This window comes from Melopsittacus undulatus, chromosome Z, assembly GCF_012275295.1.
Source record: "Melopsittacus undulatus isolate bMelUnd1 chromosome Z, bMelUnd1.mat.Z, whole genome shotgun sequence".
NCBI classification, from domain to species: domain Eukaryota; kingdom Metazoa; phylum Chordata; class Aves; order Psittaciformes; family Psittaculidae; genus Melopsittacus; species Melopsittacus undulatus.
Genome location: NC_047557.1, coordinates 49913340 through 50057518, shown reverse-complemented (window position 1 = coordinate 50057518; position 144179 = coordinate 49913340). Strand labels below are relative to the sequence as shown.

Genomic DNA, 144179 nt, shown 5'->3' with positions numbered 1-144179 from the left:
GATCAGTTAACAGAAAGTTTGTGGGTCAGGGTTAAGGGGAAATCGGTGATGGGACACATTACTGTGGGGATCTGTTACAGACCGCCTGATCAAGAGGACCCTGTGGATGAAGAACTCTACAGACAAATAGGAATTTATTGATTTTAACAAAATCTGTGGAGGTAAACTAAACCTTTAATGTGGCTGGGTTGCTATTTAGCAATGAATTATTGATTGTATAGGGCTCTATTTTAGTGCTTTCATTTTGGGATAATATGTCTAAAGAAACAAGAATGCGTATGTGTGGAAAGAGAATGGTAGTGTCACATTCAGGGGGGTTGTTTGTGGTTGGGGTTTTGTTTTGGGTGTTGGGGTTTTTTTAAGGCTTAATTATAACAACTGCTTTGTCAAAATACTTCTGACAGGGAGTAAAAGAATACGAATACACTTGTGCAAAATTTCCCACAGAACTTGTCTGGCAGTATTTGGTACCGCATCTGTTTCTTTCCTCTGAGGGTTACAAGTTGAAGATGTTCTTGGGTTCCTTAGGTTCCTGATACAGTTGCAGGCTTGTATGCCTGCAGTTTAGCCAAAAGATTATAGAGCAGATGAATACCTGAGAATTAGAGCTGTAGAGCTGTAATCATCTGTGCACTTTTCAGAATGGTTGAATGAAAAGAGGGTGCCATGCAAGCAGGAAAAGGGAGGCTTTAGGATTCCCTACCCTGTATAGCCGGGTAACGGAATAGGTGTTTTTTTGTTGCATCACTCTCCCTGCCCTGGCAGTTTGCCTCCAGTCTCAAGAATTTTCAGCTGCTATCTTTGGCAGTGTTAATGCCCCATTAGCTTCCTGTAGATAGATGAAAATGCATACATGGGATAAGCGCTATGCCAAGTACCCTGGCCTCTTCGCAAACCTTTTTCTTTCCTCCCTTGCTTCCTTCCTCCCTTCTGGAGTTCTGTTTACTTTTTTCCAGCAGCCTGCAGACACACTAGTCCTTAGCAAAAAATGCTTTCACATGAGGAAAGGAGATGTAGGCCTGCTACAATCCTGTCTGTAGAGCAACCTCACAAAGGAGTGTGTGCACAGGACAGGTAATTCTGAGATCATGTTAACAATTATGTGAGAAGTTAAACAGAAGGGATTAAAGAGGTTGCCCAAGAAATTTCTAAAACTGTAATCAATAAGCTCCTTCAGCAAGCTGTTTAAAAAGTGTGAGGAATGGAATGGAATGGAGTGGAATGTTATTGGCATTTGGGAAATTGTACTAGGACCATTTGAGAAAGCTCTTTTCAGAAAAAGCTGGGGTCTCTTTCTTATTTTTTTTCCTAACCCAGTGATAGACCCTTCTTATCTACAGAATTGTGTTGGGAAGAGCAATATTCTTTGAGAGATTTCACTGCTGCTGGGTGAATGGGAAGAGTGTTTCAAGAGTGACATGTGAGAAAATGTCACCTGTATGTCACCTGAGCTACTTGTATAGCTGTTCCTGCCATACAAGTACGGCAGTTCTGCATGCTTACAACTCTCTCCAGAATATTGGTATTCATTACAACTGGCTGTTATTCTTCCCCATGTAAGTACAACCAAGTGTTTCCTCCAGTTGTGTTGATCATACTTCTGCTGGAGGATACAGTCCCCTGGGACATCTTTAAATATTTCAGATCAAATCAGAGCAACAGTTTCTACCCTATTTACTGTTGAGTATTGCGGAGACAGAGTTAGACCTTCAAGGAGGCAGAGCTCAGCCTCATTTAAGAGTGAGCTTGCTCCACCTTGCTGGAGAAAAGTTCAGATGTTAAGAGTCACAGGACTATGAGTATTTGAAAGCTGCCAGCAGTCATTCAGGAGACCTGAGAAAAGTTGGATGTATTCCGTGAAACTGAAAAGACATACAGGAAAGGATTATGTTCAGTGAGTATGGAACTGCAGGTTGAAAATGTGAGAGTAAGACCAAAGTAAGCAGTTGCATTCTGGAAGGAAATTCTCTCCAGATGCAGGATAACACTTCTGATTTAAAAATGTGAGGCAGCTAAGAGAAAACCTGTATCTGGTGTGTGCTGGGATTCCAAGCTTCCCCAAAGGAAGAGTAATTGAGGAAACCAGCACTCTGTTGTCTAAAATGTGTTACGATGTCTTAGCAGCAGTACCTGAAACCAAACTCAATAAGCCCTGGTTTACAGTAATGCTAGGGGCTCACTGAAATTCAAATACAGGCACTCACCATACCCTTAGTTCAGCATCAAAAGGAAAATTAATTAATATATGTATACACACACAAACATACAAAAACCTAATTTAAATGAATCCTGACAAATGCATCATGTCTCCTGTCTGCTAAGTGACAATCCTGCAGCAAGCATTTCCTAGCAAAAGCCAGGCATGGAAATAGAAGATGATGAAGATGAGGAAGAAGACGAAGACAAAATAGAAGACAGAGAAGAGATGAAGATGAAGAAGAAGATGAAGATGATGAAGAAGACAAAGATGACAAGAAGAGAAGACAAAGATGAAGAATAAGGTGAAGAAGGCGACGAAAATGACAAACAAGAGGAAGATGATGAAGAAAAAGATGAAGAAGAAATAAGGTAAAGCATAAATATTCATTTGTGTTTCCAAGCCAGTTCTTTGACAGCAGTTTTATGATATTTGGCTGTAGACCTGTATTTTTTTAACCTTTAAAGCTTACTCAGGTAATTATGCAAGAGTTATCAGAGGACAAGAAATGAATAATGAGATTTCTGTCCTACAGAATGCAGACAGTGGTTTTGAGTTGAAAGATTAAAAAAAATAATAAAAAAAAAAATAATCTGTCTGTGTTTAGTCGCTTTCTGATGCTTGACAGTGGATTCAAAGTAAAGCATAGATTTTAGCAAGCACACAAAATAAAAAAATAAATTACTTCCTTATTCCCTCTTGGTTGTTCCTATATGCCATATTGCTCTAGCATAATATTCTTAGATATCAATGTACAGAAGAGGAAGTGGTGTTTGCAGCAGTATATTTAGTGGAAATTGCAGGGAAGAAAAATGAGGTACAGCCTGGAAGGGCAGGGGAGAAAGCAGCAGATTTTGTTGCTTCAGGTCTCTAGCCCAGAACTTTGGAGAAGATAGCTTGCAGGTTCACTACTGTCAAGTTGTATGTGTATTTTCAGAACTAAGTCATCTCTGCAAGCTGTTGAAGCAATTTTTTTCACATGGCCTGAAAAAGTTATTCAAATGTCTTTGAACTTTTTGAACTAGTTGAGCAACTACTTGAGCCTTCAACAAAGTTGCAAGATGAACAGATTCTTCTGCAGTTCTAGAGAGGCATAGGAGTTTTCTTCGGCAAACAGCCTATTGGTATCTTAGCAATTACCTTATTTGTATTACACTCCTTTCTTCATAAGAACCTATAGGAAGTACACTATTTAGTAGTCTTTGTTATCAAAAACAGGCTTTTCCCAGTCATAAACACTACATAGCACACTGCCTTTTATTCATGAGATTTCTGTCAACTTATTCTAAAACAGTTTTTTAATCAGTAAGAACATTAACTCCAGTTATTTTTTGGTACTCTTGTCCTCTTTGCAGAAGTTTGTTTGTTTTTTCACTAATGCTTCAAGAGAAGTATAGAGTATTTACTTTTGCAAATGGATGCAGAATCATGTAAGAGCCTTTTATAAAATCCTGTCCTCTGCTGAGCAGAGCAGATCCTGGTAAAGTTGGCATGGATGAGTAGTCATTTATCTCTGGCTGGAATTTGGCCCTTTGTGAGATGCTGTTTGGAATGAACACCCAAACCTCTTAAATCATGAGGAACTAAGCTGTAGGATTCCAGAAATTTTTCATTTGCAAGACAGCCAATGATGAGTGTAAAAGAATTTTACTATCATTGAAGTAGAAGTGTTGCCCAGGAAAAAATTAACGGAGAATATGAAACTTAGGAAAGTGTGAGTTAAAAACAGATTACCTCCCTATCCTGCTTAGAGAAATTTCTAAAGGCAATGTAATTCTAAATGTAATTTCCAGTGGTTAAGTGAGAAACACTGCAGTGGTTCATGCAGGGCTTTCACATGCAACGAAGAAGCACATGTACACTCAGTGTACTCAGTGCAAAAATTAAACTGATTTGGGAAATTAGTGCTAACAGTTCCTACATATTTAGGACAGCTAAGGTCCAAATACCCAGTGCAACACACACACAGATCATGAAAGCCATGAATTCTGAGCCTTATTTGACACAAAAAATACAAGCATGAGTCTACAACCTTGGAAATCCCACCCAGAGCATGATCATCAAGACCTAGCAGCTATTCAAAGAGATAACCTCCTCCTAGCTCTCTCTAGGTAGTGAGAACTGTCTACAGAGGAGGCTGTATGACCAGGCTTAGAAGAACCGCATGAATATGCCTTCCCATCCCATGCCCACCACAGGTATTGTGATCTTTGAGTTGGCACAGCAAAGTGTCCAATAGATTCAGAAATGTATGCAACTGACTGCTGACCAATCCCATCCATGCATCTTTCTTGCTAACAGCTCTTGTCCTTAGGGTGCACAAACCTTACTGATCCCTGTGGCTTCAGTCAGCATGGCTGTGAGTTTTGACAAGTGCCAGAACACAAGCTGGAAGCTCTGCCTTATGGCAGGATGCAGCCCCTGGGAGAGGGGTATACATGCACATAGGAAGATCAGATTTGTATTGTTTATTTTTAGTTTATTTCATTTTAATTTCTCCCTCACTCTGAGGTAGTGAGCTGTATTTTCAGAGAACTTGCTTTCTGGATACTAGAGATTTCTGTCACTGAATAATTCCGGACACTATGATTTCTGTCCCTGAAGCCAAACGGAAACACACTATTCTTAATTTTCTGTAGTTAACTTTAGGCACTTTCACATAATTTAGTGTGTATGTCAATAAAGGGAAAACAGGAAGAAGGTTATTTTATGAGCATTGTTATTTTGTGAAAGCAGTTATTAATATAAATTATAGGGTGAGATCACTTTTACTGGAGTAGAGAGGATCTTTAAAAGAAATCCCTGTGTCCCAGTAGAGGTCCTTCTTTCTCAGTAATTTGTCCTGTACATACCAAGGCAGATGAAGAAGTGCATACAGTGGTTTTAGTGGTTCTAGAAAGGTTCATCATAAAGGCATTGCTGATAAGAGACTCCTTAAGGCATCTTACTTTCTGCTGGCACACAGAAGAGTGTTTATAATGATGTTACTAGTAATTTAAAAGGTAACAATCTGCCAGTAATTTCTGCATCTAATTCAAGTTCTAATTCTATACTCTTTCAATGCATGAAGTATTTCTTAGTTTATAGCAACTTCTTGGCCAGAAAGGTGCATGCCTTACGTACACTTCAATTTTAACTCTCTTAGCCAACAAGAACTTATATGCCTTAAAATATAATAGCAGCTATTTATTGCACACATTTTTTTAAATCATGAGTCTTTACATGCATGTGGTGAAAGATGTTCATAGGGGTCTCCACCACAGAGACGACTTCAGAGTGAGAATGCCTATGTGGGCTCTGCACCTGTGATTCTGGGAAAATTGCCTCTTACCTGTGCTTCATTACTACAGGTAATGAACTTAATTGTGAGCAACATCATACCCAGGTGAGGCCCATCACCTCTATGCTATTTAGAACCTACAGCTCTGTGAGTTAAAGGGATTTTTGGAAGTGCTGAGTTTGGCTTTGGTGTATCAGCAGCAGTGCTCCTGCAGTCCTCATCCTCTGCTGTTGTGTGTGGTCTTCACCATTCAAACCTTTACATGCAGCTTAGCTGAGTGATGCAAGATGCACAGTCTTCTGCATCACTCTTCCACCAGCACTCAAGTAGAGGGTTAGAATCTGCATGCAGTTTGAAGTTTTCATTAGAATGTAGCTGTAGCTATTAATTACCACTATGAGTCAGGGGAAATTAAACAATACTCCAAGTACTGGCAGAGCCTGCTTAGTAGTTTCAGCATTTGACTTTTAAAGAATAACAAATAATAGAATAGTAAAGTCTAGCAATATTTGTAACTGCATTGCTTTCAGGAAGTAAGAAGCAGCATGCCAAAATTAAATACAGTAAAAAAATAAAAACCTCTTAAACATACAGAGCTGAAACTCTTCTAATCTTGTCGTTATAGTATGTTATTCATAGAGTCACAGAACTAGAACCTTAGTTGCCAAAAACATGCTGCAACCTCCTTCTGAAGCTTTGGTGAATCTTTTCTTTTGTTCTCTTAGTTTTCTTGGCATCCATAATGCCTTCTGTCTCATAACTCAGGGCTACAAACAGCTGGGTTGTGAAAAGACACTACTGTGACAGTTTTGAAGATAGCAATTTTTTCTTTTGCCAAGCAAGACCGAGGACAATTTAATAGATACAGCTAAAGCAACACTTAAAAATGGTAATTATTATCAACTTGAGGAGTCTGAAGTAAGTTTCCTTTTTCTGATTTTTCAGAAGTATAGAAAATATGTACTGAATTTACATATTCATATTCAAAATACGTATTGAAAATACATATTGAATTAGAGAGAATACACTAAGAGATAGCTAAGAAATCATTTATTCTGGATTTTGCTAGATGCAATTATGCAGTGCAAGAAATCATAACTGGCAGAATACTATTGCTGTTGTTGGATATACATTTATGCATATATCTTGAAATGCTAAATTTATCTCCCTCAGTATTGGATCAGAAGTACACTGTGCTTCTCTGCACTTCTGGTCATGCTAAAATGATAGGACTTTAATATAAAAAAATATTTTCTAGTGTATTTTAAGTATGGAATTGTCCAAGCGTAAGACAATTTTAATGTCATTACTTGCTGTCCTGTGATTTAGAATATTTTATTAAGCTTTTGCTTCATACCAACTTTAAATAGTCAAATCAGCTGACTTTCAGGCCTACATTTTTCTGGCCTTGTAAGTAAAATAATCAAAGATGGTAACTTTAATTTCATATTTTAATTATAATATCATTGCAGCTTGTAATCATAATTAATTTGAGATTGTATCAACACATTAATCACACAAACACTAATAAGGCAAATACTAAGCCATTTCTCAAATAAGACTGTAATATAAAAACCTCTTTGTTATTCTGTCGCCTGGCCAGATCCTGCTGCTGTTGAATATACTGGCTTCAACTGAAGCAGAATTGGGCTCTGGGAAAGAAAGAATTTATTACTTGATTTTATTTTCAGTGAAATCAAGGGTTTGTGTTGGATTTTTTTCCTTACAGAAAAATGCAAAATCCTTAGGAGTAAGCCTTAATTAAATTGCAATTGTTTTGCAGTTTACTATATTTTCCTTATGCAGATCCTTTATATTAGAAATCCCTTGACATGCTGAGGTAAGCACAGTTCCTGACTCTGAAACATGGCAGAGTTTTAATAAGATTTCTTTATGAATAAGACTTCTAAAGAATAACTCTACAACCTAGATGCAACCTTTAAAATCATATTTACTACCTTGCTAATTCACTTTAAAAATTCATAAAGGCTTTCATATGCCTGTGTCCTCAAATACACAGAGTAAAACTGGTGTTTCCAATGTCTGTAACACCCTTAGAACAAACACTGACACTGCTTATCTTCCCAGCCACATAAAAGAGGCTATTGGTATAAAACTAAATAGAAGGGCATGTCGGCACCTGAAAACTGCTGCAAGTACAGCAACCGCTGTAGGAGCAGACAGACTGTCCATATTCCAGATTTCAGTATTTTCACTGAGGATGCCAAAAAGCATTCTATTATAACTCTATTGTTAGGAAGTCTGCAGCCAAGTTTCTGGTGGGAGCAAATCATCAGTCTGAGTCACTGAGCTCGATCCATCGCATTGCTACTGTACATGGGTTCTGGAATCTGCTTTGGGTTGGGTTGTTGTTCTGTTTTGTTTTTGTTTTTTTTTTTTTTTTTTTTTAATGTGAGCTAGCACTGTTGTTCTTATGCCCAGGCAGTGTGGAGGAGCCTGGTGAGCAAGTGGTTCATGGTGTTAGATGCAGTTAGATATTTCTCCTATGGCTTTTCAAGGTGTTTACTCTTCTGAGGAAAGGAGCTCTGACTGGAGAGAGAGCAGCATACATAAGAGACAAACAAGTTGTTAAAATCCAGTTTGTTAAAATCCAGTTTTCTGAAATTCTGTGCTGAATTTGCTCAAGGATGAGGAGCACATCAACTACATAAGTAGTCACCTTAATATAGAAAAGCTGGAAACTCACTATGACCAATATTACCTGTCAAATACTTGTTTAGATTTAGAACAAGCAATTCATTTTCTTCAAGGTGTTTAATTTTGCACTGACTCACACTTTCAACAAATTTTTTTCTCTACCTGCAAGGGGACAAGAATCCTTCAACTAAAACTTTGAACTGTGATTAATCAGATTAACTCATGTAACTAGTCTTTGGCAAAAACAAACAAACAAGCCAGTTTTATAAAACCAATCACAAAGACACAGAAGTTGGCAACAATTGATATATTCTCTAGCCATACCCTAACAGTGAATCAGTTCTGTCACCAGGTACAGCAAAGCACTTTCATGCGCTAGTAGGGTAAATACCTCTGTAAGTTTTTGGCAAGATGTTTCTCCCAAAATCTAGTACTTCTTTATAAGCACAAGGCACCTGTGCTAGACTGTATTCTTAGAGAGTATACATTTGTAATCTGCTCTATAGCCTGCTCTACAGAAATGCAACATTTCTTGTTTTGCACAGCTGTTTTGAAGTAAGCTTAATCAGATCTTCATATGGAGCCATATAATTATCAGTTCCTGCTTCTTTACCTTCAATAGTATCTTCCTTTCTCCTTTGGGGTTTTGCAATCACTGTGGGAACTGAGCTGAGCTATGACTAGCAGTTATATCACTACACCTTCTCTCACTGTACCTCAGGTACCTCAGCAGCGCAGGTGGGCTATTCCCTGGACTACTCTCAGTGCAAACCAGCCACCCACCCTCATGTGTGCATCCATTTAAACATCCATCCCTGCATGGTTTCAGATCTGATTAAGCAAGGCAAACTGAAAAGTGGTGGTTTTGATAATGAATACTGAGGAGCACTGCAGTTCTTACTACAGTTCGTTCCGCATCTGTCTTTTCTGCACCAGTTCTCTGGGCTATGTCTCCTCCTCCCCCGCTGCCCTCATCAATCTAACAGCCTGTCACAGACATACACATACAGCATGACTTCATCCCAAATATGTTTATTCATCCCATTTGGCTTCTCCTGGAGAAAAGATCCCACAGAATACTAGACAAAGTTTTCTAAGAAAATTGTCAGTGTGAAAGATCCAGCAGAAATTAAAAATTTAATTTCCATTGGACCTTTAACTGTAATTTAAAAAAAAAAAAATAGAAGTCCCCAAAACCAAACCAAAACTAAAACAAACAAACCAACACAGGTTTTGGGGGTTTGTTTGTTTGTCTGTTTTTCGTTTTCATGCAGGCAATAGTGATAGCTCTGTTTGAATCCTGGCGAAATACAGTGTAAAATTAGTATTTTTTCATCAAGGATTCAAGTTATACATGACTGCTCCTATTAAGAATAATGTAGTCATACATGAGTTATTACTATTCAGAGCAGCAATTACAAATACATGGATCATGCTGCACCTACAGCTATCTAACTGGCTTTGTTTTGGTATTTCTGAAGACAAAAAACAGGGAGGAGTATTACTGTTATGCTATGTGCTCAGATGACGAGACTCCAGATTTTACTATCTTTCTGAACAGCTGCAGACACTCCCATACTCCCCCCCGCCCGCTGCAGCAACATCTCAAAGGAAAAATAAAATAAGATGCTGTTTCCCAGCTGCTTTGTCCCCAGAAATTGTCTCTAGTCAGCAGTGGATGAGCAAGAAATTAACATCTTGATTCACTTGCCAGAAGTTTTCACAGCACTGAAGTATAAACTTAATTGGACTTTGGATCAGGCCCTGGTATGGTGTCATGGATGTAGAGCTGTTTTGTGCTCTGGCATTACGAAAATGCTGAGGGAAGTTTCACTTGTTTTATATGAAATGGAGCTGTCCTGAGCACCCCTACTACACACAGCAGGACTGTAACTGTTTACTCCGTAACTCTTGCTGTTACAAAGAAACACTTCCATTCATTTTGTTTTGTTCTGCTTCTAGAAAGCAGAGGGGGCAGGATTTACTTTGATTCTTCTCTAACAGACATTCCCCAAATGGAAATAAACAGTGTTTTCTGATACTCAGATTAGGTAACATCAATTTGTCCATTTCTTCTTTAAAAGAGTTGTGCTTGAATCCTGGACGTAACCCTCAGTATACCGACAGATTTGCAGAACGTATTCACCATGATTCTTGTTCACTTTTAAAGTAAATAGTGTATAAATAGAAATTATTAAATATATATATATGTATATATATATATAAAAGAAAATGTCTTTCAGTAAATGGCTCGTTTACTGGGAATTACAGAGTATGCTAATTTCTCACAAACTTTTCCAGATTCTTGAAGTTTGTTTATTTAAATCAGTGTAAAAAAAGCAAACTAACAAACCAAAATCAAATTGCCTTTCTGTTAAATGCTGCATGTTGGAAGGCTTTTCTTTAAACATGTCTCAGTTGGTGAAATACCTTCCATGTTTAGCAGAGGCAAGTCTAAATGTAACATAGCCTGTTGTGTCTAGAAGATGTGTATGCCAAATATGTACAGTTTATGTTGATTATAAAGTATTAAATTGTAGCTGTGGAGGTATTTCGAAGCTGTGTTGAAGTATGAGTGATGTATTTCAGAGATCAGTTCCAGGAGCTGCAAGGTGTTACCATAGTAAACTGAAATAAGATGAAAATGTTTTGAGTCAAGTTGTTAGCTGCACTGGTAAACATCACATTCCTTTGGTTTTCTGAGGTAGAGAAAACGCTCCTGGCTTCTTTAGGCAGCAGCCTGGAGGCATGGGAATATCAGTGCTCAGTCCTCGGCGGCTGCCTGGTGCCTCAGAGCAGTGAGTGACCCCTCTGACTGGCCTAATAATGGCACTTACAGGCTTTTCTATATAAAGGAAGTATATCGCATATGCGTGCTGTATCAGGCCCAAGCTGCCAAGAGTGAAGAGGAACAATGTTGATAGTTTCACAGGTAAAGAGTCAAATATCAGCTGAGGCACTGTGTGAAGTTCGATTCTTTTCTTACTTTCTCTTTCAGAGTAGTAGAGGAAGAAAAATTCAATCGCACAATTAACAGGAAGAAATCTCAGTTGTAAGCAAATGGCAGAGAAATCTGATGGCATGGTTACTGAAGATTAACTTGCTCCAATATGGGAGTCAATCTTGCCTTTGAAACCACACAAGAGATTTTATATTTTGATAATGAGATTTTAATAAATTCAGCTGAATTTTTTTTCTTTTTTATTAATGTGTATAGGAAATGCTACATTGACATTATTTTTTAATTAGGTGGAAGAAACGACCTAAAAACACAGACTGGTGGAAAGTAAGCATGGAATTGGAAAGACAAACATTTTGGTTTTCACCAGTAATTATTACAAGACACTAATACTACAATATTTGTTTCCATCTATTCTTTATGCTACTGGCCAACCTAGTCTGCTAAGTAAGCCCCATCGAATGTCATCTCGTGTGGTAGGCTGGGAAGCTAAAATGCAATAGTGTCAACAAAAAAAATTAAAGCTTGAAGCTGCTGAGAAGAAAGGAAGGCATCCTTACACATAGTTTGGATTTTAAATACATTCTTTTTATCTAGGAGATGAAATGAAACATATCACAACCATAACACTTTGGGAGAGGGGAAGGAAAAAAAAAAGCTTTGCTTCAGGCACAGTAACTGCAAAACGAATACCGGGTGGGGTGGGGGTGGGGTGGGTGGTGGGGAGGAAATAGTGATCATGTATATTTCTCTAATGAAATGAAAACTCAGTGATTTAAAACCCAGCACTAAATTAAATGCTGGGAGGAGACAGTCAAAGTCAGCACTAAACACCTCAGAGGGCTCAGTTTGTACAACAATAAAATCTCCCAAATTTTGTCTGCCTCTTGTACTGCCTGCAAATACAGATCTTTTCTTTCTAGTGCCAGCTGCAGTGTAAAACTACCTTGGGCTATAATCCTACTTTGTTGACAATTTTATGTTGCAGCAGGTGCTACAGAGTTGGTTTTTCTTGTGGGTGTTTTTTTCCTTTTCCCCAGCTGTTGTCACTCTTTTTAGCCAGCTTTGCTATTTTCCCAAAGGGCTGGAAAATAGCAAATTGTAATAACAGGCAGAGAAGGAAAAAGGAGCAACAGATAATGGTTTGTGTCAACAAAGGCACCATGTGGGAAAAAGCCTATAGTTGTATACACTCCTGTGACAGGAGTACTTGTTTTTCTTTTTGTTTGAGGTGTCTCTTATTATGGATAAGAGTGCAAAAAATGTTCTGCTAAACTAGCTGAACTGAGAATGAATGTCCATAAACTGTGAAGGGGCACTCAGCTCCCACAGGGGCCATCTCAAGTCTGGTAGAAAATTACAGGGTTTCTGGAATCTCATAAGTGCTTCTTCTAGAAGGATCCTTACTAAAGGACTTTGAGAAAATGTAAGTAGTAGGAAACTTTAGTGTTTTCCTGCTGACAAGCTGTTTCTTAAGGAATTTCTGTGAGGACAATTGGGTTTGTACTCGAGATTTGGAGTTCCTCATCGTGTTCCTCTTCCTGGTTTCTTCTTTCTGACTTACAGCTGCAATGCCCACTGGTCCCTCACATAAATGGACCCCAGAAGATGCAACCAACATTGTAGCTTGTGAAGGGACAGTGCTTATTTAAAAACTATAAGCTAAAAGCTTCAGTGGGCTCAGTTCCACACTTATGAATGTGGCTTTTTCACTCCTTGCTGTTGCAGCACCAAACGATTCATGTTTTTCCTGAAAAATTAATGTTTAACTTCTAACTAAGGACACAACATCTCAACTCACAATAAAACCTTAGGAGCCAGACTGACATCAGATAAAGACTATTAAAATACTAACACTGAAACCTGGGTTGAGCATTTTGAATATTGCAACGAGAGCATTAATCTGAGGCCGCTCAAAAACAAGCACTCGGGCACTTGCAGGACCGGGAGTTTTCAAATTACAGCCTGCAGACGTGGGCTAGGAAACTTTTGGCGCAGCAAAATCACTTTTCTCATCGAACATCTCCCCTCACCCGGAGCAGGGGATGCCGGGGGCAGACCCTGGGCGGGGAGGGCAGTCCGCCTGCCCCTGCCGTGCGGCGGGGGCCGGCCCGGGCTGCGGAGACCGCTGGGGCCCGGCTCCCTTTGTCCTGAGCCGGGCAGCGGCAACAAAGGAAGGCGCCGTGGCGCGCGGGCCGCCTCAGCAGCGCAGCGCGGTGGGCGGGACCCACCTCGCGCGCCCACCGACAATTCCGGGCGGTGGCGGGCTTTGAATTGAGTCTCCAGCCGGCGGCGGAACGCGGAGCGCGTCCCGCCTCGGATCGCGATTGGTCTGCGGCAGGTCACGTGGGGGTGGGGCTGGGCGACGGCCGGCCATATTGGACCGCGGCGCGGAGCACGGCAGTTCCGAGGAGGTGCCGTTCGCAGGGAGGCGGCAGTGACTGGGTTACTGTTCGCTCGCCTCCCGACCCTGACCTGCCGGTGTTGCCGTTCTTCTCTTACTGCTGTGGCGCCTCTCGCCCGGTTTCCCGTCTTTCCGCTTCTTTCGCCTCTCTGCCATGGCGTCCGTCACACCGCTGGGGTCGCGGAGCCGGGGCTCCGCGGCCTCCCTGCAGTTGAGCCCCACGCACCAATTACGGCTGCAGCAGAAGGAAGAGCTGCGGCAGCTGAACGATCGTCTGGCTGTCTATATCGACAAGGTGCGGAGCCTGGAGACGGAGAACAGCTCCCTGCAGCTGCAGGTCACGGAGCGGGAGGAGGTGCGCGGCCGCGAGGTCGCCAGCCTCAAGGCGGTCTACGAGACAGAGTTGGCCGACGCCCGCCAGACGCTGGACGACACGGCTCGGGAGCGGGCCAGGCTGCAGATCGAGCTGAGCAAGCTCCGCGCCGATTATGAGCAGCTTCTGGGCAGGTGAGAGAGGGCACGCGTGAAGGAGATACGGGGAAGCCGACGGCCGGGCTGAGTGGTGCCCGCCGTAGTGGCTGTTCCCGCCAGCCTGTCCCGGCTTTGAATGAATGAGCGAGCGTCAGGGCTGCCCTGCTCCGCCCCGGCGGGAAGCGTTGGCCCTGCCCCTGGAGCGCCGCCCCGCGCCTGCCGGCCTCGCCTGCGGCTGTAAGGATGGCGGTGCCTGTCTCCTGGCTGCCAAAGAGCCGCCGGCCGTGTGTCCCGCTACGGAGAGCAAGCTCTCCGCGTGAGTCGGTGTTGGCGGCACCTCGGAACTTAACCTGAGTTCATCCTCGCGTAACTGAGATCGGAAGGAGCCGGGATTTTAGTCAGGATGACTCTTCACCGTCACTCTCCGTGCAGACAGATGACCTGTCCGTTAGGTTTAAGCTGCTTCAGAATGAAAGATGCAGTGATGATAGTTTGTATAGTGGTTGTCTTCGGTCTAGGTTTTCTAAATGTCCTTTCTGAAAGATGCTAATGTCATAATAAAAATAAATACGCCTGTAGATAACAAGTAGGATTTTTCTTAAAACAAAATGTAGCTATGAATTTATTTTGCTGGATATTTAAATTTAAGAAAAGGTAAATTTGTGAGCAGATATTCTCAGGATCTCAAGCTTTGGCACAATACCAAGATCTCTAGTCTTGCAATGAACTGATGCTGCTAGATTTTGCTTCTTACACATTTGACTTGATTCAGTTGTTGATTTGCTTACTTACTTGTGTTTACCTTAAATTTGATTTCTGTGACAGCTTTCCATCAGGAAAAAAAGAATCTTCTGTTTGGGTTTTTTTTCATTAGTGAAGCCCATCTGCCAGTCTCACCTTAGTCTTGAGATCACAAAGTTTGTCAAAGAATTTATGTTAAAAAAAAAAAGCAGAGCTGTTAATCTTCCTTTGCCATTGTATAACTTGTTAATTTTGATTTTTCAGTTGAACATACTTTCAGCCATCATTTCTCATGATGGAAAAAGGTATGTGTGAACCAGCATAATGATTTCATATGTTTGCAGACAGCTCCAATATAAACTTGGGCTCTTATTTAAAAGAAAACCCCAACAAAACTATGAGTTTCTAATTAGTGAGTCTAGTTGTTCTTGTGGTTACTTCTTGGTGCCCCATGAAGGTCCTACATCAAAGAGATTATTGACAGTGACAGGGAGTGTTTATGGTAAATGTAATTGTGGCAAGGAGCTAGTTTTATGCGTTTTTAATGTTGAAGAGATTATTTCTCTGGCTCTTTTGTTTTATATCTTCAATTGGTTTTCGTTCAATACTCTTAAATTAATTTCTTCAGTGGGATTAGGCAGTGAAAGAAACATCAGTAATAGTATGAGTCTATGGCTTGAATTACTGTGCAGGTGTGAGGCATTTTGCAGCTGGTACCCTGAGCAGACAGAACTCAGAAGAACAATGTTAACTCAATACAAGCAAAGTTGTAACAGCTTTTGCAGGGTTTCCTGTGATGCATATTTGGTGTGCTGTAAGAGCTGGAGGAGCTGTTTTGAGGAAGCAGACTTGATTAAAGCATGTATTTGTTATTGTAGATGATTTTAAGGTGAAGATTGCTGGCAAGAGAACTGCTGAGCTTTAATCTGAAACCTGACTCTCTTCTAATGTGCATTGTAAGAGAGCACCCAGAGAAATAAGGAGACTGATGTTCTTCCTGGTAGAAGTTACTTGGTGTAAGGGTGATGTATATGTATACACATGTAAAGTTTGGTTGTTGTAATTCACAGAGGCATTTCTGATCTTGTTTCACTTTCCCATATTCCTTTAGGGTTGGGATGACACTGCTGAATTGAGATTTCATCTGGCTTTCAGCATTTGAAGTGTTGAGCTCCAGTTTCGGTTTCTTTCTGAGAATGAAGCAGCTCATCCAAACATAGTTAAACAAATCATAGCACTAACAGCTAATAGTGCTTAATTTTGATCCCTCTCCCTTTCCCCTTCTGTGACTTCACTTATATTACATGTAGGATGGCTTCACAGTCATCTTGTTGCAGACAAGCCAGAAGGGTACTTCTGTCTGATGGAATTTGTAATACCAAATTTAGTGGTACAAGCAGTGTATTGGGTTTTAATCATATTGTTGTTGTTTGTCCAGTTATACATCTTTTTCTGTCCTGCCTCAATTGCAAGAGCTCTTTCTCAGCTGTCTACCAGTTTGTAATTGGTAGAGGTGTTTGCAATAAAAAAAAAGGTAGCTTTACTTGGGGGAGTCTTCCTGTTTTGAAGTCCAAGATAAGCTGGTAATTTGGGGTGGGTGGTGTGTGGAGCAGCACACTGCAGCCTGTGTGTGTGCAACTTTCTGGTTTTAGGATCCAGCTTGGCTTCAGCATGAAGTCTTGTGAGAAAGCTCCTCTGAAGCAGTGTCTCCATGTTTTGAATAAAGTTTTATCCAGGAGTGATCAAATGATAAAGGCCTGATGTGGGCTTTCATACCTTCCTAATAGGTAATGGAGATTTTATTACAGATGTAGCATAGCAAGGCACATTTCCTTCCCTCTTTTTTGTCCTCTGCTGCACAACTTCCTTGCATGGTGAAGTTCATACAGGCTTGGGTGGGAGGGGAGAGACAGGGCAGAGATCTTCAGTGAATAATTCTTAAGAGCTAGAATAGGGGACCACATGTTCAAAACCTAAGTTCTGCACTTTTGCCTTATCTGTCGACCTAACTGCTCTGAACTGTTGGGTCTAAGCAGGGGTATGTAAAATGCTATGGAGGGACTGGGTAGTGTTGAGCAGCAGATATGAACAAAGTAGTTGAGGATAGAAGAGTATTTGTGTGTGTCTAGGCTCTTGCAGTCTACCCCTTTAGTTAAGTGTGGTGTTTACTTATCAGGAGCTGGATTAACCAGAGCTGAGTCTGTTATGTAATGCCTGCCATCTTCTGGCTATAGTGGTGAAACGTTACTTCAATGTTTCCATGTGGTTTTTTGCAAGTCTCTCTTGAGGATGATGTTAATTACATATGTTGCATGTATCTTTTAAACTTGAGAATCTTTCCTTTTAAAATTGCATGTTTATTTTTAGTATTAGTCTCACTTCACTGAGAAGCATTCCTATTGTTTCTTATAGGCAATAGAGTAATTACAAATAATGAATGTATTAATGTTTTCACAGTTTTGAATCTTGTTCTTAAGAATCTTTATCCAATTTTGAGTCTTCTCAATTTAGTATTGTGAATTCTGTGGGTTTTTTTTTTTCTTCTGCAAGAAGTGTAAAACCAAGAATGTGCTAGCTGTGGTCTTACAGAGCCTGAAACTGTCCTTTCCCGTAGAATCAATTATTGATTATAAACATCTAGAACTGATGTATGCTACTGCCCTTTGTAGAGAAATGTGATTATCCCAGAGAGAAAAAGAATCAACTTCAAGATGGAAGAACTTGTGTTACACATTTAAACACAACTGCTTGTGCCATCTAAAGGTCAATAGTATTTTGGTTACTGAGTATTATTTTCCTTTTCCCTGTTTTTGATAGTAGCCTGTCATAGAATTATTTGCAAGTAATTAATTAATTTAGGCTGAAGAGTGTGGTTTTGCGTTGCATTACTTTTCTCATTTAACTAATTTGTTTGCATGTGCTGTTTTAGGGAATAAACCTGTAGACACTGCTTATGTAGGAATGAAAAAATAGTTTGAGTATTTTGAAAATCTTGTGTTTGCTTTTATAAAGGGGGACACCTGTACCTCTGCACCAGTGCAGTTTCAGTAGTTCAACATACTGTTGTATAGGCAGGATTTGGGTATCTTTCCTCAGAGCTATGTAACTTTGCCACTATGCATGATTAGAAAGCAATTTTCAGTGATACAGCTTCTGCTTATAGACAGGGAACATAAAATCTTCATTGAGAAGTTCGTCTGTTAAATTAGAAATTAGCTATTTGTACAAGTTCTTGAGTGGATAAAAAATTATGAAGTTAATTTACTTCTTTCAACCCTGTGGAAAGAGACTTCTGATGGAAGAGCTTATTTCTTCCTACTAAGATACTGTTGAGGGTAGACCGTTTTAATGGTGGCTAGCTAAAGAAAAAACAAGCCTTTAATAAACAATTTCCCCTTTCTGTGTATGTGCCTCAGACTTGTTTGACACTCTTGAATTTACCCTATATTTAGATTTCTACAGCCTAAGTGACATGCTAAGCTATTGCTTGTCAGACAAAAAAGCAGAAAGGAGTTGATTTTAATTAGGTAAAGTAGGCCAAGATAAAGTGTTTTTGTTGTGTGTCTCAATGAGATTCAGCTTGCACCTTGTTTTATTACTTAGTAGTCTACTTTGGGGGCATTTCTAGACTTCCTTACCACTCTATAATTTATTGCAGCTATGAAAAAAAAGAAACAGACCTCAATGGAGCTCAAATAAAAATCAGAGAGCTTGAAGCAGCCCTCAATTCTAAAGAAGCTGCACTGGCCACAGCACTTGGTGATAAAAGAAGTCTGGAGGAAGAAAATGATGATTTAAGAGATCAAATTGTACAGGTGAGAGGAAATATTTAACTACTGAGCCTCTTTCAGCAAATGAGGTACTTTAAAATATGAAAATCTATATTGAGAGCTGACATTTTGGCAAAATGCAGCCCTGTAGCCAAAAAATGGATGCCAGCCTTCCAACTAGAAGAAACTGGTTTGCTGTCAACATTGGAAGCAGTAGTGAGTAGGTGTCTGTGTACTGTACTGTTCAGATTACTAACAACATTGAATGGTGGAATAGACTGCTTTTAATATTTTGACTCTGAAATTGCAAGGCATGTTACTTGTGATAAAAAAACAGGTTAACAGTCAAAATAAACTTTTCAAATTGTGGAACTGTTTTGGGGGAGAGACTGACTTCACAATGCAGATACAAAAACTGACAAATAAGTTTCTGATTCTCTCTACCATCCTTTTGGTTCTGCTTCTGATTCCCAATGTTCTGAGCATCTGATAAAACAAAGAGGGGGAAGTCTTGTGTGAATTTTGTTAACCCTTTGACACAAATAATTTGATCTTAAGTAACACTACCTCAAGAAGATGACTTGAGCAGGCCAGGAAATTGGTATTTGCCGTGTAGAAAACCTGAAGTTTTGTATGGAAAGTTGCTAAGTAGCATTTTAATGCTACTTACCAGTTTGAAATATCTAGAATTCACTTGTACAAGTGATTGCTAGGGTAGAAAATACATTAGTGGTGTAAATACCGGATTTGGTTGTCAAGTTCAACCATAATATGGTTAGGTGTACTGCTAGGTAGCTGAGGTCATTGTGTTAATGTGAGTTCTGCTACATAATCATTGTTGTGTTGATTCTTCTGTTTTTCTTAAAGCTTGAAGCTTCTTCAGCTGCTGTCAAGGAACAGCTTGCAAACGAAACCTTACAGAAGGTTGATCTCGAAAACCGTTGTCAGAGTCTCATTGAGGACTTGGAATTCCGTAAAAATATGTATGAGGAGGTAAATGCTTTAGTCTCAAGAATTCACATCTTTAAAGGAAAGAAGACAACTGGGGGATCATTCTTAAAATACTGAAATAGTTTAAGTTGGGAGGTCTGAACACTAACTGGGAGTAGGGTTTGCCTCTATTCTAGCTGGAAGATTTCCAGCTATTTTTTTTTCAGAGCCTTTGTCATAAAATAGCTTCATATGTCATGTTTCATATTAAGTTCTGCCCATGGTTCACATCATCTCATAGCAATGAGAAAGTAGGTTAATTTTCTTGCATAACCCCTTTATGAGAAATAAAGTGGAGAGGGACACGTAAGCAGATGTTATTTTTTGCTGGGTTTTAATTTTGAAACTTCCTAGTCGGATGCTTTTTAATAATGAAACAGAAGTTGATGAATTTGTCTTCTAGATTTGTCTTCTAGAGCTTCTTGACTTCCTTTCACTTGCAGTTATTGAAGGCTTTCCAAGAAGGAACCTCAGAGCAGTTACAAGTGTACATAGCCACACTGTCCTGTGTTCTGTATGTGGTTTTGTGATTTTCCTTGCAATGTGCATCTTAAGCTTTGTTCATGGTGTTAGATTTTTTTTTTCCAGAGACCCACAGGCAAGCGTACAAATAAATGAGGAAAATGCTGATTAGTGCAAGTAACTGTTTAATTTCACATTACTTTAATTTTGTACAGGCATAAAAGAGACCTGAAGAAAGGATGTCTTTCTAAAATCTAACCATATTGAGGTATATTTGATGAAAATACAGACAACTCTCAGGAATCTAACTTTACGTGCTGATGGTATCCTAGCTCTTATTTCAATTATTGGCCATTGCAAAATAAAATACCTTGGCAGATCAGAGCGGACAAATGGCTCTGTGTTACTACTGAAAGTTTCAATGTGAAGCAAACTAATGCTGATCCTCAAGGCTAGCTGAAATCTGTATCACGATCCACTCAGCAGATAGTCTTCTAAAATGCTTTGTCTAATATTAAATGAATGTAATTTTTCTGTTTTTCTTAGGAAATCAATGAAACAAAAAGGAAACATGAGACTCGCTTAGTTGAGGTTGATTCTGGGCGCCAAATTGAATACGAACATAAACTGGCCCAAGCCCTTAGTGAAATAAGGATGGAGCATGATGCACAAGTGAAGCTGTACAAAGAAGAGCTTGAACAGACTTACTGTGCCAAAGTGAGAACATGTTTTCATGCAGTTGTCTGATGTACTTTTTTATGTGATTAAAAGATACGCATTTCAGAGGAGTTTATTATGGAGTTTGGTTTAAAATTACTGTGCATTTGAATGTGAACTTGGATTTTCTAGTATAATTTGAGTAAGAAGATCCATGTGAAGGCAAATTGTGCGGAAAAGGTACTTGGTACTGGGACTGCTGTGAATTCGAAGAAAACTTTTGTGCTACGTATCAACTGTAACATAGTCTTGATGATCAATAAGATGTTCTATATTTTTTTAATGAAACTTATTTCGTAATAGGGCTTGCTGAGAAAACAGCATCTTGAGTCCTCTGACCCTGTACATAATGTGTGGAAGCTTTACCACACCCAGTGATACCTGCTTTCACTCTTCTAGAGAGAAAGCATACTCAAGCTGAGTTGTACTTCATAATTTCCTTCCTCTAATACGATTCAGCATTTTTGTCAGGAGGGATCCTGATGTCTCAACTGAAACTGGTTTCTGTGGCTATATTTGTTGCAGTTTGTATGTTTTAGAGCAAGGTGGGATGTTACAGAAAAAGTTGGTATAAGCTGAATTCAGTATCATAGTTCTGTCTCTTTAGTTCTACAGTCTTAACAGAATGTGGATGCTTGTCTTTGGGGCTTACATCTGACTTGGAAAATCTTAAGTAAAATAGAGCCAAAAGCTTTTCAATTTATATTTTAGTCTGCCAGTCCTTTCATAATTGAAGCTTTCTTGTTCCCTCTCTTCAGTATGATGATACTACTGTGAAGCAGTAGTGACTTACAACACTGGAATTGTAATCTGAAGGCACCTTACTAATTTGCTTAGGTTGTCTGAAAATTAACATAATTATGTTTTTTAGAGAATTAGTAATTTAATTACAGTAAATAAATATACAACGCGAAACACTGGCCAACATGAAAACTGAACTTCGGTCCAACTTCAGTGATGCCTTGAAAGGAAACTTTACATTTTTAACCATAGAATAAATATTCAGAGGATTGTGATTTCAGGTAGGGCAGTCCAACATGGTAATTGAGACATCATACCTAAACCATTAAAAAAAGTTTCGTTGTCTTAGAACTGTAGAGAGGAACTTTGTGGCTTAGTGTTTCATGTGGTTTTTAGTGACTCATTCTTGTAACAAGTTACTTTGAAACTGATGTTTTAACTTGCTCTGCTACAGCTTGAGAATGCTAAACTGTCCTCTGAAATGAGCAGTTCTGCAGCCGATTTGATAAGAGAGGAACTGAATGAAAGTCACATACGAATTGATACTCTGACTTCCCATCTCACCAGCCTTCAGAAAGAGGTAACAAGCTATTTATGACTTCAGTCTTCATTACAGATGTTGATTTCTATATTAAAGGACTTTCCCTTAACTTGTAAGTATGTTCAGCATCATGATTTTCATTTGTCTTCTACTGTTCTGTACTTCTTCAAATTTCTTAATGCCTCCTTTTGGCAAAGCTGATTTGTTTTGTGTGCAATACCATGCTACAGAATGAGTACTTGAAAGGCAACACTCTTAAGTGCCTTTTGCAATAGGTGTGACTATTTTAAACAATAGCTCTATGTTCAAAGCTTTTGATGTTCCATGTCGTTTAGTTCTTTTCTGTAGTAATTTGGGCAGTCTATCATAGGATTCCACAAACAATATTCAAAGCCAGAACTGGAATATGCAGTCTCTCTCTGTTTCTCTCTTTTCATCCCAGATTCAGTTTGCATCTAGAAGTCTTACCAAAAAAAAAGTGAACTTACTGATTTTTGAAAAGGGTTAAAAACTTACAAAATGAGCAATTATGATGGACTGTTTTGAGACTACAGCAATGGGAGCACAGGAGCTGGAAGTCATTAGAAATAGAATGCTATAAGTACTTCAAGCATAGCTATTGTTTATGCAGGAGCTGCAACAGGATGCAAAGTTAGGCAAGATCTTAATGATAGATGATGGGATAAAGGTATAACCTTTAGTTACCTTAGATAATTATATTATTTAAAACCACACCTCTAGGAGGAGATTTCTTACGTAAATATAAGACCAGCTTGGTATAATGACCTGGGTAAAAATCAAGATGTGAGTTTTACCTTTTGTTATGTAAAATGTGGGTAACTGATCACTTATTTTTATGTGGTTCTTTCCTTGTTAGAATTTTGTATAAAAGGATTTTGTATAAAAAATACCTGTTTCTTAGAAGGTATGCTGATTGCACAGAATTGTAATAGGAGCTAATGTCTCAACTCAGCATATTGATTGGCTTTTGTACACTGGATAAAAGAACCCTGCTTTAGGGACAACAGTTTTGAAACCCCAGATGGCACTTCTGCTCAGAGTGTCTTGCCATCCCAATAGCAGAGGAATGGATCAAACAGGACTTCAGTGCACACCAACCAATTGATTGGGCCTCCACTGACTCCCTTCTGGTGTCAGGGCAGTACGCATCTCAAAGGTGCAATGCCTGAGATATTTGTATCAAGGATGAAAGGGGGAGCCCTTAGACTGGCAAGTACTACTTTTGTGTTTTCTTTATTTCTGTCCACAGAAGGTTAAAGTTTTTTTGCACATAGATGTTTGGTACCAGGGGAAAAATGTGCACCTTTGCTGATAAATACAGAGCTGAGTGGGAGAATGAGGTATTGGTTCTAATGGATCATTACCAGGATTAAGGTGAAGTGAGACTGAAAATGCATCAAATAACTATACTTGAGTATTTGTAGAGCAGAGTCTTGAGCAGAAACTAATTAGACTTAGTCAAATCACAGAGCATGTAGATCACATCCAAAGAACTATGATGCAACCCATGACAAACTGTATGTTCAGTACTAGGTTATCTGATGGGAGTAATATCATGTGTACTGCAGTGGATTTCTGATTTTCATAGAACGACTTAGATTGGAAAAGACCTTTAAGAACAAGTCTGACCAAAAGTGTTAGGAGTTGGTTCTGCAATAGAGTTCTGTAATTTACTAATCAGTTGAAACTGCAACAAAACATTTATTTTCTTGAAAAGTATAAGCTATTAGTAATATTTAGCTTTAATTGTTTCTGTGATAAGGTTTGAATTGTATTACGCCTGTACAGTAGACTCTTAGGTCTTCAAAGTTCTGTGTATTCAAAGTGAAGAATATAAATTCACCGGGGTATTATTTCATAATTATCAGAATAACTTGGCAGATACAAGTATGAATCTTCCAAGTTTTCCCATTATATAGGCAAGTTAGTCTGTGCAAAAGATAGGTAATGAATGCACCTGAGGTTACACAAGAGTTGGATTGAGACTTTTGTCTGCTTACATTTTATTTCTGCTTTTAGATTACCATCACCTTTCTTTTGGGGGTTCAGTAACAGGCATTTCTGATGTTGGTGGGTTTTTTTTCCTTTCTCAGTTTGGTAATTACCTGTGTTCAGTTGCTTATTTGTGACTGACAGCTAGGTTCAGAAAACTTGCTTCTGAATTTGCAGAGGTGTTGGTTGTTAACTTCAGGACTACCACAACTAACTTCTGCCAGTTTGTCTGTATTTGTCCACCAAAAACCATTTTGTTGCTGTGAGTTTGGTTTTTGTGTTGTTTTTTTAGTGTGTTTTGTTGTGACTTTTTGGTGTGTTTTTTGTGTCTTGTGTTTTTTTTGTTGTGTGGTGGTGGTTTGGTTGTTTGGTTTCTGGGGTTTTTTTTTTGTATTTGTAGGGCTAGTGATGTCAACCAGTAAAGGTTTCCACTTGCTAGCTTTAAGTTTAGCTTTGTTCTCTTGGAAGAAGACAGCTAAATTAGCAGATTTTAGTTACCAGCACTGAACTCTGTAGTAGTTTTCACTGGGATCTTCCATGTGACACTCAAGTCCTTTTGTTAAATTTCTTACCTGACTCTTAACATTGCCAGCCAGTTACACCGGGCCTCTGTGTCAGACTTTGAGTACAGGTTTTCATTGTCCATATATAGAATTATAAAGCTTTAATATCTGTGATTTCCTGAATGCCTGCACAGCAAACACAGTGGCTTAACCAGACAATGTGGTTTCTTTGTCTTTTAATTAAAAAAAAATTTCAATACTATCAAACAGAATAAAATATGCTTTTAAGAAACCTTAAAGATGTAATCATTTGGCCTTTCTTTGATAAGTATTCTATTTTGTATGTATGATATTATGTTCTACTGACTTGATGTGGTTTTTAAAATCTCATTCTTCATGGAACAGTTAGGACTGTACTTTCAGCCTTGAAGGCTTTCAGGCAGACAGCCTTTCACTGGCAACAATCTCTATTCCTTTGGAGAAGCTTCCTCCCAGAGTTTGGAATTGGAAGCAGTAAACTAAAGCAGGAAGTAGACATCTCAAAAGTAAAGCGCAATTACTTCAGGGTCTGAAGTACAGTGAGCTGTGCTTTTATTCTGTTACCTGTCCAGCACATTTCAAAATGGTTTGACTCTTCAGCTCAATTTTTCTCAACTTGAGTAAATTCAGGCATAGTAATGTATCTTCAGATCTCAGGAAAATGGAGCATGTGGTTGTCTTACAAAGTGTTCTGTAAGTCTGACTCAAACTTAGTTGTGTTTAGTAGATAAGGTGGAAAGCATGAATTTGAAAATACGTAAGTTTGAATTCAGAAATTGGGAAGGATGCTTAACCTAATGTTTTATTTTCATGTTACCTGAACAGCAGACTGCATGGAGGTTCAGGGCACTTTCCTTTTCATCACTGGTTTTTTTGGTGTTTTCTAGTCTAGAGCATGGCAAGATAGAGTGCAAGAGCTTGAGGACAACTTGGCCAAGGAAAGGGAAAACTGTCACAAATTACTGTCTGAGAAAGAGAGAGAAATGGCCGAGTTAAGAAGTAAGGTGCAAGAGCAGCTGGATGATTATGAACAGCTTCTGGATGTTAAACTGGCACTTGATATGGAGATCAGTGCATACCGGAAATTGCTTGAGGGCGAAGAGGAGAGGTATGAAAGAATATAGCAGCAAATGTGGTATATGTGCTTTTCTTACTTTTTCCATTCTCTGTTAAAAGGTAGTTCTTACTGGTAATGTGTTTATTAGGTGCTTTGCTATAGGTTCCAAGGCACTGTTTGTTTTTGCACCGTCCTTCTGATACTTGTAAATAAGCCTCCATGAGACCAGGCTGCTCGAGTACTGGACCAATAGCTCTCAAGGGAACAAATACCATTCTTATTTTTTTTTATTAAGCACTGAGAATATAATGAATTATCATTTTTATGAAATAATTTTTAGGTTTGTTTGGTGTCATGGTCAATATTATTTTTCAGAGTTAATTACAGGTCTACTTAGTTGTTTGTCATATCTGTTTAAGTATAGAATAATTTTAGTAAAGTTCTAATAGCTGTTTGATTGCCCAGCTAATCAGCTAGTTACGTTTTCCACATCTGACCCCAGAGTTCAGCAATACTGACAGTTTTTGCCTGATAAGTCACAGCTGTCACTTTAAAGCATTTTGACCATTTTCTGAATGGCATCCTGCTGATCCAGGCTGATTTCCCTCAAGTGTGGGGATGAAACAGAAAAAGGTTTTGCCACTGGGTTTTTGCATAAATTTTCTACAGTGGCTTAAGCTCCCCTAAGAGTGTTTTCTGAACTTGTTCTATCTACCCAGGAATGCAGTCTTTTAACAGATGGATAGAAGTGCCTTTATGATCTAAATGCAGTAGGCCTTCAGAATTCTGTGCTCAAAAATTATTAATAAACTGTTTGACAACAATTCTCCAAAATTCTCTCATTCAATTCTCCAAAAAGTACCCAAGGCTTCACTTTCTCGTGTAACACACTTTACCATGTTCCTATAGCTTTTTGCTCTGTAATTCTGTGGAAAGAAAAGAAGACAGGGAAGTTTATAAAAAAATGTAGAAAAAGTAAAACCAAAAATGTGATATACGTGTATTTCTTCCTTTCTTCAATAGATTGCAACTTTCTGCAAGCCCATCTTCCCGAGTGACTGTTTCACGCGCTTCCTCGAGCCGTAGTGTGCGTACAACCAGAGGAAAGAGGAAGAGGATAGATGTGGAAGAATCTGAAGCCAGCAGTAGTGTTAGCATTTCCCACTCAGCTTCTGCCACTGGAAACGTCTCTATTGAGGAGATAGACATTGATGGAAAGTTCATCCGCTTGAAGAACAACTCTAGACAGGTTTGAAGATGCATGCGTATATAATGGACTGATCAGAGATAGAAGGCATCCTTGGCACCCTTTCAGCTTTTAGGCTTTGTGTGGACTGTTGGATCTAAAGGGGTGCTGTATAAGGCACTAAAACTAGTGTATCACAAAATAAGGTTTAATACAGTATTCCTGATTGACCATGACTCTTTCCTACTTAATTTTAATGCTTTCCATAGCACCTGCCAAGTGCTACATCACTCTTCAGAGTTCTGCATTGCAAGTGATCTGCCTGTAAAGTATTACAGGTAACACTACTACTGATAGGAAATAGTGCAAGCAGACATTAGGTTGCCTTTTAAGAACTTTCTCTGCCTTAAAAAGCTCCAGAAGAAATACACACTGTAATTAATTGCCTGTGCCCCTTGTACTTGCATATAGCTTCTCTAAATTATAGTGTTCCTTCTTCTTTAGCTGCATCCACCCATTTAAGACTGACAGGCATATTTGTTTTCTAAGAAGCTTGCTTTCATTCTGTACTTAAAGTATTGTATATTTGTAAGGGGATTTTAATATTTATATATTTTTATGGACTAAGCAGTATCAAAACTGATGTAAAATTATAAATATATAACGTGTTCATGTAACATCAGAACTAAAAAGCAGGTTGCATTAAGCTTTAAGAAGATAAACCTAACATTTTAATTGGCATGTTGAAGATCAAGTGATAAGTTTTTATTGAAAATTTTATTTGCCTCATGGCCTTATGTAAGAAACCCTACATGTGTAACAGAAAATGACTGCTAATGGAAATCTTTTTCTCCTTTTTATTAGGATCAACCTATGGGAGGTTGGGAGCTGATCCGAAAAATAGGAGACACTTCTGCTGTCTACAGATATACCTCAAGATATGTACTAAAGGCAGGCCAAACTGTTACAGTAAGTTGCCAAGCTTCAGCTGTTCAGTTGAAATGGACTTCAGGCCAAACTGTGTATGTCAATATGATGCAAGGTTTTCAGTTTTGTACTTTCTGTGTAGGTGTTCAGAAAATAATTACCTGGATTTGTATTGGGCATTACTTGTATCCCTCACTGGGAAAAAGTTGGACAGGGCTACATTTTTCAGGCACTTCCTATATGAAGTAATTGTTTTGACGATAAAGAGGTGCACTTCTATATTCAGTTTTTTTTTTTATAACTGGAGGAGATTCACTAGTGTCACTTAAATAGACTACATTCATTTGTTAAATAATATGGAAATATGCAAGACTAGTAAATAATGCTCAAGTGTGACTTTTAACAGATCTGGGCTGCAAATGCTGGAGTAACTGCTAGCCCTCCCACTGACCTCATCTGGAAAAACCAGAATTCTTGGGGCACTGGTGAAGATGTGAAAGTTGTACTGAAAAATTCTCAGGGAGAGGTAAAGTACTTAAGCTCTGTTTAAACTTGTCTTTGTGCAGTGCCATCCTTTATGAAGATAAAGGTAGAACTATTTTTAGGACTTTATACATGGATGCACACGAGTGTTTGCTAAAGTTTCCTCCTTTTGCTTTCCATCCAATCATACTGTATCCCTGTCTGTCTTTACTGCAATTTAGGAATGCAAGCTACTGAAGTGTGTAAGATTTTTTTTTCCTTGTATTCAGTATGAGTAGTAGAATGACTTGTTCAGACATTGACTTCATACCAGGAATTGGGCAGTACCTTGGAATATGCTTTGAAAAGAAAAGGTTTTGGTAAACTCTGTAGTGCTTTTTCTCTTAAATTAGTTTTCCTTAAAACTGTATTTATGGAGCGTGGAAAACACTACAGTGAAACTCACTTTAATCACTGAGGCATTAATTCTGGTGAGAGTTAAAACATTGGGTAGGGCAGTTGCTATGACATCTTACAATTAAAATAAAATATTTACATTAAAAAAAACACAGATTTTGAGAGAACTTAGAATGTTGTGTTAGACTTTTAAATCAGTAACATATTTAAAACTAAGGTATTATAAATGCTGTTTATGGACAGCAGCACATAAAAAGTACATAGACAAAATCAGTACAAGGAGCTTTCCCAACAGCTAGAATTCCCATTGCTCAAAATATAAGTAAATTAGCACCAAATATTTAGAAGAATCAAGTCTTCAAAATAAAACTCTGTTGCAGGAGGTTGCTCAGAGAAGCACTGTCTTTAAAACAACTGTACATGAAGAGGAAGAAGAGGAAGCTGAGGAAGAAGCAGCTGAAGCTATGGAGAAGCAAGGCCTTTATTACCAGCAGGTATGTTGTTTTAGGTTAAGAAGATTATGCATCTGTTTTATTCAACCTAAAGTCAAGAATTTTCTGGAAAATATCATACCTGTTAAGGTATGTTCTTTTATTTTGGATTTGTTTTATCAGTAATTTGAAAACATGAAGCTGTGTTACTAAAACCAGTATAGAAATACTACTTCACACATTACCTAACAGATAAGTGGATTTGTCTTAGAAAGAGCTTTTTTTTTTTTTTTTGCTTAAAGTTTTCAGACTTTTCCCCTCTGTTCCTGATAAACTTCCCCAGGGCAGTTGTTTTGGTAAAGTTTGGCTTAAGCTGGGTCACCTACATTTATCTACAGTTTTGAGAACTGAAATATCTCATTTTCTCTGATAGAGGAAATGAGATGCTGAAGACACTATCAGAAAAAAATGTCTCTTGCATCCTGAAGAAATGCAGTGGTGAGTGGAAAGGTGTGAAATTGCAGTGACCACAAAATACTCTAGTAAGGAAAAATACCGAAACACAACGTACATTATTGTTCATATTCTGAATTTTATCCATTATCTTACTATTTTGACTAGGTCTTCTAAAGAGGAAGAAAAGGAATGTAACAAGCATAAATTCCTGTAATGCAATGTTCAGGTTTGCTGCTTTGCTTAAAACTTGGCCACATTTCAGTTAGTACATATCTTAAAGTCAGTTAGAAAAGATGATATATAACAGTAATTAAGTGTGCATATGTAGACAAACATTGGAGAGAGTTGCCTGTGTTGGAAATAATATTTTTTGGCAGTTGTAGGTTTTGGCCTATAACTGAATCATAACTTTTAATAGAGTCAGGTTTTTATTGCAGTTATGCAAAAGTACTGAAGTGCATTCTTCTGCTCTTTTCTGGGATTGTGTAGTTCAGCTAAACTGTGTGTCTTAGTAGCTATACTTATAAAAATGTTATAGAGAAATTAGATTTCTTTAGATTAAAACTCACAAGGTACTTGTATGTGTTCCCTGCAGTTTTCACCACCTCTAAACTCACTGATGCTTCTTGATTTGAGATTCAAATAAAATAAGCTGTGTTTTTTTTTTTCTGGTACATGTCATCTGTCACCTCTCACAGGAAAAGATAGATATTTATCATTTCTTTACATACAGGGTACAACAGATGTAGAGTTTTTGTATGCTGACTTTTGCTTACACTGTGCCAGGCTAATAATTTCATAGATTAAAAATGTATATTGTTTTGATTTGCTCAGTTTTCTGCTGCTGGATTTTTTTTTGTTTTTTTTCAAAGATGACTCTTTCTATTCATAACAGGCAAGCTCGAAGGCATCTAACAGAAGCTGTGTGATCATGTAAACTTCTAGTCATCGAAGTTCCTCAAATTACGGTGAACATTATCTGCAGAACAGAGCCTGCTCATAAGCACAACATATTTTTGTATTTTCTGTATGTGAAGTTTTACGCTGCGAGTCTGATGGCCTTAATTTCCTTTGTCAATGAAAAGGAAGTTTTGTAAAAGAAATACCTGTAACTTTCTCACAGTATGTGAATTGTTGACTCTGAACAATGTACTGTTTGAAAAGTGATGTCCCTGTCACCCAGATTTATATGCCAGTCCTTTCTTGAAACCTTACTGGAATAGAAATATTCCACTGTTTTGGGGATCGATTTTTCTTAGATTATACCACTGTAGACTAGTCAGTTGCTGTTGATCTCTTTATTGTTAGGTGCTGTTGGGAAAGGGGATACTATGATACTATGAATCCTTTTATACTAGAGACTTTTTTCCCTACAATGCAACCAAGGCTATAAAACTTTTTCTACAGAAAACAACAGCTTTGTTTTAAGAAACAAAAAAAACCCCAAACCCCCCCAAAAAAAACAAAACAAACACATGAAAGCAAATACAAGAAAACATACAGAAAAAAACATAGCCCAGGTGATCATGAATGCACTCAGAGGATGAAGGATGCAGTGAAACTCCTTATAGGTACTCTTTTCCTTTATTTAGATTTTATTCTGGAAGAGGGTTCATGTTGAATGTGTTAGATGTGCTGTTAAGATATTGTAACCAGTTTCTCAAACTATTTTTTTAGCAAGCAGAGAACTTTTTTCATATGAGTTGTCTTGCTTTTAATTTGTATGAACAAAAAAGTAAGGCTTTTAGGGTTTTAGTCTACATTTGTATGGAAACCCATTTCAATTTTGTCAATGTAGATTTTTTTTTTTGTCTTTCCTGCATTAATCTATTGTCTGAAAAAGTTTTTAATAAAGTATTGGTTTAAGTTGTCAAGTAAACCTTGGGAATTTTTTCTTCCTAGAACTGAGCTAAAAGTTGAATGAGAGTTGAACACTTAAAACAGACAGGCTTTGAAGCGGATTAAAACATCCATGTAAATGTAACATTGGCAATTGATGGGATTTTTTTGTTGTTAATAACTTCATGTCTGAAAAATTCCTTATTCAAGCTCTGAGTAACTGTTTCTGCATTGTCTTTGCTTGTCTTAATTCTTACTGGACTGACTTTTACCTCATGAATACCAGGCTGACCAGTTTAAGCATGGCACAGTAACATAAATAGAAATTCAGAAATACTGTAAATAGTTATCATTATCTTAGTCTGGAAGTATTTTTAAATGCATGGCCAGAATTTTAAAAGTTGACTTGAGCTTTTTCCTTGTATTAGTAGCATGATGAATTTAAGATTTTTTTTTCAGGTTTTTTAGTATGTCTTTCATCTTGGAAAAGTTCCTTTTTCTGGTGAATTATGAGTTGGCAGTTAAACCTTGTGCCAGCAGAAGGTGAGGGGAGAACGGCCAAGTGTTATGCAGATGGATGAGGGGAACTACTTCTTTTGACAGTAGTGCTGGTTTAAACAACTGCATTAAAGGCCAGTGGAGTACTTGATTTAATTCCCTGTTTATATTTAAATATTTACATAGTATAAACATTTTCATGTCTTTTAACATCACTCTGTACATGCAATATTCTGAGTACTCTTCAGTTTGATCTCTAGGAATAATGGCTTCCTGTCTGTTGAAGGCTTAGATCTCTGTAGGCATATACCATATAAATGAACACTATGTTGTAGGAAATGGTTAATGGGTACCTAATTCTTAATTCATAATAGGAATCTGCCATTGTAATCAAGCATTTTTGGTTACAGCATTATAGAACCTACTTGTCACCAGGGTGATGAACAGTGCTGTGACTCCTACCTGAATGTGGTTAGAAGCTGCTACTTGAAACCAATTTTCTCCATAATGAGAGTTTTTACATGAGTCTTGTGAATATTCAGCTAAATCGGCAGTCTTCTGATGGATGAAAATAGGAGTGATTTTAGAAAAACTTTAGTTTTGCTGTTACAAGTTTTTCTGTAAACTAGAAATAAAGAGGGTTAGGAAGCACTTGACCCTTCTGAAGTGGGTGTGCATGTATGTGTTCACGTTAACCTTCAGAGTAAAACATTCTGTGTCACCAGGTGGCGAGCTTGCTATTCAAATATAAAACCAAAAATAGGCACCAGTCCAGAACTTCCTATTCTTCCCTGGAAGTTCCATAGTAACTTTTGAAAGTTACCGGTTTCTTAAACAGAACAGTTTCTGTTATCCTACCTCTTCCCACAGTGAAGTCCAGAAGTGCGTTTTGATTACTGCAAGGCAGGGTGGGCCTTTCATTGCTGTGCTGAAACAGTGTCAAGCTTGTAGAGGGGAATGCACTGTGTAACAAATGCAATACTTTTTTTTTTCTTTCTTCCTCTATCACACACTGCCTGTGAGTTCTTGTTCCTGTTGGCTTGGAACTGTGTTCAAAATACGCCACCTTGGCTGCTGTGGTTATTGGCCTAATTACACCAGTTTAGGTGAGAGAAGTCACACTAATGGATTTGGTAAAGGTATCTAACCACTGAAAAATGAGCTAATTGGCTGTATGCAATGCTATGGGTAATTTGTTCATGTTTTCTGGAAGTTGCTAGACACTGAGTCAGAGAAGTAAACAATGTCCTAGCTAGCTCTATTGATGTGTTCAACTTGTGATTAAAATTTTGGTAGGTCTTTTTATTACCTGCTGTTAAAGTAATGTGTAAAGATTATTTTTAGGTACATACAGTCCTTTCTAGAGTTGGTAATGGATATGGATGATCATTAGCTGACAACGATGTTACACAGTTGACCAGAGATATGAATTGTATCACACTGTTAGGTGAAAACTGTTCAGTAACTTCCACTTGCAGCTGGAAAAACGCTTTACCAGAAATGTATCTGCTTGAATACATTTATTTCAAGAAAACCAGAGTAAGAATCTGTTTAGAAAACAAGTTTGACTTGCACAGTACTAGTATGATGGAACACTCCTGAGACAAGGAATGCATTCCTCTTTCTTAGGAAGCTTGATTTTTCCATCTGTTCATAGCAAAACCAGCAAATTTGTGGAGTCCACACTATTTATAGTGGACAAGTTTATTAATAATCCCCAGTATAATCACTGTAGCTCTGTGGTACAAATTATTTTACACAGTGTAGGCAGTTGTAGTCCTGTGCTATAAATTGTCTTGTGCCTTTGACTTCTTTATCTCTGCTGCATCACATTTGCTCAGGCAGACGGCAGAATATAGGAAGAGAAATGAATATGTAAATAATGTAGATACTTTGTCTGTTCAACAAATGTTAATTATTCATTTCCCTGCTTATGTAAAGGATGCAATCTAAAATGCTGGTCTTGTATTTTCATAGAGAAATGTAACTGTCTTGAATATACAATTTTTATACTAATTCAAATGTTTTATGGGGAAACTCCAAATCTGAGAGACTGTGCTTTTTATATTCATACTGTCCTGTAAGCAGAAATAGGTACTTCTAGTAGAAAAAAAAAAGGCAGGAAAAATTCTGCTGCTTTTGCACAAATAGCTACATGTAATTTGACTATGTAGCATTTTTCTCCAGGCAAAGAAAATAAGCAGTTGATGGGAAATAAAATTTCTAATGCTGTTGTCCCAGGTAGGACAACTGGGACTAATGGGTGATGTTTGGTTTGGTTTTTTTTTTTTTTTTGGGGGGGGGGTGTGTGTGGGGAGGGTTTGTTTTGTTTTGTTTTTTTTTATGAAGGGAATGAAGGCTATATATGATGGATGTGAATGCATATTTAGCCTTTCCTAATATATGACAGTGAACCTCAAGGAAACACTGGGACACTTACTAGATCTGTCATAGGATTATAACAAAAATAAGCTCAGATTTTGCTTAGTATGCATTAATTGCTTTGAGTCCTCTGATGCTGTCCTGTGGTTTCCTTTTATGGGTTTGCATAAATACAGGATGCATTTGTCTGATTAACACCAAATAAATAAAGAGTTACATGTGGTGGCATCAATAAAAGCATGTTTCAGCTTAAACTGATTATTTGATAGGAGTTTTGTATGGTTACAAATTAACTCCTGGAAGTTAATTGCTTCATAGCTGGTTTGGCCGTTTCATTGTGAACTGAGAAGATTACAGGCAAGCAAGTCTAACCTTCTCCATAATGTAAGTCATAGAATGAAACTAATGTTGGTTTCCTCTGCAGTGGCAGCATTTGGTTTCTGAAGGTAGTGTGTTTTGTTGGTTGTAATGGGATGTTGACAGAATGTCAACATTGATTCAGGTTTTTAACAAGTTTTACTGGGAAGGTATTTTCTATACTTACAACAGTTAAAGAAAAAAATCACAATCAGTTCTATAACCTCTCAACATCAAAGGTGGGGGGAAATGTTTTGTAACATTGCTGCAATGAAATGTAAGAAGCTCTCAGTAAAAAATCTTAAATGAAAGCAGTCACAAATACTGACAAACTTGGCAGCTGTTGAGAGATGTAACTTAATTTTTGAGAAAGCTTTTTATGTGGCAGTGCATGCAGAAATTAAATTTGAGATGTGGAATAACAACAATGTATTAATATGTAGTGTGGGGTCAACATCAGTAATATTCTATATAACCATACTATAGGCTTGCTTGTTTTATGGGCCTTCTAGGTATTTATAAAGCTGGGGGACTCTCCTACATTTTCTGTTGTCTAATAGTTTTTAAAGATACTTTTGAATACCCAAACTAGTATTTGGTAGTAAAGAATCAATACTGAATTCTGCTTGCAAGGCAAATGGTTGTTTAATTAACCAGCTATGTGTTAAATAGAGGTTGGTCTCATAAACAATAACATTAACAGCTTAATTTTTAACAGTTATTTTTATTTAAACTTACCTTCATTTGAAAGGAAGTGCTTTTGGGCTTTCTCAGTACCTGTTTCTCCCAATAGCTCTTAATTTCTCTTCCTGATGATGTCCATCACATCAAAGGTCTCTTGCATATGTTGGCCCTGGTTCTCTTTAAGTACTGAGTTCATACATTGCCCTGTGTGACTTCACACTGTGAAACTGATGAAAAGTTATTTTTAATAGATGAAATGTAAGTGACAGTTTGAAGTCTCAGTCTGGGAGAACTATATAATTGAGTTTAAAAAATGTTAAAAAAAAAGCACCGGACAAGCAAAACCAAACCTAAAGTATCTTTAATCTTGCTCATGCTGTGACTTCCAGTTGAACAGAAGGCTGTGGTGTTTCTAAATCGTCAATTACATCCTTCTGTATCAGTTTATCCACTGAATGTGCTTTTTCCCACTTCTTCCTAAGTGGCTTACAGTGCTGCTTCTGCCGTTTTATTCTTCTGGATACAATAGCAAGTAAGGAGCAGCATAGCATCCTGCTGTTTGATCTTTTACCTTTTCAGCATCAGCATTTTTTAAAATATCACTGCTTAACCTTTGTTTTATGTAATGTGATAGAGCCTTTTCCCTCCAAGACTAGTCTGTAGCAGAAGTAGAACTTCCTTACTTTGCATTGTACTCTTCCCTAATACTGAACTGTAGTGGACTCTGTGTAGATTTATACACTTAGCATAGCATTTCTGTCATCAGCAAGCAAGATGTGAAAGGAAGGAACAAAACTGTATTATGTCTGCAGCTTCTAGAAGGTTTCTTTGGCTGGCTTATGTTGTGCTGCTTTTAAAAAATTGCTGCTTAAAATACTGATTTGAATACTACTTCTGTATAACTTAGCTGGAAAAGGAATGTAAATCACATGGCCAGCTGCATGAGAGGAAAGTGCTGCTGAGAAGAAAATCAAATTGTATCATTAAAAAAAGAAAAACACCCTCTCCCATTCTTTCATTAGTTAACTTATTTCTGCTTAACTGGAGCTCTTTAAGGTTAGCATAACAGATGCCATTGTACTACCAGGAGCCTTGCTAGCTGTAGCTACTGATGCAGTTAATTTTGTCTTTCACATCTAATCAGACAAAAATGAATATCGCTGCTGATGTAGAATATTGGCTGTAATGATCCAGGTCTAAATTTTTTAATTAAAATTTGGACTTTGGCAACAACAGTTTCAGCTAGTGGAGGAAAATGTAACCCTTGTCAGGATGAGCTTTCTATCTGCAAGTCTTTAGTTCAGAAATGGGAATAAGAATATCACCTACCTTCATGTTATGTTCTAGGAAAAACAAGAAAGAATATGAAGTATGCTTTCTTCCATAGCTTTAATGCAAAGTGGTGTGTGTGACTGGATAGTTTTTGGGTTTTATTTTCTCTTCCACTCTTCCATCACACCCCCCAAAAAGTAAATGAATGGGAGACTGCCTAGTGATGACTTTGTCTTTTTGCTGTACTTGTACACTAAGCTGAGAAAGTGGAGTAGTGATGTATGCGCTAAATTAAACTGTGCTTTCTCTCTGTCGGCTTCAATATGCATTCCACAGAATAAATAAGCTATCTGTAGACAAAAAAAGTGATAATTGAAATAACAAAGGCAAGCATGACCAAGTCACTGTGCTGATCTGGACCTTGCAGCTTGATTTAAATAATTGTTTTCTTAGTTGCTACTTAATTCTGTATGATCCTAATTTACTATCAAGAACAGTGCTTAGGAATAACACTTCTTTCCTGGGCCAGCTTTCTAGGATATCTCCCAAGGAAGCAAAAGCAGTACCATAATTTTGAAGAATACTTATCTAAAGCAAATGTGTAGGAATTAAAGAACTGTCTGTGTCCTGACCCAGCTACACTTGCTTTATTTCTACGCCCCTGGCTAGCAGGTTTACTTTTAACCTGGAACTCTCTGCCTATGTGAATGTTCAGTCTTCTATCCAGAGAGTTATTTGCATTTGCAAAGCAAGCTTAAGAAAAAAGTGCTACAGGTTTTAGACCATCAGAGTTTGTGGTATCAAAGTCTTAAGAATCCTCTATAGTTTCCTTTGGAAGAGAAACAGATATTTGCTGCTGAACATGACCAACCCCAGACCTTATTTTTAGGCTGAGTATAGATCTGCAGGCTCATGTTTTGGGTTTGTTTTTGTTTTTTTTTCACATCTTGGCTTGGTTTGGAATTAATTTTATGTCTGAATGAGGCTGTTCTTGCTTTGTATAGGTGATTCTTGTATCCCCATGAAACTGAGTTACAAAGAATATTGTTAAATAACATGACTACAGCTAGATTGGTCCAAAACCAGAATGATTTTTTTTTTTTGGGGGGGGGGTATTGTGGGGTTTTTTTTGATTTTTTGTTTGTACTAAGCATTTTCTCCCATAGAGCACAAACAACATCAAATGAGCTTATCTGATGATAAATACCATAATACCTTGAATGATGTGAATTTAAAAATTATTAGCCTTCTTGCTCTATGCCTTTTGTTTTCAGTTGCTGTGGAGTTTGGGGGAAAAAAAGCATTGCCATGAAATTCTGTGTAGTTCTGTAAAATGAGTCTCTAATTGTGTGTATCTTCTTAAAGTGCAGAATTGCTGAATGAATTGGGAGTAAAACCAACAGGAAATAGTTAATGCCACCCAGGAGTAGAGTCTAGTCTTTACACTGCAAATTCATATTGGTCACCATAGGCAAGCTATTACATTCTTTTTAAGAAAGTGCTTTAGTCTGAGTGTTGCAAGAAGAGGTCAAGGCTTACATATACTCTGATATATCTATGCGCCAAGCTGAGAACTCTGAAGCTTTAAAATAGTGCTAATTTTTATGCAAGACAAGTTCCTGCTTCCCAAAACATGTCTAATGACCTCATTTATTATGTATGCAGACCTTTCTTTACAAAAGTAAGTCTTACAATTAGGGTTAAATTCAGCTTGGTGTAAATGCAGAGAAAAACAGCCAAGTTTGAATTTGCAGGAGCAAAATGTGTGTTTCAGTACAGAATGAGTTGCCCAATTTGTTGCTTCTAAGTAGAAAAAGTGCAATTATTTTTTTTCCCTGAGTGTTAAGTACTAAAGTACTTGAGTTGGAAGATTACTGCAATTTGTGTCATTTCTTTCTTTTGCACCTGCTAAATGTGTTACCTAGAATTTTCTTTCCATGCCAAATAAGAAACAGCAGATCATTTTCTGATCACTTTGTAGCTTTTAAATAATAAGCCTATTTGTGGAACTTATAACACAAGTTTTAATAATCTAGAATATTGGTATAAAGGATCTTCAAATAAAATCAACTGGGGGAGTGCTATTGCTGTGCTTTAGAAAACTAAAACCAGCAGTGGTTACTGTTGATCTACCTAAATAATACTGTAGGAACAGGAAATTATAAAGACAGAACACTTCTTAAACTTGTTTTTCATTGATAATTACCATAGTTTAATATTTTAAACAAGAAAAAAGTTTGTATCACTTGATGTATTATTAACACAAGTTTGTGCAATACCACACAGTATCTGCTAAATAAGAAAGTTTGGCAGCTTAGCAAAAATCATGTGATTGCAGCATCCACGATTTAAATTCAAACAAACAGTGACTTATTCCTCTGCAAAGAGTTGGTAAATCAAAGTAGCACACTTCAGTGTTCTGGACAGTGCCTGATGCCAGTGAGTTTGACGGATGTATTTTTAGTGCATGGCCCCTATGCATAACTGCCCAAATCAAACTATTGTCTCCTTTGAGTTCCTCTTGATGGACTGCAGGCCCAGCAGAGACTGCTGGCTGGAGGGAATGTTGGCAGAATTCGGCAGTAGGAGTATCACACGCTGATTGGTCCGACGCCATTCACTGTATAACTTACAGTGATACCTAAAGGATACCTGAGGAGAGAACGGAGATGCACTTTGTTTGAGTCAGAGTGGTCCTCCAAAGAAGCATTTGGGGTTTGGGGAAATGCCTTGAAGTGGAACAAAAAGCAGCCTGATTGGATGGGATAAAAATGAGCAAAAAGTAGCAGGCAAAGATGAGACCTAGCAGGTAGATGGCTTGTTCTCCAAGTTGCTACAGCAGAGAAGAAAAGCTGTCAGTGCCCTGCTTTCTGTTGTTGCCTACCTCTTCTTCCTTTATAACATGAAAAATCAGACAAGACTCTGTCTTTCCTGAGAACCAGAATTCGTGGCAGCTACTTGGAATGAGAATGATTTTGGGGTCCTATAATGCTGCAAGTTGTTAAACTTACAGTGTAGCTGGCTGGATGGTGAAGGCTTGCCAGTAGCTAAACTGTGTGCACACAGTGACAGGGTCATATCCTTTAATGCTTTATTGCTACATGCATCACATTAAGATTGCAGAGGTGCAACAAGGTGAGTGTGAGCCATCTGCCAACATGTGTATCTCAGTTTAGATTGTCTTTGATTTTTTTTTTGTTTTTAATAGCTAACAGATTTCAACCTTAATATAATTCTGCTAGTAGTGGAAGAGAAATGACTGATACAAGACAACTTGGCCCTATATATTTTTTTTAAAATAGCTTACTGCTTATTTTAGTGACAGCTGAGTGTAGTGAGAATTATGTTTAAGAAGATGTACAGTTTTAAAAAAACAAACAAATGACAACCCTGTAAACTGCCTTGGGACCTTTTATGTGACAATTACTGTGTTCTTAGCTGTGAGCAGGAGGGACCTTGTCTTGTTAACTGTTCTGTCTTCATATACAGCTGGTCATTTGTCACTGATTTTTATGCACCTGAGCAACTTCTGTAGGTCTGTGCTATTCAGAGGGTGTCATGAAGGCTGCAGGTAACATGCTTGGTTTGCACAGCTGGGTGGAAGATGCTGCTGACTGCTAGCAGAGAAGTGGCTCTGTGTGCTGGTTACTTTCCTGCCCTTACAGCAGTGACAGGATGGCTGCCAGTGAGGTATAGAGGGAGATTACATAATATACAAGCCTATGATTGTATCCTATAAAACCATTTCCTTCTTGCAAAAAGTGTTTTTAACTAAGTAAATGATTTACCTTTCTATAAAATCCTACTAGGGGCAAAAAAAAAAGACTTGTTTTTTATTAAATATTTATTTGTCTGTCTGCTGGTTAATGAGGGAAACATAGAGCTTTTGTTGACTATACGGTTGCCCAAAGACAGCTCTTCCAGCAGATCGATTCCCCATCTTTCAATCTCCTCTGCTGTCCCGGAAGGCAAAGCAGTCTACATCTTCATTTCTGTGGTACATCATTATATGAATGAATATGAGAAATCTCTCTTTAAAAAGCACTGCAGTATCAGCAGAAGCCATGGGGCAAGGGGAGGGTGAGGAAATGACTGGACACCGAATACCCGGAAAGATGAATGCCATGCAAAATGCAGTGACTGCTTCAGAGAAGTGAGCTACAATTTTAGGTTGAGTTTTCAAGCAGCATCACGTGAGTTCTTTGAGGAAGGGCTGCATTGTTAAGCCATGCTTTAACTGCTAATTTGTTTAAGGCATTTTCACAGGATAACCTAGTTAAGTTTGACAGCTTGTTTACAATGGGTTCTTGCCTGGAGGCAGTTTCCAAGTGATGTCAGCTACTTAATTTCAGCAGAGCCAATGTTACTCACCCTAAGCTGTTACACTGGATGCAAAACTTGAGATGCTGAGCAAAGGCCAGATTTACATTGGTCCTTGGCACACTAGTATTTGTTAACCTCTTCAACAGGGTAGCAAACAGGGCCTTTCTAACTTACCCTGAATTAATTCAGGTGGGCCTGTTTTAAACCAGCAGTTACCTTACACTGGAAGCTATAGGGCGAATCTTATTGTACTGCAACATGCTACTTGATCTTAAAGGAGTCAAGATTCTCTGTGAGCGAGAGAAAGCAGAGTGTGACCCTGAATTCTCAGTTTAAATAGCAATCTCTGATTTGTGTTTGAAGCTTTCTTCTTGGGAGTAGGTTGGGGGTTTTTTTGGGGTGTGTATTAATAGGTACAGTGAATAAACTCAGAGAAAAAGCAGCAGCATTGTATAGAGAGCATGGCTGTTTAAGGGGAATGGATAAAATAGCTTATTGGATGCTAAAAATAGCATCTCTCCCATTCACTGCTTATTTGGGTAATTATGGTATGTAAATAACTATATGCAAACTTTTGCCTCATGTTCTGTGTAATTTGCCCCACACCTCTTAATATACTCCCTGCACAGCAATATCTAAGCAAGCAATGCAGGATTCCCCTATTTCCAAAAAGTAAAGGGCAGGTGCTGCTGAAGCATTTCATGGGGCTAGCACTTCTGAGTGTGGGTCCATTCCTTGCTATGTGGCAAGAGAAGATGCATCCCCTGTGCAAATGCAAACTGGGACTTTCCTGTGTTGACTGATGGGTCTCGGCTGCTGAGCAGAGCAGACAAGTCTTCTCCATGTAGGGGATGTTAAGTAGTTGCTTTACATCTCTACCTTGATTTTGCAAATCTGCCCTCTGAGAATGTGGGTAAACACTGTCACTCAAGCCTGTTGGCTTAATCTGCAAATATACTTAAATCTGCTCCAAACTCTTCTGAATACTAATGCTGTGAGGGCAATGAGGGCATCTTCTTACTGTGAAGAGAGCCTCAGCTCCATCCCTATCTGCCCACTGAATTGACCTAATGCTGAACAGGAGGGCTGCTGTGCACTGAAAGGCATCCTAGCTTGCCCTTCCCTGGTGAACACAGTGCTTCATTAGCCCATCCACCTCCTGCTGGTCTGAATAATAGATCAGACTGGATTTGCATCTTCCACAATTCAGTGTACATTAAAGATACACTGTTTCAATTAACCATGGAACACATTTACATCAGGCTCACTATCACCATATTCTCCAGCTCCTATAACACATTTCTCTGTATGCTTCTGAAGAGGTAAGACTTAGAAAGTGAATAGAAGGGATTTTGCCACTTACAATGTAAACGCAACAGATGATGTTGGGGGCTACACTTGAGATGCTGTGGAAATTTTAATGAGCAGGGTCAGGTATGTCCATGTGTCATGGGTAATTAAATCCAACTTCTTAGCCAGGCTCCCCTTACTGACTTCCAATCATTCTGGTGCTTGTGAATTATGTGTCTTAGATAAATTGGGCAGCATTTGGAGTTCTAAGGCAGCCATACACGAAGGAGGTTTGAAAAAGCTTTGCTTGAATACCTGACAGACAGTAATGCAGGAAATACAAGTGTCACTTCACTATTGGAGTAAATGGCTGTCCCGTCAAAGCAGAGTGCTGCTGGTGCTGCTTCACAGAAAATGGAAGCAGAAACAACACAAACAGAAACTGCAGGAGGCTGAGAGAAAACTCTCAGCTTTTCCTACTACTGTGTGCTGCTGAAATTCACTTGCAGTCTTCTATGGATGAGGCAGGGTGTCACTGTTACAAATGAAGTAAATGAGATGCTGCCTTTCATAGCTTTCTTGGAGCTAGCTGTTGCGTAGTGTAGAGGTTTTGTGTTTTTTACCGTCACCACTTCTCCTTTTGCAAGCTTACTGTGGGCTCACGATAGGGGTTTCTTACTGTGATATTACCTCTATTAGTGTCTCCTCCTCAGCAGCTTACACTGATCAAAAACTGCTGGATGGGGGCAAATATACAGCATGTGGCCATACATAGTGTGCACGAGAGCTGCGTGCTAGCCCTGCAGGATCGGGGGCTGTGCTGGCACTATGGGCAGGGTGGTCTTCCCCGATCAGGGCAGCACAGGCTCATATGGGTTTTTCTTCTCACAGCAACACAGCCTCGCACGTGAATGCTCCCTCTCTGCATCTGCTGTTCTGTTCTCCTCCTTGCTCAAGAGTTAAAGGTGTAGGATGTCAAACTCAACAGTAACCTGGGATTTTCAGTGAACTGCTAGACCACAACTTGATGAACACTTGTTTTGGTAGCTGTCCTCTGGGTTTGCTTCATTAATGCCAAGCCAAGTGTTCCTTGGTGCACTGGTGCCAAGAACTGACTTCAGTTTAACAATTTGGCACAAATCAAGTGGCTTTTAGAATGGGTCAACACACAAATGACAGCTGCAAAGGCAACTGTGTTTCTACACACTTGGGTGTAAGGTGTGTTCTGCTATGGACTTCCCTTAGTGGCACAAGCACAGGTAATGAGGAAAGCATGGGGTGCACCCACATGCAAGGCTTTTGAATTGTAAAATTAGCCAAATGTTGGATTAGAATAAAATCTGAATCCTCTAGCTTCCATATTGTTCATCTAAAGTTCTTTTGTGCACTGTGCCTTCACCTATTGCACATTATCTTTAATGTAACTTCCTCTCATAGCATGTATCTTGGAACTCCATGTTGTCTCCCTCTTACTAGCTCCTCTGGTGTCTGGGATTTGGGAATGACTGACCCAAAATCGAACTGTCTTTCCTGTTTTTCCAGAGAACTTGAATAGTGTGAAACCCAGAGGTTTCTTGCAGATGTAAATTAAATTTATCAGTACAGGAGGCATATATAAGCAAAGCTTTGTACAATGATGTACATGCCCTACAGCACTCCATCATTAATTTTCTGATTTGTTCTTTCCCTTATTCCTATGAATTAAAGAGAAAACCAATACTTACTAGAGTCCAAAATAGGTAAATAGTGAAGAGTGCGACAGTAAGTGCAATAAGGCCAACAGCTTCTAGTCTGCTACTAAAGTGCAGATGGTTCACTGCTCCTCTCAGACACAACCAGCCAGAGATGCTCGCCAGTGGAGTGATAAAAAAGAAGCACAGCAGGTCTCCAAAGAGAGTCCGTTTCTCATGCTGGGGGCCTGGGTTCCTCAGCCACTGCAGGCATAATGCAGATAGAGCAAGTGTCAGCATAGGGAGGATGTTTTACCAGAGTCAAGCAACTTGCTTACAAAATGCAGACCCTGCATTTTGCATGTTCCCTCTGAGGAGGGAACATGGACCACATGCAGGACATGGCTTTGGCTGTCCCTAAAGAGGTCATACCTGAACTTTCCCACCTCTCTGCCTGCTGATGTGTACATATACCTACTGCATTTTTTATTCAACTGTAGAGCTGTCTTGAGAAGGGGGAGTGTTTTGCATAGCACAGCCCCTGGCATTTGTCTACTCAGCTGTTTGAGGAACTCCCTTAACATGGAAGGAATCACGCTCTTCTTAAGAAGAGTGCAGAAATTGTTTGTTAATGTTTGGCCACGGTATTTTAAGTTGGGTTTTGGTTGGTTTTTTGTTTTTGTTTGGTTTTGGTTTTTTTTTTGCATTCTGCTTGTAACACCAGCAAAGCCATTTTCAGCTTGTTTCAGGTATGTGTAAGCCAGTTAAATGCACACAAGGTTATATTTATTAAGAGGAAAACCTTGCATGGAGACCTCATAGCAGCCTTCCAGTATCTGAAGGGGGCCTCCAAAGGTGCCAGAGAGGGACTCTTCGTCAGGGACTGGAGTGATAGTACAAGGGGTAATGGGTTTAAAGTCAAACAGGGGAAGTTCAGGTTAGATGTAAGGAAGAAGTTCTTTACTGTGAGGGTGGTGAGGCACTGGAATGGGTTGCCCAAAGAAGTGATAACTGCCCCATCCCGGCAGTGTTCAAGGCCAGGTTGGACAGAGCCTTGAGTGACATGGTTTAGTGTGAGGTGCTTCTGCCCATGGCAGGGGAGTTGGAACTAGATGTGCTTAAGGCCCTTTCTAACTCTGAACTATTCTATCATTCTATGAAAACAGTGCCTGATAATCAACTGCTGAAGTGAAGGCTGATTGAACAGCCATCAAGCCCAGACACCCATGCTTCTATAAACAGGATTTTAGATGGCAGAGGTGAAAGAAGTTTAGCCTACAACAGTACACTGAGACCTTTTAATAAGAAAACCTCATCACTCAAGTCAATCTTTGAATAGGAAGACTACCAAGCCCTGCAATTTTTGCTAATGTAAGCTGCAAGCTTTGGTCAGAAGCACTCTGCAACAATTTTTAATTCTTTGAGCATGTACATGGTGCTACCAAGGATAGAAAATAATTCTTACTGGGGACCCTAAGAGCCTGGGAGCTGTACATATTACCCTAGCCACCAAGGGCAAACACATTATGTACTGCACAGGACTGTGTGTACCCCAGAGCCCATGAGTTAAGCAGAAAAGTCAAAGCTGGTAACAGGCAGCAGAGGTGGAAGGCACTGCCATAACCCCAGCTACCTGTGCAACCACAGCTGGGTGCAAGGCAGGCTATCGATGACCAGTCTATCACATCCCTCCCAGGTTCCTGCTTTGAGAGAGAGGCCATGCTGTAGGCAAGGAAAGTCATGCTCCAACAGGGAGCTATGGCATTATCTGTGATCAGTACAAGAAGAAACCAAAGCTGCTGCAGATGAGTGCCAGCAGATGTGGATAAGGCTCATGTATCCTTAAACTGTTTGGCCCCCTCATTACTCACAGCACATTATACGTGGCAGTAGAAGTCCAATCTCCTTAAGTTCAGAAACTAAGGTTAAAACTTCATCCTGTCATCAGTTAATGCCCTTTATTCCCAGTCACCTCGGGGTTTTTTCTTCTTGTGCTATAGCAATTTCCCAAAGGAACAGCAGGACTCAAGAGGTTGATGAAGGAATAAGACCAAAGAGAGTTGTGCAAGATAATGAATGTTCCTCATCTAGGTATTCTACCCCTCTGTTCAGACCCTGCTTTATCTTTTCCTGCTTTACACACACCGTAAAAACAAACAGCAGCATTTATCTCTCCATTGTTATATGGGGTGTAACAACAGTAAAGAAATTAAGTCCAACCAGGAGCTAATTTGACACTAGCAGAAAGACACAAATCAGTAGGTAAGTTTGCCTTAGCCTTACCATCTTCTCAGATGGAAATGATAAACTATCTACTTAACGGAATTTTTTTGTGAGGTTTAAACACAACACAGTAACTCAGCAGCCTAAGATCTATTTTCTATTTGACTAGGGAATTTAAGGAACACAAAAATATATTCATAGACATTTTTTGCAGGATATAGTCTTTTACTAATCTGAATACTTTTAAAAGCCAAAAGATAGGGGAAGTACTTTATAACTGCTGTGTACTACTATAAGCAAGAAGTTGTAAGGGAAGATGTGAGTCAAAGAGGGAGGCTTAATATTGTTTTTTCCCCTTCCAAACAGTGTCTTAAGCTCAAGATTATTTAAGACACCAGAATACCATGTGTGGTAGGTTCATACCAGCCTGCAGCTAAGCACCACACAGCCACTTGCTCACCTACCCACCACATCAGTGTGGAGGAGGGAACAGGAAGAAGCTGCAGACAGAGCTTGGGCAACATAAGGAGACATATGTTTACATCTGAACAACTTCATAGAGAAAGCTACAGTCCTGTGTGAGATGCTCACACCACTTTCCTTGGAGCTTTTATTTCATTTACTTAAAAATACTCCCAAGAAATGCGTCTGTAACAGTTCCAGGGTTTATTTCATTGTTGCTAGACAGGACTGATTTCAACCCTCACCTTTGCAATTGCCATGAATCCCTGTAATCCAAAATTGCCAAGAAAATGAGAAGAACTGAAAGCATCTGGTGGTGGAGATTCTGCCTTTAAAGGTGACTATGAAGTGTTTTTTTTTTTAAGTATTTGTTTATAAACTGTGACCCACCAGAGAATTGCTGAGCAGCTGCACTACTGATCTCAATGGCAATTGCAGGTGTTCACCACTTTCTTAGGGCAGACCTTAAAAGGTCAACATCTCCTTATGTCAGTGCTATGGCAACTGCTCCCCCGTAACTGAGCAGTGAAGAACACAACAAAATCTTTGAGTCCATTTGATGTAGGCTGCATCCTCAAATCACAGCCTGTTTTGATCCTTTCGGCCTCCATGCAGCTCAGCCAGTATATGAAATGCAAGAAGAGCAAGAAGAGCAAGAAGAAAGATCAGCAAGAATACATGCATGCGAAGAAGCACACACATGATGGCATGTGTTGTCATCTCTGCTCTGTGACTCTCATGAGACACAAGACAATGCACTTGGGCAAGCAAAAAATGGTGTGAGGCTGCTTACAGGCTGCCTGCACTCCTTATGTCTTATCTGACCCATATGAACAAAGAATCAAATAAAACCAATTCAAATATTAGATGAGGCTGAGACATACAAGAGGAGTATTATGCAATAATAACTCCTTTCCCGCAATTCTACAGTCTAACCTTAAAAGCTAGTTCTGAAGTTGAAGTCAAAAGCAATGAGTAAGTTATTTGAGTGGCTGTATGGATTTCAGTCACAGCACATATTTATCTTTTGAAGTACTTCTGTTTAGATTCTAGGTTTCAGTCTTTTCTTTTGGAAATGTGCACTGTCAAGTTACTTTGTAGCTAAAAAGGCAAGTCAGCAAATCCCTTCCTGAAACTGAAACCCACACAATGGTCTCAACAAAGTGTTGAGCTGATTAATTGGTGTGGCAGTGCAGGAGGGCAAAGAACGAGATGTAAGACCAGATGCAACTATCATATCTGCACTATGACACTCTGACATCTGTTCTATTAAAATGTGTCAATACACTCAATTATTTCTGCAATAAATTGAGACTCTTACAGCAATAATTTTAATTTTTTGGGAACAAAAAAAGTCATAAGAAGGGTTATGTTTGAAGTAAAATGCTGGCTTGCCTGGCAAGGCACTATTTTATTGAGTGCAATCTTAAAGTGAACAGTGATTCCAGTTCCTGATATGCAGGTGAAGATCCAGAGTAATACAACATGAATTGACATTAATAATAGCAGCAAGCACAAATTCAGTAACAGGTAAGCGCAGCACCTGATGCACAGCCCACTAATAGCTCATGACTGACACAAGCAAAGAAACCCTGGAGGATCCAGCCCCTTGAAGAAATGTGAGGTCCTACCTCATCCCTCACAGTGACACATAGCAAATGGGGTCTGCTCAGATGCAAACACCCTCCAAACCCTTGTCTGCTCCCCCCACTGTCCATGCCATCACATTGGCAGTGGGTGCTGCGATGGTCACATGGTCCACACACACTGCTTCAGCACAAGAGGTCTGTGCTCAGCCACGTTCTGCTAAACAGGGCAGGTGCGGCTGAAATAACCCAGACTGGGCACTCTGCAAAAAACCAGCCACAACAACCAGCTGGGGCAGGACAGCACCTTCAGCCACATTATCTCTTTACCCAGCAGATGTGTGCCTAAGCCTGCAGGGAGTGGCAAAAGCTTTGTTGAGACATACTGGTCATCTACTGCACTCAGACAGGACTGCTTCAACTGGAAAACAGACAGGGTGTCAGGAAAACAGCCAACACCACTAGAGGTGACTTAAAAAGTCTAGTTATCGCAGCAAAGTCACACTCTAAAAGAATCTTGGGACTGGGCAAAAGAAGGGAGAACTGAAGGGGGACATCAGTAAAGAAGTACTACTTGAGTTCATAAACTCTTTAAAGTAGGAATCCTTTGTAAGAGAGAGATGAAACACAGAATTTTATTTGTGGGGACAGTTCAGCTCTGGGAACAGCAATACCTTGTTTCTGAACATCATGGGACAAAGATAACACTGCTCTTATTCAGAGGCCAGGGCAGAGGGAGCAGAAATGCTGATGTCAAAAATGGGAAACATGAATGGGAGGTCAGTTTCCTTCTCAAGCTTTAGACATCATGGGTCTCAGGGACTGGATGAAAAACAAGTCTCCCAACCACAGTGTTGGCTTAAGAGCAACCAACTGTGAGGCCGAACACAATGTGCATTCTCCTGAATGCACAGTGTTGGCTTAAGAACAAAAGGGTAACAGTTAGCCATAAATACATTTAGATTAAGAATCAGAAAAAACTTCCCAGCCTTCACACAATCCAGCTCTGGAGAAGAAAAGACTCAGGGGGTACCTTACTGCTCTCTACAACTGCCTGAAACGAGGCTGTAGTGAGGTGGGAGTTAGTCTCTTCTCACAAGTCACAAGCAATAGGACAAGAGGTAATGGCCCCAGGCTGCACCAGGGGAGGTTTAGACTGAATGTTAGGAAACATTTCTTCACAGAGAGGGTGCTCAGGCACTGGAACAGGCTGTCCAGGGAAGTGGTGGAATCACCGTCCTGGGAAGTGTTCAAAAACTGTGTAGATGAGGCCCTTAGTGACATAGTACAGTGGTGGATGTGGCAGGCCTGGGGAAATGGTTGGGTTTTTTACTTCAAAGGTCTTTTCCAGCCTAGTTGATTCTATGGTTCTATAATTCTGCTTCACAAAGCAGAGCTGAATTTAAACTATTGTCTGCCCTAGAAGGATAACACTGAGCTCTTGATCTTCATCAGAGAGTCTCCACACTTCCTTCAACTGAATGCAGACCCTGGTGCTTGGGAATTTAATGTGAGTTTGTAACAGTCCTATGGAGACTTTTGGTCTGTGAGCCTACTACTGGCTTCCAAAATTTTACCTTATGTTTGACATTGTCAACTGATCTGAAACTTCAGACTCCTGCGATGAGCGAATGGGCTCAGTTACCTTTTAACTGGTTTTAATCCTTCCTAACCAAACATGGCTGGAGACTGAAGAACTGCTCATCTGCAGAGATAGACAGGCGGAGGCATCCATGCGACATGCCAGCAAAGTAAAGCCTGACATTTGGAGAAGGAAATCATCATAACAAGCAGCAACTAAGGACCAGAACACCCTGGAGAAGCTGAGACTGGGAATTTATCTAACCTAACCAAACTGAGCTGTCAGCAGAGAACTGCTGTAAAATACCTCCACAAGTATGAGCTGCTTCACCATTGCCAAAGGCCAAATCCTGAAAGCACTCACCTTCATAGGTCTAGCTACAAACGCTAAGTATGTGCATAGTGTTTTTCAGATCAGAACCTAAGGCTACAACCTGTTTCTACTGGGAGGCCCTTTTTAGTTCACTACATTATCCTTGGAAAATTGACTTTGCATAAATGTTACTGGGATTATACTAGCAGCAAAGAAGATTCTGCAGAATGAAGAAAATCTATCACACTGCTTTTTAGTTAAAGGTATTTAAATAGTTATCACAAATGAAGGTGGGGGGGAGGGGAAAGACAGGAAAGAATTCTTTCCTAAACACATTTCCCTTTGAACTAAAAATAGCTTATTACACATCAAACATATCAGTTCATTTTGTTCTTTTCACAGTGATAACTCTGCAGTGAATCTTGGTGAAAACTGTCTGTACATAGGCAAAACTGCTAGAAATTATTGTCATCTCTGGTTTCATGCCAGCAATGAGCAATGGCAGCAGCTTGCCTTGGGCTTTAAGCAAAGAAAGACTCCTGTTGCCTGGGCTTTTTTAGTGTGTTTCACCTCAGTGAAGTACCTTTTTTTAAGAACAGGCGGACCATTTATTGGCCAAAAATCCTCCCCCCAAAAACCCCAATCAACCATCTGAATATTTTTGTTCAAATACTTCTTAACTTGAAAACTTTCTTTTAACCTTTTCCAGTGGAATTTTCTGAAATTAAGCTTATCTACCTGTAACTCAAAATACCATCTTCCAGACCAGAATGGTATGTATGTTTGTATTCATTGCAAGGAAACATTTAGTGTGACTTGAAACTTTTCTAGGTTAATGTTTTGCCAAGGAAAACAAATATTTGACAGTTACTTTTCAATTGAAAAAAATATCTGTATTTCAGTTTTGGGGTTTCCTGCTCAGGTCAAGCATTCAGCTCCTGGCACAGTATTATTGTCTTCAGTGGGTGATTTTAGAAAGGCCATGGTGACAGCTCACAGACATGTTCCTTTGGTCCTAAAGAGGGTCCTGCCTGTTTGATGGCTAGAAACTAAACAATTTGATCTTTAATTTTATTATGCTAATGTTACAGCCTCTTTGTAACTCAGTCTGCTCTTATTTAAGTTTAGCCCTTATTTTAAGTACCAGGAAATATTTTAATTGTGGATGTCTGAATGAGCTGAAGATACTTTCTGAAATATCAAATGAATTTTATTTGCATCTTTTAGAAAGTGGAAAGAGTATCTTATTTATTGTAAGGGTGGTGGTGTATAATACACTTTTTGTTTGTTTTTTAAAAAGAATAAGCCACAGTGCAGATAGGAACCAACCCCAGGTGGTAGCTAAGTGTAAGGAGAGTGCTGTTGGCTGTTGCTGTCACACCATAACTGAATTTGTAATCTAGATCCTGGGTAGTTTGCCAGCTGAAAACCAGGAGTCTGATATACAATGCTCCACCAAGTACCAATAATACAGTGGCAGGTACAGTGGCCAGTACAGAAATAATTGTATAGTTGTATAATCCAGTTTCTGGGTTATACAACTTTGATGTCTAAAAACAGGATTACTGATTCACTGATAGTGAAAAAAAAACCCAAAACCCCACCAAAACCAACAGTTTACTAAGTTGCACAATAAAAACCTATGAAATTTCTTGTAGGTCAAATGAAACAGTATTATACTGTTTAATATTAGTCTGGCTTACTGCTATTCCGTTTTCCTACTATCCATCTTAGTTTGTATTTCAGGTGATGCTTGTATTAGGTAAAAGATTTCAAGATGTGTCAAGAAAAAAGATTTTGTGAAACTGTGGGAGAAACAGTATTCCCTTTCACCTGTACGTTTTTCATATTTCCCATTCTATTTTGGATTAATGTATTCCCAGTTAGGCAAACAAATGTATGCATTCAAGAAACTCAACAAAATCACACTTTGCATTTTAAATCAAAAGCAAAGCAGATTGGCTATTGGCAACACATATTTCTACACACTGTAAATGTCCTGATCTATAAGCCCAAGGATATGGGAACTAAAGACATGACAGATAATGAATCTAAACGGTCAGATGCAATAGAACTTCTCATTTTAGCACTTGCTTTTTCCTAGAAAAAGCAAACTTTGCCTCCTGTTGATGGTAGGAAATGCTACTAGCAGGACAGAGATAATAACCTGGCACTTCATATCAGTACTACAGAATTATGATGTCAAAAGTAAAGTCACAAAACCCACAGCATTTTGTCTCATCTTGCTAGTCCTTAAAGAACAGCACTGGGCCTCTTCCAAAGGAGCTGTTTCCTCTCTGCTCACTTATTTTCTCCTGGGAACTCTCCTCAATATTTTTTGCCCTTGACTGCTAGACTTTTAGAACAGATCAGTTACAGATGTGATGGGTGATGATCTGAAGGCACAACCTGTTCACTGGCAAGTAATTTTTGCTCTTTTTTCCTTTTCTTTCTTTTCTTTTTTTTTCTTTTTCCCAGGGGTGGTTTGGTCTTGTTTACGTTCTTGCTGTCAGTACTATGAGAAAGATTTGTGCTTGGAAAAAGTCAAGCACTTTAGCAAAACATTTCTGTAAAGAACATAAAATAACTATTCAATTTCTCTGTAAAGGAGAGAGAAGAGCTTGTTCTGGTCTCTGGATTTTTCACTATTAGGTATGAGTAGAGTATGGTATTCAAGGTGTAACAAGTGTCTTGAAGAGGTTATGCTTTTAAAACTTTATGTGTTGGGAAGTTTATTTTTGTTATACTTCCTTTAACTCAGACATACTTCTACTGGGAAACTACATGGCTGCTTCAATTTCTCCCTGTGTGACTTGGGCCTCAGGGGGGTGGTTTGCAGCTGAAAACAACTAGGTACAAAAGATTCTGCATCACTTTGCCCTTCTTATTTTGCCCTTTGGGTCAGGAAGGGAGGGTAGATGTACATACTTAATGTGCCTGCTCCCAGCCCCAACGTGCTGTACTGACAGTTGCAGTTCCTCCAAACATAGATTCAAGAAAGTTTTCCTACGTGGTGACTATGCTGAGTCACCATTTTCCTTCTGGCTTTAAGAGTGCCCCTTCTACAAACTTCTTGCAGCACATCTGGTGTCTCTTCATTACAGTAATTTAATGCTGATGATTTGCTTCACTGAGCAGTGGAGAGGAAAAATAAGCAGAAAGAATCCCAACAGCTAAAACCAGATGATTCAAAGTCTTGCAGAAAAACTAAAGTAGTAATTCAGTATAAGAATTCTGGAAGTTTTAAATTCTAATGTAAGCTCATTTTAACTGCTTCGTGCACAGATGTAGGTTTTAGGGGGTTTCAAATTTATTTTTCTTTATCAGCATGAGCTCTACAGCCAGCAATACATTGGGAAAAAGGGAATTTAATATCTGCCCAATATTGTGATGATTATCCTGGCTTTGTTTTTCTCCTAGTCATGCTGTTTTGCTTATGAGTTTTATATTGTTAATTGAGTGTTTTCTGTTTGTTTGAAAAAAAAAATGAACCAATAAATAGCAAATCCTGGTTAGTTTAAAACATGTAAATAGCTTACAAGCAATACAATGCTGACTTATATGGTCACATAATGTTCTTATATATATTTATGTTGTAGCTGGCTGTTTTCTAAGTATTTTATTGCATATAAGTACATTTTCTCTGCCATGTTTTGTGTCTGTCTCTTGTACTAAGCCAAGTGGAAGCAACATAGATGCGATATGGAAATTGAAATGAAGATCATACATAATACTCATATAAAGCTTGCCTAATCTTCACTCTGAAACATAGCAAAAGCATCTATGTAAATAATGTCACAAATTTCTATAGTGCATTCCTCCCTGTGGATTGGCTGCATTAAAAAAGCAGCTTATATACAAGTGGAAGGCCTATAAAAGTGACTAATGGAAACTACTTCAGTTTGCAGTTTGTTTTGAGATCCTCCCATGTTTATTATGAGAAACATATCTCCACACATACCAGTCATCATACTATAGTCTTTTCTCTCCTCCGGTGTCTAGAATTTCTATTGCTTCAGCTTGGGTCCTCTGTGTCAAATATAGCCAGGCTCTCACTGGCAGTGTGGTCACTAAGACATGGGAGAGAGAAGCAGTGATACTCAGCAGCAGCTGCTCTTTTCCTTGAGGTGTGTCATCCCTAGGTACATTCATAATGAGAAATCCATGTGCCCATGCACAAGTCCCGCACACCTCTAATTTCCGACAGACTGTACAAGGGTGCTGTGCATTTAGCATATGGTACAGGACATGGGTTCAGACCTTGTCTGCTCTTCCTGAACTGAATTTTATAGTATCACAAGGCCTGGGACACTGGGGAATGTGCATGTACTGGTAATGTGCAAATGGACAACATCTTTTGGATTATTGGCAAATAGCTTTAACTGACTGTAGGGCTGTGGATGTCTCTAAACAATGCCTTTACCTGAAGGAGGAGCCCTGAAATCAAGTGAAATGGTTAGACTTGCTCTGCTCATGCCTACCAAGTACCTCAACAGCAACATGTTGTCTGCAAAAATGTGACTCTAAATGGCAAGCTTCAAAGATGATACAGAGAGCTTATGCTCCAGTGGATTATGTCTGATTCATGTTGGTGGTCTCCATTTTCTGTGCCAGGGCCTGCCAGGTGCCCTTCAGAAAGGAGATAAACAGAAGCACTCATTGATCATCAGTAAGAAAATATCACAATTCATCTCTTGCTCCTTTATAATATATCACGTTCTCTCTAGTGCAGTTGTTATAAATCAGTTTACAAGTGACTCAGAAATAACAAGTTCTAGGTCCCAGTGGAGAACTGAGGAGCCTGAGCGCAGCCTCACAGCAGAAATCCCACCAGAAGCAGGGGTTTCCTGGTTAGCTCAGTCCATAAGCAAGGCAGCGTTAAGTGCTGAAAGCCAGGCAGAGCACTGTACCTACCTGCAGGGGATCCATTTACAAATGCCTGTGAAGGCTCAACAAAAAGCAGTCCTTACCAATAACTGTAAAATCACACAGGGCACATTTGACGCACGTAGGCCAACAGTATGGAGATAAGGAACTGTAAAGGAGATCACTCATTTTGGCTGACCAGCCTCTGACAAATACCTGTGGAGGAGGTGAAATGTGTGTATTCTCTGGTGTGTGCTTCTTTGACTTGAGGCAGGGCAAGTCACAGAGTTCTCCCACCCAATGCAGCAGGAGGCAAAAGATGTAAGTAAGTGGTGGATAGCAATGAACAAATCTCTTTCCACTGAATGCTGAAGGAGAGGTTAATCACCAAAAATGCCTGATGCATGAAACACAATTCTGGGAAAAATAATCTGAGTTAAAAAAAAACGTGGACGAAGAATGCCTGAAACTTCACAACTGCAATGTTGAGAGGGTCAATCTGCCTGACAAGACTACATGACAGTTTCCTACCTCTGTGGTTGGGTTTGGGACATCAGTTAGCAGATTGTATATGTCTTAGGAGATGTTTCTCCCCCAGACAACAAAGATGTCCTGTGGCACAGATAAATGAATGTCTCCCTTGAGAAAAACACAGTTTGAAACTCAGTTGACCAGAGAGAAATTTATGATAGAAAAAAGACATGAAGAACAAAAGAGAAAATCAAGGTCAAAATGAATGCTATTTTTCCTTTGCTTCTTTTCACAAAAGAAATCCAGGGAAAGACCAGACTGCTGTGCATAAGTTCGGAAAAGAAAGCAAAGGTCCCTGCACTTTTGTATCCTTTGCATGTTGTACACAGGAGGCAGGACATAGTTCCTAGAATCACCAAATATCAGGTTGGAAGGGACCTCAAGGATTATCTCACACAGTCTTAGCTGTAGATATGCCCCTTGTGTCTGACCTAAAGATCTCTTGTTCAAGTGCATGGGCTCACATTCTTAGTGTGAACACAGGTGACACCTTAAAAGAAGGCAAAAAGCCATCTTGCAACAAATTTTTATTGCTTTAATTTCCTCACAAACTAATGGAAAGGTAACAACATGGTAGAAGAAGAGGAGTGCAGGTGAAATGTGATGGGTTCACTAGCCTGTTCTGATCAAATAATGAAGTAAGGCACAAAATTCTTTGCTGCTTCCATCATAATGTATGCAGGGGAGGAAGGAATATGGCTGGACAACCAGCTGAGCCACTTACTGCTTCATTTCACTTACTTACTTCACTTCAAGCTCACTACTGCTGCAGCTTCTCCTGGGTACTACCAGCAGCAATTAAGTCAGATGTGACATTTCTAGATAAAGCAAGTGAAGTATCTCAATTTGATTTTCCATTGAGATTTCCTTTACACCCATGGCTAAACTGCTAAGAAGCAGTGACCAATGCAATGAAGGGATGAGGAGAAAACATAATACTGTGGTCTCTTCTTTTCTTTTTTTTTTTCTATTTTATTTTCCTGTAAGAAAGTGGATAGTACGTCTTTAAATAGTCAAAAATGCCATTTCTTTTCCTGATGGAAAAACCTCTAAGAGAAAAGATGGACAAAATGATTGATTGCTTCAAGCATTTTTACACTACCTGTCACTCACCAATGGATGGGATGTATTCTGTGCATGAGACAGGGCCTGCTGAGGAGTTACTGGATAAGCTTCTATAGACGACGCTTTACAAATGACTTTATGAGTACAACAATCCCTCTTGACCTCCTAAAATGCAGTAGCAAACTCATCACCTCCACTGAAAGGACCACTTACCACTTCCATTATCCAGTTCAGAGGAATCTTTGGAGAATTAATTCTCTCACTAAATGAAGAGAACTCTGACTCCACATACATACACACACATGGTGGAGTTAAAAGCAGGTGGCTGCTCTGGCTTGTCCTTCGACCAAACATTACAGCAGGTTCTTGTGAAAGATTGTCCTACCATACCTGATGATAAACTTCCCTCCATGCCCTAATGCTCCAAGTAATGCAGGAAGACAGATAGGACAGTGCTTTTAGGACACTAAAAGCTTAGTGCTTTAGTGCTTTTTAGGACATGGGAATCCGGAAACTTGCATCTGCTTTTGTCATTCTTTGAGAAAGTTTAGGTTTGATGTTATTATTTGCAGGAGGTTCTTTTTATTTCAAATCACTGTCTATTCAATAAATATAAATTTTAGAGCAAGCTTAAATTATACTAACAGAAATAAAAAACTTTGACTTGTGTCCTTCTGCTTAATTTGTCCCCTTGTGTACAAGTCATCTTAGTTACTCTTTGTCTCTTCTGCTCTCAACTTCAAAGGTACAGCTTCAATACCCTTCTAAACTGAAAACATACTTATGTAAGATCACAATGGACTTAAAAAGAGTAACCTGCTTTTTCTTTTATGACTTTTTGTGCAACTGCATATAATAGTTGATTACTGTACTAAAATATTGTGGGTATAGTAGCTGAAAAGCAGTAAAAGATTAGGTAATAAAGAGAAAAACATCAATTAACAATGTGTACTATGTTTCAGAAATGTTCTTGAACCTGGTTCTTATTAGTCCAGCTGAGAAAAAAAAGACAGCTTTATCATTATCATTATTATTATTGTGGTTGATGCTGCTATTATTTATTACTTCTTTTGCCAAAAATTAGCCTCATTTTATCAGTGAATGATCAAGAAACCAGACTTGCCCAGCCTCAGCAGGATTAGCTTTGCTTTCAAGTTCTTCAATGATCATTAGCTCTGAACAATATCATGTCCCATCTCTCTAAAGCAAGCCTATGAGCAGCTATTGCAAAGGAACAGCTTGGAGAAGCTGGACTTTAAAATTAAACTGTGATAATCAGTTACAAAGATTTTGCTGCATAGTTCCTAACTGCCTGAGAATCCTCAACAAACAGCAGCATTTCTGAAACCAAGATCAGCTTCCCAGAGGAGTCTGGAGTCCTGCTAGAAGCACCAAACAACAAGCAATCAAACACAGCTGGCCTAGGCTTGCTCTGGTTAGACTAAAGCTTTTGTGCTAAATACTGTGTCATAAAAACAAAATACACATTCCTTAACCCAGCATAAGCAGTTTTGGTAGTCCTCAGTGAGAACTACTCACCCCCTTTCTGCATGGGCTTCTGACCCACTATTCAGCAGTCAGTTTTATCCTGTATCCTCTCATCTGTGAATAAAAGCAATACAAAAATATCTGTGAATAAAAGCTTATTTTTAATACCATATCTCCTTCTACCAGTTTGCTGCATTCACAGGAGCAATGAGGATGCACACGAAAGACACACAGTCCTGAACTTAAACTTAGCATTTAAGTGCTTGTGTCACCAGCTGATACAAAAAGATGCTTCTCATTACTTCTGAAAAATGTTATTATTTGTAATTCACTTTGAATTCCAATATAAGCCACAGTTCTTACAGTTTTGTTTTTGTTATTTTTTTCAAATTAAAATAGGAGAGGCAAAAGACCATTAAGAGTGTAAGGATAGGGATCACCAAACCTGGCAAACTTTATGCAGCCACAGAGCATCTATGGCTATCACAAATGGCATCACAAATGATTAAACATGCCAGACACCAACTAAGAACTACTCCTTCTTATGGGCTTAACATGGAAACTACCTTTCTAAGGTTCCTTGGTTTGTTACTGCTCCCTCAAAAGCAAGGTGAAAATATATTCTTGACCAATATTTAATATTGATTCTTGTCTCACATTCCACAGAAATTACTACTTACCTCTCTTCCATCCCCTACCAAGCTGGCCTGTAGACCAGGAACACACTGCACGCTGTTTCCCACACCTTCACTCAAGTTTACAGTGAAGCAAACCCATCGATCCCATTCTTCTCACCTGATTTGATTCACTTCAAAATAAGAGCTTTGTTATTTCTGCCCTTTCCCTGACCTCTTGCCCTCATCGTGCCAATCCCAAAACTCACAGCTTGCTTTGGCTTTGGCCAAAGGACTTTGTGATGCCTATATTGAAACAAACATGATTTGCACATTAAGGATAAGGTTTTGGGGACATGCCCCATGTACTGACCTCCGCCAATGGCCTGTATTTGCGCTCCACTGCAAACCTGAAGTGGCAGAGTTCACAGTAGCTGGTGTTTGAAGAGGTCAGCCAGCGTTCCAGGCAGCTGCGGTGAATGGTCCCCAGTGTTCCTGTACATTTGCAAGGGGAAAGCAGGTCTTCCTGGCTGCTGTCCTCATGGCAGATCCTGCATATCGGCTGGTCATTAAAGGGGCTGCTGAAGCAGGAGGGAAAATTGTTGTGATCTACCCTCTCTCTCTGCATGTCACAAATTAACAACTGGGACACATCTGTAGCTTGCGAACTTTGTTCTGCAGTTGGTACACCAAGCTGCTGGCTGATGGTTGCAGGCACTTCGATATTCTTGTTTAAAGTATCTCTTCTGTTGTGGGGGGAAAGTAGAGAGGGAGAGTGGAAAACATCAGAGTGGCATGTTAAAGACAGATCACCAAGGGTTTCTGTACAGAATCACAGAATCCCAAGGGTTGGAAGGGACCTCAAAAGATCATCTAGTCCAATCCCCCTGCAAGAGCAGGGTAACCTAGAGCACATCACACAGGAACTTGTCCAGGCAGGCCTTGAATATCTGCAACATAGTAGACTCCACAATCCCCCTGGGCAACCTGTTCCAGTGCTTTGTCACTCTTACAGTAAAGAAGTTCTTCCTGATGTTAACCTGGAACCTCCTATGCTCCAGTTTACACCCATTGCCCCTTGTCCTGTCACTGAATATCACTGAAAAAAACCTAGCTCCATCATCCTGACACCCACCCTTTACATATTTGCAAACACTGATGAGGTCACCCCTCAGTCTCCTCCAAGCTAAAGAGATCCAGCTCCCTCAGCCTCTCCTCATAAGGGAGATGTTCCACTCCCTCAATCATCTTTGTGGTTCTATTTTCCACCTCTTCACAATGCAGCAGTGCACCCACTTCAAGAAATCTCTAAGCACATAATGGAAGTTTTAAACCTACCTCAGCTGGTCCCCTCTTATGCCAGTGATGATCTGTGCCATCCCTTCTGAGATACAGGGTAGCGATCTCTTATGCTAGTAATGATCCCCTGACCTACAGGATAAGCTGTTTTTAGTAATCAACAGCAAAGGACTACTGGACTTGAAACAACAGCACAACCTGCAGTGGTTTGAAAGCAGGGCCACAACTTTCGGCAGGTGTGTGCAGGCATGAAGCTCTTGTCCCTGGGGAAGGTTTCCTTCTCTTTCAGGACAGATCTCACAAGCAGCTCAAGAAGCAGTGAAAGGAGGACTGTGCCAAACATCTCCCTCCCTAATTGCTGCCTGTGCCTATTTTTCTTGTACTGCCTCCCCCAAAGCACCCACTTCCCTGGTGGTGGGATGCTAATGTTCAAAGGAGATGGGTGCTCCTCCTGACAGTGAAAACATAAGGACTCTGATGAGTCTCAATTTTACAGAGGATTTTTTTCTGAAAGGAAAGCAGCACATGGCTTCCCAGGGTGCTCAGACTTAGGCACCAGGAGGAAAGCAGGAGGGGGCTGCAAGCACTGGTGCTGCTGGACCATGGACTTCACTGCAGCTTCAACTCAGCCCCAGCTGCCAAGGCTGAGACTGAGATCTTAGAAACAGCCCTCCCTACCACATACACCAGATAAGGTGATCTCTTCAGAGAAGCAGGTTTTAACACTGGTACTGACAAAACCTCATTAGCAAGTAGTGTATGGGGCACACAGCTGTTCCCTCTGTCCCTCTTCTGGCTCTTTGCAGGATGCCCCAGCTAGACCTTACTCAGATGTAACTTCAGGAAAGTCCAAAGAAGCCAGCCTGCTCCTTTCAACCTGCCTGGTAAAACAGTAAGAAGTTGTGCTCTGTATTCTGCACACACATCTGAGCTGTGCAAAATGCACAAGTTTTAAAAGAGTTGCTACAAGTCAGGGGGAAAAGACAGCCCTTCAGGTATCTCATCACACATGCAGCAGCAGTTGCTAATTTCACCCTTCACACAAGTGCAGTGAACTGAATTGTATTATTATTATTTGCTGTTTTGTGAAAATAGAGGGCTACTTCAAGACCCATGCAGTCATTCCAGCTTCCTACCAGTGAAACTGAACTTAATTCTGACCCAAGTATCAAGTCTGCATATGGCCAAACCCTTAAGCATCCTCTTTCTTGCTTCTGAGGAAAACAAAACCAATCCAAAGCAGGCTTTCAAAGGGCATAGTTTCAGTGCGTATTTCAACACTGAAATCTGCCATTCTAAATTGACAGAGAGAGCCGCTCTCAATCACTTGCAATGGCTGAAGAAGCAACACTTGTTTGTGCACCTCTGCTAGAAATAGCTTGTCTGTCTGCTAAACACACTGGCTTAGGAAGTGTGAAGGAAACTTGCTGCGGAAGTGCTGGCAGCATCACACAGGCTAAACACAGCATCCCTTGCCAGCTAGCACCTGATGGAGCCTCCCACTACCTATCAGGGCAAATTACTGCAGCTGGCACACTTGAGCAGCCGCATCCTTAGCTTGCTTCCTTATTCTTCACCAAGTGTAATGGTGAGGATTTAATTATATATGCAGCACAAACATTACAAAGTTAGGATAAAGATTTAATTACAAGTGTACCATGGTAAGCCCTCATGAAGCACATCACCACATCTCCCTTTCAAGTGCCTGTGTGAGCCCATGAAAGAAAGGGTTTCATGGCACCCCTGACATACCTCTGTGTGGTGAGGGTCCGCATGACAGAGGAGAGCAGCTGCCCATCCTTGGCCGACACCGGTGTGACATGCTCTGGGCAGCCACCGCCACTGGCTCTGGTCTTGATGGTGGGTGCTGGAGAGTACAGCTGCTCCAGTGGGATTTCTGGCAGGTATCTGCTGCTGTTCGTCCTCATGGTGGTGGGCAGTGGGTCCCCATCTACAAAAGAGAGAGGGCAGTAAGGCAGAGGGAGGGAGTATGTCCTTCCCTCTCTGCAACTCTGCCACACTGATCAATACCAGGTGTGAGATAGAACATGTCCCCTCCCTGGCCCAGCCCTCCAAATCGCCACAGGGAAGCTCACAGCATTACGTGTTGTGGAAAAACAGCAACCTGGGGCTCTGTGCTCCTTTTTTTTTTGTTCTCTGCTGACTCCTGAAGTTATGAGTGATAAATGGAAAGACCGAACCACTTTGTCTCTTCCTTCTCCAAATACTACAAAGGAATATACAATCTTCACATTATGTGCTTTTAAACTTAAAGACTGCCCCTGTCCATCAATGTTATCACAGGAGAAAATGACCGATGAGCTCCAAATCCCCTGAGAAAACACTCCACTGTTACTAAGTGCCTTCCATCACCAACTCACACAGAGCACAGACCTGACAAATAATCCTGTATAGGGCTTTTGTCACATAGACCTGCTTAATGACAGCCTGTGTGCAGTAATAATTTATGATACAAGGTGAGGTAGAAATCATAGCTTCCCTGTGTCTTTCCTCTCTTCTTCGCATTTTCTTCCATCACTTAAAGTGTATTTTGTATGATGCTTTTAACTGTGGTAATTGGAAAGCAGGGGTTATGCTGACAACCTGAAAGAGCCTGGAAACGTAAATTCTTGATACCTTTGTGCGATGCTCCTTGGTGGGCGCGCCTGTTGGTGAAAGGAGGCTGTGTGGCTCAACAGGCAGAACACCAGCCCATGTGCCTGTAAGCTTGTTCCCCAGGTTTGTTACTGATGGCATACATACAGGCTGGATTAATCCCTCTGCAAAAGGGGGAAAGGATTCCTAGCATGACTTGAGACACTTGCCTATGTGTAAACGTTACAAGTTACTACTGCGATATTCACAAGTCAAAATCAGGCATATTTGTCTGCCCTGCATTTAACTCTCAAGAAAAAACATTCTGCATCAGACACCACTGTTACTTGTGCAGTACCACTACAGCAGGAGAAATCTTGTAATTTGATTTCACTCGATTTCAGCAAATGGCAGTGCTAACTTTCTGAAGTATCCCGAATGGATGGATGTCTTTCTTTGGCAGTAAGGTTTTGCAGTATGTGAAGATGTGATGAGGATGCTGCACCACAAACATGCAAGTTTTCACATAGGGACTTGTATTCTTAGAGAGGCATCTAAAATAGGAAAATGCTTGCAAAGTGCTTGTTTTACAGGATTACTTAAGCTAGGTCAGACCACACATACCCCAGAGAGCAAACTGGAGGCTGATAAGACAGCTTACAGGAGAAATCAGACTGTCCTTCATTTACAATGAAAATGAAGCAAATGGCTTATTTAAAAACCATTAACCCATAAAAGATGCAGGGTTTTTAAGAGAATAAAAGCCACAGACTCTCCAAGGAGACCATGGTATCAGCAACATTTTAGTTTTAAAATCCATGCTGAGACTGTTTAATAAGAATATTCAGCAGTAGAGTAGCTGCTTCATTAAACTTAAAAAGCTGAGGCAATACCATGCTTGCAGACTAATGCTACAGAATTATATATTTCTCTTATGGTTGTTTCACTGACCTCATTAAGTACGACAACGGGTTTATCGTTGCGCATAAAGTGACCATCCAAGCCTTTTACAAACAGATGCATCAGCCACTTGATGAGTTCAGAGCATCTGCTGAAGCACCAGGTGATGCAACTAAATGTAAAGCTTTAAAGCACATCAGAAATAACGTAGCTATATCCCAGCAATTACGTTAACTCAAATTTCTGCATACAGTACTGCATTGACATCCCACTTTGGCATACCACCAGCATATTTTCCTGATTTCATAACAAGAATTTTCATGCTAAACTAGTGTATGTGTATGAAAGTAATAACAATTATAGAATTAAGTATGTGCATTAACACTGACCCCTGTGGTGAATAGTGAAGGTTAATTGTCCTGAGAAGCACAGAGATCCTATGCATATCTGAAGTCAAAGCTGAAAATAAGGAACTGTAAACCTTAATATTCATAAAACCCCAAAGTCAGTATTAACCCAAATGCATCTATTATTTTTTGTCAGAATGTTTTTCACCTGAAAGAGGTAGAAATCTGCCACAAATATCTTAACAGAAGAGGAAAAAATGAAGACAAAACCCAAGAAGATGTGTTCACATAGTATTTAGGGAGAGATACAATATTAAATGGCGGAAGCCAGAATATCAACACGTATTTTGGGTGCTAGAAAGTTCAGAGAAAAGTGGCTGAAATTGGCATGCTGGACATATGTTTGAAGAAAACTAGTAATTAGCACACTTTTTTCTTTTCTGTATTACTACACCCACTCCTCTTACACATCTCTTGTCTATCTAAAATCTACTTTAAGACTGCCTTACCACTGTAATATTTAAACCAGATCTTTTCCCTGTTCTAGTTTTTTGGTTTGTTTTGTTTTTGTTTTTTTTTTTTTTTTTTTTCTTTGCCTTTGGTACCAGTCTCTGACTCTCTCTTCTCATCTTCATGACATGAGAACTTGTGATGGCAGGTGGCAGTCTGTCTTTTAGAGTGACTCTCCAATTTCAGCATCGATATGTATAAGCACTCCAGCAATCACTGATCAGCATATAGTTCTTGGTATATTCTATTTCCTTGTGCAATTACTTCAACCAGCTATACAAAAAAAAGGAGCTGGAAGTTGTTAAATTCTCAAAGCTGTTCTGTGTTCTCAGAAATTTCAAATTCTTGACTGGAAAGAGGTCAGTACAGGTCTTCCTGGTGGGAAGAACAGCATTTTATTAGTCACTGATTAGATTGTCCTGGTTGTGATTTACTCCTTCCACTTCATCTACTGGCTTATGGAGTAAATAACCCTCAATGAGCATTGAAAAGTCTCACATATGCTCCTGTTACTCTTGCATTCAGTACACTGGCTTACAGACATGAAAAGCACAAGTCTCAAAACAACAACTCTACTCCCTTGTTCAATTTATACACTTACAGATGCAGATGATCACAGTAGTTTGTGGATATTGATGCTATTTCCTCAAAAAACCCACAGGCATTATACACAGAGTTAGTAAATTAACCTAGCTGTCACTGTGAAGCATGAAACTACAGGACAGAAAGAAATGCAATGTACTCAAGCAAATTATTTCAGGCCATAGTAGAGCTGGGTAGAAGATTCAAGTACAACCTATATCCTTTGCTACATAATAATATATGGAATATATATATATAGAATACCTAGATGCTATTCTAGCAAATGGCAGGGAAAATTTACACTCCTTTTTCTCTCCTGATCTAATGGCTGCTATCCCCAGTGTTAAAATCTATGTCAGCATCACCTGATTTGCCTCTCTCTGCCATCTTCCCCCTGCTTCATCTTTTAAATAATTCCAAAGTCCAGACTGCTTTCTAGGGCTTCTCTAGTTATTAAGAGGTATCTGAAAGTATTTCTTTTATTCCTGACATTATATGAGTGAATGCATATATTTTTGAAATGGGGCTTAGACCCACAAACACATGCCTCCAAACACAATCTTTGTTTCAAAGACAAGCTACTTCTTGGCTTAGTCAGCTGCTGATTATTACTAACAGTATGTCCCCACTCAGCTCAAAAAACATTTCTCTATATGTTACAAAGCATTTATAGCACATATTCTTTCCCATACTTGTATTTCTTTTTAAAAGATAATTTTTAAAGATAACTCCTGTATCAACAGAAACCATGAGACTCAGCGAATGCTAATGAGCAAGGCACTGCTATTCTTGTTGAATTACACTCAAATATGAGAAGTTAAAAACTAGCATTACTGTCCTGAAAAGTAATTTAATGAAGAAATCATCTATCTACATTTACAACAAGCACCTACAACTGGAATCCTTCTTGCAGCTTCTCCTATTGTGCAAGAACTGACCTCATTTCTTAAACCCATAAAGCATCATCATGCTGATGAGTTACATTATCACAGTGGACTTTTAATCAGTGGCACTTTTCTGACAAAGCTCTGAGCGGCTTAGATTTGCATGAGACAAAGACTTCAAGACTGGAAAAGTTAAACAAGTACTGTAGAGATTGCCTGTGAATTGCTTGCTTTTCCTCTTTTCTTAGCATCTTTTCTGAGAATAGCACATATTGTATCTCTTATAGTCATATAGTTTCAAACTTGAAATCCATTCACCTTTCTTATTCAATGTTCCCATGAGTCAACCTGTTACTTTCAAGAAATGCAACTCAAGCATGGATCAATCAGCTCCAAGACTTAAAAAAATGCATGAAACAACAGCACCTTCCCATCCGGAGACATTTTCCCAAAAATACTTAATTAAAAAAACCCAGCCACTACTTAAAAAAACAACTTTTGGAGTGTATTTTTGTTTCCTATTTGTGTACTTTCATATGCCAGAAGAATATTTCACTTTCTACTCTTAACCACAGCCCACTCCCCAAGCTTAAATTTACAATCCAATATCAAGATCAAGTAGATATGGCAAACCATTTTCCCCTCAGACTTTATTACTTTAGCAGTTTGGTCTCAGTGACTTGTGTGCATAGACACAGCTTTACTTCAGGACAGGTCAGCAGATTTGGAGCACAGATATAAATCTGCGTCATGCTGCAATCTGGAAGAAAAGTAATACACCTCGTGGAGAAATGCCTTTATTTTTTTCTATCAATCCTAGTTAATTACCCAGAATACAAATTGTTGCATTCTAAGTAATGAACAAATTACTAGTTTCGAAAGCTGTCTGTAATACAGTTGTCAGAGGCTATGTTGAAAAGGTGTTTTTACTGCCTTTAAACCCATCAGACAAGAATTACAGTGTGTATTATGCTTTGTTTTTTGAAATGGAGATCAGGAACTCATCCTTCTCTCACTGAGGTTTAAACAGTATTTTTATGCCATCCTGCCTCTTAAGATTGTATTTTTTTAGTAGTTTCTCAATATACAAGTTGTTCATCTTCCAGTTATCCTGACTGGACGATCCTCACTGAGATAAACCACCATGCTCAGAAGCCCTCTGCTTTAACTGAACTACTATTTGGGGTTTAGTTACAGCAGAAGAGAAGTCAAGACTGGCTGGCAAACCTCTGTGAGAAGCTAAATACTTAGGCAGTTAAGTTAGTTAACTAGTTCTGACTAAGTCCCTCCTACTGCAGCTACGTTAAGATGCTCCAGAGACTAAGACATTGCAGTTACTGTATGGTTTGCTGCTTTGTCTCTCAGCTTCATCTTCCCACTGAAAAATGCAGAAGAAGAACCAAAATTCTCAACTCCAGAGGACTGTGAAACTTGCAGATTTTTTTTACCTATTAAGAAATGATGCAGGGCATGGAAAAGATGGAATGGCCAGAATTTCCTTAAAATTCAAAAAATTTCTCTGAAAGATAGACACTCTGGGGTGCATGAAACTCTTATTTTAGTAACTCTTATTACACCCATGAAGAAGTTTTCTGTACATCATTTCCAAGGCATTCATAACTGGGATTGTTTTAAATGTTTCTTGACTTCTCCCTCCACACTCAGCCACACAGAGCTCATCTTCATGGCCATTACCCCATCCCTTTGGTATCTGTCTCCCCAGGAGAAGGGAGCTCTCAGCTCATCAGGTGCTCTTACTTCTTTCTATGGATTTTTTCATTAACCTGTGTGGACCAGGGTTATTCTTTGAAGTTAGACTTTATAGCAGCTAAGTCCAGAAATTATAATAGGAAATGCCATCCCTCCTGCAGTCTTAGCAGACATAAGGATGAGTACAGCTAGTACACTTGCTCTGTTTGTTGAAAAAATAAAGAAAATGAAAGGTATGGTGGCCTTCAGAAAATAATATCTTAACTCCAAAAGCAGTGCATGCAAGTCCCTTAAGTACTCTACCGTAAAAACATAATTTCTGGAATTTGAGAAGATTAAATAATTCCTACATCTGATACTCACATGTGGCTTAGTATATAGGAGGACATAAGAAGCTGCCTAACTTATTCACTATGGAGATGCAAAGTGCTCACTGGCATCAAGCCATCAGTGAGAAAGGCAGAGGGGAACCACAGCAGTTCTGGGACATGATGACAAGAAAAAGATGCTGAACATTCTTGCGAAAAATCCCTACAACCTGGTCACAGAATCATAGAATCATAGAATGGTTTGTGTTGGAAGAGACCTTAAAGCTCATCTAGTTCCAAGTCCCTGCCATGGGCCAGGGACATCTTCCACTAGACCAGGCTGCTCAAAGGCCCATCCAACCTGGCCTTGAACACTGCCAGAGATGGGGCAGACACAACTTCCCTGGGTAACCTGTTCCCAAAGGTGCTTCAGTACCTTCACAATAAAGAACTTCTTCCGAGTATCTGATATAAATCTACTCTCTGTCAGTTTAAAGCCATTACCCCTTGTTCTATCACTACTTGCTCTTGTAAAAAGTCCCTCTCTAGTTTTTTTCTTTTTCACTCCTTCTAGGTAATCGAAGGCTGCTGTAAGGTCTCCCCTTAGTCTTCTCTTCTCCAGGCTGACCAAGGCCAAAGGTCAGCAAATGGGTTCCTCTCTACTTCTCAGGAGAAAGTGCTACTACTATCATAGAATCATAGAATCATAGAATAGTTAGGGTTGGAAAAGACCTTAAGATCATTTAGTTCCAAACCCCTGCCATGGGCAGGGATGCCTCACACTAGACAATGTTGCTTAAGGCTCTGTCCAACCTGGCCTTGACCACTGCCAGGGATGGAGCATTTACTTCTTTGGGCAAACCCAAACCCATTGCCTTTTTCATTTGTTCTGGTTTTTATACAGGGAGCACATCGGGCTGCCGTGGCTCCAGCATCTCTCCTGATATGGCAGGTCTTTCTTCTTTGGTCTGCAGAGCAATGCAGTGGTTCTGCAAAGGCACCTCAGGCACTGGGGGAAGGCACTTCCTCCTGCAGGTCCTTGCTGTTGCAAGCTTCCATGCTTCTGCATTATTAACACCCTCTTTTCTGTGTGGGTCAGCAGGGGAGATTTTGGCTGTTTGGCTGTGGGTTCACTGAAGCCTGCACTACAAACCAGCTAACTCCTTCTCAGCTTCCCCGATGGCACACAGCCATCTCACTGCCTCTGCAACTTGACAGCAGCCGCTGCATACGGTCCTCCACCTGAGTACACCATGTGCAGGCTGTCTGCTCTCTGTCCCTGTCCCAGGCAAAATATCCAGTCACCAGTCAGCAGCATTCAGTTTGTAACAACTATCCCACTACCACCACCAAACCCTTCCCAGGAGCTGTGAGGACAATAGAACACTGAAAGAAGCAGATGTAATACTTGTTTGCCAGTTGAGGAGAGTGGTAACTTTATACTCCTTGCAAGATTTCGCTTTAAAGCATGTCAGGGTGCAGAAAGTAGTGCATTACCAAGCCTCACTGGTAATAAGCAAATTTAATTAGGCTGTTTCAGTCCAGTTTCATAATTTTTCATGCTGTGGATGGCATTCTCTGCTCAGCTGCTCCAACTACAGAGAGCTCCGGGGCCTCTTAAAAATTACCATGCAGTAGGCTGTATGTGAAGTGTAATTTTATAAACATGCACATCAAAGAATTGAGTGCTAGTCTGAGACAGTAGCACAAAGCAGATCAGCATGAATAGTCCTGAAGAGTTTCCCATGCATTTAAAAAATCACTGCCCACTCATAAATCAATGCATTTTTTCGTTGTGTGCTGAACCTCGAACCTCTTTTCTTGAGAGCAACAGCCTACTTTTTTTTTGGTACCATGGACTTTAATAAATTGCTTTGTATGTCTGCACAGACACTAAGTTAAGTATTTTGCTTAGAGTTTTCTTCTTGCGTTTGTTGTCAAAGTAGAAGTTGTCACATGATAATATATACCATAAGTACTTTTGTTGGTATCATTTTAAGTCTTGCATAATAATAAAAATCACAAGACGCAAATACAGTTTACAAGTGAACTGGAATGTAATGATAGTTCATTTCAAAGTATAAAGAAAGGCACAAATTTTCTTTTCTAGTTTTAGTCTTTTCTAGTGGAAATGTCTTTCCTCATAGAATCAAAGAATGATTTGGGTTGGAAGGGACTTTAAAGATCATTTAGTTCCAAAACCCTTGCCATAGCAGTTAGAATTCAAGACCTGTTTTTCTTAGAAGGCATTTTGGATTACTAGACAAACAGGAGGAAGTCATGATTCAGCATACGAATGGTGCTGCCAACAGACTCCTCCTGAGCTGAACAAGCCTGCTTCCAGGTTCCCTGGAGTAATGTGGGCTGCAGAAAACCAGTATGTCCACAACTGCCCTTTGCGTGAATGGGCCCCTTGTGCCTGCAGAACCTGGGAGAACACAGGCATGAATAATACAGACTAATGTGTTTAACTGCACCCTTACCAAGCATAATCTGGTAAATAAATGAATGTTTCTGTATATGCTGCAAATTACGCATTTGCAAATTCCTGCAATGGGTTGGTATTGTGAGCTGGACTCCCACAATAGCCACTTAATCTACACTTGCTTATATCATGAACTGGATGTACACACAACATCAGCTCAAGTATGTCTTTCTCTCTGCCTATCCAGGACTCCTTTCACTCTATTCCTATTACATCCAGCCGTTGTGGCTTCAACTCCAGATGCTATTTGCTAACACAGTCTCTTCTGGTCTAAGGGTCCCATGAATGCACAACTCCCTGGGACAGACATACACCAGGCTTTCCAATGCTGGGCAACATAGTGTCCCTGTGCATTGTGCCTGATGCATCAGGGAAGGAGGACAGAAGTGATAGTGGCAGAGGTTAGTCCAGAATGAGGTACTAAAGATATGCTGTTCCAAGATAATCACTCTCAGTGTGGTAGAATATAGGAGTTTTGCTGGAAATCATGAGTGGAGGAGTCAAACTTATTAGGTATTTTCCAGCTTCTTTCTCCAAGTTCTATGCTCTGAAGAGTGGCAATCTTTTTTTACACAATATGTATTACTGAACCTGCACTTCCTTCTGCACAGGACTATAAAACTTCTAGAAATCCTCTTCTCTGCAGGTATCTAGGATTTTATTAGAAATCCTGGCTTTTGCTATTTCCAATAGCAGCAGTTTTAACCAAACCAGTCAGTGCCTCTTGACTCTGTCTGACCTTTTATTTAGATCCTTCATTTCTGGTGCTTGTTTTATTAGAAAAAGCATAATCCGAGAGTGTGGCATGCTTCTTCCACACTGCACACCTCATTGTGCCCTCTGGGATTCACACTACATCTGCACATTTTGGGGCAGCTAAGTGCACCAAAGAAATATAACAGAAATTATGTTTACTACACCCTGATGTTTTATAGCTAACTACCTTTTCAGTGTACGGTAAGGACAATGATCAAGCAAAGACCAATGTCTTTGTCAAGTGCAGTCTTAAGTCTTTCTTAAACACAAATTCTAAAGAGAAAAAGTCAAGTCAGACCCAATCCAGATGTACTGCATTTGACAGAAATGTCATTATTGACCTCCCACAGCTTTACATTGGACTCAAAGTCACTGTTCAACAGTTGTAGGATGAAGCTCAGGGGAAAATGCACAAACTTAAATCTTTATGTGCTCCCAAGGCCATATTTTCCCCAGGGACCATTAAAAAATATCTCCCACCATTTCCACTGCAAGGCTAAAAGGAGGGCTGCTAACATCATATGAATTATAGTCCTGTCCCACACAGTAAATCCCTAACTGTGCATCATTTTCTACTCACACAGGCAAACATCGTCTGAATTCAACTGTTTGATTATTCCTGAACAGGTAAAGTTAAACTAAAAATTACTGCTTAAACTGCAAATGGTGTAAATAACTTCATGTCTGGGGCTTTGTAATGAATTTCTGTTTGTGTAAAACTTGTGTAACTGAATTCTTTGACAAACAGGAGCAGTTTGTAAACCTGTGGTTTTGGTTTATGGTGGTTTATGGTGGTCCAGTCCACATACATCTTGAGCAGAACTAGGACTGTGTAACTTCTCTGTGCAATTGCATGACAGAGAACACAGGCAGCACTGGTTGGTGATTGAGGCAAAAGTCTGAAAAATGCAGGGCAAAAAGAGCCAGGGATGAAAACCAAAATGTTTTTCATTATTAAAGGGGACTATTTGGAGAAATACGGTCACACCATTTCCTCACATACCTAGAAATGCTAGTTCTTCTGTTCATTGTTGTTAAGCTAATTATTTTCCTACTTTTAGTGTATTTGATTCTTCCAGCCTTCACAATCAAGAATCAAATATGCTCATTTCTATTCAAATATCTTCAAATATCTCATTAAAAACATTTATAGTCCTCACCACTTACAGAAAACCAGCTGAATATATGAAAGTTAAAAAATACACTAAAACCATTTTCAAATTAAAATAAGTAGAAAATTTAAAATATTTCTGGATTTGACAGATTTAAATTCTAGAGTTTAGCAATATTGGCTATGTCAGTCTTACACTTGCTAACAAAAACCTCATTACAAGCTCAACGAGTATGACTTCTCTTTAGGATTTCAGTTTTGAAATAGAGAAACAAAGATTATCTTACCCTGAATATCTCTTTCTCATGCAAAGTAATTTAAGCTTAAATCATTCAGGTAACTCCACTTTTTTTTTTTCTTTTTCTTAGCTTTTATCTGAATAAATATTTAATGTTAACATTTACTTTCTGTATGGAGCACCTCTCTCCTTATGTGATGCATCCCAAACATCTTTCTCTGGGATGCCTTCCATTAGTGTTCTATGCAGGGTAACCACATTGGTAAATAAACCATCTGGAACTGTGTATTAAAAGTCTTTGTGTATTAAGTAGAATGGAAACTTAAGCTGAAGGAAGGGAAGGTTTCTATCTCTTCTTCTCTAAATGTTGTGTCAGTACTACAGTGTGACTGCAGACTCCTTGGGGTAGATTCAAGTCTTCTAATGCTTTATGTAGCAATGAATCAGCTGATGATACTTTGTTAATACATGAAACTTAGCTTGTATGTAATGCTTTGCAAAGCATACCCCAAACAAACATATTTATATGTAAAATGTATGGTTTCTTTTATTCCAAGACTATGTGGTCTTCCCATGTGTTTCCAAAGGTGCCACCTAACAAGCCCTTCTTCTTCACTGAAGAGAATTTACTTTGTATTACTTTATCTTTACTATTTTAGGTGGCGTAGTTGAGTTTTGATGTCTACTGACAAAGGAATTAGTCTTCCAAAGAGCTGTTAAAAAAAAAAAGATAACATTTTTAAAAGTAAGATTACTCAAAATTCACCTTTTTTTTTCCTTTTTTTTTCTCTTTTTACCCTGCAGACAAAAGCAGCTAAAAATAATCTCACTCCATTTTCTTCCACACAGGAAGACATGCTAATATGAGAATCGAAAGTTTATTTTTCTCAGCAGGAGCAAAATATAGACTCTGGTTTTCTACAATGTTTACATAAAGATTTCTCTCTGAACTTGAATTCTAGGGGGAAAGAGCCTTTCATCAAACCAGACGACTTGCACTGTAAAGATTATTCCAGATGTGACAAGCACATGGAAATACTGCAAGTTAATTATAAACAGGGATAGTTCCCTACACTAATTGGTTTTACATGCATATGTGTTAAGCCATGTGAAACTGTGCAACCAGGACCAGACAGTCCCATTCCTTATTCCAGCAACAAGTACACCATGAATGCTTTTAGTCACTATCAAATGAACTCGGCACTGGTCATGCGAATCAAAGCTGACATGCACACCTGGAAATGAAAAATAATTACTGTAACAAAGCATAGAATTTCCAATTTTTAGTCAGTAATTTTCAAGCAAATTACTGAAAAGTTGCACTAGTGACTCAAACCCACAAGACGGAACTAAATCAAAATGACACAGGTAAAATCTGGCTGAACAACTTTATTCTCTTTATCCAAACCCAAGAGAAATATAAACAAGAAAAATAATATGGACAAGATTAGTGAAGGAGGTGTTAGCTTTAATACTACGAGAAATACAGGCAATGAAAGTTTGGAGCAGGTTGTGATTTTAGTCTCTGTTATTGTGACTCCTGTACTGAAATCAGCCATGAGATGCAGATTTTCTTATGTGCCCATAATGAGCTTGGTACAGGACTGCAACAGGGAAACAGCTTGTTGGTGACATCTCAGTTTGTGCCAGTGCTGTTAGACTTTCGCAGCAGTTAAATTAAGTGTTGTCTAAGTTGTACTATTGCCATCTATTTCTTCAGGGACTACACATATGATATAGTTTACCTGATTTATACCACTACATAGCTCTTGCAACTTGTGGAATTCCCAGCTAGCCATCACAGACAGATTCTGGTTCCCTATCACTAAGATAACATCAGTTATGATGTTCATCTAATGTCTTCTACAGCTGCAGGAATTTTTAGTGGGGTCTAATCAGTCCACGAAATTGTATCCAGCAAATCACAGATCCTTCAGAAAAATATCTTTTTTCCATCCTGGAAAATTCTAAAGTAAGAAATACGTAGTTGTCCATTTTCAAAGGCCTTGAAAAATTCTTTCAGGGCCTCTTTAATCAGGTTTCATGCTCACACTTTGCAGGAATACACCCCAGTTCACAATCATGACAAATTTTACTTATACTACTTTGGCTAGGACAAGTTTAAAAAAAATCACCACGTATCCACATCTAAAGAGACAACACTGGTCAACTCACAGCAAATATTCAAACACATAGTCAATGTATACTGAACATGAATTCTTTCAAAGTTTATTTGTTGTTTAAAAGGTAACTTCCCCTTCTTAAAGATGAAGAATGTCTGTCAAGCCTAATACACAGGGTCAGAGAGCGGTATTAGAGAGAAGTGGGCCACTATTTTGCTGACAGCATGCTCTGGTATGGAATTCATCCTACATGTGGAGATGTGATGAAGGGACTCTGGCCAAATTCCATAAGAAGACAAAGTCTCATTACGTCTGAGGATATGATGATTATGATATTCTGCAATATTCCTCCAGCCATCCCTTTAAAGCAGTATTTTACTAAAGAGTCGCTTATGTCTCATTAAAATGTATGCACATGTACCAGTTTGCATATCATATAGCATCACTGATGGCATAGAAAGCATCCAGGAGTTTGGAAACACTAGAACTTGGCTGAACATGTTGGCTCTGTTGCAGGCGAACCTGCATGAAATCAATTGCTGCCAAAGGGCAAAACAACTAAAAAGCTCCAAGTTTTGCCTCAGGGGCTGCAAAATTCTGGGGTTTCTGGAGAAGCTGTGAACAGCCAGAAGTAGAAGCTAAGATAAAATCATTATCTATCTTCAGCAATGCCTTATGCCAACCTACTTAACCCTCCAAAACGTTATCCATTCTTAGAAAACAAGTAACTAAAGATTCTCCTCTGTAGATCTCCAGCAGGACAAGACCTGCCCTCCTGTTCTTGCTTGCTGGTGAGTTAGATAAGCAGGAACAGGGACAGAAGTTTAGGATGTGCGATTCCTATAACCCATTGATTTATTTCCATCATTAACTTCCATTCTGCAACATGGAGGATGGAAAATTTTGTGGATCTCTGTTCACTTTACTGCTCTGAACAACTTATTTTCAAACAGCTCTACCCCACTGTGAAATTTCCAAGACTGTGAAAATTTCTAAAAACTATTCAGTGACTATTTTCTGCTGTGACACCTGTGGTCCAGTGACAATACACAGCAGCTGAGGAGAGTATAGCTAAAGATGATTATCAATGAAACCTAAAAATGAAAACCTTAAAACAGGCTAAACAATAGCCCTAGCTAGGTACTCTAGGTCTGTCTCTTTATCGAGTCCCATTTATAGTTACATAGCCCACAAAACATGAAATTTGAGGATCTGGTTGAAGTAAACTGGATACTATTTCAAAGACTAAAGAAGCATACCACATTTTCCATGAAAAACACTTCCCTTGGTTCAATTAATGCTCAGGCTTAAGCTTTTAAAGCACATTTAACAATAATCCAATCATAGTGAGCAAACAAATAGGATCACATTACTAGTTTCCAATTATATCTTCTTCTTTAGTACATGATGAGCACTAAATTCTGCTTTGAGTGACAGAGAGAAAAGATGACACTTCTTATCCCACGAGGCTTTCAGGCAGAGATGTCCCGAACTCAGTAGTAAATTGATTAGGCAAATGATTCTGCTGGTTCTGGCAACCAAAAATAAGAAAAGCAGGCAGACTAGTTTTAGCATGGTGCTTCATTATCAGTTTAATGGCATCCCAAGGCTTATCAGGCTGTCAGGTCAGAAAGGAATTACACTTTCTTAGAGAGAAGTATTGACAGAAATTTACCCATGAGGCACTGTCTCGCCTAGTTTTTCACTATCACTAGAATGACATTTTTTCACCCTGTAATTTGGATAAGGAGAAGTCAATCATTTTCTGTTTTACATTAGGCTATCTCCATCACTTTTACCTTTCTTGTCTTTGACTACCGTATTTTTAAGTCATTGCTTCTGGGTCTTGATATATTTTCCATTTGTATTTTATACTAACATTGATACTGAAGCAGAAAAACTGATCACTTTATGTATGGACATCTAATGAATCTTAGTGAGTTTTTGTCTTATTGTTTCGAGACTGCCACATTGCCAAAGGTTAATTACATTTCCCATACCATCTGGTCACTGTTCTGTCATACATGTACTTCACTTTGTTCAGTTTTCCATCAAAGGTATCCCCAGTGTTTCTGTTAGGAAACTTACATCCCCTCCAAACTCTTTGTCCTCTCCACCTCCTACTTTATGTCTTACTACAGGTGTGGATGCACAGTGAATTTCTGGTATTGTATCATTCTATAAAATACATCTTAATGCTTTTGACATACTTGTCTATGCATCATCCTCCAGGTGCACAGTTTATTTGTAACCCTAACAAAGAACATTAATTCAAAACAGTAACAAAAATTAGTTGAAAATAAGCCAAAGTCTTGTTCAAACCCCTCCTCAGTGCAGCTCTTTTCCAAATCTGAATAGTCTCACCCTTGCAGTAATCAAAACACATATGTGCATCTAATGTTTGACAGATCTGCACTTTCTGACAGTCATTATCTATATCATGCACATTACATTTCTGACTGTAGATACAGCCAGTGGATGGACTAATCATGGATAGGTATTTCTGACTAAGTGTTCCCAGAAACTAAACTGAGATAATTTGTCTCACTGCATATAGCCATCACCTTACAATTGCCAAGCAGAACTGAAAAATGAAAAACAGAGGTAGAAAATTACCTTTCTCAGCCCAAAGCAATGAACAATCTTGGCTCCTGCATAGCTCAGGTGTCTTGTTGAAAGCAAAATGGCAGGAGCCTAACAGTCAATGAAAGCAACTAATTGCAACAGGTCAGTGTAGGAGCAGGTGAGGGAGTCCAGATGGAGGTGAATTTGGCCTGTTTAAACTTTTTGTCTAAATGTAAGGCAATAACTGACTCATCACCATTTGAGTCTTCCGGTAGGCAAAACAAAGATGTACCTGCTTATACTCCCAAACATGTTGTGCTCCTAACCAAGCGTGAACAAGCAAACAGTGAGGGTCTGTCAGCCACTACCCATATGAGCTTGGATGAAGATATCCTTGCATCATCTGGCTTTAACACATAGACTACACAAAATGTTAATTCCCATGGCAAAACTCTAGCTATGGTCACTTGAGTTTGTAATTTTTCACTATTCCCCTTTGATTTAGGCAGTAGAGGCTTTCAAATTGAACTAGCCAGACCAAACTCTATCTGAAACCTGTAAAATGGCTGGAATATGGACAAGTGGGTGAAAGAGCAGGAGCAAGCAGGCAAGTTTAACCTGCACATGTGTAAAGTCTCTCAAAGGACTGAGGGAGCTGCCTCTTAGTTTCTAGACCTCAATGGCAGCAAAGCATGATTGCAACAGTGGTGTCAGTGAAGAACTTCTGGCTCTTCCTGGCTGCACTTTTTGCAGCTCCTGTAAAGTGGTCGCTGTTCATAAGGGCAGCACCTGAATGGCGGGCAGTCAAACAACAATTAGGAATTAACTCTACGTTGTTGGTCACAGCTGAAAGCCCACACTAGCCTTGCAGCTGTCAACTACTTCCAGCCCAATATGCATCTTTAAAAGCAGGATTACTAAACCTCTGCAACACAACCCTATAGTCACCATGAGTGACCAACCAACCATTCCTGTTCAATGAAGTCAGCTTACAGCTAGGAAGTTAGCTTTAAGGGCTTTATAATAGATGAGTTTCTCCTGTGCTATTGAAAATACTTTGATTTTGCAGCTTTTAGCACAGCTTAAATTTAAAATAAGCTGCTCTAAGGGAACCTATCCTTTTATCCTGCAATTGAGCTGCATCACCTGAAATGTTATAGGTGCATGTAGGAGAAAAGTAAGAATGGGAAGATTAGCTACCACATTCATCTTCCTGTCCACCTTATCATGGACCCATGAAGTAAGTCAGAGAAACTACAACTTCAGCAGTCACAGGAAAGTAGCTCTGAATTTTGCTGGGAGGGGAAAAGAAGGGAATAGAATTCAATTTCCAGCTTCTTAAAATTTCATCATCTTCAGGGGCTGATCGTAGAAAACAGAGCTTATTCTCTGTCATATGAATACTCCCATTCACACTAAGTAATTCTCCCCCTGCTGCACCAGTCTCCCTCAGACATGATTTAAGTTGTTGCACTACAAACTTACTTCTTTTGCATGCTTTAGAAAGGGAGTATCATAGAAAACATGCTATGTGATGGCCACAAGTCTGTCCCAAAGCCAAGCTCAGGCATGCCAGGCTCTAGGCTGACTCCTTAGCTCTGGGCAGCAGCCTGCACAGAGGTCTGGAATCTAGTCAATGCTCAGCACTGCTCCTTGTGAAGCATCCAGGAAGATAACTCCTGTAAGCTTCGCTGTCCAGCTGCCCCCATCTAGGCCTGGCCACCTTCCTGCTGCCCACTTCCATGACCTGCAGTGCCCAGCCAAGTGCTCCATGTAGGATGGTGTCCATCAGCTGACAACCTGCACCCGCAGCTTCTTCAGCTCGAATTGCCCTTGCACTGCTCACCTTAGGAACAGTAGGTCTGTGGATCTCTGTAACAGTTCTTAAGGTTTCCAGTGGCATCCACAGAAAGTATTTTATTCTGTTTCATAGAGACCTGAGCTCTAAGGCAATTGGACCTTAAAGATTGACTTGATGGTTCAAACAGCCCAAAGGATGAGGTTGTAAGGCTGTCCTGTGTAAAGATACTACAATGATTCTGTCAATACCAAGAGATTAAGCAAGCCCTGTATATTTACTAGTTCCAGCTACAGACATGAACTACTACATCATTTTGTTTCTAAATGTTGTAGAGATAAATGCATCTGATGCTTCTCACAAATAGCCTAGAGCAGATAAGCGAACAACTAACACTGACCTTGTCTCAGATTTACAATTTCATTTTATTTTTTAGGGCCTCAGAAAACCAATTACCTAAACCTTAAGCTAGTTAGGAGAAAACTATCTTCCAGTCTTCAGTCAAGTGAGACTTGTAAGGCATCTGACTGAGGGGAACACAAGACTGCCCTTGAGTGTGATGATGTGCCAATCACAGAACAAGCTCTTTCTCATTTTATTGCTCCAGCCCTGGCAAAAGTAATCTGCCAAAGTCCACCAATAAAATTACCACCAGTCAATGGGAGCTCCTACTACACTATTATGGAAGAGAAAGAACATGCAGTAGTTATGCTGCAGTTTGCATTTTCAAAGGATTACACAAATGATACTAAATGATGGGTCAGGTCCCCAATTTACATGATCAGTATTTCTCAAGTTCAGCAAAGGAACATTTTCTCTGGTCAAGAAAATAGGGGGGGTGGAACTTCAAAAAGGCCTCAAAATCTCTTTAAGGCAGCTCATACACTGATAGGGAGAGCCACATGGATGAAAAAAGATTGCAAACTGTTGCACCTTTAACTTCACCTCATCCTGCTGTCTTTCCTGAGATAAAGCGCTGGTACACTACATTGAGAACTGGGATTCTAAGAACAAAAGGAAGGCCTATTGGACTTCATCTGCAACCCAAACATGTTGGATTATCTCCCCTTCTTCACATTACTGACAGAAGCTTAATGTAAAAATTAATCATCAGTGAATAACACCAAGCTACAGGCAGGCACCACACAGTGACTATCCCAAAGCATCAGTTACTGTTTCTGAATGTGCAACTTCAAATCCTTAATAGGTCCTAACTCTGAATTGCACATTGACCTGCAATCCCCAGCTAAATGACTACTAAAATAATGAAAAGAACTGAACAACAAATCTTGGCAGCTGCATCACACCTCCTGATTGTCCTCAAACCTTATCCCCAGCTGCTGCCCTCCCCAGAAGTTTTTCTACGCCACTGCACATGCAGATGTTTGGTTCCCCAGCACCAAGAGCATTAACTGTTAACATTGCTCCTTCAGAGAGATTTAAAAGAGAAGCAAAAGGAAAAATAAAGACAGTTCCAGTGAAGACTGGCAGTCACTACTCTGTGCTACAACTTGATTGTTGGATAAAACTTAAAATGTAGAATGAATTCCCATTAGCTTTTAATAAAGTACAAAACTAAAATGCTTTAGATTACCTGGGCTGTAGCAGCTTCACAACAGTATTTATTCATTTTTGTTTACTGCCACATCCTAATAAATATCAGTCAATAAAAGCTTTATACCAGTTGCCTGTATCTTTTGGCTCACCTTCTGCAAATGCCTATCCATCATGAGTACCATCGTTAAGTCAGAAAGAAGTATCTTCTGCTTACTTTTTCACCACACGTATTTCTATGCAGAGACCACATTTACAATTTTTATGTGTTAATTTTTTAGTACATGCCCAGTGGTCTTATGACAGTTGTTGTAAAGTTTGGGCAGACTCATAAATGAAATCGAATCCTAAAAAAAGATTGCTCAACTGTTTCTAAGGGAGCTCTTCTCCCAGTTAGAATCTGCCTATGGCCATTGCATGAGCTTGAAAGCTGGGCCAAGTGACACTAGTCTCATCTCCGCTCTCATCTTCCACTAGGAAGCAAAGCACAGTTTCTACTTTCCATAAACTGTTCATTCTAAATAGATACACAGCATTTGAGCAGTATCTTATAAAGGTTCTCTTAGCAAACTGCATGACCCACAGATTTAGTTCATGGCTTTGACTTATTTCCACATTCCAGCAATCTAGCAGGGGCTGCCCCAGAGCATGACAAGTCTCCACATCTTTCATAGAACAGCCAACATAAAAAATTTAGTAAAATTTAATAGAAGTAAAAAAGCCCATCTGAGTCTGTGTGCTCTATCCAAGCCACCTTGCTACTCTACATGTAGCCATGATAGATGGGCAAGGATAATTCATCTTCAAAACTCAAACCAGATTCACTCAATCTGTCTTAAAAACAAGCATAAACTTAAACAAGATAGGGGAAAAAATGATTGCTCTGCTTCCACAACTTAGTCCTAATATATGAACAGAAGAAAAAATAGAAAAAACCTGAAAGTGTTCACATGAATATCCTGAATGTGACTTGTTGGTTTCAGAGTCATTCAGTCTGGAGCAGAAATAAGCGGAGCAACATTAAGTAGCCGGTAATTCCATGGAACAAGCAGTGAGTATTCTTGGCAGGACCTGTGGGAAACAGCACGTGAACATGCCATAGATGGAAAGATCATTACATAAATCAGGAGTGCATTATTTCAAAAAACAAATAAGACACTAAAAAGTTATGGTTTAGGATAATATGTAACGTCAGGATAATATCGCAGCTGATTTCTCTCGTGCACCAGTGGTTGAGTTTCTGACTGTACTAGGAATGTTGATAGGTAAGATAAAACTTAGTGAAGATCTGCAAAAATCAAACAAAATGGATCCAAGATCTGACTGGAGCATTTACAGATTTTTTTTGCAAAGCATTAGACTAAATGTTTTGTCTGCTTTGCTAATGACAGCAGTGATTAATCAACACTAAGTACTGTTGAATAATTAAAACCAGATGATATTTCTGTTCTCTTTTAATAACCTTATTTTCTTTTCCTTTTTTTTTTCTTTAAAACAAATGTCTAGTAGTCAGTTAATTAACATTCATTTTTCTAGGATCCATTCTGCATAGAAACACACTAACTCTTCAGGTGAAAGTAATTTATAGACTACACCACCCTAAGTTATTTTCTATTATTTTATACTTGGCAGAGCAGTATTTCAGTGAAAACCAACAACTTAAGAGCAGGTCATGTTAACAAGATCATTAATTTCTTGAGTTCTGCTAACAAAAAAAAAAACCATCACTCTCTTAAATAAAAATGAATGGCAACTATTACCACTTTTATTATTCCTCCACAAAGAACAGATACTACTGAAAACCAAATCCTTTGTTCAGTGAGCTGTTAATTACTCAAAAGAAAAAATCCCAGATCCATGAAACCTTTTATTCTATTTTTTTTTCTAATGATGTTGCTGTGAAAAGAACTCGATTTTGAGTAAGCCTGAAAAGGCTTCTTGGATATTCTTGAAGCAGCTTCTTTGCCACGTAACCATGGAGAAGCATTTACAGAGGAAAAGATTTTGTCCCTCCCATAAAATTTAATGTTTGGGCATAAACTCAGAGAGTCTTTTATTCATTTCAGGACTGAGTCTGGGCATCAGTACACTCTGTCCAAGCTGCATATCTGCATTAACCCACTGGTTATAGAGCTGCTGTGTGCAATGACCTGCAGGTAGGACTTTGCTATGGCTAGTGGGATTTTCACTCAGGTCTCTGAACCTGTTTTCACAACACACTAACACTTGCTCTTTTCATACTCATCAGTAGAACTTAACATTGTGTTTCTACTGAAAGGGTAATAGAGGAAGAAAGCTAGTTTTCTCAAGACAAACTGAGGCTTATGCTTCATTTTCAGTACTTTTTAAAAGCAATTACCATTAAATTGTAAGGAACAATGTGACATAAAACTAGGATTTGCAGTCACATTAAAGTGCTGCTTATATTAATGCAACTGCTTTAGAAGACACGTTTTCTTTGAAAACTTTGGATAATACAAAGACCTGGATACACAACTGTTGCATCAAATTACTAATCCACTTCAATTTTAGAAGACCTTCCTGGAATCTCTGTATGCTAAGTTTTATGAAAGCATGAGGCATTTCATGTTTGTATACTTCTGTGGATGCTTAAAGAGCAGACAAAACAGTTAATTTAACTTGGACTATAACTTATCACTTATAGCTTTTCCTTCAGTATCTGATAAGTGGGTATATTTATTCCATAAACATTTTGTGCTTGTTAGAGCATATACTGGAAGTAACTTGACTTTTGGCAGTGGTCAGGGGCTGGCTGTGGCACACAATTTTTGATCTCTTTCACCCTAAATGTTTGGTGTGGTTTTGTGGCGGGCTACTTTTAATACTGGACGTACCAATATTTCTCTTAAGCCTGTCTGGTGTAATCCCATGTTTTTGTCCTTCTGCCAAGCAAACACTTCTAATGTCTTTTACCTTATTTATTTTCTTTAAAAAAAAAAAAAGATATCTATGTATACTCAGGAACAGTATTTGATCTGATTGCATTTGTAAGTATTTACTTATTTTCAACAAGGGCTGAAGTTAACAAAAAAGAATGTTATTTTTAATTTCAGACTTCAAATCTTTAAATAATTGCATCCCTAGGCACCTCACAATAAATAGTGATACAGAACAACAGACATGTTTGCTTACAAAGCTTATTGCAACTGAATGGGGCCCTGCAGTTTGGTCCTGTGACATGATGTTGGACTGGCCCAGGAGCAGCATAAGCCACGTAAGACCTGAAAAGAATGACAGCTTTTTTTAAAGCTCCAGACTGAAAACTGCCCCCAGACTTTTGTAAAGTGTGACAAGAATAAGGCACAGCAGTGGACAGTGCAGCATGCTCAGCACAAAACACTTTAGTCAGGCAAAAATCCAATGAAGTATGATTAGCAGAAGAAAGAAACAAAGAAAACCATCCTTTCCTGGTGATCTTCTCAGCATACAAAGTTTAGGTATTTCACCAGGAGCTTTCCATCCTCTTCCAGCAACTCTTGGGGCTGTTTTTTCCTGTAGGAATGCAGTCTGAACATCACAGCAGAAAGATGTCAATTTAAGAAGCTCTGATATCAAGCCCTGGTATTACTCTTTGACATATCTGATATTCAGGTATCTTTGGTGCACCCCACATTAACATGTACTTTAAACCTTCTCCAGAAGCAACAAAAAAGTTTCACCTTTATTAATTCGATTTCCACATGCTCACAGAGCTCTGCCCCATAGAACATGGAGCTGTATCCAAATTGCAAGGTGGTCAGCTCCCCAACCATCCACTAGATCAAACACTAGGCAAAAACCACTAACTCTGATCCAACATATACAGCTGACCTTTGAATCTACTGACATTAAGGAGAGGTTTGCCAGTAAGTGAGGCCCCACTGCATTAGCCATCATCATCTTACTGCTTCCTGACAGGGCCATCTTTGTAGGCTCTTGGCAATATGAAATATTCTCCACGCTTGCAGGCTTGGAAACCCAGTTTACAAAATAGTAATTTTGTTATAAATGCTAGTAATACTAAGAAACAGAATGTATCCCAAGTAAACTTAGTTCCTTTGTGCCAGCTACCAAAATTGGTATCAGGCTGTTTCTGATTCTTCACTTGGTATGCAGCTATTGTGTCAAATATTTGGTGGCTAATTTTACTTTCACTGTCTCGAACCTCAGAAATTTCAAGGCAGTCAGAAATGGTTCATACCAGTCTTGAGGCAGACTAAGCAAGTTTTTTTAGCAGTTCAGGTGAGATTACAGAGAGGTAAAATTAAAGTTATTCTGTACCACTTGTTTCAGTGGCATTTGCATACAAAGATAGGTTTAGAGACAATGAAAGTGCATGCCTCAAATGTGTCTTATCAGCAAAATAATCAAGAAACACTTGGAAAGCTTGGAATGTAAATGCTGTTTGCAAGCAACCTGCTGGGCAGGAAGTCAGCACTTACTACACTAATATTTCTACACTTGATAATGAACAGGAACTTATAATTGTTTCAACTGTACATCCACACAAATACATGTTCTCAAATGCTGGCAGTAACTAACCATAAATGCTTCTAAGACTTATAAGGCTTATTAAGCTTATTAAATAGAAAGTATGTCTGTGACATCATCCTAGGTATGGAATTAATAAGCAACCAGTCCACCCATTTCAAGATTAGGCACTTAAAACCATAGACAGAGATCAATGCAAGTAAAGCAAGCGATGTTACACAGCATTTCTGAGAGTACTACACGTTCAGAGAGGACAGTGCAACTGCTTTCTAAAAGGTAAAAAAAATCCCAAAAGCACCTTGAATCTCTGTGAGCTTAAAATGAGAGCATCTGCTTTGTGAGGCAAATCAGCTTCATCCTCTCAGCAGACATTGTCTCTGCCTGGGACAGAATAGGTAGAAATAGCTTTTGCTGGAGTCAGAACAGTCTGCACTGAGTTCAACACCCCATGAAGAGACATAGGAAAGGGCTGGTTACTCTTTGAGGAATCTCAAAGTGGGTTTGGCTAGATGTTATCAAGAAACAACATCTCAGGAAAACATGGGTTGCATTATTGCAGTAGTTCAGAACTTTCCTGCAGTGAGACTTGTTTCTGATCCTGGTCTTGCTTGGGGTGGGCTAAGTCTTTGTAGAGAGGAAAGAAAGCTTACTGCCAAACATGACAAGATGTGGATGGGAAAATCAGTGTTTACAGAGAGATACCTGCAGTTAGGCATGGTTCAGCAGTTCAGACAGGGACATAGCAAGACATATCAGCTCCTAGCTAAAGAAAGAAAATAATCAAACTCAAAATGAGAGGCATTTAAAAAGGCAGGACTACCAGTGGATTATTATCAAGCAATTTTATTTGCCTCCATTACTTTGAGGACAGGAACTTTCAGATCCAAAAGAAAAATCTGCTTTAGTGCAATGTCTCAACATTCACCTACATAGTTGGGGAAAAATAATTTCTTCCACTGGCTGAGGTTTTATGGTATGAACTGTTCGTACTTAAACAGAATCAACTCTCCATTCTCAGAGGACCAATTCCACACTTTGCTCTGTAAACCTGGAAGGAAACGAAAAGAAAGGAAATAAAAGGAAGGAAAACCTGAAAAGAAATGCAAGGAAAAAACCCTGAAGCATCACAGTCTTACAGCCATTTTACAGTGTTACAGATTGATAAGAGAATCCTGACTGAATGCATAAAGGAAATGGATCACCGTTTCCCTACCCACCCAAATTTTTAGCATTTAAGAAATGGACTTTTGCAGTTATGCAGATTGCATGAGCAGATATAGGAGCCATTACACTTACAAACTTAGACAACAACTACATGGTACATGGGTAGTCAAATTTACATAGGCTTATACATTCCTATTATTTCTGTCTGGTCTTCAGCTTTGAACTTTCAAATGCAGCAGCTATAAGTAACTGTGATTTCTGTCTTTCAAAGCTAATACATTTGCTTTCACAGAATCTTGACACAATTAGCATGAAGACTGCAAGGAGGTTGCAAAGCTTAGCATGCCTAAAAAAAGAGCACTTTCCACTGCCAGAAACAGCTTCCTGTTCTCTCCCAGATATCTTGGTAGACTGTGTATAGCCCATTTTCTTTCGTATAGCGAAGGTTTAAAGAACAAATACAAATTCTGTATACAAATCCTTTGCTTTCCAAACCACAGTCACATTCATCAATACCTGAAAAGCAAAGAATGCAAAGGAAAATCAAGAAGCAGGCATCACCCTGGATTTATTTTTATTCCTTTTCTCTAACCCCCAAGTGACAATTCCTATGCTATAGTACCTTGTGCACCTGTGAAAGCAATTCAAAAGCAAATATGTGCTTCTCTGGTAACTTTCATTTTTAATAACTTTCTATACACTGCTTTATAAATTAAGCACCCTTAAAACTAGGGAAATATATACCTCTGAATCCCCTGCAATGACTAAGTGTGCATACAAACTGTACAGCATGCAAACTTAGTCACGTGGAGGTATTCAAATGGCGAAAAATTAATTCAGTCTGCATTGCATCACTCTCCCAAATAACTCAGAAGTTTGAAACAGCTTACTGCTATATAACTTTTTCCACTATTTCTAGTCCTCAGATGTCTTAACTAACAGCTCAGTAGGCTTGGTTATGAGGTGACCTAGAAAGGACAGAACTAATGAAACAATGGAGTATACTCTTTCAGCTGAGAGCACTTACTACGATCTTTTTTGGTTCCCTAGCTTGCATTATCATTAAAAAAAACCAAAACCAGAATAAAAAACAAAACACTGCCAAAGAAAGATCTCTGTGCTGCACTCATGTACATGGTAAAGAGAACAGAAGTTAACTATAATCTTGCTTTATTTCATTAAACAATGTACAAATTTGTCATCCTTTCCCATCTTTACAGACTTCTCATCCTTTTAGTAGAGACACAAGCATCTGGGCATTTAGAGCTGCCTTTCACAATATTCTTAAGGCCCTCACTTCTGCATGTAAAGCCCTATCTCTTTGTTAGTCATTAGTGATGCAATTTTTCTTTCAGCTGAAAGGATTAGATGTGTGACTCCATTAAGAAAACTGCATGGCCAGAAAGAGAGCTATAAAAACAAAAAAGACAAATGTAGCATTCTGTCCTAGAGAGTAAGTGTGTCTCTTACAGGTCTGTCTATACAGCTTGGTTATTTTCATTCCCATCAAGAAAGAGGAAAACCAGAAAAGATCCCCCCTTTACCACTGGATATTTTGCACATCATACCATACCCAGATTATTACACCAGCACTGTCCATGTCATACTACCCCAACAGAACACCGATGTTATCCAGTCTGAACAGCAAATTAAAAGCAGTCCTCCCTGCTTTCTCTTAGCCACTTCACGATGTCTATTCCCTGTCCATAATTCACCTGTGAAGCCTTACAGCATATTTTGGAGCCTATGTTACAGCTTACTGTGCATCCAGTAGTCATCAAGATTGTCCACTGTACTAAGAACTGTGCATATCACACAGATGACTTCATGACTGCTCCAAGTCACAAAATTAGAAGAAATTTAAAGTTGTTCAGCATATATTTTTTTTTTAAAAAAAAGGCTGCAAAACCTTTATTCTTCTAATCAAGGGCATAGAAGATGCATTTCAGCAAATGGAGAGACTCCCCTGCTGTATGGAGATCACCCACTGTACTTGCTTGCCCGCATAACTTTCAGTAGCAAAAATTACTGAAGGCATTCCAGGAAGACTAGGACTAGTGAGTGACCTGGGGTCCCATTACGCAGTTCCTATGCACCTGGACCATGAGCTCATGAGACATCTTGAATTGTCTCTGCTGCCTCTCCGATTGACATCTTCCCTGCTCTTCATTTAACGCTAAAAATCCTTACAAGAATTTTAAGTTAAAGGCTTCTTTTTAACTTGTTGAACAACACAGTGAAAATCACTTTTTTTAAATCAGAAAGAGGTATCACCTTGGCATTTCTCAGTGGCTTTACTCTTTTGTTTGGGGGGGTGGAGTGGTGGGATGGTGAAATGGCTTTTCCTGAGTTGAATTCAGTGTGTTTCAACTTTTCATTTTGGATATACACAGTTCTTGAGCCCTCTCTTTTCCCGGGTCACTCCTGCACCTCAAGCTTAAATTTTGTCTCCATGTGCTATAGCTTTCCTTTGCAGGGTATCTTCTCTTCCCCTCTTACCTTCAACCTCTTGTCTTTCTCTCAGTTCCTATACATATTGCACATTATTTGTATTGTCATACAAATGGTGATATCTAAGAATGGAGGAGCTCAGTCAATACAACTACTGAGAAAACAGAGGTCTGCAAATGTTTGTAAAGCTAAGACTCTTTACCACCTTCTAGTTTTAGAAAAAGGGTAAGAAACTACGTTTTCAGTTCACACAGCATCCACCTCTTTCCCAGAAGCCTCCAGCTAGAAAGGAAAACTTTTAGAAGACTTTTAATGCAACTGAAAGATTCTGCCTCTTGTTACAGTAATTACAAAAATGTTAATGCTTCCAGGCAAAACAGAGTTAGAGCAAGACTGAAATTACCCAGGCTTAGGGCTGACATGCAAGGCTGCCAGTATGAATATCAGCCCATTAAAAAGATGAACAAATGACAGGAAAACGTTGATGCAATCAATCTCTCTTTTCACAAAGAAAGACCCAGGTTCATCACCATGAAAGTATTTATATCTGCTTTTAGAAATATTAGATGTTTGACTTCTCTGTTTCTGAATCAGGAAACCTCAGCAAGCTAAAAAAGTCTCCACTTGGACTGTAACACACTTAAGATGAAATCCAAGCAACTAAGGGTTTTAAACACTGGGTTTGGACTCCTTAAATCTAAGTGGCTTCTAATAAAAACTAAAGGGCACAGGAGAGGTCTGTGAAAGATACTCTTCTCTGTTCTTGCAAGCAGAGCCAGAGCAAACTCTAACACCGATTTATCAATACTTCAATGAAATCTCAGTGAGAATGAAAAAAATAGAAGAGGAGACTGAAAAGAAATACCACATCTAAACCCAAGATGCATAGTAAAAGTATTTGCAGGTACAGAATGTGAGAAGACACAAAATTAATCTCTTTCTTTTGCCTTTAAGCATAGAGAGAATTCCACTTTTTGGTGGTGTAAAAATCTGCTATCATCTCCTGCCAAGCTAGACTTTGCTTTGGGCCTTTCTTGATTTTTTTGTTTGTTTTGGTTTTTTGTTTGTTTTTGTTGTTGTTGTTTTGGTGATTTTTCTTTTTTTTTTTTTTTAATTTCAGCACATACACTGAGAAATTCAGCCACCACTGTGAAAGTCAGTGACTGACTGCTTGCTAAATACTGTAAATTGTACCTGTAAGAAAACTGAACAAATCAACACTGCATTAGTTGTGGCTTGGCATAGCTTCACTTTGGCTGCTTCTTCTGGATGAATTGCAGGGTCTGGAGAGCTGCCAGTAGTGCTGATAAAGTGAACCAAGCCATAAACCGTAACACACAGGGGACAAAAAATTTTTTTTTTCCCAAGGAAATGCTGTCAGCAACAGCACAGCATCCTCATGTACACTTTTATATACCCTTGTATTATTGCATAACACTTCAAAAATCTTTAATATGGTATAAACTGTCTTTCTTAAACAATAAAAATTAACTTCTGTTTCCCATTATTGATTGCCCCTATACTCATTAGTGTTATCTGATATTCCTTGTTAAACACATTCCCCAGAACAACATAGGTGCCTATCAGAGTACAGGCTTAACCCAGTAAACTAACATAAATCTTTGATTTTCTGTGTACCAACAACCATTCAGAATTGATTTATAGTTTTTGCCAGTGGTATACAGAAAAGCCATGTACCTAACTGTACTGTTCTGATGTATGAATCATGACAATGACACAAGAGGAAAGGCATACAGGGTTAAGGTTCAGGAAGTGAATCACTACTTAAAAAGTAATCTTTTATGAATCCATATTCAAAATTCAGTAAGAAAATAACTGGCCTTGAAAACATGCCAAATACTGCACAAATATTTCCATTTGCTCACTGCAATGGGATAGTGAACTCAATCACATGGCCATACAGAGATCATCTTGTGCATGTGCTGAGAGGTAATAATTAAACCTACAAACCAAAAGCCTTGTCCTTTTGCATAAGGATTCAGTATATGCTCATGACAGAAGAGATATCATTGCTTCCTCACTTACAGTGCTTCTCCCTTCAAGTAAAAGGACCTGAATATCTAACCATAGTTCTGAAGCTCACAAGCAGTTCATGGCAGTAGTTGTGTATCAAGTAGCTGTCCAGGAACACCTCCCTCTTGACAAAAAACGGGTCTGTCAGGAGAGCTTTCCTGTATCTACAGGCTTCCTCTCTAGCTGACCACATCTCTGTGATGACACAGTCTTATCTGCTGTCACTGTGAACAGACCTACTGCAGATGGCTGGAGTTTTACACACACAATAGTGAATTCTCTGCAGATGGTAGCCTGGATCCATGACCACAGTAAATGAAGCGGACATTGTGTTTATATTTCAACTCCTCAGTCTGGAAAAGTCCACAGATACATAACTGTATTTTACAGAAACAAACAGCTGAAGAGGACAATTTTTTTGCACAATGGATAATGAAATAGGTCCTGCTTACTACACTGTTTCTCATAGGATAAAGCAGTAGCATATACTGCAAAAAAGGCTTACTCATCAGCCTTGAAATATTTCAGAGTAGGTTTCCATCTTGCCAGTCTATTCTCACAATGTCCACACCAAACCCCAAAACACACTAATAACTTTTGTGATGATCTTGAGCTCTTAAAGAAGCAGACCATTAATGTCAGCTACCTTGGATATTCATCAACACATTTTCCTAAACCTTCAAAGACTTTTGTCTCATTTCAGCTAAACAGAGATAAATTATGACCTCTTACAATTCAAGTTTGTTTATTTTTCCATGTATAATTTAGTAGCCTTTGTGTACTGCTACAGAACTCTGCTTATGAGAGTCCAAGACATTGAGGCCATGGTGCTATTTCCTGTTACTTATCACATATGCAGTTGACTTTATGGGTGAGTGCTGTGTTCACCTGAAGACCCTCTTTGTCAGCATGAAAAGTGTGAAGTGTGATGCAGTGTGAAGGCTCTGTAGATAGCCTTTAATTCTAGTGCTCACCTAGACAACATGAGTTACTGGAGTCAGAAGTGAGACGTAGTAGTAGCAGCTAATGCTAAGAAGCCCTGAGCAGTATGGATGAGAAGAAGATAAAGAGCAACAGTAGAGAAAGCAGGCAACAATGGAAGGCAGATACAGAGAGGAAAGGAAGAGAACAAAATGGCAATCAACCAGCAGTAACTCCTCAATTACAAAAGCAAAACCAGAATTAAGAAAAAAAAAATTGAAGGCAAAGCTTTTTCTGGAAAGGAGAATGCCTTTGTAAGACTAGGAAAATAAACTGAGACGGCAAAGTTTAAACATCAATGAATGCTGTTCCGTCCTTGTTAATGACCTTTTCAAACTCCTTTCTGAAGTGAAAGTTTGATCACAATCATTTTACACAGAAGATTGAAGAAACTTTGAAGCAGAATGAAGTGTGTACATGCTTAAGCATAGGAAAGTAAAATTCAAAGCTAGAGAAAAGACAAATCACTATTCCCTTTGGCTATAATTAAGGAAAATCTAGTGATTGGTGATCACAACTGAAACGGATAATAATATACCAACAGGATACCTGAAGCAAATCAACATGCCTAGTACAACTTTAGAAGATAGCCCGAAGGCATCTGTACAGGAACATTGATATTGTCAGTTTATTGAAGTTATATGTACTGTACAAACCTACCACACCATTCTAGCAGAGGGTATCAGTACTAAAATACTACTCAAATCATCATTTTAAGGCAGTTATTTTCGTTTTACAGATAATAAAATGAGGTGGAAAGTACTTCCTGGCTTTCTCTTCCTTGTCCACAGAATGAATGGTAGTGGCAGAAATAGGAAGCTGTGCCTGCCAAGTTTCCCCTTCCAGCTGCTAGGCTGAACATGTTCTCCCCAAAGGCTCTGCTGCCACAGTAGCAATATTCAGTACAACTGAAGTGTAAGTAAGTTTATTTATACAATAGGCAGGGCTCTGTCAACTTATAAAGACAATTTGGTATCACTTTTATTGGCTGCACTTCTGAGCACCATGTACCACACACATATCCTGCACTCCAAATACCACAACCAAATGTTAGCACAGGATCCTACTAAAATCAGTTGTGAAACAAATGTTACACATCAAATCCAAAGCATTTCTAGGTAGAGCCTTGTTTTCCACCTAAAGTATTACTAAGCACAGTTCATGTGCATTACAGGGAGAATAAACACAGTTCATGTTCACTGCTGCTAAGCATAAGGCCCAGTTTCCCTGCCAGCCTGCCCATATATGCTTTCTCAGATTCCTTTTAGGATGAAACCTCATGTGTCTTATCTGAAGCCCTTTCAACAGGAAGCTTCATTTTCAAAACTTAAAGAGGCTAAAGTCAAAATATCCACTACTGCTCTTTGTGTACTAGAAAGAAATTTGAGAGGCTTTGATTCAGTCTGGCAATTTACTTTGTCACAGTGCGAGGAAAAGTGAAAGGTCTAAAAATATATACTACATGTTAGGGGAGAAATGCCTACTTTCTGCTATTTCCCACAATATGACTAAAAAGTCAAAAACAAATTGTGGGGAAGATAGGAGCGAGATGGAACTTAATTTTCCTTAAAGACTGGGACAGTTTTGTTCACTGGATCTCTTCCTGTACTAATTAACAGTTTTCTGAGAGACTTTTTCTAATCAAGATTTTCTATCCCACTTGAAAAGCCTGCATCGTCTCTGGTATTAGACTCTCTAGTGGCTGCTCCAACACAATGCCCAAAAATGAACAGACATGAAAGGGGAAGAGTTTCACGTTTTGCTTACTAGATCATCTAGATCACACTAAACTGCTCATTTAATGAGGCAGGATGCATTGGTCTATTTGTATAGTAACACGCAGCTGCAGTGAACTCAATACGTCTGCAACTCTGGCCATAAACTGGTCTTTACACAGGTGCAAGGACACTGCACTAAATGTTTGTTGCTGAAATTCTTACAGATTTTTCACATATGGCTCCACTGCGAACTGCTTAGGTAAGATGAAAGAGCACTCTGCCTCATTTACAAGTGCCCAAAAAAGCCTTGATCTCTACTTGACAGCATTGATTACACTCTGATAAATCAAAGGGCAGCTCTAAAAGTTGTCTGGGATCCACAGTTCACACTGAAGTCAGGCCGTACTGCAAGTATTCTTTAGCATTATACCTGCAACTGAGAAATATATTAAATCCTAAGACCAGTACTAACATTTTGCTCATCAGGATTCCCCTTCAAAAATTAACAAGCTCTACCGAGTCAAAATTGTTTTTCCCGTAAGAACTGGTAAGAAACTAATGAAATCAGGTCATGATTTTACCTTTTTGTTATAGTAACCAATGGAGAAAAAAAAAAGGAAAAGCTGTGTTCAAATGTTTATAGATCACTATACATATTCTACAGAATACTCACAGAATAGAGAATACCCTTATTACAACTGATCACCTATAGACACCATTGGGCTACAGACTCCGTTAACGAACAAACTTAAACTATTCTCAGCCTTTTGCAGTACACTTACTGAGCATAGGCTGCTGTGAAGTCAACAGAACATCCTTGAAAGTTGTATTTCTAAGCAATGTTATGCTTTTATTGGTGCATGTTTAGGTTGTAGGTTTAGACTGATATTAGAAAAAATGTCTTCCCTGAAGAGGTGGTCAGGTATTGGAACAATGACTTGTCAAGTTTCTAGACAGTCTTCTTACATCCTTTGCAGTAAGAGGAAACTATCACTTGCAGAAGTGCATTATCAGCCTTTGTTCGCTTCGGCATTCCTCTTGGTAACATGAAGTCAGAGTCTCAAAAGACCTAATTGGTTTGAAGCAATTTGTTATCTAACAGTAATGGGTAAGAGTGCATGTGCAGACCTTCGGCCTTTATTAGGTCTGAAGCTGCAGTTTTGTTCTGGTTTTCCAGAATCTGGCAGCATGGAATAACAAGGATATCACTTGCAAAATTACAGCAAAACTCCTCTGGAATGACACAACTAATTAGTTGGTATTGATAGTAGCATTACAGTCAAAGATGATTTGCTGCTTGTTGATTATGTTTGTTCTAATATATGAAGTACTTTCCAAACACGGAAAAATAGGCAAACTCTGGCCTGAAAATTCAAAAAAGAAATAGCGTATAAATTAGAGGAGAATAAGAAAAGTTATTTAGGTAAAACGTGGTCATGTCTAGATAATTCAACTTTCATAGTGATGCAGTGATTATTTATGAGACAGAGCTGTTGCTTAGCTAAAATAGATGGTCAGCTCTCAAATCTTGAAAGCTACTGGTAAGTGACCAACAATATTTCTTCCAAGTGGAATCACAGAATCACAAAAGAATTGATGCTGGAAGAACTTCTGGAAGTCATCTTGTCCTTCCCCCCTACTCCAGCAGGAATATATAAACTATTCGCAATTACCCTCCATGTGTCATTGTCAATCAGCAAGCTTCCTTGTGGCAGGCATTTATTTTCCAGAAGATTCTGCAGGAGGAGAGACATGAACCTCTGAGGACAAAGGAAGGAACAGCTTCCCACATATTTGGAGTACAAATGAAAACACAGATACAATTACATATGACTCAGACAAACAGCACAATGAGGCAGGCCTGAATGGTCAAACAGATTATAGAAGTGGCTATTACATACTATAGAAGACAGGCATCAAACAGGCAAAATTATGTGGGAATTTGAAGTGGATTTTAATTTGGTTCTGTGGAGGCATCCAAGGAAGAGGTAAAAATACTGTAACAAAGACAGCTGTGGTCATTGGTTAAGAACAAGGTTAGAGTAACCGACAGTCAACTGACTGCAGGACAGGGTCAGAAAGGAAATAAACAGCCACAGACAACATAAAAAAGGAATTTAAAACACTGTTCTCAGCATGCAGTACAGTTCAGCAGAAGATTACAGGTCAGATTCTGGCAAGCTAGACTGAGAGAACACGAATAAGCAATCACAATAGCCAAATGTATGTACAAGGGAAAAGGGGTCTAACTTTTTGCACTCAAGTTCTTGGAAAGTTTTCAGGAAGCCGTGAGGGAATGTGTTAAACAAGGAAGTAGCAGAGGGGCAAATGCTAAGAAAGGAGAGACAGTTTTAATTTCTACTCACTAGTAACAACTTCAGTGGTCACTGCAATTAAAATGCTGGAGGTTAAGCAATAGGACCACAAAGGACTCATAACAGACCCATGCCTGCAGAGCAAATCAGAACTGCTCTTCCCTTTGCTGTGCCGTTTTTGTCTCTGTGCACACACCACCACATCCTGACTGTGAAACAGGTACCACCCATAGTCCAGCCACGCTGGACAGTCACCCTGGGGCACCTCTAGGAGCTAAATGCAGTACCCTCCTGCCTGCAGACAGTTTTCTTTCAAAGGAAGCCAGGTCTGTCCTTGAGTGCTGACAAATATGCAGAGCTGAGGGAAAATGAAAGATCAAATTCTGTTAAAAGAGAAGATGCTGGTATGTTTGAAGAGGCTCATATCAATATGATGAAGAAGATAAATATCATTCAGTGAAGCAGGAAGGACCAAAAAGTGTCCAGAAAATGCATGTAAGACCTTGGTTTAAAATTGAGTGATTTCCTAGGCTTTGGTGATACCAATGTCAGAAACTTGAGTGTGGGGACCTCTTCCATGTGATCCAACCAAACTGTTAACTCTTGGTTTAGTGTATTCTTAAATAAAAAAAGCACACAAGACTTCAATTTCTAATTCTTCCATTACGTGAGGAAGCTGAGCCTGCTCAATTTTATTTAACTAGTTTTCTTACTTTCCCATTTCCATTTACTGAGGCACAAATTTTTCAGTATGAAATGCCTGTGGCTAACAATAACAATTCTGCTTTTAGGACTGGGAGAATGTAAAATCTTTTAGGAGGTCAAAACAACCAAACTAGCTAAGGTAAAATTTCCCACTGATTAACAGAAAAAAAATTAAGTCATTGATGTATCTGAAAGAGATCACTAATTCAGCACAAGCCACTGATCCTGTCACTCTTTCTTTGCAGCCTCATAATGCAGGTACATGAGCTAAGACTTTTTTGCCTTTTGAGCAGATTCATAATAGAGAAATCAAAAAATTAGTTGATTAAATAGCCACTGTTATTCAAAATTGCTGCATCATTTGTAATAAACATGACTGCAGTATACACAAAAGGGAGAACTTGGCTATTCCTCATTGCAAAATGAATATTTACGCTGCGTAGGACAGCATTCAAATTAACTCATCTATTTAACTACTTGTCCTCCATTACCTCATTTCACAGAGCAGAAACAGATTTTAGCTTTTGGTTACTGGTAGCACTTCAAGGAAACAAAATCAAAGTTTTGTTTTGCCACCATATTTCTAGGGTGACTCCCAGGTGTCACCGGCCAGCAAGATTCTAGGCTGTGCTGGACCACAGTACAGAGCTAAAAAATTCCTCATGTGCTTCCTATCCCTCCACTAATGACTTTCCTGTCTGTGTTCAGTGAGGATCTGTGAGCCTTCCACCTCACCCAAGTTAAATGATCACTCATACCACTTTCTGTCCTGCTAATAAAAAAAGCGAGCAAAGACATCCTGCTGGGAGACCAATCCTATTACCTGCACCGTGTTCCTGTTCTCAATCCCTTTGTACAGTGTTGTGGTTGGCTGACCTTGCCCAGCAGCCAAGCGCCCATACAGTTTCACTCAATCCCCACCCCACTTCCCCCAGCAGGACAAGGTAGAGGACACAAAGAGCAAAAGCAAGAAAACTGATGGGTAGATGTAAGGACAGTTGAATAGGTGAAAGAAATTTAAAAAAGAAAAGAAGTGATGCAAAGGCCACCTCAGTCACCACTTCTCACAGGCAGACAGATGCCCAGTAATATCCACCTTGGAGGACAACACTCACATTCCACCCTCCCATACCTCAGGTTTTATTGCTGGTCATTACACTTGTCGTGGTTTAAACCAAGTCCCCCAACTCCCGGAGAGTTAGGAAGGAAAATCCAAAGAATGTAGCCCCCACGGATTGAGATAAGAACGGTTTAATTGCTAAGGCATAACACAAAATCACCACTCGCATTTACTACTACAAATAATAATGATACAGCAAACAGCAAGTGAAAAGAATACAACACCCCACCAGCCACCGACCCATAACTCACTCCACCCTGCCTGGCCGAGAACTGCGTGCTCCTTCCTCCATTTTTCTCCAGAGCTCCCCCATCCAGCCTTCTCTTTCCCAATATGCCTCCTGGGCATCACGTGCTATGGTATGGAATACCTCATTGACTAGCCTGGGTCAGGTGTCCTGTCTCTCCTTCCTTCCAGCCTCCCCTCCTCCACCTGGCTGGAAAAAACCTTGAACAAAAACACCCTCAAAACATGCTCAAACCATGACAACACTGTATGCTACAGAAAATCCCTCTGGCCAGCTCAGGTCAGCTGTCCCCTCAAAACCAACAAGAGAGTCGGGGGTAGGATTGGAGGAGGGTGAAAGCCTTAACAGCACTTCTGTAGCCACAAAACAAAACACAATACCTTATTGGGGCTTCTGCGAAGAAACTTACCTGCATCCCAGTAAAACCCAGCACAAACATGAAAAGCCGCACAAGGCATTACTTTGCAGCTGACTAGCCAACCACAGATGTACTTACAGTAGCCCCATCCCAGTTAGAGTGATTCTGTCCAAAGAGCAGTTTGTACCTTACATCACACTTCTGCACCACACAGAGAGTGGTGCAACGCAGCGGCAGTCCACACATGAGTTTCATGGGCCCAGCACCATTGACCTGCTTCCTATTTTCTCCAAGAGAAGCCTGATTACTGCAGACACACAGCAAAATCCCACTGCAGAATAATGGCCTGTACCAGCATCTTGTACAACACTGGTTTCTGTCAGATATCAAACTTCCTCTAACAGTCCTAAACCAAATCTGTTGGGTGGGGAGGGAGGAAATTCCAAGTCATGACTATAGACCACTCAGAGGTTATGGATCTGAATATAACTAGGTCACATGCCATTGGAAGCTCCCTGGCAAGAAAAATGTCCCCTCAATGCTCCTTTCAAAACCCCATGTGAGAACAATTTGAATCCTGTTGCCTAAAGTTAAAAATGTTTAATCCAGAGAACTGTACATGAAAATGTGAGCCTAGAAGTTTCTGCACATTATTACAGCAGCCATCTGCATGGTGAACCCTGTATTTGTAAGTTTATGTTATTCCTGCTCACACTTTCAGTTAGTGCATGAATATTTGCTCTTGTAACAGAAAGAAATTCAATCATCGCTGCACAACTCTATCTACTCATCCAAATAACCTCAGGCTTATTCGGGCATGCATCCAACTATTAAATCTATTACAAAGGGATGGTTCCTATCAGTAACCAAAGTCAGGTCTCAGTTTGGCATCATTAAAGGTACTCTTATAAGCAAATGGGATGCAGATTTTTTTTTATTCTGCTCTAAAGTTCTGCTTAAGTTAGTATCAACCTTTCTTTTATCCTTTCTTTTATTTTAAGAATTAAATTTTTCAAGGATAAACTGGGTTAGGTGTTTTTCCCTACCTATATAAGTTTGAGGATTCAAATGGATCTGTGAAAGTATGTCTCTCTTGCCTCTCTCTTTTTCTGCTCATAGGTCAATTTGTCATCCATTATGGAAACTAAATACAATAATACTTTAGCAAGGATTTCCTTTTAAGATACATCTTAAAGAAAACATCTGAATAGTCATAGGATTCTCTGATTAAATAGTGAGCAAACAAAACACTGACAAATTATTAGTTGTCATGTTCAACTTCAACACATGAGCCATACACTTGGGGTTTTACCTGATTAGATGTAAGCATTTTTTCTCTTGATATCGTATTCCATACTTTAGAGAATGAGTAGATTAAATTAAAAACTATTCCTAACAGGGGCACAGAATTATTTCACATGATGAAGCTATGCATTTCAACAGCGTCTTGACTTCCATGCAGTAACTAATCCCTTCTAAATGCATTCTCCAATTGGAACACTGAGACTCAGCTACTTCACAAGGAAACAAAAGCAAAGATGAGAAGACTTCACCTCAGTGTGTAGTAAGATCATGGAGCAGATCATCCTGGAAACTGTGCTAAGGCACATAAACAACAAGGGGTGGTTGGTGACAGCCAGCTTGGCTTCAGAAGGGCAAATCATGCCTGACAAATTTGGTGGCCCTCTATGATGGGGCCACGGCACTGGTGGATAAGGGAAGAGCAACTGACATCATCTACCTGGACTTGCACAAAGTGTTCGACACTGTCCCACACAACATCCTTGTCCTTAAATTGGAGAGACATCAACGTGATGGATGCACCACTCTGAATAAAAAATTGGCTGGATGGTTGCACATAACAAGTTGCAGTCAACAGCTCCGTGTCCAGCTGGAGACCAGCAATGAGTGGTGTCCCTCAGGCGTTGATGTTGGGACTGATCCTGTTCAACATCTTTGTGACATGGACAGTGGGATTGAGTGCGCCCTCAGCAAGTTTGCTGATGACACCGAGTTGTGTGGTTTGATTGATATGCTGGAGGGAAGGAATGCCATCCAGAGAGTTTTTGACACTTTTGAGAGGTGGGCAAACACTAACCTTGCGAACTTCAACAAGGCCAAGTGCAAGGTCCTGCACTTGGGTCACAGCAATCTCAAGCACAACTACAGTCTGGCTGGAGGATGGACTGAGAGCAGCCCTGAGAAGAAGGATTCAGGAGTGCTGAATGACAAATAGCTCAACATGAGTCTTCAATGTGCACTTGCAGCTCAGAAAGTCAACCACATGCTGGGCTGCATCAAAAGGAGCACTGCCAGAAGGTCCAGGGAGGTGATCCTGCCCTCTACTCCACACTCATGACACTGTACTGCATACAGCCCTGGAGCCGCTAACACAACAGGGATGTGGATCTGTTCAAGCAAGTCCAGAGCTGGGCTATAAGGATGATTAGAGGGTTGGAGCTCCTCTCCTATGAAGACAGGCTGAGAGAAGGCTCAGGGGAGACCTTGTAACAGTCCTCGAATCCTGAAAAGGGGCTTACAAAATCTTGGGAGGAACTTTTTACAGGGTCATGTAGTGACAGGACAAGGGAAAATAGCTTTACACTGGAAGAAGGTAGATTTACATTAGATATTAGGAAGATATTATTCACTGTGAGGGTGGTGAGACACTGTAACAGGTTGCCCATAGAAGTTGTGGCTGCCCCATCCCTGGAAGTGTTTAAGACCAGGATGGATGGGGCTTTTAACAACCTGGTCTAGTGGAAGGTGTCCCTGATGTGGCCAAGGGGTTGCAACTAGATGATCTTCCAACCAAACTCAGAGAAGGCCCAATGAAAACTTTCCTGTGGGAAAGCAGACAAACCTACACAAAAAAACCCCAGTGTTTCCTAAAAGCTGTTCCCAAACTTCTTCCTAAGCTGAGAAGTTCAGCCCACAGTCTTTCATATAAACACAATGGGCAATGGCAGCGTGGCAACATGCATTGGTTCGGCTTCTAAAAGCTGTCATGTTTCACATCTCATGTAACCTCCTTGTGAAAAACTGGGATTTTCAAAGCTTTAAGTTAGGATCTAGAATTTGAAAACTGCCTTTTACATCTTCCCTACTTCTTGACCAGAAACCCACTATGACTAGTATCAGCACAATCTTCACCAGAAATACCAGAAGTGCTCTTGTAATTTCCTTTTGCATCATTGAAACTTTGGGGATATAAATTCTGCTAAATAATTATATTGTTTCTTATTTCCATTGTTTACAGATTGGATATAAGGAAGAAGTTCTTTACTGTAAGTGTGGTGAGACACTGGAATGGATTGCCAAAGGAAGTTGTGAATGCTCCAACACTACCGGTGTTCAAGGCCAGGTTGGACAGAGCCTTGGGTGGCATGGTTTAGTGTGAGGTGTCCCTGCCCACAGCAGGAGGGTTGGAACTTGATCTTAAAGTCCTTTCCAAAACTAACTATTCTATGGTTCTATGATCTTTGCTATTATGAGAATTTTTATAGAATGAGAGAGGTAAATAACTCTTTTGTGACAAAGCTTATTAATAGCAGAAAAAAAAACCAAAAGGACAAATTCTTCAACTTATTACTAATTTTTTTACAGTGGTTTACACAGAAACCAAATAGTTTTAAACTCCATTCAATTTTATGGAATGCCTCCACAAGAGCTCTTAACACAAAGCTAAGACTCAAACAAGCATGGTATAAAGACGATAAGAATTCTGCTACTTTCATCCTCACAGAGACAGCAGAATTGCAATTTTTATATGTGTCCATAATAAAAATTATGGGTACAATGTCCAAAACTGTATTAAAATCTCAAATGGTTTACATTAGCCATGATGCAAGAAAGAAAACTTCCTTGTGCACTCACTGGAAGTACAGACACCAAAATTCAATCCAAAGGGGTAGAAGTACAAAATAAAAGGAACAGTTAAAATCCTGGAAAGCAAAATGAAAATATTAAAAAATTAATTTTAATTAATCACTTAGATTAAAAGACTGAATTAAATGCCAATACTTTTTATCAGAAATACTTAAAGAACCGTAGTTTAGAAATCTCCCTCCCCTTTTAAAATAACTGGTTGAATGTAAATCACCTTCCTGAAGACTTGCTGAAGTTACATTAATTACTTATCTGGTGAAGTCTACTCAGAATTTGGGGGGTTTCACAATTCTTATACCACAGAACCTCAGTGAGCTGAGGAAGGATTTCTTTGCTGTGAATGAGTAACAGTACTGTACCACTCATGTCACTGATGCCAGTGCACAAACGAATCCCCAGAATTCTACTCTCCCAAACCTTCAAAAAAGATGGAAGCAGACTGCAATATGTCTGATTTAAATGAATTTCAGAAACTCCAGGGACACTTCTGCCATGAACAGCTGCCCTTCTGGATCACAAAACAGCTTCAAATCACACCATGCACACATAACAAGCGCATGCTGAGATCTGGCTTCAGGACAGCAGACTCACTCGTATTGATTCAGCTATGTGCGTGTAACCATCACAGATATCTTCTGATTGCAACTGCTTCTGTTACACATTTTCTCTAAGCCCTGCTGTTTCCCACCCACACAGGCTAAACAGTACAAATGCCTTCCCATCAAACTTTACAGGGGCATCTTAACAGATATGGAAACAGACAAGTATGTAGAGGCTGGACCCATCTTCAGGAAAACATTTTTCTTATCAGTGCTTCAGTATCTGCCTTTTCTAATGAAACTCATTAGGAAACAGTATTTTAAAACTGTTTACATAACATACTGACTGGAAATTCTGATTGGAAACCTATACAGATTAAATACATTTCTAATATCCTTTGGTTAAACTGGCTCTGATAACTGGATACAAAATAAATCAGGGTGATCAAGAAATTTTCCTTACACAGACACAAAATATGTGGGTTGAGACAAGCTGCTCTAACCTTTTCTGCCATGAAAGGGAAGATTTCTAACCTACAGTTCTCCCAGAATTACAACTTTAATAAAGGAGAGGATGTTCCCTACACTGCTCTGACAGACATGGTAAGAAATGTGTACAAACATTTCTGGAAGCACGCTCAATAACCTGGGGATAAGTGAAAACACTCCATTTGTCAAGATCTAGAAAAATGTATCTGCTATTCTCTGTCACAAAAACTGGTTTTAGTCTGCTAGATATTGTGAGGGAAAAAAAGGGTAAAACCTGAGTTTCCATGCCTATAAGAACAATGTTCCCAGAAAAGTAATTTCCATTTGCAAAAATAGGTTTAGTTCATTAAAATGAATCTATGTATTCTTAAAATTAATACAGATACCTTATGCTTATCTTCAGTATTCAAGCCTGAACATGATCTTACAAAAAACCAGGAGAACATGATAAATGAGACAAAAGACTTACAGGTATTTATGCATATTACCATATGCATGATTCTCAGGGACATGATTTGTTCATAACCTCCATTTATGGAAATTATGAATTAAAGACGTATAAACCATAGACACTTTTGCCATTGCTTCTTCCAAGTATGCCTGTTTCCTTGTTAGTCCACACTGGTTTCAGATTTTTTTGCTATAATCTATTTTATAAATAGACCCCTCATCCTTTCTCTTCATTGTCAGGTATCACGATGTCAAGCTCCATGTTTTGCCAGCAGGAGTAAATCTGATATTGTTAATGATTATCCATGGCATAAGGAAATCAAACTGAATGGTAACTAGAAGAGAAAGCTGATTGTGCAGGAAACAAGTACGTTAGTCATCAGCACTTCTCAAAAAAAACCCCAAAACATAATAAATGCATTGCTGTTAAGTGGGAATTTGTTACAGCACCCGTATATGAAATAACATTTACACAATTGAGGCTTGGGTTTTCTTTTTGTTTGGCTTGGGTTTATTGGGTGTTTTTGTTTTTTTTTTTGTTTGTTTGTTTTTTTATTATTTGTGTGCTTTGTTTTTTGTAGGTTTTTGTTTGGTTGGTTGGTTTGGTTTTTGGTATTTTGTTTTTCAAATCAGCTTACAATAGCTAGGCTGGCAGCAGCAAATCAACAATAACAGAGTGAAATAACCCAAGGAAAGGCTGGCCTCCACAGGTATATGCATACTGGCTTGTCACACTGGTGCTGCTGGCGCCTGGAAAAGCTCCAGGCTGGGGTCAGCACTGGACACCACAGCAGGGATGATGCCAAAACAGGGTATGCTTACACAAGCTTTTATAAGCAAAGAGGAACCTCAATCTACCTAATGCTCCCATCCAAGTCTAAACAATACAACTAAGTTTTGGCACATGGACAAATAAAAGGTAATAACCCTAATGCAGCCTGGAATAAAGGTAGAACAATTTTGTCCCTACCTGCAAAACACTTCTGAAATGTACCCTGTGAATCCATTAGATAGGGCTGGGCTGTATGCTAGCACAGCTATACAGCTTCTGAAATTGAGCTGGTTTCTTTTTGCAGCTGGGAGCATAGGGAAAATGAACAGATGCCTGCCTGCAGCCAAGGATATACCCATACTGACCACTGTCATAGGCATGCTGTACTTGCAGAATACCTTAAGCAAGTTGTGGCATTCACCTGCAAATAAGCACTATTTCCATTCCTATTTATTTAAAATCTAAACGATCTCAGGAGTAATCCAGGAGCTCATGTGCACACTGCAGTTGCTTTCAGCCTAATCCCAACCCAGGGCTGAAGCTTTTCACTTTCATTAAATAGCTGCTGTTTGTAGAGTAGAGGTGGGAGGCTGTAACCACTCAGTTTTGCTTTCTGTATCTAATTGGAAATGACAAGGCTTGTTAAACTTCAGCAACCAAGTTGTTACCTGTCTTATTCATGAATACCATAAAGATGATCTTATTAGCCACTACTTTGCATTGGGCAATATAAATTTAAATCAGACTATCTGGCAGCATGCACCAACTCAACTCTAAACAACATCAGTCCTCAGAGGAAGAGTAAGAACAGGAAAGTGCAGCTAGTGAGTAAAGTGCCATTGTCCCAGAAGACAGACATTTTCTAGGCGATGTTGAGCAAACCACATGGGTTCCCCCACTTAAGCCAAATTTCAGCAGTGTTAGGATTACATTCTGTCCTCCTTTAACCCTGGTACTGACTGATTCTTGTTTCCCCTGTTTCATTACTAACTTACAGTGATCCAGCTGTGGGTGCTGAATTATCCCCAAAGTTTTCTGTTGGCATACTAAAAGTTTTACAGGAAGAACAAATAAAAAAAACCACACTGCTGAGAAAGGGACACAATTCAAATTAATTGTAAATGAGAGGAAATATTGAAAACACACTTGGAACATGGAAGTTTATCTCCTTTACTGATCTCTCTGACATAACCATAGAAGTATCACCATGATTACCACAGCACACCATGATGATGTTCAAGTATGGGGACCCGCTGCACCAGGCAATGTAGAAACACAGAAGGGTGACTGAAATCCTTGTCCTGAATTGTTTAGGGTGTGCAGGCTGGCAGTGAACAGAGACAAGGACAACACAAAAGCAGAATGATGATGTTGGTAAATACCATGGTTCTACCACCTATGTTTTAGAATGGGAAGGCTGGCAAGGAAAGAAAAAGTGTGAGGTAAATACCAGAAAAATGGAACAACAAAGAAGTGCAAGACCTCAAGGCATAAAAAAGAAGTAGACAAGGAAATGTGGAAGGATGCTAAGGTGCCAAGACCAGCAATGTAGACATACTCCAGATCAGAAACATACATGCCTGAAACAGATTTAATGTGGTTTTGTTACAATTAAGCGTGATGTGGCTGTAATCATTTTAAATTCCATCTTTAAATGCCATTCCTCATATTTTTCAATGGGAGTGAAAAAGGCCTGGTAAAACTACTTAGAATTAATGAGTCTTACATCAAATACTGAGTTTTTCAACATGAAATCCACCCAAAGGATACTACATCTTTACACTGGGTCTTAACAAGCATTTTGTTCTGACACTTCCAGGGGACTTTTTTTTTTTTTAATTTTCCACTAAAGACTTTCATTTCAGATTGGAAGCAAGTACCAAGATACCAGAATTTTTAATGTTATGAAGAATTCCCATTTTGAGAGTTTACCCAGGAGAGCTCTGGATAGTCATGCTAGTCTTCAGGAAGAAACAGCTCTTCCCTCTCTCTCCCTCCTCCTCCCTCAAACCCTCAACAAAACCATAGCTTAGACCATCATCAGGCCAGCAAGATTTTTATATTAAACAATTCCCTCAGGCACCATGGGCTGTTCAGCTGAATTAAGGCAAAAGGACTGCTGGCAGTCTTAAAAATAGGCATGTGTTTAAGAGCTTTGCTGGCTTTGTTGCTGCAGTGACAAAAAGGAAGTTGAAGAGGCATCAATCTGGACTTGAAATTATCATCAATATCTCCAAGACACAAAATATAACTACAACTAGTAATTCATTCTGGTCTACAGTGTCTTGCAGGAAGCTTAACTGAGAGTAAAGTGAGATATTAGCTCTTTTTTCCCTTCCTGTTATTTTATATTAATGTGAAAACAGGTTAGGTAATCAGAAGAGTGAGACAAAAGACACTGTGCTGTGGGAAGGGATGTATCATAGGAAGGGAAGTGAGGAATAACCACAGCACAGCACTGAGTGGAGTGAGGGTGACATATGGGTAAATTCCATGATAAGCATTCTAAATTGTATTATCACTTTGGTGATTTTCAGTACTTCGATTTTGTGACAAGCCTTCCTGCATATTGTCACTAGTATTTTTCCTGTCTTTAAGACTGTGACCCTAAGCAGCAGCAGTATTTCTTCCTGCCAGCTTCCACAAGGAAAGGAACCTAGCAGAAAGCTTCCCACTCAGCAGTGGAAATCTGCTGTGCCTACCTTTGTAATGCTTCACATACTTTTCCTCAGTCTATAATCTATGTTCTGGCTCTTCTGGGCTTGCTCTAGCTATCTGCAGTCATCTTTATCTTTAGGGTAATATGTCATTCGATCAATGACGGTCTGAGGATGAATCCATTCAGAATGTTGGCAAAAACAACCCCTCTGAATTTGTATCAAGGGACCCAGAGAAAAAGTAATTGTAAAGAACAAGCTATGCAGATGCTAACTGTGTTTCAAACATAGATGATGTTTCTAATACTATGCACATGTCTGAAAAAATTTCTATCTACTGCAGAGAATAAATACTCTATACAAATTCAGGAAGGTGATGGAAAATAGAGAGCAGACATATGTTGATTTTCCTTTTAAATAAGCTGCATGTTTCAGCAACAACATGCTAGATTTTCCTTCTTCCCCACTGTCTTTGTTGTTTTCTGTTTCTCTCCTGCTTTTCCTTCTGACGTGCAATAGTGCAACCCTGCAGGCTGTGAACATATACATTACAGTTAGTGTTATGAGAGTCGGCTGAGGCACCAGAAACAATGTAGGCATGTTAATACAGAAGATAAATTAGCATGCATGAAGACCGTGGTCAAAGCACAACCACTTCCTGAGTTTGCCCAGTGCTGCATCCAAAGGTTTGGCAAAGCAAGACAGCCTTTTTTCTCCTCCCATGAGGTCTTACTTCATCCATATGCCTCACTGGCTCCCAGTAGTAGTGGGGAAGAGCAACTGAGCAAGAAAGCATCTCCCTGATTTCCCCATTGCTGTCCATGTCTTCTCCTCCCATCTTTCACATAGTCAGGGCTGCTCTCCTGTCCCTTGCAACAGCGTGATACTAGGCTGTGACATTCGTGTGGTGGGACTCTGTCAGAGGGCTGTGCTATACAGCTGTTGTTACCTCTTTAATCTTCAACTGCATATGAAGCATTTGAAGCTAACCCTACTCCAGTAGTGTCAAAAAAGGATGTAAAATAAACAGCATTCCTTTCTACTGTCCAGCCCCTTCAGAGAGACTACACTCAGAGAGGGTCCTGAGGATCAGTATCCATAGTATCTGCAGCTAACCAGTGGTGGAAAGAGGAATTTTAGAAGAACGTTTGTGGCTGCAACACAGAATATGTTATCATACCTGCAATAATTAGCTGTGCTACCTTTGGAAGAGCTCTCTAGGGTATCGTAATATGCATTGCCCTATGCCATTTCAAAATGTTCCAGAAGTCTTAATTACCTGCTCACACGGAGGTGGTGTGACACCACACCAGTGCTTTGATGAATGCTCTACAGCGAGGTTCATCCAAGGGGAAAAACAGCAGAAACCATCTTAAAAGCTACATCTTACAGGAAGCCCCATGACCATCAGCATGCTATGGGACAAAAGACAGCCCACTTTCCCAGCTTTATACAGGGCTAAGCAGTCCAGATGGGACCCAAAGCATGTTCCCTTCTTTCTGCACAAAGCCTGACCAGACTGTTGCACAACAGGCACATTCAGGAAAGAGGAAGAAAACAGAGGAAACCAGAAGAAACCAAGGTATTGTTTTTGCACCACAGCTCAGAGGGAATAGAGAAATTTCCGAAGGTTAAGTCCAAAGTCACTTTGAAGAGCCCCCTACAGTGTTTCATCCTCATGCAAAGAGGATAAGGCAGCTCTGTCAGCACATATACCACAAGAACTATAAATATCCTGATGTGTTTTAATAAGCATTATATGCAAAATCATATTGTGATAGACCAAAATAGCTCTCATCCTAATTACAGACATTTTAAGTAGTAGATATTACTCACCCATTTAACGCTCAAGCCTGTGAGCTGCTAGGCAGTTTGAAACATACTTGAACTCCTGCTGTGGACAGAGACTGTCTTTAAGGAAGACATGGGCTTGATACAAAATTTACAGAAGTTATGGACTTGATACAAAATTTACTTGTGAAATCCTGTGTCCTATAATAAGCACGAGATCAGAACAAATTATAGACAAGGGCCCTTCTGGTTGGGAAATCTGGCTACTAGCTAATCTGTATGCTCGCAGATGAGCCTGTTGCCTGAGCAGGCCTGTAACTGCTGCACACAAGTACTCCCTCATCTGGAAGTTTCTAAACGGACATCATACACCCAAGCTACTCTCACAATAGTCATTAACACAGAAAGACAAGTTGGAAGCCAGCTGCTTCATCAGCGTAACGGGCAGCAACAGACTAAACTGTTAGCAATTAATTAAAAATCAACGACATTTAAAATTCTAAAGAATGCATATCTCAGACTATTTATAATCGTCAAATAAGATAAAGCAAGCCATAACCCTATTAGTTGTCTGCTACTGTCCTTCCCTCTATCCTCCCGCTTTACAGACAGTGGAGATGCAGGAGAGTTGGTTACCTACAGGACTGCTATTAGGATCAGCACCAGATGAGGCCAACAGCATGCACTGGCAGCCTCCTTTGAAGCCCATAGTCATGAGTCATTGTCAATGAGTTTTTCTGTTTATCTCAATGGGTATTGGATGGGCTGTAAATGTCCTTGCCAAAATCAGTAATTTCTAATAGATAAATATCCTCTGCTTTCATGGGTTTCATGACTTTGAAATAGCTAGATTACTCTGTGCAGTCAGAGTTAGGACATTACTCAGTGTACTTCCCGCATGCGCTATCAACTGCCCACATCCAATAATGAGTGAAACAGTGTTAAGATTCTAAAGACCTATTGACACTAGAAATCCTGAGCAGTTTCATAATCCCTCATACCTACAACAAGTGTTAGAATCTCTGGCTATGAAAACCAAATAAAACAAAACAGAAAGAAGACAAAAGGATATGAAAATCTGAGACTGAATCTCAGATGGCTAGGGTTTGTCGTAACTTCTGTTAACAGAAACTGTGTGTCTTGCCTTCTCTCCCACTGCATTAAAAGTCCTGAAGGTGAGTATGGCTGTCTTCAGATGGATCACTTTAATCTGGACATCTTTAGTAGGTATTTTTGCTTCTTTTGATGATAGAGTTAAAATAAATTGTAGAATCATAGAACGGTTTGGGTTGGAAGGGACCTAAAAGCTCAGCTACTTCCAACTGCCCTGCCATGGATCAAGTTGCTCAAAGCCCCGTCCAACCTGGCCTTGAACAATTCCAGGGATAGGGCAGCCACAGCTTCTCGGGGCATCCTGTGCCAGTGTCTCACCACTCTCACAGAGAAGAACTTCTTCCCAATATCTAATCTAAACCTACTCTCTTTCACTCTAAAGCTATTCCCCTTAATTAATCTCGGTGCAGATAATGCACTCCTCCCAGAGACAGCCGTTCCTATTTCCACGTGTCAAATTATACTTTCTTCATTCAGTCGGACCCCCAGCCGGCCTTCCTAAACACAAGCCAAGCAGCCCACAAACAAGCCAGGGCCAGAAGCCGCCAACCGCTGAGACTCACGTACCGTCCCGCCCGTTCGCCTGGCTCCACAGCACTTTGCGGCCATCAGCCCAGGCTCACGCACAGGCCGCCTTCTCCTCTTCGTTTTCCTCGTCCTCCTCCTCCTTCTCGCGGACACGGGACGCGTCCTCTCCTCCTCCTTCTCCTCCTCCTCCAGATGCTGCTTCCTCCGGCGCGGTCTCTGTGTGCCTCCACAGACGGACCGTGAGGCGGCGGCGGGGATGAGCACTGGGACGGGAGCTCCTCAACTTCAGGGTCGCTGCCGAGCTGGACACCAGCGCCGTGCGCGGGGCCTGCGGGAGACGCGGCAGAAACGCGGGGTCGCAGCGGCGGCTCTGCCGCCGCCTCTCGCAACTCATTGACCCACGCGGTGGCGGAGGCGGCGCGGCACGGTGCGGCCCAGGTCCCGCCCCGCAGCGCCGCCGCCGGCACAGCACGGACCGATTCTACCCGACTGTGCCCGGCCAGGGCAAGAGCCTCCGTCAGTAGGGGCTCCACTGGCTCTGCCCTCTGTCCTGTCTGCGAACCGCCGCCTACGGCACCTTTAACCGGGGCTCACCCGGTGCTTAGCGTCAGGGCAGGGCAAGATCCGCCTGCTGCTGACAGCCCCGTGTGAGCCGTAGTGTAAACGGGAGCAGGGCGCGCCCCGAGTCTGGATGAAAGGAAACAAAACAAACAACACATACGCTTTCCCTCCCGCACTCCCCCCTCCCCCCCCCCCCCCCCCCAAAAAAAAAAGAAACCAAAACAAACACAAAACCCCACCATACAGCTAAAAAAAAAAAGAAAAAAACCAACCCGAAACAACATCACCCTCACCAAAACCAAACATGAAACCAAAACGAACAAACAGCAACAACAAAAAACCCTACAACATAAACATGGAAAACCAATCAGTTTTTTTTTGTCACAAAAAAAGTTAACAAAGTTAAATCCTCAAAATACCCATTTCTTGGTATTCTGAGAGATAAAGCTTTTCTGAAGCCTGCTACTACACTTGGGACCCTGTGAAGCTTGTGTTGATGTCATTAAAAATGTTTGAGCCTCTGAAACTCAGTTAAAGCTGTACCTAAAATCACAGCTCCAATTTCCTAAGATAGCAATAAATGACATAAAGGAAACCTGGAGGCCAATATTTTTGTTTGCTTCGTTATAGTTCTCCATTTCAAGCAACCTTTCTTCTCTCTGTCAAAACCAAATGAGCATTGTGGGGCTGTGGTAGTATCTATTTTGCCATATTTTTATAAAACTGCTGTGTTTTTTTTTATATAATTGCGCATTAGAACACCAAGATAAATCTAAATTTTGCTAGAAGCCTAATGAGGTGGTCTGTTTTCCCCTCAGGGGAGAAGAATCACCCCTACATTTTCCCCTGGCTGTATGTTCACTCCTGTGCTCTGGTACTATTCCAGGAGGAAACAGAAGCTGCATATAGGTGCTACCTGTGTACTAAAATAAAAGGAGGGGGCCCAACAGTGGTTGTTGGAGTCACTCTGCAAACTGTGGCAGAAGGCAGGTGAGTAAAATTAAGGAGAAAAGTAGATGTTCGCTGGATCTGGGACATTAATAAAGCCACTTGGAACCCTGTCTTGCAACCAGATCTGTGGTGACAGTCCTTACTATCATGGAGACCTTGTTGCAATGGATGCCTCACCTTCTAGAGTAGAAGTTTCAGTATGCATCTTGATTATGCACTCATCAAATCTATGCGTAAAAATGTGGTTATAGTTAAAGACCACTTTCCTATCTTTAAGAGATTGAATTCTGCAGTGATGCTTTGCAAGCACTTGTCTCCAACTTAATAGACTGCTTTGTAAGACACAAATTAATGAACCTGCTTACCAATTTATGTTCTTTACCCCATAAGCTTCCTTCCACTGCAGCAACATGACTCCTTGACATATTTGCTGTGATAGGCCTTTCTGGATGAGAGATGTGAAATACCACTGCCAGTACAGAACTACCTGTCCACTGGGGACACAGATGGAGAGATTTCTGTCATCTTTCTGAGATCAGATCTTCAGGGAACTTGTAGGAATGTAATAACCGGGGAAAAACAAATAAACAAACTAAATAAATATAAAAACCACACACAAAAAAAACCAAACCAAAACAAACCCAACCCAACAGTTGGATCACTTTGTTGAACTGCTCCCTGGGTTAAATGTTCGTGGGAAGGAACGAGAGGAATCAGAGAGGAAATGGATAAGGGAAGGAAAAGAACTGGGCTAATACAGGGTTACATAATCCAAGTCTAATTTCTGTAGAAGACAGGCCAAAAATATTAGCTCTTTATTAAGGTCCTGAATTAAAGCTGACAATTTTACATGCCCTGATCACCAACGTACATGGATGCATTCCAGTAATGCATATTGCGTGTTGTTCTTTCAACTTCTCCCTAGGAGAAGTGGTTATCGTTCTGTCTCCAAGCAGTAGGGTATGACTGGGGACATTTGTTTTATATCCTGCTTGCAGAATTTTGATCAACCATATCCACTCCAGAAGACAGCATCAAGGCAAAATGTGGAAGGTCTGGAGTGCTCCCAGTCCCTTCAGTTCATTCTACAGACAAGACTTGACAAGGCATCTTGGGCATGTGTCATGCATTACCTGCAGATAATGACTAAGACCTCAAATTTGATCTGAAATGCTATAGGAGGTGAGGGTAGAGGGCAGAGTGGTTTTATTGTTCTTAGCATGCCTTTTGCCAAGGCAGTGCAAGTCAGTATACAGTTGGAATTCCCTAATTGTTGAAACTTTCCTGTTCAGGTGATTCTCACAGATAGGCTTGACCAGCAAGAACTCAGGTTTGGGTAGCCAGGGTCCAATAGCTTCACAGGAATGGGATGGAGACTTCTTGCCAGCAGGACGTGATAGAAAGGAGAAATGATAGTGGTACAGCACACACTGGAAAAGCTGACTGGAAAGTGATGCTGTTGATAAGCAGAAAAAAAAAAAGCTATGATCTTGCCACTTGCACATGTAACTTTGCTTACTTCCATGTGTTGCTGCACTCCTGGCTAATCCAGATGGCCATGTGATTAAGGATGAATACACACACAAGTTGAAGTAGAGTTTAATACCTTCAGAACTGGCTAAGCCTGCATGCAGATTTTTTAACTTGGGAAGTTAGACTAATAAGAGAGATAAAAATTATTAAATAGATGAGAACCATACTATATAGAAGGAGCGTTCTTTAAGGAAAGGAGGGAATCAAGTTATGTGTCAAAGGCAAGTTTCTATGAGAAGACACTGCTAGGAGCATTATGCTTAAAGAGACCATCTCTTGTGTGTTGTGTGTGTAATTTAAAGATGTAAATATAGAGTCAAAGAAGTAGAAGAATACAAGAAAGTAAGCCTGGTGGGTATTTGTTATTTATAGTTACTGGAAGAAGACAGGACATTGCGTATGTGCTTTTTAGTTGGCCAGAATTAGGAAATAAGTTCATGTTGTATTCAAGCTCATTTAACATTATAGGGATAGTACATCATGAAGCTTTGCATTCCTGCCAATGTTCACTGTCAAAAGAGTAAATTGCCAGTTTTCACATAGTTGCATATGCCTCCATACATACATATTCAGCAGTGGCATATGCCTTCTTGTTGTAAGGTTGTAATTTAACACATTTGATCAGAAAGATGCATGTGCTGGAATCCTGCTTCATTTCTAATATTAAAAAAAAAAAAAGAAGAGAAACTCCCCTTAAATTTATGTAGGATACATCCTATGTTGATTTTTGAAAATGAAGGTAACTGACCTGCCTGTCGTGCTAAGTCACACAAGCACTTGCTCAGTCTTTTCACATGTCAGAGGAAATGGAAAATAATTGAGATAAAATTCTGGTCCCACTAAGGTTAATAAATTGTTTTTCCTGTGGGATCAAGAATTCACATGGCTATTTTTAGCTATTTTTAACTGATAATGGAAGTTAAATGGGAGATGACACTGAAATACTTTCCTGTCTAATGTACTGCTTAGAACTCTTGGTATTCACCTGTGAAGATAGTCATTGAATGCCTTATTATTCCAATGAGTAGTGCTGCTGGCTTCAGAAGAGAAGGTGGCCTCTTGGAGTACTTTCTTCAGTATTTTTTATTCCTTGGAGAAGGTAACGCAGAAGGTAGTAACATCTTCATCAACTTTAACACAACTAACTTTGCAGTGAGAAACCTACAGTAGCCTACAGTCCAAAATGAGCTGTCAGATTCTTTCCCATCATCTCATCCTGAAGTGCTTTTATCTAGAACCTACTGTAGTACAGCTCCTTCTTTGAGGTGTGCTACCAAGGCTCCACATTGGTATGCTTCAACTTTCTATTTTTGTATCCGAGCTGATGAGAACAGGGCTTCTACTCCCTTAAAACCATAACATCTTCTCAGATATCATGGGAGAATTTTGGCAATGTATCAATTTTGGCTTTGGAAGGACAGGGTGGTGTTTGGAGAGGAATGGCTGGCAGCGGTCTTTTCATACCATGGAATATTCATGTCGGAGTTCAAGCCTGTTCCTTGCATTTCAGTCTGTAATGACCTTTTTCACACATCTGAATCTGCTGCTTGTGTTGACAAGGAAAATAGGGTTGAGGTATGCACAAGGCTGGGGTTTGTTGATTATAAACCAGTGGAGTTGGAAGAAGCAGCCACCTCTTCTCAGTACCTTAGACACAACTAGCACCCACAGCCAGAACTAATGGAAAATCTCCATCTCACAGATAAAGGCTACGCCATATGCAAAAGTTATTATAAAATCCCATTATTCACTTTACAAAACAAAAAGGGGTGGGGGGGAGGGAGGGAATTCTGGCTCTGGCTACAGAAGAACCCCCCCCCCCCCCCCAGTCTGAACAAATATGGAACAAGGGATTAATAATATCTTATGTGATTAAGAAGTTTGCTTTTAGCTTCCTTTTTTTTTCTTTCCAAATCAGATCTTATTAAAAATAAAAGAAAGGCAAATTGGTCCCTAGTGACTATTCCAGCCTCTGTCAGTGATGTGTATTCCAAAATGGGGCAAGTCCATATAACCTCTGTGCTCTGTATCTTTGAGATAATGATGCTATATTTTAGAAAAGCACTTGAGCTATGTCTGACAAGTGCTGAATGCCAGTTCTCATTACAAAACCTCAGTAATGGCCCTCTGAAACCATCTCAGCTTATAGAAGGAAAGCAAATGGCACTTGCTTGCCAATACAGAGGTAATTCAGACCTATTTAACAGTAATTCGTGGTACAGTTAAAAGTCTGACTGTAGCATTATGAACTGTAGAAAGTAAAGAAGGTTTTGTCTCCAGGGTCCTGTTCTTCTGTCAATGGTGATGAAAAGCATGGTGAGTAGGGCAAAGCTATACTGCAACATAGAATTCAAGAAGCATCTTGCTATTTCAAGTTTTGCCTTTTTTTTTTTTCCTCATGTTGGTGAAAACACCGCATTTAGCCCTTTGCCAGGTTACTCCAGGTCACTCACTTATTCCTGAGATGTTTCAGCTTTTTTTTTTTTTCTTTTTAACAATCTCCTCAACTTACTTTTCCTCTACAATGTAAATGACCACTATCAGTGTAAAGCAAGAGGCTCTACAGGTAAAGTAAGGCTGCAAAAAAAATAAATAAACTGATTACTTCAAGTCAGGATGAGTGTTTTCCTTTAGAAGCAGCAGTTGGCTGCAATTTTGGATTTAGACCAGTTACAGAATTACTGATAAAAAGACCTAAATATGTTTAAGGAGGTGCTTAAACTTCTAAGCTTCTTTTTAGTTCTTGCAACTCTTACTAAATCCATTCTGCTGGATACCACACTCTGTTCTGCTGGCCTCTCCTCTCCTGCACCCTCAGAGGATGAAGTGCTTGAAATGGAAGTTGTTGAAGTCCTTTATATTGCAGGGTATAGATACATGTTGTGTCTGAACTTACCTAAAACTCTCTGCTATAAAAAAGGCACAGCTCTCTCTCATGGGAACTCTTGGATACTTCCGCACCATTTCCTGAGTGGACTTTACTTGCTGAGCTAGAAGAATGTTTATTTTTCACCACCCACTGTCCAGAGATTTTAATCTTGCAGAATACATCAGAACTGCATTGCAAATGAGCTGTCAAACACTAAAGACAATGTAGGATTGGCGGTAAAGGAACTGCCCACCTTCACCACAGATCAGCTGGCTTCTTATTGAACCATACTCCAAAAGCTAAAGTCCAAAATCAATCCTGCTGAATTTCAGCTTGCTGTTCTAACTGGGTACTGTGCCACAAATCTCACAGTGAAGACTCGGTATCACCGTGGTAGATAGAACAGAAATGCAGAAGGTAGGGATTAGTTTCTGTGCTTCAGGATCTATTAATTATATTAAAAATACCATCATCTTTCTCCAGTACTTATTACAGACAATTTAACTTAAAACAATTATCTTTCCCTTAACTTACGTTTCTCCTCCTGCAAATATATTGTACTTAGCCATTCTATCTGCCTATCTATCTCACATCCCTACATTGCCAATTATGCACTTAAAGAGCTGTAGTAACCCTTGATAAAGTGGTACTCTTGCCACATGATAAAACAGATTTGCAGTTGTTTTGTAAACAGAACTGAAATCTGATTCTTTCCTGCCAGATTAGTAACACAGAACTTTAGTCCATAGGACCAACCACTGTTCCCATAACATCACAAAAACACGTTTTTCTCTATTCAGTGGATTTATAATGAATTATGACACAAGCATCCCTAAGCAGGATAAAAGGCCATATATTAATACTGATTTTTTTAAAGAGCACAACTGGAGCCTAAGGAAGAAGTTGCATCTCTTAGGCCAGGAAATTTTTTAAGACATTCACAGAGTAACTTACTTTCATATTATATTTTGAAATTAGCATTCAGAGAAACATGTCTGGAGTTAATAAATGCCATTTTCATTGCAGATTCAGTTCTTCTGGTTCAATTGTAGTTCACACTATTTTTATTTTTTCTTGTCACTTAGAGTACCTCAAGCACTAAAGAGCTCACAGTTTTCTGTAGTAGTTAAAATAGGCTTAAATGCAACATATGTTCATGGCGTTAGAAAAATAAACTATTCAGTGTTCTTGTGTTGGTAACAACTGTATCTAATTGTGATGACTTTTCTAGACACAACTCAGCTTCAGTGAAAGTATGCCATCTAATCAAGTGTCCTTTTAATTTATAGTAAATGCTCTCTTCTCCATTTTAAATGAACACTTGGGATAGCCTCCTAGACTTCTTCAAGGAAGTCTCTTGCAGACCTACAGCTTCCATGTATTAACAGTCTCGAAACACTGTGATGGGTTGACCTTGCCTGGATGCCCGGTGCCATCAAAGCCAATGTATCACTCACCTCCCCAGCTGGACAGAGGAGAGAAAATACAACCTAAGGCTCGTGGGTCAAGATAGGGATACAAAGAGATCACTCACCAGGTACTGTCATGGGCAAAACAGACTTGACTTGAGGAAATTTATTACCAATCAAATCAGAGTAGGATAGTAAGAAACAAATCTTGAAAACACCTTCTCCCCACTCCTCTCTTCTTCATGGACTTTACACTGAAATTCTCTACCTCCTCCCCATGAGTACTTCAGGGTGATGGGGAAAGGGGGTTGTGGTCAGCTCACCACATACTCTTTCTGCCACTCCCTCTTCCTCAGGAGGACTTCTCACACTCTGCCCCTGCTCCGGTGTGAGCTCCTTCCCACGGAAGACAGTTCTTCATGAAATTCTCCACCATGAGTCCTTCCCACAGGCTGCCATTCTTCATGAACTCCTCCAGCGTGGGTCCCTCCCATAGGGTGCAGTCCTTCAGGAACAGACTGCTCCAGCATGGGTCCCCCACGTGGTCACAAATCCTGCCAGAAAACCTGCTCCAGCGCGGGCTCCTCTCTCCATGGTCCTGCTCCAGCATGGACTTCACACAAGGGGTCACAGCCTCCTTCACACATACCCTTGCTCCAGTGTGGGGTCCTTCACAGGCTGCAGGTGGAGATCTGCTCCACCATGGAGACAGCCTGCTTCACCATGGTCCTTACCACAGGCGAATCTCTGCTCCAGTGCCTGGAGCACCTCTTCCCCTCCTTCTTCACTGGCCTTAGTGTCGGCAGAGCTGTTTCTCTCACATATTGTCAAGCCTTTCTCTTGCTGCAATTGCTCAGATTCCTTCACACCCTACGGTCCTCTTTTTAACTACTCTACCCCAGAGGTGCTACTACCCTCACGGATGGGCTCAGCCTTGGCCAGCAGCAGGTCTGTCCTGGAGCCAGGTGGCACTGTCTCTATTGGAAAGAGGGGAAGCTTATGGCAGCTTCTCATAGAAGGCACTCTATAGCCACCCCTCACCTCAACCCCTCCCGCTACCAAAACCTTGCCATGCAAACCCAATATAAACACATTTCTCTTTATCTGCTGCTCCACAGCAGCATTTATTCTCTCAGTGAAAAGCCAGCCTAGGACAGCGTCAAATGAACCGTACAGAACTGCCACTGGTGCAGTGGGGCTGGATGATTAATACAAAAATAGAATTCAAGCCACACAAGTTTTTTAGGACACTGGTGCCATATGTTCTAAGAAACATAAGGCCAGATGACAAATGCTGCTTTTCATACAATTTATCTTGTACAGTCCTTTCAGGTTCACACCATTTTCTTTAGTGTTTTCCATCATTTTGCAACTCCAGCTTCCGAAGCTGGTCCTCAAACTTTTGAATGTCTACTTGATGCTTCATTAGGAACTTCCCATTTAAATGAAAAACAGGTATGTCATATTTGTATTCCTCATACCATGCCGAGTTCTCTGGAAGGGTAATATCCACCTCCTGCAAAATAAACTGTGACAGAAAAAAAGTGTTAGTACCTACTGGACATTGAGAAACAACATCCGCTTTAATTTTTTTGGTAAATGCAAGGATGTTTTCCTGGTGCTTTTGGATTTATTCTTCCATGTTCTAGACAACTACCCATTTTGTGAGTACAAAATGTATGTAGCCACAGTCCTTGGCCATGTGTCCGTAAAGGATTCTCTCTCTAGTAGAGGATGATATTCTTGGTCCTGTGTACAGAGCCATTCTCCTGGGAGCACCAGCCACAATAAATGTGCAGCTGGCAACACACGGCTGCTTATTAGGCAGCAGAGTGCAAGACCACTTAACACTTCTGTTAACAGTTTCTTCAAGATAGAGATCAAAATCTGTTTGAAAAATGGCAAAAATTGCAGTCACATACAGTTCAAATATTTGAAGCCCCACTTACTAACATCCTTCACAAATTATTATCTGCTTTATAAAAATTGAAAACTCCTCTATCAGATGAGACAATAGTATTTACAAAAGCTGTGGTTTTAAAAACTGTTGTGACAAGGTGCATATTGGTTTAGTATGCCAATACTTATTTGAGTAGCACTGTTGCAAAATGCTTTTGGATAATAAGTTTTATTGAAATAAGTGCTGAAATTGTCTTGAAGAGTCACCCATGAAAGCACTGCAAATAAATCCATGTAATTTTCTTTTACAAATAAAGAATCCTGATTAACTGTCCTTTCTATACAGCAAATGTAGGCAATAATGCAATACATTACCCTTCTCTTATATGGTTCAAGCACTTCTTTTGCTTTGTCACACAGAGGGCATGGTTTCTACAGAAAAAAAAATCAGACCAACTTAAAGCATACAGTAAACCACAGAGATCATTTGTACTGTAAAGTAACATACACTGACAGGAGTGATCATTAGAGTAAATGTTGGTTCCCCCCCCCCCCCGTAACACCCTGTCTTAATGCTTTCTAAATTTATTTATCAGTGCAACATAGATAAAACAAAAACTATTCAGCCAAATAATTTAATTATTTCTTATTTGCTATTACTTTTCTCATGGTGCAAATGAACAGCTTTCAATGGCTTTTCTAAAGGCTCATTCAAGGGCATATTTTGAAAGGTCATGCACAGACCCCATCTTTTGGTCAGCAGCAATGGATGTTCAAAACTGAAAACAACTGCAGCTACCAGTCTTGACAGAAGAATTTCCCTCAATAGAAGGGGAATGATGAAGCAATTTCTAATCAGGTTGAGTCACTAGGGTCACTTCAAATATCTAAAGATGGTGATTTAAGACGACCTGATAGTTATTTTTGCCTGAAAGGAATTAAGCATGATCCTCCAACCTGCAGAAAGAACTGTCAAACAGCTGCAGTGTTTTGGCCTGTTATGGGGTCAAAGAAAACATATAATTTTTTAAAATTCCTTAGTGTTCCACTACAGGAAGCTACTCTACAGCTGACTTCTGCTGGGCATGCATCATAATTATTAGATTAGTGAGTACATGAAGAAGTAATTCACATGAAGGCATTTTGCTTCAATGACTGTAATGGCAGAGTCTGGCCTATAATTCACATAGGAAAGCATACAGTGGTGAAGGTGATGGCTCTGTTTCACTGCCACAGAATACCTTCTCCTCTTCCTCCCACTTAAAGTCTTCCTAGGGCTTGTTTAAACATGGAATCAATCCTCCACATCAGTTTTGTTACATGCCAGGCTCCTAACAGTTAAAGTAGGATATACTTGATTCCCCTAGGTCTGTGGAGAGCTTTCTACTAAAACAGTCACATAAAAGCATTTGACAACCTACACTGACTCTTGGCAAAGAATACGTTTTTACTCCTGGAACTATTTTAAAATCAGACAGTGAACTAGGTTAACTAAAAGTGAAATCTGTTCAAAAAGTCCATTTATATTAGTACATAGTTTTCAATAGAACAGTACAGTAGCAGGTTTCTGACATCACTTGCTTTATGTTAATTTGTAATAGAGTTGCCTAGATAAAACTGTCTTGGACAACCTTCTCCCTTAGATGTATGTTACAATGGCAACAGGGACTCCCACTCCTAAGGTAGTAAAAAACCCTTCCTTAAGTGACATGCAGTGCTGATAGCTAGATCCGTTAGACAATGCACACTGTGGGAGGGCCAGTTTTATTTCTACAGATAATTGCCATTTATGCTGCATAATTAGACTGGAGTTTTGTGGTCACTCTAAGCTGGCACTGATGCTGAAGAAAGCAAACACATCTTCCTGTCACTGCTTCTTTTGTGCTGGCATAAGCACTCAAACAGCTGTACAGTAGAGCTAGACAGGAGAACTGATCTGAGTTGACAGCAACCTCCCCCCTCACCGCCTCCCAAAAAAAAAGTTGGTGTTTTTTTTCTTTTTAAGATGGAGCAGTTGTTGCACAAATGCTTGTGTTGGCATAAAAGGAGCCTATGAAGAGAAAACCATTTGGCAGTGCTAGCTTCTACCAGTTTGAAGTCGATGCAGAAGTCACAGCTCCCTTCCGCCTTCTCCTCCTTCTTTCTCCTTACTTTTAAAAATAGTAAGAAGAGAAAAATCAGTTAATTAGAATAAACTAAGAGTATAAATTAAATTTATTGTAAAGTAGCCTGCATTTTGTTTTGCAATTGCCAGTGGCATCAGACATGAAGAATATTTTAAGTTTAAAACACACTCAGCAAGAGGATACTTTAGAGAACTACATAAATTCTGCTATTAGAAAATTTGATTTCATACAGTGTCTTACTAGTTAGAAATTTTAAGACACAGATATTATACAAAGAGCTTTTTTCCAATAATTAATTCAAAGGTAAGCTCATTATTCCCTTATCACATCTGTACTATGAATGAGCTGATGCTGAATCAGGCCAGGGGGAGAGAGCTGTAACTTGAAACTATAGTTCTTGTATCACACACAGATTAATAAACAGATGTTTTAACCTATTCATATGCCATGCCATTTAAACACTTCTTTAATAATAGGGAAGAAATGAACAAACATGAAAGAAGAGGAAATCATCTCCAACAAACATGACCATACTGATGTCGATACTCAGTGCTTTGCATTTCTAGTTATCTGCTCTCTAAGACTACATAACCCACACAAAGGCAGTATAGCCCACCATGTGCCATTCCATCTAAAAGTGCAGAAGACCTCTGCAGGTAATATAGGCTCTTGATGACAGTTCACAAATGACCATTCCTGCTCATCACTTCTCTTTCATAAACATGTTTAAGAATCCTGTCTGCTCATGCCACAGACAAACCTTTACCTGCATTTCATTCCTACTAACATTACGGCCAATAAAGCAAAAAGAGGATAAAGCACAACCTGCCTTTTCCTCATGTACTACTAGCACTATTTGGATATATTTTCAGTCTCACAGGTGATGCTGAAAGTAAACATGAATGTTTTGAAGAGCCTACTTTGGCTGTTGATGCTTGTCCTGGGCAGATTATGCATAACAACTCATCTTTGCTCTCCATTTCCATGATGAAACATTGGCCATTAGAGAACAATTTTCAACTAGTAAATGGTCTGTAGTGTCACTAAGACACATTTATCTTGAAGTCTTCATTTACTGGCTGATAATTACGTTCTTGCTACAGTGACAGCAGGACTACACTGTAAAGCCTAGTGTAAAAGACACCTCTGAAGTAAAATGTGTAGTAATGGGATACTACACAAATATTATGGGGACAAAAAGCATGGCAAAGCCCTTTCATGTGGGATTCATATATATCAAAACTGATAAATGCATAGTCTTGCCTAGCTTTATTCTGTAAATAGCTTTTACCTTGGTGAACAAAGTCAGCACTGGCTTATTTGCGCTGGTGGAACAAAGTGATCTCCCCAGTGGCCTGTACAAATGTCTTGCTAGTTGTAATGTTCTGCTCAGAACACATAACATCATTGTCCTGTTAAGGCAAAAATAAAACCTTTAATTGTTTTGTGGCAAATTACAGCTCATGAAATTTAATGTTAAGATAAATGTGATGCTTCAGTTGCAGTTCTAAAATACACATGATCAGATAATTTCCCCAGGATTTTTATGCTCACAGTATCTACACAGTAATCAAGAGAAATGGTTTACTATGCAGCACAGCAGAACTGTTGTGTGGCTCTGGCTCAGAAATGTAGTTCCATTTAAAAAAAAAACAAACACCAACACTGTTTTCTTACTGAAACGCCTCTTCTAAATTCCCTAACACAAATGCTGACATAAATGCATTATGCTGTTTCAACTGCACAGATGTCAGTAAAAATTATATTAACAAAATGCAAAGTGCTGTGTTTTGAACCTAGTAATCTTGCTGAAGCACTTGACATATTCTACTTACTCAAATTATTCCATCAAGAAACTAATCTCTACCTAATCATAGAATTAATATAATGCTTTATGCAGTGAAAAAAAATCTGCGGCCAAGACAATTTAACTTGGTAATATTCAAAGCATGCACATTGCCCCAAGTCTTTCCTGCAACAGCAAATTATTTCTTCAAAGATATTGATAGGTCTGCGATTTCTTCAGGAGAGTTTAAGTAAACTTAAATGTTGAAGCGTGCCATGCTGGAGTCTTGAAGTCACGTATTTATAGTGATACTAACAGTGCTTCCTCCAAGCTTGTGTCTTAATGGGACCTTTACGAGGCATATGAAGACTGAAAAGCAAAAAACAGAAGCAAAAAGGAGTCTGCACAAAAACCTGGCATAAGAATTTACACTGGGCAAATCAAGTCCCTTCTATATAAAGCCAAACTGCTTCTATTTAGTTTCTGTTGAGGCATGTCCTGCCAACTCTGTCCTGAGTGCATCAAAAAGACAGTGTCCAGCAGGTTGACAGAGGTGATTCTCCCCCTCTACTTCACACTCATGAGACCCCACCTGCAGTACTGTGTCCAGCTCTGTGGTCCCCAATGTAAGAAACATGCGGAGCTGTTAGAGCGAGTCCAGAGGATGCCCACAAAGATGAACAGAGGGCTAGAACACCTCTCTTATAAAGACAGGCTGCTGAGAGTGTTTGGCTTGTTCAGTCTGAAGAAGGCTCAGGGGAAACTTTAGAGCAACCCTCCAGTACCTAAATGGGACTACAAGAAATCTGGGGAGGGACTTTTTACACAGGCAGGTAGTGGTAGGACAAGCGGGAATGGCTTCAAACTGAAAGAGGGGAGATTTAGATTAAACATTGGGAAGAAATTCTTCACTGTGAGGGTCGTCAGACACTGGCACAGGTTGTCCAGAGAAGCTGTGGCTGCCCCATCCCTCTATCCTCTGGTAAATTTGAGTCCTCTTGATTCCCACCAAAACTTCAACTGGAGGGGAATTAGTAAGACAATATCAGAACCTAAGCTTCAAGATCTCGCAAAAAGAAATAAGGTATCTTATTTCCTTACTAGTTTTAAATAATTATAAGCAGCACTACTTTTGGAATTCAGGAGCAAATCTTTGCTGACCAGTACTTCTACTGAAGTAACAGCCTGCTGTTTCCAGAGTTAGCTTAAGACTGACTGGATGTTTTTTTTTTGTAAATAAGGAAAACAGAGTCCTGTTGTCAATTTATTCACCTATGTAGAATGATACTAAGGCTATACCGTAATGCCACTTACAAAAAGACTCAAAGGACTAATTCCAACCCATAAAATGACTCCACTCTCCATCCAGGCCCTAGTCATGCTCTGCACATCCATTAGCATAAAACAGACTGAGACATTTGGCCCTGAGGGAGGGTGAGATCCTGTCAGATGGCATCATGTTCCCACAGTACAGATGACACAGCTTGACTTCCCTGAGCTTCTGAAGCCCAGCTGCCAGACAGCATCATTAGGAAGCAGTAAGACCTGCTTGCTGAATTTAACCTGGGCTATAGCATGGTGCAACTTCAGCTTTACAGGACTGCAACAAAAGCTTTGCCCTCATAGACACTTGCTTTTAAATCAACAGAATTTACTACTCTTATATATTTGGATTAAATAAAAAGGCTGCAGATAAAACCAAACCACAGTGTTTTTGCACAAACACTGAAGGGTGCTAGCATAGTGAAGGGTTAAGTATAGTTGCTATTGATCAGGAGGTGAAGAAAGCAAATATCCTACCACTCATTAGGCAAATCTACTGCAGCAGTTCCATTTCTCTGAACAGCACCTCATGGGCACATAGGTGTTTAGTGCATGAACACTACCACCATGTGAACAAGTGGGTTCCCAACACTGGCCTGTGCTAAGCTGAGCAACATTTCTGGAATGCAGAGCTCCAACCTCAGAGGTCACCTCCATGCTGGTTTCATTGCTGAGAGAAAGTGTCCCACTGATGCCCTTTAGGCGTTCACATCAAGCTCACATCTGTATCATATGTATCTTTTGTTACAAAAAAACTAAACTGCTAAAAGCACACACAAAATCTTTCAATGTGGTTGTTCTGAAGCCAAATTAAACCTACCCCCCAGTAACTGTAACAATTTATTTGCAGAACAAATTTCATATGTAAATGTAAAATAGGATGCTTGTGAACTTCAGAACTTACCGTTCCCTATCCTACAATGCTACAGAATGATTTAACAAATGATGCTTGCAAGTCTGGACGTTTCCCATGCTGTATTTTGCAAAGCCAAATTGGACTAATTTCCTGTTAACAGAATTTCCATCACTTAATAAATCCTCATCTGCTGGAAAAGTACGACGTGACACAGAAAGTAGCCATTATTCAGATAATTACCTGTATAAACCCCATCTTAACATCAATCAAGGAATGACAAGCACGTCTGATTTCCTCTCCAACTATGTAGGTTTTAATGATGTTACGTGCACTTAAATAATCTCATCTTCAAGCCACCAATATACTCTTGCTCTGTGGTTTTGAATTTTTTATATGCACAATTACCAACATATTTGGACAGGATTATGTCGTGTTTTCCATGGATCTGTATACATATACACAAACATGAAAATATTATAAACTTGCAAGCAGTCATCTGTATATACTTTACATTCATGTAGTATTTGATTTTGGAACCCTAACCTGGGTTTGGCAGAATACGGGGATCACATGCACAAATCACACCTCTTTCTGCAAGTAACACATCAGGAACATGGAAAATATTACATTGAAAATGTCCTAGGCATTTTCTACCTATTTGTCTTAAAGAAACCTTATGTCTATTAAACTGACTCCTACCTGCCATTTAATCCTAGGTGTAGTTTGACAAAGAAGTATCAAGTAAAAGACAATGGGGAATGCAAGCAGATGCAAATACAAGAACACTTCCTGAGGACCCAAGTCAGCAGTGGTTTAAAACAGCCTTCTTTTGCTGTCTCTCATGCAAAAGCAGCTTTGGTCTTCAAGGAAAACAAACTTGCCGGGAGTCTGCTTTTGCCACTTTGATTCCTTACCAGAGAAAAGCTGAACATGAAAACATGGTGCCATAGCAGGAGACCACGGAGCATGTGTGAATAGGGACACCAAATCCTTCAGCTGTTGAGATTCCAACTAGGCTTTTACCCCACCAGTTGTTCAGAGGAGGTGGGCAAAATACAGGAAAATCCTGAACTTCGTTTTGCAAACATACTTAACTCCTCAGGTCTTTCAGGAAGAATCATGTTTTTACATCAACGCGAAATTCAAAAACGTCACGAGTAATACACCTGTTTCTGTGAGGTGCTGTTGTCTACCAACTGATGCATATTTCTATGCATTTTCTCCTCCAAACTACTTACTATAGTAAATAAGGGGTACAAGTCACAAACCCACTGCATTCCATCTCAGAAAAAAATATGATTTCATGCTAGTGTGCAAAGAATTTTGCTTAGTGATCCCTCCAGTGGTATTCACTCTAGATTCTGGTCCAAGACCCGTACTCCAAATTTCGGAACTACAAACCACTCAATAGATTGCTATAATGGCCACGAGCCTATTTCTGAAGCCTAAAGAATCCACGTATACAAGGGACCATTACCATACACTAACATTATAATAGTTTAAAGGCCTATTTTAAGCATCTCCATCTGAAAAGCTTCCAGCCGAGTGATCCATTACCCCTCACAGCCAGCTTCACCCAGTTGGGTAACGAGTACACCCAGCGGTCTTCATCATTTCCTGTAATGGGAAAGCCTCATTTCTCTTGGTGGTATTTTTAAAAACAATAATGCCCTCTACAGACAGAGTCAAAGCCCATTAAACTAACGAGACCCCGAGAGTCTTACCCTCTCCGCGGCCCAAAGATCACCGCCCCGCTCCCTCCACCCAGCTCTGTGCTCTCGGCCTCCTCCGGCCCGCTGCCAGCGAGAAACCCCAGCCCGCCATAAGGCCCGCGACCGCCGCGCCTAAGCCGACAGCGCTGAGGAGGCCCCCGCGGTCACTGCCTAGCACCGAGGCCTGGCGTGGCCCGGCCCTACGCGCCGCAGCAGCTGGCGCTAACCCGCGAATGGGGCGCAGCTTGCGGCAAGGACCAGACCTGCGAACACCCACCTCCCGCGGGGCCGCGGCGTAGGCTTCCGGTGGCTCCGATGCGGAAGGGCCCGCTTGCCTCCCGCCACTGCCGCGCCCCCTGCTGGTGGCCTGCCAGCGGTGGCCTGCCAGCGGTGGCCTGCCAGCGGTGGCCTGCCAGCGGTGGCCTGCCAGCGGTGGCCTGTCAGCGGCGCCCGCCCCCTCCGCTACCCTCCCTTCAGCAGCCGGCCCGTCCCCAGCCCGCCTCTGCCCCCAGGGCTCCTGGCGCCCTTCCCGGAGGGGCATTGTCAGCTGCCCCGAGCCCTCCGCCTGCCTTCCTTCAGAGGCAGCCCTGCAAGAGTCTTGCCGGCGGGAGGCGGTTGCCCTGGCTCCTGCGGGTGTCCACCAGGGGCCGCAGGCGCCCCTGCAGCCAGCGCCGGCAGGCAACCCCTGCTTTCTAGGAGCTAGGAGCTCCGCTACACCTGGGCACCCCTTCAGTGCCGGAGAGGGTTTCTGGCTTGCAGCCTCCACGCCGTGCCGCCCTGAGCAACACTGCCCTCCGTTGTGTATCAAACTGCCGATCTGCCTTACCATCTTCTTCTCCATCCCGGACGGGTGTGCAGGGCCAGGATTTTGGCAACCCGCTCAGGCTGACAAAGGAGTATCTCCAGACCTATACAGGCAAAACTGCTCTACATTTAGTGTGTAGCATTAAAGCAGAATGGGTCACAACAACGAAAACACACAGGGATCATAAGGGAAAGATATGGGGAAATGCATGGAGAAATTGCAGGCAGCAAAGGTAGAAAGGCAGAAATTTCTCCAAAACAAAGCACCAGTCCTTCAGTTCTTTTGCTCATGATCCTTCTGTTGGCTTCAAATAGAGTAAGTGGGCTTTAATTTAATTCCTTCCCTTTGAAAGTGCAATAAGTATAACATAATAGACGAAAGTAATGAACCTAGATTGTCTTTTTGACAGTATGTATTTCAGTTTTAGTGAGACTTTCCACTTCCCTGTGACTCAAGCAGCAGCAATGTAGATAAAATTGATTTTATTGAAGACATGATATGTTGCTTTTTTAATTTTTACCTTTTAAAATTCAGTGCAGGCAGCAAGTATAGTCATAATTGAGTGTAACACTGGGCAGAAGAATGGGAGACTACAGACATCCGTTCCAAACATGATACTCTTCTATTTTCATTAGCAGCTTGAAGCATCACACAGTATGTGAGCTAAGCAAATTAGTGGGTGGTGTGAAGCTGGGCTCAAACAATAAGATTTTGAGGCATATGAATAAATCCAAATTAAACAAATTAAATGTATTAATAAATCCAAATTAAAGAGGCACAAATTAACATAATGGTATTCAATAAAAGCAGGAAAAGTACTGATTTAAAGAAGTTACCAAGCTGACAGTCTTAGGGAAGAGCTCTTTGCATGCTGAAATGAATTGCCACATTCTTGTCTGAAACTCTGATTTATCCCTTCCATTGTGACAGACATTTGGCCACAGGAGAGAGTCCCTGCTTAGAGAAGTATGTAGTGTGACCTTCTTTGCTCTTGATACTCTGTTTGACTACTGTACTGTGTCTTAGTTGTCAGCTGTTTTCATTTTCCTTTCTCCAGAAAAGAGAAAGGAAAGGATATTATTTTTTTTTTAATAAAACCCAGCAAATGTTCGCTGCTGAGGAATGAAAGATGTAGGCTCATGTTCTTTCAGTTGCTGCATTTCCATCAGGATTTTGGTTGTGCTTTTGATTTTGGTTGTGCTTTTGTAGTTGTTCTTAGGCTCAGAGTGCGAGACAAATCTTCTGGGGTATAGTCTCAAGCCAGCTTCCCCTCTTCATCTGTGCTTTTAGAAGTACAACAGCATGTAGTAGGAAGGCCCTCCAGGAGAGCAGTCTTACCCTGCTGACATGATGAATCTAATTAACTAGCGGACTAAACTAACATGAGGATTAGTCAGCTCTGGATCCTACTGACTCATTTTCAGCTACAATCTTAATCCCTTCTGTTGACTAGAGATGTAACGGTGGCAGCTGACGCTGCTCATTTTTGCATCAAAATCAGAAAATCCAGTATCTGACTTTAGCATCTGGCATTGGTATACACTAGACCTGTCAAACCTCACACGAAGGAATTATTGAACTGGATCCCACCTGGCTTCTAATTTCTGAGGAGGGTTTGAAGGAAAACATTTAGGGAGTGGGCAATTTCAGCAGAGGCTGGTTGAAAAGCAGTGGTTAGTAAAGAAATAAGCATGTTCAAAATTAGTTTTCTCACTCTTACTCCAAAAATTAGTCTAGCCCACTCTGGGATATCCATCTAGCATTTCCAAAGGAAGCTAGAGGAGGTCGGCACACAGTCCCCAAGCTGCTAACTTTGTTCAAGCAGAATTGCTGCTGAAGCTAAGTGGTGTTCTGGCCATGTTTCTTTCCTTATTCCAATGAGATTGTCATGTTGCCTAACCCAGTTCAATTTACTAACCAAACCACTAATAGGCCTCGCTGAGGTAACTGTTCAAAATGGCATTCATTTGACTGCTTACTGTTTGCAAGAGAGAAGTATTTTTCAAGAGCTTTCAGTCTTTCACGTTTCTGTGTTTAGGTCTATCTGGTGTGGGCAGGTTTCACCCTTAAACCAGGTTATTTATAATCTGGGATAAATATGTGCGGGGAAAAAAAAAGCCAGGGTTCCTTCTACTACAAACTTCTGTAACAAGGATTTACTTGTTTGAAGTGCTTAATAAATGACCAGCTTTGCTTTGGTAGCATTGGTACAGCATTGTGGATAGTTCAGCACAAAACTACCTTTGGTTTTAATATATTTACTTATGCGATGAATCTTTCTTGATGTTCATAGCAATTTGAGGAGGAAAATATAATATTACAGATGCAGAAAGTATTATTACCTTAGAACACGTGACACTGTCGCTGTGCTTAGGATAAGATGAATTGCTGTAAATTTTCCTATTTAACAAATATCTGAAAGTAATGCAAATCCACTGTATTCTTCATAGTGGCACACGGGATATGCTTTAAATAGCAAGAACAGTCAGGACTTAATGGCTAAATTTGCTGCACAGGCATCCTGCTGTAGTGCACAAGTCTTCCTGTCTTTTTTTGAACATCTCTTAATTGAAGTATGGGCATGCTTACACAATTTTGGACTAAAAAGAACATATGTTGTGATGTATTTCTGTTCCAGATAGTCTTCAGATAGGTTTCTTTCCAGATTTCTTTGTTGTTTCCCTGGTATTTTGACTTTCTGTACTGTTTCCCATTTTTGTATCTGGTGTATATCACAATATGCTTTTCATTACTTCGTATGTTTTCTTTTATTTGGACATTTCATAAATACTGTATTTAAAATGCTGCATAACACTATTAAAAGATTGTCTATTCCTCTCTTCAATCAATAGGTAGTAAAACAATAAAATAGAATAGAGTAGTTTCAGTTTATCTTAATCAAGTATTGGCCCAACATTTTCCTCCTCTTGCTATTAACATACTTAAAAAGCCCTTTTTTTGTCTGATGCAAGACTGGCCAGTTTCAACTCTAGTTGAGCTCTGGCCTTTCGTCTCTCTTTGGGGCCTGTCAACAGTTCTTATTGCCAAACCCAGCAGCTTTCTGTCCTCTCATTCACCTTGCATGGCCAGCTTGGCTGCATAGGGGTCATGGAGCAGTATATAGGAGGAGAGCAAGGGGCCCTGGGGAGCACGGAGAAGATATGCTGCTGTTTCTGTGGGGTTCACACGCAGCACAGAGTAGTGCTGTAGGGACCCTGCAGAGATCATGCAGTGTGGAGGGGCAGTGGTGGTGGGGAGGGGTACTGGGGAACTAGTGGTACCCATCTGTCAAAGACAAGACTTTTCCAAGTGTAGCAGAAGAAATGTCAGTGCCAAGACTGGATGTGGGAGAGCAGGAACAAAGCATGTGCCCAAGGGCAGCAGCACACCCTTCCTTCTTGGCTCATATCCCTGTAGCACTTGAGTGAAGGGAAAGAGGGCCTAGAAAGATGAGACAAGGTGACCAATGGCACTCAGGTCACTGCAGAGAGAACAAGAGGAAATGGCCTTGAGTTGCAGCAGGGGGGGTTTAGATTTTAGGAAAAATGTCTTTACTGAAAGGATTATCAAGCATTGGAACAGGCTCCCTAAGGAAGAGAATAATTTTGTATGGGTGAAATGTGAGTTTCTGAATGCTAAAGTAATTTAAATATCAAAAAGCTAAAAACCTGAAAAAGAAAAAAAAACCACGGTGTCGCAGATTCAATAACTTACATAAGGAGTAGAGGAACATCAGGAAAAAAGAAGGAAATTTGGTTCTAAGAATAAAACAATTTCTTGTAATAAGGTGTAACTGCAAGGTATGGCTCTTAGAAATCTTAGCCTGAGGCAAAGCTCCTTAAGACATATGCTAAAAAACCACAGTGTGCCTCTTTAAATGATGAATGTCCTTTGAAGTGCATTTTCATTTGCCTAAATGGCCTACATAAGTGAGAGGACTGCCTGCCTATGAAGTTTCACTGTCTGTTAGCCCAGTGATCATCTGAACATTAGATGTACTGACACATGAATGACACACTGTGTAATCGTGGTTTGGATGGTACTTTGACCTTATATCTAATAATTTCTCCTGGAACATTGCTATAATGACTATTATCTGCACACTAAGCACCAATAGAGCACTTGGAAATAAATGTCACTCTTTCTTTTCTCTTTAAAAAGCTTTGGGTCAGACCATTCCTTTGCATGCAATACAGGAAACAATTATACATTTCTTTGAAGTGCTAAAAAAGAGTTGAGTATGTTTGCATCTAAGAACCTTTTTAACAGTAACATTTCCTTTATATAAATTCTAGCTCAGTGGAGAGTATTTGTAGGAAGACAGAAGTTTGTATGGGAGCTAGGATAAGTACTAGCCTTATCTTCAAACAAATGTTAAGGCCACTCTGATAAACAGTGGTTGTAAATGTCTTACTCCCCTCATCTCTGAGGTCATACAGAAGAATAACAGGACAGTGAAATAAGGTATGTAATTTTGGTCCACATGTTCTCAGTAAGTTATATGAAGTTTCAGAAGTAATTTTTCTAACCAAAATTTTCATATAATAGCTGTGTGATTTGGTTGATACGCTGGAGGGAAGGAATGCCATCCAGAGGGACCCTGACATGCTTGTGAGGTGGGCTGATGCCAACCTCATGAAGTTTAACCATGCCAAGTGCAAGGTCCTACACCTGGGTCAGAGCAATCCCAGGCACAGCTACAGGCTGGGCAGAGAAGAGATTCAGAGCAGCCTTGAAGAGAAAGACTTGGGTATGTTGGTCGATGAGAAAATGAAAAAGAGCCGGCTTCAGTGTGCGCCTACAGTCCAGAAAGCCAACCGTATCCTGGGCTGCATCAAAAGAAGTGTGATCACAGGTCGAAGGAGGTGATCCTGCCCCTCTACTCTGCTCTTGTGAGACCTCACTTGGAGTATTGTGTGCAGTTCTGGTGTCCTCAACATAAAAAGCACATGGAACTGTTGGAACAAGTCCAGAGGAGGGCCACGAGGATGATCAGGGGACTGGAGCACCTCCAATATGAAGACAGGCTGAGAAAGTTGGGGCTGTTCAGCCTGGAGAAGAGAAGGCTGCATGGAGACCTCATAGCAGCCTTCCAGTATCTGAAGGGGGCCTAGAGGGATGTTGGGGAGGGACTCTTCATTAGGGACTGTAGTGATAGGACAAGGGGTAACGGGTTGAAACTTAAACAGCAGAGGTTTAGATTGGATCTAAGGAAGAAATTCTTTACTGTGAGGATGGTGAGGTACTGGGATGGGTTGCCCAGGGAGGTTGTGAATGCTCCACCCCTGGCAGTGCTCAAGACCAGGTTGGATGAAGCCTTGGGCGATATGCTGTTTGGATCAGTGAGTTAATTTGATCTCAAACAATATTTAAAACTAAAATTCCAATAATGAGTATCTCCCTAGCATGCAGGGCAGTATTGCCTCTGATACTACATACAGACACACGATGGGCTATATCACACCTTGGGTTTTGCTGTAATTATGATTATATTATTATGATTATATTATTATGATCCCATGGAACAAAATTTGTAAGGGGGTAACAGTGATGGTGACATCTGATTACTGCTGCTGATATAAAGCTACTCATTGTGCTTTATCAGCTGCCCTGGGATATTCATAAAATATATAGCCAGAAAGGATGACAGCTTTATTTCGGCACCATTGCCTAGTTAAAGCAATTCTGTGTTAATATGTGCACAGACGCTCTCAAATATGAGCTTTTTGTTCTATTCCTAATCAATGCAGATATATCAAAATGCCCTATCATTTCTGTTTAATTTAATTTTAACAATATTTCTGAGACTCCATTCAGTACTTTCTTTGAACTGTTTGGTTAAACTGGAAATCCTACATCTTAAAAAGACAGTATGCATATACTCAGCATGGGCATTTTATCCAATCTACCCAAAATTCAAGGTTTTATCCCGAAGCATTTAGCAAGAATACTTTTCAGTAGGCATTAGAGAGAATGGGAGAAAGAATTTATTGCTTTCTAATCACTCCTTCAGCATTGGGCTGTTCAACTTCTAATCATCTTGTGTGTTTATGCAAGTGCGTATGCATTAGCAAGTTGAAAATAGGTAAAGGAGGAAGGTTTCCACAGTATGTGCCTTGTTTTCTCAACAACTTCTTTCCCTGTGAGTTATCCTCCAACACAGATTCAGCAACTGTTTTAACCAGAAAATTCTTTATTCTGGACCTCTCTCTGCTGTCCTAAATGAAAATACAGGTCGTTTAGTACTTTCTGTTTGTTTGTTTGTTTGTCTAGTTGTTAGTTCTGCTGAGGTAAAACAACACTAATCTCTCTCTGGTTCTTCAATGTTACCTTTTTTCCCCTGTCTCCTGTGGAATGTCACCATATTGTGTGCTGTTCAGGCTGATAACTGGGCAAACTCTTCAACTCGGACCTCTCTCTCAGTTTTTACTTCTCTGGTCTATCTAGCTCTTGTCATCTAATCTATGCTCTTTCCTATTTATTTGTGGAGGTAAGATTCTTGTCTGAGATCCCAGTTTACACATTCGTTGCTGCAAAAGCCTTTCGTTGTACTTGAGAAAAGATGAAGTCTTGTTCCTATGCATATATTCTCCATGTATATAAAATGTTTTCAGCCTATTATTTTCATCATGTCATCTGTATGGTTTTGTTCAGCCCAACTTTGCTCAAGACAATGATGCAGTTAATGAAAAAGACTTTCTGCAAGCAGCCTATTTGTGTTGGAAACAACTATTTTCATTATTTCAGAAACTAACTGGACACATGATATGTTTTCAGCTTTATGTAAAAAAATATAGCTATATAAACAGAAATAGGAAGAGTTCTGAAAACTGTTTTGTGAAATAAGGTATTCTGGGTACAACACTTCAACAGTTTGAGCAAGGGTTTTTATCCCTATTACTTGTTCCTAGAGTGCCTTTAGCCATTTGCTGTCTTCTCTTTGGACCAGCTGTGAATAGTCTGAGCTTCAACTTACTTGTTGGTCCAATGAATATCATGAATATTGCTCTTAACACTACTTATTAGAGAACAGATGGCACTGTGTTACTTTATTCTTCTACTAACATCAGACTATTTGCATAAAAGGGTTTGTAAACAAAGTCTTTAAATTACAACTACAAAAGGATTGTTTTTTTTTTTCCTGTTGAGAACTACAAGGCCTACTTACTACAACTTCAGAATTTGTACCGTAGCTTTATAATGGTTTTTATATGTTAAATCTATTTACGGGTCAGTCTGTGATGCAGGTGATCTTGTGAAAGGTAATTTTGCAGTATAAAATAAAATAATCTGGTGCTGAGACAAATTAATTGTATACTTCAGTTCATATAGGCAATGTAGCAGAAGTTTGTAGCTGTCTCATAATTTTCCTTTCATGTTAAACCTTCTCATCCTGACATTTGATCAGCAAATATTTGTGTCCTTGACAAAGTAGCATAAAGTAGCCTAAACAGAAGTGAAAGTTTAAATGCATTTGCAAACCTGATGAACAATCCAATGCTTGATCCTTTTGAAATTGTTATATAGAAAGATATGCCTAAAAATGTTTTGACATCATAAGGCTTTAAAGTAAGTTCAGGACAACATTTTAGTCAATTTTACTCTATTCCCAGCTTTTCTGCAATCTTTTAATTCAAACTCTTACAATCTTCAGAAATTGCACTGACTGCATTGAGACACCCAATGTTCATGAGGAGCCTGTGGATATCTCATGTTAGAGTTAATGGTTATCCATTACAGATTAAAAACCCCACTTTCTGTGTCACAAAGAATTCCTGAACTCTGTGGAGCTACTGGAGGTTTTCAAGAGTGATTTCCACAATGCATTCAACAGAATGCCTGAAAATCAGATCATTTTGAAACTAGGACATTCTAAATCACTTTTTTTTTTCCTAATCGTTTGTTTGTTGGTTTTTTGTGTGTTATATAATGATTACTATAGGGTAAGAATTACCACATACACTCTAAAAATCTAAGAAGTGAGCTTAAGTGCTATGAAAGCTTGCTGTTTTAAATCTGGATGCTAAATCTATTGAATATAATACCATATGTACCAAATAAAAAAGAATAAATAACCTGCAGTCCACTCTTTCTTAGTGATACTTTGATCTTGTCTGCTAAGATAGTAAGCACTCCTGTTCAGTGGCATAACTTTTCACAGTGACTGTTCTTCCTGATTACTTTCAATAGTGAAATGGTGTGCACACAGAAACTCTAATAAGTTATTATTTTATTATTATTAGTAGTAATAGTACTCTATCACCTATCAGCATTGGAGGTCTGTGTAACTTTATAGAATCATAGAATCATAGAATAGTTAGGATTGGAAAGGACCTCAAGATCATCTAGTTCCAACCCCCCTGCTATGGGCAGGGACACCCCACACTAAACCATATCACCCAAGGCTTCATCCAACCTGGTCTTGAACACTGCCAGGGATAGAGCATTCACTACCTCCCTGGGCAACCCATTCCAGTACCTCACCACCCTAACAGTAAAGAATTTCTTCCTTATATCAAGTCTAAACCTCTGCTGTTTAAGTTTCAACCTGTTACCCCTTGTCCTATCACTACAGTCCCTAATGAATAGTCCCTCCACAGCATCCCTGTAGGCCCCCTTCAAATACTGGAAGGCTGCTATGAGGTCTCCACGCAGCCTTCTCTTCTCCAGGCTGAACAGCCCCAACTTTCTTAGCCTGTCTTCATATTGGAGCTGCTCCAGTTCCCTGATCATCCTCGTGGCCTTCCTCTGGACTTGTTCTAACAGTACCATGTCCTTTTATGTTGAGGACACCAGAACTGCACACAATACTCCAAGTGAGGTCTCACAAGAGCAGAGTAGAGGGGCAGGATCACCTCCTTCAACCTGCTGGTCATGCTCCTTTTGATGCAGCCCAGGATACGGTTGGCTTTCTGGGCTGTGAGTGCACACTGCTGGCTCATGTTCATTTTCTCATTGACTAACACCCCCAAGTCCTTCTCCACAGGACTACCATGAATTTCCTTTTTGCCCAACCTGTAGCTGTGCCTGGGATTGCTCTGACCCAGGTGTAGGATCTTGCACTTGGCATGGTTAAACTTCATGAGGTTGGCATCAGCCCACCTCACAAGTGTGTCAAGGTCCCTCTGGATGGCATTCCTTCCCTCCAGCATATCAACAGAACCACACAGCTTGGTGTCATTGGCAAACTTGCTGAGGGCGCACTCAATTCCATTGTCCATGTCAGCGACAAAAATATTAAACAAGACCGGTCCCAACACTGATCCCTGAGGGACACCACTCGTTACGGGTTTCCAGATGGACATTGAACCATTGACCACAACTCTTTGAGTGCGACCATCCAGCCAGTTCTTTATCCACCAAGTGGTCCACCTATCAAATTGATGACACTCCAATTTAGAGACAAGGATGTCATGTGGGACAGTGTCAAATGCTTTGCACAAGTCCAGGTAGATGACATCAACTGCTCCACCCCTGTCCATCAGTTCTGTAGCCCTGTCATAGAAGGCCACCAAATTGGTCAGGCAGGATTTCCCCCTAGTAAAGCCATGCTGGCTGTCACTAAGCACCTTTCTCTTTTTCATGTGCCCTAGCATGCCTTCCAAAAGAATCTGCTCCCAGATTTTGCCAGGCACAGAGGTGAGACTGACTGGTCTGTAATTCCCCGGGTCATCCATTTTCCCCTTCTTGAAAATAGGGGTTATATTTCCCTTTTTCCAGTCATCAGGAACTTCACCTGACTGCCATGATTTTTTCAAATATGATGGCCAGTGGCTTTGCAACTTCATTCGCCAGCTCCTTCAGGACCCACGGATGGATTTCATCAGGTCCCATGGACTTGCGGACGTTCAGGTTCTTAAGATGGTCTCAAACCAGATCCTCTCATACAGTAGGCCCAAGGTCTAGGTTTTCACAGTCCCTGCGTCCGCCTTCCAAGACTTGGGTGCTGTGGTCAGAGCCTTTGCCAGTGAAGACCGAAGTAAAGAAGCCATTCAGAACCTCAGCCTTCTCCAAGTCCTGTGTAGCCAGTTCTCCCGAAATTTTCCGGAGGGGGCCTACATTGTCCCTAGTCTGTTTTTTAGCCACTACATACCTATAAAATCCCTTCCTATTATCTTTAACATCTCTTGCCAAGTTTAGCTCCAATTGGGCCTTAGCTTTCCTAACTTGGTCCCTAACTACCCTGACAACATCCCTGTATTCATCCCAGGCTGCCTGTCCTTGCTTCCACCTTTTATAAGCCTCTTTTTTTCTTGTGAATTTTTCTCAGCAGCTCCTTATCCATCCAAGGAGGTCTCCTGGCCATGATACACAGGAAATACTGTATTATTTTTTACTTCTCTTGCTGTTGGTTTTGCATTGCTGTGCAAAATGCAGATGTCTGGTTTCCATTCATATGTTGCAACATCAAAAATAGTTCTTCTTAGCTAAGAACTAAGATAAAAATTGTAAAGAACAGAAATTAATAAATCAAAATTTACAGTGAGCCAAAGTAGGATAGTCTTCTGTTCGTTATAATTCTACAGCAGCTGATAGAGAAGGAAGCAGCAAGGCCACTACTAAAATCCTGGAGAATCTGTTAATTCTTGAGGATTATCACAGCGAGCTATTACAAAGTCAGCATACCTTTCAGCAGGGACTTCAGCACTTCAGGGTTACTACAAAAAGCTACTCCAAAGCATTACAGTTTTTTAACAAAGTACTTACAGCTTTCCTTACAAAGCAAAATAATCAATAATTTCTATTGATCAAGGAGAGCTAATTTCTGCCAAGGCCATTTCATTATGGATTTTAAATCAATCAGCGCAGACCAGTTTTTCTTGAAGCAAGCACTGAGAAAAGCCATTAACTACTTAAACTCATATACTTCACAGGTACAGAAGGAGTAGGTTGCCAGAAGGCATTTGCAGCTGAAGAATGAGACAGATTTTAAATTAGTGAGAAGTCTGTGCATAATACCATAACAGGTGGAGCACCATGATCTTGGGAGATCAACTTCAAAATGTTAAGAGCCTGTCTCAATACGGTACACACTAATTACACCATAGACTAAAGCATCTGATCAGAATTTTGCGTGATGATGGGGTGGAAAGAAGCAAAGAGCTATTTGGAGTTTGTCTGGCTGTATCTCTGTGTTGTACTCCCTTCTGTTATGTTCTTGCTGAATTTCATTCCTTTTTAACAGGTCTGATTGCAGTGAAGCAATTGTAACTTGCCTAGTAATTCTTCAAGGTGAGTCATCAGGATGCAAAATCATTCCTTGGCTCTTTTTACTGCATTTACAGGTAACATTACAACTTTTCCTTGTGTCCTAAATTTATTGGACAAGTAAACTGCAGCGAACGTTGATTATTTGACAGAATAGCGGCACCCTGTGGCTTCTGCTTGATTTTGCAACATTTAAAATCCTGTAGTAAAATCTCTCTAATTGATGCGTGCTGGTTATTCTTATAACGCACTTGAAAGTAAGTAATCTATGATAGCTTATGAAAGATGAGATTTTGTTTCAGAAACCTTAATTTTCTGCGTAGGAGATAGAATGTATCTGGAGCAAGCCTATGAAAAGTTATTTCATATTTGAAAAGTTACTAAAACCCAAAAGCCTTTACCTTCTACTGTTAACCTTCACTGCTTTGTGTTGTCTTTCCATTATTCACAGAAAGCTAGAAGCCATCTCTCAGCTCATACCTATATATATATTAATATATATATAGGTATGTATATATCCAACAGGATAGGATACATTGAATCACATTGATCTGGATGTGAAGTAGAGCCTCGAGTAGGGCTTTGCCAACCCTGTCTCCTGATATTTAGAAACCTAGTATGGATAATTTTAACTCAGTTCTGAAGTAAGGGCCCTGTTACCAATTTCTGAAGGCTTTGTGTACCCTTTTTTTCTACTACTGCAAGGTACTCTTAATATGAGACAGTCTTCTGAACACATTTCAGCATCATGCCTACTGAGCCCCTGTGCATTTGGCTGCTGGGACCAGGGCTGGGTGGGGAGAGGCACAGAGGGAAGCTCTCTGACACCTTTAAGTGTCACTTATGGCATTTTAACAAATGTCATGAAAGTGAAGCAGTGATGCCACTGTTTGCACTCTTGCTTTATTGTTTTCTCTATTCTTTGCAAACCAACCCTAATATCTGTACAGGCTGTTTCACAGCCTATGTAATAATATTCCTTGTCTAGTTGGAAGGAAATGAAAACATTGCTGTAGTTCTGTTTTGCTAGCCACTAAACTTTCAATGCTCAGCTGGACTAAGCAACACAAATCTCAGGTAATAGGTTTTGTTTCAGCAACACAGACCTATGAATCCTGGTCTTTACAATGCAACATAAACACTAAGCAGAGTTTCTTGGTGAATTAAGTATACCGAAAGCACCCAGAGAAGTATAAAGGATGTTAGGTGAACTGAGTTTGGGCAGAATTTTGATCACATAGGTGAAAGTAAAGCTTAACTACATCATTATGCCCCAAACCAGAACAGCCTGCGAAACACTTCCAATAGTATCTGTTGGTTGTTGCATTTTACATACCAGTAATGCCAGAGGTGCTCATTTTATATGCCACATCCCATGCATGCTGATTTTGCACACACATTTCAAGGGTTTGCTCTATATTGAAACAACAACTGAGTAGCCTCTGATAGCTGACATTATTTCTCATATATACTAAAATTAGAACTACAGTTTGAGGGTAAGCAACTGACAGTCTGGTTGTGGCTGAGATGGAAGCTGCAGTACTGAGGCAAGAAATCTTAGAGCAATTTGAAAGGCAAATGTAAGAAAACAACGGGAAGAGGGCAGAGGAAATGGATTGGTGGGTGTATATGTGCATGAATGAGAACAAAGAAGATCCTCTTATTCTGTTTCTAATTTTTGACAGCTATCAGATTATCCTTCCACACAAAAAATTGACAGCAACACAGTAGAGACACCTAAGCTTGCTTTAAAGTACATTGAATACCTAGCAGGTTGTAGAGCTCGGTGGGGAATTTGCCCTAATGAGAATTTAACTGGTGCATTTAGGTTAATTAGTGTTATTATCAATAGTACTAATAGGTACATATTATCAGTACTGAATGATGGCAATAATATCTTTCAGGTCTGAGCTGTTAGATAGTCTGCCAACTCCTTTAGAATGATGTGGAACTATATAGCAGGAAATATAATGATGAGATCTTGAGAAAATGTTGCATTGTCCTGACCTTTCAAGTAGATTTGCAAAACAAAGGCATAATTTTGGCCTCTGAAACAAATGTCAGGTTTCATAAGTACATTTACACCCATTTATCCATTTAAGTTCTAATGCAGAAGAGAAGTAATGATTTTGACATGTTAGAAGAAAACACGACTGAAATCTGTCAGTATGACATTTCAGTAACTGTGCTACAACCTGTCTGTAGTTAGTGTTGGATGTAGCTGTTAGCAGTTCAAGACCTTCTATAATTAGGTCTTCTGAATATTAACAAAAGTTTGAAAATGCTGTAAGTGGTATAGAGAGGTTTTTAGGTCAAATCTGCTTGCATTTATTTTAAAATGTATAAAGGTGATAGTGAAATTAAAAAAAAAAAAACAAATACCCAAAGTACAGTATATAGGATATATGCTAGCTTTTGTAAAATGTGTTATTTCATGTTGAAAGATATTTTAAAAGCATGTACAGCTTCCTCTGCTGTGCAGCATGCAAAGGGTATCTAGCTGAGAGTCTGGCTAGGTTAATTTTTGGAAACTTAAATGAAGAATATTAAATAGTCTAACTTATAAATGTACTTTCTGAAGAAAAAAAAATCATTTTAAGACAATCTGGTTTATATACATATCCATTCCATAAACCTAACAGTTTCTTTCTAACCTTCAAGTATTTTTTAATAATAGAAAGAATACTTGTAAACTGTACTCTCTTAGGTTATCTCTGAAAAATTCGTAATAAATAATAAAACTGCAGAAGTATTACCTTTGCTTCTTTGATAATCTTAGCTAGGTTTTTAACATGTTATTCTATGGAAAAAATATTGAGCTATATAAAATATCACCAATTTGATTGTAAAAATATATACTAGTATAATGGGTTGTATGCTTTATAACTGGAAAAAGTCTATATAACTGGACATCCAGTTTTAGGAAAGCTAACAATGAACTGCATGAAGGAGGTGGAGGTTTCAATGGAAACTATTCATGTGAAGCAGAGAAACATCTTAGGCAGAAGCAGTTGTTCCTCTTTCATACATGTACAGCAGAGAAAACTTTTCTGCAGGAGGAAAAGAAAACTCCTTGAACTCTGGTAGTTTGGAAAAGTCTTGTCTTAATTTAAAAGAACTCTCCACAAGAGTTTTAATCCATGGAAGACTATAACTCAAATTTCAAGAGGAAATAATTAATTTTATAAAAGTCAGATGTAAATAACTGCTCAATAGAGTATAATTCTATTTATAGACTCATTTCTGCTTCACCGTAACAGTGATTTTATAAGCATTAATGTATGTCTTTATCAGTAGCAATCTTTTGTTTATAGACTGTTGCAGAGACAAAAGCTGTGTTACTATCCTTTCCCATAGGTATTAAAATGCTAACTAAATGTCTTTCAAAATAAGAACTCTTGCACTCAAATGCCTTTTTTTTCACCTTGGCTTCCATGTGAAACAGGAATATCTTCTTCAAGGTCCATTTTGGAAGCTATACAGACCAAAGGACCAGGACATAAAGTAACTTTTAATACTCAGATCTCTGAAGAAAAGTACACGGATCAAGGAATCTTTTTCATTGTCGGTTCAGGGCTGTGCATAGATACCTGGGATAGGTCTAGGCAGACTTTTGTATACTAATAATTTTCATTTTCATCCGAAGCTCTCCTTAGGCAAATACATCCCATTACAGACAATGCCCTTTACAAAGCTCTATTCTGATGTGCATAAGCTGCTTTACACCTACACAATGCTTAAAAGATGTTGTGCAGTCATACCCTGAATAGCCTTACATTAGCCTCATCTAAACTGATATCGAGAGTGTGGACAGGAGAAAGAAAGTATGGAGACAGTGTCCCTGTTACATCACTATTCTGTGTTTCAACCAGCAGGCTTAGTGTGCACTGCAAAAGCAGAGGAGAACAATTTCAGTTTAAAGTTTGGCATGTCGACCTAAAACTCAACACAAAGATATTCATTCTGATATCATTACCTCTGTTAGATGCTTTTGATTGATTGCACTGATGGATATAAAGTGATATTTTCTCTGGAAGTGCCTAAAACTGCACCATAGTCTTGACTTCTTCTGCCTAGAAAAACCTACAGAAAGAGTGTCCTTTGCCACCAGGACTTCCAGTTTTCATTTACTTTGCTTGCTATGTGTACATTACAGTGTCTGGAGTGGCTGCAATAATTTTTGAGACTGTGAAGTGAACTACAGAGCAAAGTACCATGCAAGTGTTCTCCTCCTACTGTGTTATGCCTTTTCTGCCTGTGGATCTATAATGTGATTGATGGACTCACATTAGCAGGCACCACATCCTCTTCTGCATCCTTCAAATGCTGAAGCGTAAAAATAATCTGTCATTTCTACTTTATTATGTGGAAGAAAGCAACAGTGGAATTTGAGGGTAGACTACATCATAAAAAAAAAAGAAAAAAAAGAAAAAAAAGAAAAAAAAGAAAAAACCCAAATCAACCATAAATAAAATCCAAAGGCAATTAATAATACTATAAATACATACTAAGCTGCTTTGTCCAGTCTGAGACAAACTGAAGCTTCTGTGCTCAGTATATTGCCCTCAACAATATAAGGATTTTGATAGCAAGACTACATAGCTACAAATATAATTGCCTTATTGATTTCTCTTTTCTTAGGTATCAATGTGTGCAGCAGTAGAGGGAAGCTGTGCTAAACACAAACACATCTGCAGGCAACGTCTGCATGTTTTCTTGGCAATCCTACTTCCATATACCCTTTGCAATGCAAACATCCCTAATAGGCTGCATTCACTGGGGCAGGCCACACTTCCAGATGCCCACCATGTTAAAAAATAGGATGTGCATAATGAAAGAGTATTCAGGAGCTGAGATAAAGCAAAGTGCTGGTAGCAAATAACCAGTTAAGTTTCAACCCGTTACCCCTTGTCCTATCACTACAGTCCCTAATGAACAGTCCCTCCACAGCATCCCTGTAGGCCCCCTTCAGATACTGGAAGGCGGCTATGAGGTCTCCACGCAGCCTTCTCTTCTCCAGGCTGAACAGCCCCAACTTTCTTAGCCTGTCTTCATATGGGAGCTGCTCCAGTCCCCTGATCATCCTCGTGGCCTTCCTC

The 144179-nt window shown here is 39.8% G+C and overlaps 3 protein-coding genes across 7 annotated transcripts; 1 reads left to right on the top strand and 2 right to left on the bottom strand.

Annotated features, from left to right (window-relative positions):
• Window positions 1–13466: 13466 nt before the first annotated feature.
• On the top strand, window positions 13467–31296 carry LMNB1 (lamin B1). The gene is made up of 11 exons (XM_005154893.3): window positions 13467–14005; window positions 18369–18525; window positions 19348–19473; window positions 20479–20649; window positions 21845–21970; window positions 25374–25594; window positions 26567–26792; window positions 27594–27698; window positions 28063–28182; window positions 28916–29029; window positions 30318–31296. The coding sequence occupies exons 1-11, from the start codon at window positions 13653–13655 to the stop codon at window positions 30357–30359; spliced, it is 1761 nt and encodes a 586-aa protein (XP_005154950.1). The 5' UTR covers window positions 13467–13652; the 3' UTR covers window positions 30360–31296.
• Window positions 31297–38738: 7442 nt separating this feature from the next.
• On the bottom strand, window positions 38739–110448 carry MARCHF3 (membrane associated ring-CH-type finger 3). Of its 2 annotated transcripts, none has more exons than XM_031054449.2 (5): window positions 110082–110448; window positions 61518–61716; window positions 58840–59212; window positions 43792–44001; window positions 38739–39106 (listed from the first exon to the last, which is right to left on the bottom strand). In XM_031054449.2, exons 2-5 carry the CDS (start codon window positions 61691–61693, stop codon window positions 38948–38950), a joined length of 918 nt encoding a protein of 305 aa, XP_030910309.1. In that variant the 5' UTR covers window positions 61694–61716; window positions 110082–110448; the 3' UTR covers window positions 38739–38947. The 2 variants fall into 2 exon arrangements, with proteins under 2 accessions (XP_030910309.1, XP_030910310.1); XM_031054450.2 differs by having other exon boundaries at window positions 58840–59047.
• Window positions 110449–118458: 8010 nt separating this feature from the next.
• CZH5orf63 (chromosome Z C5orf63 homolog) lies at window positions 118459–127456 on the bottom strand. 4 transcript variants are annotated; one of them, XM_031054437.2, is made up of 5 exons: window positions 127345–127379; window positions 126913–126972; window positions 122682–122802; window positions 119640–119696; window positions 118459–118893 (listed from the first exon to the last, which is right to left on the bottom strand). In XM_031054437.2, exons 3-5 carry the CDS (start codon window positions 122796–122798, stop codon window positions 118714–118716), a joined length of 354 nt encoding a protein of 117 aa, XP_030910297.2. In that variant the 5' UTR covers window positions 122799–122802; window positions 126913–126972; window positions 127345–127379; the 3' UTR covers window positions 118459–118713. The 4 variants fall into 4 exon arrangements, with proteins under 4 accessions (XP_030910297.2, XP_030910295.2, XP_005154951.2 ...); XM_031054435.2 differs by having other exon boundaries at window positions 126844–126972; window positions 127345–127361; XM_005154894.3 differs by lacking the exon at window positions 126913–126972 and having other exon boundaries at window positions 127345–127456.
• Window positions 127457–144179: the final 16723 nt, after the last annotated feature.

Bases quoted from the DNA above. Each gene is read 5' to 3' on its own strand.
- MARCHF3 (XM_031054449.2), bottom strand. From the start codon at position 61,693: ATGAGGACGAACAGCAGCAGATACCTGCCAGAAATCCCACTGGAGCAG. The intron at 59,213-61,517 runs GTATGTCAGGGG...CCCCCACAACAG, and splicing joins CGGACCCTCACCACACAGAG to AAGAGATACTTTAAACAAGA. The intron at 39,107-43,791 runs GTAAGTATTGGT...TTCTCTCCTCAG, and splicing joins TTTACCTATTTTGGACTCTA to GTATCCTTTAGGTATCACTG.
- CZH5orf63 (XM_031054435.2), bottom strand. The intron at 119,697-122,681 runs GTAAAAGCTATT...TTTTTTCTGTAG, and splicing joins TGCTGACTTTGTTCACCAAG to AAACCATGCCCTCTGTGTGA. The intron at 118,894-119,639 runs GTAATGTATTGC...TTTCTGTCACAG, and splicing joins TTGAACCATATAAGAGAAGG to TTTATTTTGCAGGAGGTGGA.
- LMNB1 (XM_005154893.3), top strand. From the start codon at position 13,653: ATGGCGTCCGTCACACCGCTGGGGTCGCGGAGCCGGGGCTCCGCGGCC. The intron at 14,006-18,368 runs GTGAGAGAGGGC...AATTTATTGCAG, and splicing joins TATGAGCAGCTTCTGGGCAG to CTATGAAAAAAAAGAAACAG. The intron at 27,699-28,062 runs GTAAGTTGCCAA...GACTTTTAACAG, and splicing joins AGGCAGGCCAAACTGTTACA to ATCTGGGCTGCAAATGCTGG.